We start from the raw sequence: 144,179 nt of genomic DNA, 5'->3' as shown, positions 1-144,179 counted from the left end.
TCAAGAAATTTATGAATTGTACTGTGTATTGCTTCAGTTACATCTTCCAAAAAGATCTTTCAAGTTTATCATGCATCATGCTTTACAAATACACTCTGGCTCTCTCTGATTTAAAGCTGTTCAGGCACTCCATCATTAATTATATACTTTAATTTCCCATGAACAAATGTCAAGTTAACTGGTCTATGATTCTTCACCTTTTCTTTCTCTCTTTATAAATCATGGTTGGAAATAGACTTTTTTAAACTACGGAAATGTTTGCTGAATTGTGATAATGTTGGAATATCAATGTTGGGGATATTTGTGATGTTTTCATCTTTTTTAAAAAATTAATTCATGGGATCTGGCAGTCAATAGGCTAACATATTGTCCATCCTTAATTTCCTTGTAAGATGGCAGTGAGCTGCCTTTCTTGAGCCATTTTAGTTCATGTGTAGGCACACGCACATTGTTATCAGAGAGGAAGTTCCAGGATTTTGACCCCCATGAGAGAAAGTTCTAGTGATATCGTTCCAAGCCAGGGCAAGCTTGGAATGAAATTTATAGGCAATGTGTCCTTGCATCTGCGGTCTTTCTCCTTCTAGCTGGTAGAGGTTACTAGTTTGGAAGACGCTGGCAACGGAAAAGAGTTGCTGCAGTGCATCGTGTAGATGGTAATCACTGGTAACAAATGTTGAAGGTGATCGATGGCGTGCCATTCAAACAGGCTGCTTTTTCCTGGATGGTGTTCAGCTTCTTAATACTTCCTTTCATACCCTGAGATACAAACCATCTGCCACTTTGAGTTTATTATTATTTAATGTTTTTTTTAAAATTCTGTTAATTATGTACATTACACTTAGTGAGTCTCTGGCCATGAGTCAAAATTGATTTCCTTGTGTGTGCAGCATGCTCTCTTGTTTCTCAACTGTGAATTATATGCACAGTCATTGCTCAATATAGTTTCCATTTCTTTATTTTCATTTACAATTTCATTTAAATCTGAGAGGGATTTTTTTTTGCAGAAGTAATAATGGATATAGGCCAAGATAGGTATATGGAGATAGTAAGAACTGCCGATGCCAGAGTCTGAGATAACACAGTCTGGAGCTGGAGAACACAGCAGGCCAGTCAGCATCATAGGAACAGGAAAGCTGACATTTCAAGTCAAGTTTTCAGAAAGCTATGGAGTTGGGCTACAAATCAGCCATGATCTCACTAAATGGCAGAACTGGCTCAAGAGGCTGAATGGATAATCCCTGATCCTATAATCGTATATTTTCGATTTTTCTGAGAGGCCCTCATTGTTTATAATGGCACACTTTTTTTTCCTGATCCAATGTATAAAAAGGTTTGCGTTGCCTTTTTTTTTGCACCTTGCAAGTTTTCTTCAGACTGCGCTTTTTGTACCTCTCACTTTCTCTACTGAAATGTTTTGCCATTCTTTGTTTGCACCCCTCCCAACAGAATCCTTTTCTTTCTTCTAACCCCACCTTCTTTGACAACACCCTTCTAAACCTGTCACCACTCCCACACAGAAAGTCAAGGGCAGCAGATGAATTGGAATCACACTTTGCCAGTCCCTTTAGATGTGGGCTTACAATGTCAAGGCATGCTAGGCTACAGGTGGAGTGTTGGAAAGTGGGATTGCAATAGTTAGCTGGGATAATGGGAACTGCAGATGCTGGAGAATCCAAGATAACAAAGTGTGGAGCTGGATGAACACAGCAGGCCAAGCAGCATCTTAGGAGCACAAAAGCTGACGTTGCAGGATGAAGGGTCTAGGCCCGAAACGTCAGCTTTTGTGCTCCTAAGATGCTGCTTGGCCTGCTGTATTCATCCAGCTTCACACTTTGCAATAGTTAGCTGGTTGTTTTTGTTTGGCAGAGACATGATGGGCCAAAGGGCCTTTTTGTGTGCAATGGATCTCTGTAACTCTATAACTTTGTTATGATTCCAGCTGATATTACCACTGGACAAGTCAGGCCCCAGAATGAAATCTGGTTTGAAATGTTACATATTTTTAACTTAACATAGTGGTCTTTCTCAGAAAGCTAAGTACACACTTCAGGCCTCCAGTTTTCAAGCTAAGACCCTTGCATTGAGGCATATTTCCTAACTAGTCTGAACTAACTCCATTCTCCAGGAGAAGCTCTTCTTATATCTGACCCCAGGTCAGTCTTCTCTGGGCTACACATTGCCATCACTGGGTTTTCCTCAGCAAAAATCAATCCTTGAGCTTCTAAACCAAAAGCAAGCCAATGCTTTCAATGTTTTCTCTCTCCAAGTATAAAACTCACCTATACAATCAAACACCAGGTATCACCCCTAAAGGAGAATGACAAATGGTGATTCCAATTCATCTACTGACCTTGACTTTCTGTGCGGGAGAGGTGACAGGTTTAGCAGCTGCTATCAGGGAGGGTGGCGTTAGAAGAAATTGGGGAGCCACAAATAAGTCACCTGCTCACTGACACATACCGGTTTCAAACAATGGCTGCAGAAATACTAACAAGTTAATTGCCAAGCCCCTTCATATACACAAACCAAAACACACATGTTGTTGTTATTTAAATATCTAAAATTTAGCACGAACAAATTTATATATAAATCGTATGCCATAATCATCACTGTCTCCGAGCTGTACTTCAACCTGACTTGTAACTAACTCGCCATTCCTTCAATGTCACTGGTCACAATCCTGACACCCTTCCTAAAGACATTGTGGACCTCAGCAGTTCAAGAAACTTTATCTGAGATAATAAGGAGTAAGCAATAAATGCTGAACCAGCCAATGACATCCACATTCCAAGAATGAGTTTTAAGAAAAAGCAAAACATCTTTACACCATAGCTACCCCGCATAATCCATGCTAACAGTATCTCAAATAAATTGAGGAAAATAAATAAGTTAGAAATTATGAGTGAATTTCTATATTGTTCACCACAGAGTTCTGATATTAATTTGTTTGTTTGTTAGGTTGGATGACTGATTTGCAATGCAAACTAACGCTAAACAGCACATGCACAATTTCCAACCCAGCACTGGTTGAAGTTAGTTTGAAGGTCCTGCCCTCTTGACCTAACCTCCTTACCCAAGGTAGGATGATACTCAGGTTGAAACATGCCACCAGTCATCTCTCTAATGTAGGAGCAGTCTTTGGTCTGCGATTTGAGTGGCCACTTCTTATAGAATGATAAGATTGTTTGGGAAATTTGTTAACTTTGTTCTGTAAAACCAATGACATCTAAGGTATGTTACCAAACCAATAGTCACAATCTTGTGATAAATGCCATAAGTTGAACAGTTACCACAAAGCATGCATCTATTATACATCAGTTCCCAACCCATTGTTTGCCCCCATGTTAAATGCCAGACCATGTACAATTCCATTCTTGTAATACATTCTAAGCCAGCAGAAACACAGCAAACGTTTGATCCCTTCTTTAATGCTGTAAACATTGGATTTTCCAGACTGTCATGATTTAGTCCTTCAGCATCATGGCACATTTTTACTCGGCTAATATTCCCAAGCAAAGCTCCGTATATCATTCTGCAGTGTTTTTATCTCCTAAACTGTGCATTTAATGTTGTGATTACAGAATAGCTCAGTTTTTTTAACTATACTGAGTGTTACATGCCTTAATTTGCATTGTGCTTCAAAATATGAACAAAATAATGCATACAGCTGCATATGTTTTGGGAGTGTAGCTGGTTTTCAACAGGTCATTCATTACAGGCTGCCAAAGGCAAGTCTGTTCAAAACTTTTATTCACTGTTCAATATCGCTAAATCGAAGTAAGTGGATAAGTGAGTGGTTTGGAGGATTTTAGTTGCATTTGGCAGAGACAAGGAGTTAGGATAGTATCAGAGATAATGGGAACTGCAGATGCTGGAGATTCCAAGATAATAAAATGTGAGGCTGGATGAACACAGCAGGCCAAGCAGCATCTCAGGAGCACTCTGATGAAGGGTCTAGGCCCGAAACGTCAGCTTTTGTGCTCCTGAGATGCTGCTTGGCCTGCTGTGTTCATCCAGCCTCACATTTTATTATCAAGGAGTTAGGAACTTGGTTTTGTTTCCTGAACGATGGACCATGGCCATGAGTAGGAACATGTGTTGTCATGCAGACCGTGAAGGGCCATAGATTGGCACAGATAGTCCTTGCAGATTGTGGCATGGGTTGTCATGGATGGGACTTGGGGAGTGTATAGGTGTCGTGACAAAGTGAGGGGTGAGGCTTGGTGGCTAATGGTGGTATTTTACATCTGACAGATTTCTGTATCCCCATGACAAGCATTCTACCCAGTCCAGCTCTGTATCTGGCAGCCTCCTCAGTTCGTGCAGTGTCATGTGCCCCAACTTCTAACCCAACTGAAAGTCTAATGTCTGGCCCAAACACACCAACCTATGCCATTCGCTCCTCAGGGCCCACTCATGCCAACCCTTATCACACTCACCCAGGCTTATCCATGCCAACACATGACACACAACCTCTTTGAAAGAGCTCTTTATCTCCACCTATCTTCCTTAAAAATGGGCTGGGAACAGATCCAATGGGATAACCTGGCTATCTAAAGAAAAACACAAAATTCATCCCTGCTCTTACCCGACCCATTTTGCCTGCTTTGGATTTCACATTCGTGGGCTGCCAACATCCCACTTCAGCAAATGATTTAAATGGCCATCTGTCTTTTAAATTGTGAACATGCAACTCCCCACCTGCCCCCATGGGAATGTGAAGTACCAAGGTTGTGGGGGGGAATGTGCAATTTCATTTGCTATCATGATGACAATCTGATCCTAAACCTTCTAAGACACATCACTGTTTTCAAATACCTATGCAATTTCTTGTGCAATCAATTTGCTGGTTGCTATCTCTTTTTCAAATTGGTAAGGTATTATGTCATTCCTCCATTTACACATATCAATTTCCCTACTTCTGCTTTCACTGTCAATTATTTTGTTCAATAGCAGAACAAACCACAGGATATTTTTTTCCCGGACAACAAAATGTGAGGCTGGATGAACACAAGCAGCATCTCAGGAGCACAAAAGCTGACGTTTCGGGCCTAGACCCTTCATCAGAGTGTGGGATGGGGTGAGGGTTCTGGAATAAATAGGGAGAGAGGGGGAGGCGGACCGAAGATGGAGAGAAAAGAAGATAGGTGGAGAGGAGAGTATAGGTGGGGAGGTAGGGAGGGGATAGGTCAGTCCAGGGAAGACGGACAGGTCAAGGAGGTGGGATGAGGTTAGTAGGTAGATGGGGGTGCGGCTTGGCGTGGGAGGAAGGGAAGGGTGAGAGGAAGAACAGGTTAGGGAGGCGGAGACAGGTTGGACTGGTTTTGGGATGCAGTGGGTGGAGTGGAGGAGCTGGGCTGGTTGTGTGGTGCAGTGGGGGGAGGGGACGAACTGGGCTGGTTTAGGGATGCAGTTGGGGAAGGGGAGATTTTGAAGCTGGTGAAGTCCACATTGATACCATTAGGCTGCAGGGTTCCCAGGCAGAATATGAGTTGCTGTTCCTGCAACCTTCGGGTGGCATCATTGTGGCACTGCAGGAGGCCCATGATGGACATGTCATCTAAAGAATGGGAGGGGGAGTGGAAATGGTTTGCGACTGGGAGGTGCAGTAGTTTGTGGCGAACTGAGAGGAGGTGTTCTGCAAAGCGGTCTCCAAGCCTCCACTTGGTTTCCCCAATGTAGAGGAAGCCACACCGGGTACAGTGGATGCAGTATACCACATTGGCAGATGGCAGAATGTCATTCCACATTAAGCAGAGGTTCACCTGCACAACTGTGCAAACTCCACACAGTCACCTGAGGGTGAAATCGAATCCAGGTGCCTGGCACTGCAAAGCAGCAGTGCTAGCCACTGAGCTACTTGTGCCACCTCTTCATCCTAGCCAATGTTTATTCCTCAACCAGCATTGCTAAAACTGATCGTCTGTCTATTCATTTTCAGCTTGGTTTGGGTGCACACAAATTGGCTGCCGAGTTCACCTAGTTAGTTAATAATTTTAGTTTAATTCATTCAATACATCTACGCTTCACTAGCAAGGCCAACATTTAACACCTTACCCTACATATCTAAGGAGGTGGCCCAGACCAAAAGACAAAGACAGTGATAACAGTGGTCTTTTGCTCTAGGCACATTGCCGACTCGTTCCACTTGCTCCTCCCTCCTTCTCTGTCTGCAGCATCAGAAACAGTATTTCCAGCTCCTGAGATAATGGGAACTGCAGATGCTGGAGAATTCCAAGATAATAAAATGTGAGGCTGGATGAACACAGCAGGCCAAGCAGCATCTCAGGAGCACAAAAGCTGACGTTTCGCCACTTCTCTGGAAGTGCCATACTGGACTTGAAACTGTTTCTCTCTTCACTGGTGCCACCAGACCTGCTGCCCTTCACCAGTGCATTCTGTTTCTTATTTCAGGTTTCCAACATCCACACTGTTTTGCTTTTATTCCATAAGCCTTTAGCTCAAGCTTCAGAAACTTAACTACTAGCTATTGTACCTCCTGGCTGCAAAGTGCCTTGGGATATTATAAGGACAGCATGGGTTTTAAAAATAATACACATTATGTTGCCAAGAGCCAACTTCTTATTATTTCATCAAAAAGGTGGCAGCTCAGACAGTGCAGCATTGCTTCAAGACTGTACCTGATTATATGCTTTGAGTGGAATCTAAATCTTTTTTTGCCGTCAAACTAATGGAAGTAGATGTTACTTCAAGTTGAGGCTACCTCCAATCTCTAAACACCGTGAGGGAGAAATTCCAGATAAGTTCTCTCAATCACTTTCCCAAGCTTTATTTATAATTAGGGTGTTGTATATGCTGCCACCATAGCGCCCAGGTATATATTTCCGAGGTTCCTCTTGTTGTAATGTAAACAAAATAGCCAACTCTAGCCTAACTAGAAGAGTCTATTGTAGTTATCAAAACATTGTTTATTGTAGCTCTGCAATGTTTTACTCGTTACAAGCTTGTGGCATGCATTCTGACAGAGTATTAGGAGGACTCAGTCTTAGGTCTGACTCCTTCAAGACCTTTAGTTACAAGTCCCTTCAGACCACATGACTTCACCTGGTGTTTATTGTAGTCAATCAGACATACACAGCATAGATTTCCATCATCTCGTAAAGGGAAGTGCGCTGAATGAAATTCTGCCCATTCTTTAATGGAGCAGTCAGCAAACAGGAGATGCCACTGCTTTGAAGAACCTTGGGCCTATTTATAATTTAATAATAATCTGAGCATGTGTATACCCTTGTACAATAAAAATATCCTTACTGTTATAAAACCTAAGACTAGAAATGTTGAGCAGCAATACAGGAACATTATCCTACAACACTTTATGCTTTGCTATTTCGATAAAATAAGTTTGATGGATTTTTATTTGGAAGACAATGACAAAAATAGATTTCGAACTGGTTTCTAAATGAGCTGATGCGCTGACCACACTCTGTCACTGTAATTTACCGGATGGCAAAACCACATCCATCTGAAATAATGGGTTTGTGATATAAAAATGGAAATATTTGTCAACTGTGTAAGATAATTGCTGAAAGTAATGATAAAAATGGCTTAACCGAAGCAATAAATATAATTTGTTATACCAATGAGGAACTGACCTCATTTCATGATCCCACCAAAGAAGCAGCTATACATTGAAAAGGCCTGGAATACTGTTTTTAAAAAGGCAATTGTGTGCAGCCTTTAGGCTTTCACAGTTTGGAGGGTGGAAAATGTAACTCTACTGTTTCAAAGAAAAGAGCGAGGGAGAAAATTGGGAATTACAGACCAGTGAACCTATATCAGTATAGGACAATAATTGAGTTGATTATGAAGGATATGATAACATGACGCTTAAAAAATACAACTGGGTATAACACAGAGTCAACATGGATATATGAAAGAAAAATGCTGTTTGACAACTACTACAAGTCTTAAGAATGAAAATAGAATAGATGAAGGCGAACCAGTGGTTGTGGTGTATTTAAGTTTTCAGAAAGTTTTTGATAAAGTCCCACACGGGGAATTAGTATACAAAATCAAAGAATTTGCAATTAGTAGTTACATACTGGCAGAGATTGAGAACTTCTCAGCAGACAGGAAACAGAGAGAGCATATAAATGGATCATTTACAGAGTGAAAAGTGATAACAAGTGGCATGCTTCGGGGATTAGACTGTTCACAATATGTAATAATGATTTGTGCGAGGGAAGCAAGTGTAATATTTTCAAACTTGCTAATAATACAAAATTAGATGGTCACTTGAGTATAGAGGAGGGCATAATAAGGATTCATGGCAACTTAGATAAGTTGACTGAGTTGACAAGTTCATGGTACAGGACTTTGGTGAAGGTTTTTCTGAAATACTGCATGCAATTCTGGTCAGATGAGATTTACCAAGATGTTGCCAAGTATGGAAGGATTGAATTCTAAATAACAGCTGGATAGGTTGGGACTTTTTCCACTGAAGAGTACAAGAATGAGACGTGGCCTTAAAGAAATCTACAAAATAATGAGGGATATAGATAGAGTCAACGGTAGTTGTCTATTCACTAGGATGAGGAATTTCAAGACTAAGGGCACACTTTTCTGGTGAGTGGAGAGACATGAAGGTTTGCGTGCAGAATAAGCTTCCTGAGGAAGTGTTGGGTGTGGGTTCAATTACTACAATTAAAAGACATTTAGGTAAGTACATGAATAGGAAAGGTTTGAGGGATATGGGCCGAGAGCAGGCAGATGGGACTCGTTTAGTTTGGGATTATGTTCCGCATGGATTGGTTGGTCCAAAGTGTCTGTTTCCATTGCTGTATGGCTCTATGATGGATGAATATAATGGGTAAACAAAGAGCTGTCCATTTCAGAAGCAAAACCAAAACTGCAGAGTATTATTTAAATGCTGACAGATTGAAAAAGCTTGATGTACAAAAGGAGCTTGGTGTCTTTGTACACTCAGCATTAAAAACAAGAAGGATTTGCAGCAAGCAGTTGAGAAAGTAAATAGTATGTCGTACCTTATTGAAAGATGATTTGAGTACAAGAGTTTGAAAGTCTTAGCTCAGGTCTGCAGGCCCTTGGTAAGTCTACACCTGGTGCATGAGTGCACTTTTAGTCTCTTTACCAAAGCAAATACTAATTTGCCAAAGAAAAGCGCAGAAAACATTCACCAAACTGATTCTTGGGATGGCAGGTTTGTCATATGAGAAATTAGGTCTACTCAGCCTGTGTTCACTGAAGTCTAGAAGAATGAGATGGGACCCTATTGAAGCATTTAAAATTCTGACAGAGATAGTAGGAACTGCAGATGCTGGAGAATCTGAGATAGCAAGGTGAAGAGATGGATGACACAGGAGGCCAAGCAGCATAAGAGGAGCAGGAAGGCTGATGTTTCGGGCCTAGACTCTTCTTCAGAAAAGTGTCGGAAAAACCTGTCAGAAAAATTCTGACAGGCTGGACAGACTGGATGGGATAATATTTTCTACTGGCTGGGTGTGGTGCAGGCCAAAACAAGGAATCACAATCTCAGCACATACAGAAGGCCATTTTGGCTTGCGATTAGGAGATATTTCTTCACCAGAGGGTGGTGAACGTTTGAAATTCTCTACTGGAAGGTTTTGGAAGTTTAAATGCGGGGTCAGTTTTATCTTGGATGGAGGTCCCACGGTCTTCTCATTGACCCTCAAACAAGCCTGGGACAGAGAAGATTGAGAAAGCCTTGCTGCCTGGTGGCCAACTGGGGCCTGTGAGAGGCACTTAATGCCTCATAGTCATTCATGGTACTTTAGCACAAGGGTCACATCATGTGGTGAAACCACAAGCTGAATTCTGGTGGGCATGACAAAGTCTCTCCTCCTGGAATGCCCCACGAATAGACACATCCCTGGTGGTAAGAACATGGCTCAGTGGAAGACACCCCCAACCTTTACATCAACTACCCCTCCCCCTGCCCGACCCTCTGAACGGTTTCCATGAACATGATAGGTCTTAGTGGACCTGCCCCACTTATTGCACTCTGGGGGTCAGACAATGATTGTCACCCTCAGGCCCCTTGCAGTACTGACAGTGACCACCGATCCCAGTGGTGCCTCCAGAAATGGAGATGCCAGCCACTGATTGGGCAATTACTCACAGAAGTCGGCCATCCTTTCTGCAGGAGAAAGTGAACCAGGAATTTGCCATCCCAAACAACCCTCATGGAGCTAGAAACGCCATTAGTAGCCAGCGGTCAACCTAAATGGGATCTAGTACTGACTGACTCCCAGAAATGGGAGGCAATGGCCTAGTGGTATTATGCTGGACTGTTAATCCAGTGACGCAGGTAGTGTTATGGGGACTCAGCTTTGAATCCTGCTACAGTAGATGGTGGAATTTGATTCCAATAAATATCTGGAAATAAGGGTCTAATGATGACCTTGAATCTATTACCGATTGTTGGAAAAACCCATCTGGTTCACCAATGTCCTTTAGGGAAGGAAATTGCCATCCTTACCTGGTCTGGCCCACATGTGACTCCAAACCCACCGCAATGTGGTTGACTCTTAACTGCCCTATGGACAATTAGGGCTGGGTAATAAACGCTGCCTAGTCAGCAACTCCCTCATCCTGTGAATGGCTGAAGAGAAAACAAAAATGTCCCTGATGAGATTACCACCAGCCTTTCTGCTGGAGGGCAGATCCACTTCAATGACCGTTACATTCTGACTGTAGATTCTGAAGGTGACTACACTTCTGAATTCTTCCCATTTGAAGTGCAGGCTATATCATTCGGTTCTGCATTTCTTGTCAATGGTCTACACTTATTAAAACATACCAGAATTGTAAAGACAATATTCATACCAACTGTCTCTTTTCCAGCGAGAATATGTGCAAATTACATAATCCAACTGTCCTAGCCCTGAATAGAAGAGTTTCTACTCCATTAATATGACCTGACACAAAGATTCAGGAAACATAGAAAACAGGAGCAGGGCTTGGCCATTCAGCCCATCAAACCTGTTCCACTATTCAAAATGATCATGGGTGATCATCCAACTCAATGTCCTGTTCCATCTTCCCCTCAGACTCTTTTGATCCCTTTAGCCCTAAAAGGTATGTCTAAATACTTCTTGAAAATATTCAAGCTTTGGGTTTAAAATGCATTCTGTGGCAAAGAATTCCACGTGGTCACCACTTGAGTTCTGAAAGGAATTCAGACCAGACTCGAAACATAGAACATAGAACATAGAACATTACAGCACAGTACAGGCCCTTCGGCCCTCGATATTGTGCCGACCTGTCATACCAATCTCAAGCCCATCTAATCTACACTATTCCATGTACGTCCATATGCTTGCCCAGTGATGACTTAAATGTACCTAAAGTTGGCGAATCTACTACCGTTGCAGGCAGAGCGTTCCATTCCCTTACTACTCTCTGAGTAAAGAAACTACCTCTGACATCTGTCCTATATCTTTCACCCCTCAATTTAAAGCTATGCCCCCTCGTGCTCGCTGTCACCATCCTGGGAAAAAGGCTCTCCCTACCCACCCTATCTAACCTTCTGATTATTTTAGATGTTTCAATTAAGTCACCACTCAACCTTCTTCTCTCTAACGAAAACAGCCTCAAGCCCCTCAGCCTTTCCTCGTAAGACCTTCCCTCCATAGCAGGCAACATCCTAATAAATCTCCTCTGCACCCTTTCCAAAGCTTCCACGTCCTTCTTATAATGTGGTGACCAGAACTGTACGCAATACTCCAAGTGTGGCCGCACCAGAGTTTTGTACAGCCGCAGCATTACCTCTTGGTTCCGGAACTTGATCCCTCTATTAATAAAAGCTAAAACACTGTATGCCTTCTTAACAGCCATGTCAACCTGGGTGGCAACTTTCAAGGATCTGTGTACATGGACACCAAGATCTCTCTGCTCATCTACACTACCAAGAATCTTACCATTAGCCCAGTACTTTGCATTCCGGTTACTCCTACCAAAGTGCATCACCTCACACTTGTCCGCATTAAACTCCATTTGCCACCTCTCAGCCCAGCTCTGCAGCTTATCTATCTCTCTCTGTAACCTGCAACATACTTCATCACTATCCACAACTCCATCGACCTTAGTGTCGTCTGCAAATTTACTAACCCATCCTTCTATGCCCTCATCCAGGTCATTTATAAAAATGACAAACAGCATTGGGCCCAACACTGACCCTTGCGGTTTACCGCTAGTAACTGGTCTCCAGGATGAACATTTCCCATCAACTACCACCCTCTGTCTTCTTTCAGCAAGGCAATTTCTGATCCAACGTGCTATATCTCCCACAATTCCATTCCTCCGCATTTTGTACAATAGCCTACTGCGGGGAACCTTATCGAACGCCTTGCTGAAATCCATATACACTACAACAACTGGTTTACTCTCATCTACCTGTTTGGTCACCTTCTCAAAGAACTCAATAAGGTTTGTGAAAAATTAACTCTTTTTCTCTCTCCAAAGGTGCTGCCAGACCTGCTGAGTTTCTCCAGTATTCTCTGTGTTTGTTTCAGGTTTCCAGCATCCCCAGTATTTAGTCTTTTCATATTATTGATTTTCAGGAACCTTGTGTTGAATTGGAAATTTCGGGCTTTTCCCAGGAATTGGGTAGGCAGGTGTGCATGGGGAGTTGTGGAACATGATTGTACTTAGATGAGATGAACCCCTTGACTTCTTTCATCATCCTCCCCAAGATTGAATAGCTGCCAAAATACAATCCCAAAGTTGGTGGCAGAAAACAGCATGTGCACGGGAAATTGTCCACCTGCTCAGCATTTCAGTGATGATGACAGAACACTAGGCGAGAAGTCAAAATACGTTTGTTTGCCAGTGGCATAGTAACCTATTCATTCATTGGTAGCTGAATAACGAGCTATCTTAAAATGCTAATACAAGTAGTTCTCCTATTATACGATAGTTGCATTCTTGTGCTATAGAAAATCACTGTAGAAAGTTGTGGCGTAGGGAAATTGTTATAGAAAATCACTACGCCTGTAAATCAGAAACTTCACCTTATCCAAACAGCATGCATTATTCAACAATTGTGTTATAGCCAATTCACGTTAACAAACCATGTATTTTAGCAGAAATACCTATATGTAAGATAAACCAAAAACAAAGGCCCTGTTTCAACTTGTGCAGAAGAAAGCTCTGCTGAATACTGCCCTTCAGTAAACTACATGGAATTACATTAAATATACAGCACGGCAACAGGCTATTCGGTTTGTTCTTCAGCTTATGCTCCACACAAGTTTCCTGCAAGGCTGCCTACCTCATGTGTATTTTTAACAGAACATAATTTAAATTTGGTGGTAATGATGTAAGGGTAAACCTGTTTTTATAACTGGGTTCAGCGAACGCACAATTAAAGTGGAAGAACACCTGTTATTTACACAGAAAAAGAAATGTGAAAACAAACTTTATAGGATGAAAATCTTGTTTGTATAGATATTTTTGTTTAGAAATTATTTGGAGCAAGATGCAATCATATGCAGTGAAATTTCCCTCAGTTTGAAATGTTTGTTTTAGTCTCGAACAGGCAGATGTATCTATTCAGGATTGGTATAGCTGATGATCTCTCAATGATAATGCATCAGACTTAATGGGCCTGAAACGTCAGCTTTTGTGCTCCTAAGATGCTGCTTGGGTTGCTGTGTTCATCCAGCTCCACACTTCATTATCTCAATCTCTCAATGATGTTGTGATAAAACCCACTCTGGTATACTGTCTTTAGGCATTACATTCTGTTCCTCATTGAAGTATTGAAATTTGTAGCACAGTGGGAAAAAATTCAGCTCACTCTACCTGTGCTAGGTCTTTACTAGAGCAAATCAAAATTAACCCCACTCTCTTCTACATAATTAATCTGCATCTTTGTCTCCTTGAAATACTTCTGAGAAGAATCAATCCTTGTGTCAACAATTACTGGTGGTAAATTATTTAACAGTCCAACATTTAACCACGAAAACAAAATTCCTCCTCGCATCGGTCCTCACTTTAGGGTGGATTTATTTGAACTGATGGCCCAATATTAATGACTTCATGATCAATCTTTCCATGTTACCACACAATGTCATAAATAAACGGTAAGTTCTATTAATTCTAATTGCCCCACTAGAAACAGATCCAAATCTGGTAACTAGGTTCCCATCTCTGTCACTTTACAGTGAACCTTTGCTCTACGTACCTCCTCTTACCCTACTTCATTAAATATATCAATATATGAAAATGTACAAATATATCACTGTCGATATATCATTTGAGATCTGTCATTTGTCAGCATGCATTATCTACAAGATGAACAGCAGAAATTCACCAAAGATCCTCAGACAGCATCTTCCAAACCCATGACTACTTCCATCTAGAAGGACAAGGACAGTAGATATATAGAAAATTCCCACCTTCAAGGTACCCCCTCAAGCCACTCACCATCCTGACTTGGAAATATATTGTCTTTCCTCCATTGTCACTGTCAAAATCCTGGAATTCCCTCCCTAATGGCATTGCAGGTCAACCTACAGCAGGAGGACTGCAACTGTTCAAGAAGGCAGCTCACTGCCACCTTCTCAAGGGCAACTAGAGATGAGCAAGAAATGCTGGCCAGCCAGTGACACCCACATCCCACATATGAATTTAAAAAAACTCTTCAATGGCATACCTATCTTCCTATTAAATATATCCAGGGCAGTCACCTCAAAAAAAATCTCTATGTTGCTCCTTCGACTAGGCTTTGGCCAGCAGTCCCCTCCACTGCTGTGTGCAGAATCACTGAACTGCTCAAGTAAAGAGTATGTAGTTTCACAACAGCCTTGGGCCCACACCACAATATTGCAGATGATGCAATACATGGAAATTGCATTACCTCTTCCGGCTTAACTTGCACAGTGTTGGTAGGTCACAATTTTTACAACTTACTTTCTCCAACAAGTTGGGAGAATAATAAGGCACTATGATTTTCGAAGTGTAGCAATTCCACTCTGACTTTGGTCCCCTGAAAGCTCCTTCCCTCCCTCCCAGAACAGCAGTCAGCTTCCCCCTGTTCTCACCTTCCATCCCACTAGCTTCCACATTCAAAGGATCATCATCTGCCACTTCTCCCACCTCCATCTGGAAGCTACCGGCCAAACATATCTTCCACCCCTTTAGCAATATTGCACAGGGACTATTCCTTCTGTGACATCCTGATCCACATCCCTGACAGTTCTTCACTCTTCCATAGTGCCTTCCTATGCCATCACAGAAGGTGTAATACTTGCCCTTTATGTCCTTCCTCCTCAATATACAAGGTCCCAAACACACTGTCCAGGTGAAACAATGGTTTACTTGTACTTCTCTTCAATCTGAACTTACTGCTCACAATGCAATCTACTCTTCATTGGTGAGACTAAACCCAGACTAGGTGATCGCTTTGTGGAATACCTTTACTCTGCCTTAAGATTGGCCCTGACCCTCTGGTCTCTCACCAATCAATACCTTAGCTTGCTGTCATGCTAACATTTGTATCCTAAATCTGATGTAATGATCCAGTGAAGCTCAACACAAGCTGGATGACTAGCAAGTATTTTTCAATTTGGGCACAATGCAGCCTTTGGAACTCAACCTTGAGTTCAATAGCTTCAGGACTTTATCCTCCAATGTGATTATTTTCCTTTCCTCCCCCACCCAGTGTCATTTTGCATGGATTATTCTCATCAAAGCTGAGCTGTTTTCTACTGTTCACACCTACCACTTGGAGGCAAGTATAGTTTTGGATGTGGGCTTCTATAAACATTCATAAAACATCATGCATACTTGACCACAACTTGACTACAAAAGTAGCTCATTTATGTCCAAATTTCCACAATCTTTTACTTTATTTGGCTTGTTTGTACCTGGGTTATACACGTATCTAGAAAGAAATTAAAGTCATCATCTCATGTTTACCTACTTTAAATTGTATTTTTATACATATTTATATGCAGTGGGAACAGAATTGGGCATAGACTTGGTATACCATTTCCAATCCATACTCTTCTCAATTTTTTTTATTCATTCATGAGATGGGAGCATTGCTGGCTAGGCCAGCATTTATTTTGCATCCCAGGAGGCATTGAAGAGTCAACCATATTGTTTTGGGTCTGGAGACACGTGCAGGCCAGACGAGGTAAGGAAGGCAGTTTCCTTCCCTGAAGGATATTATTGAAACATATGAATATTTCCCAACAATCAACAATGGATTCAGGTAAGTTTAAGGCTCTTAATTTCAGATTTTTACTGATTTCAAATTCCACCATCTGCCATGGCAGGATTCAAATTTGGCTCCCAGAACATTACCGAAGTCTCTGGATTAACAGTTCAGGCATAATGGCACACAGGTTGTTGCTTTCTTACGCATTGATAAGATTGGCATTCATTAGCCAACACTTCTATCTGACAACTAATTTTCTATCCTGACATAGTAGGAACTGCAGATGCTGGAGAATCTGAAATAACAAGGTGTAGAGCCGGATAAAAACAGCAGGCCAAGCAGCATCAGAGGAGCGGGAAGGCTGACGTTTCGGGCCTAGACCCTTCTTCAGCCATTTCTGAAGAAGGGTCCAGGCCCGAAGTGTCAGCCTTCCTGCTGCTCTGAAGCTGCTTGGCTTGCTGTTTTTATCCAGCTCTACACCTCGTTATCTCAATTTTCTATCCTGTAACATTTCATCTCATGCTGCATGTCATACATTTTTAAAATAAGCCTCTTTGAGGAACTTTATCAAATTCCCACTAAACATCCATAATCATAGTGATTGTGATGCTTAACTTTGTTCCTTATTTCTTCCCAAGAGTGGTGTCATGTGTGATGACATTGAAAACTTAAAAGTCTAAATCTAATCTAATCTCAATGAGACTTGCTTTTAAATAAAAGGCAAGCCAACTTTCATTATTGCATATATTTCTAAATGCTTATTCATTCTAAATTGATTAAATTCTAAAATGAATTACGTATTCTAAGAATTTGCCCACAACTGCTGTTTAACCAGTCAACAGTTATCCAATTAGAGATTGTAAGAACTGCTGATGCTGGAGTCAGAGATAACACAGTGTGGAGTTGGAGAAACACAGCATGCTTGGCAGCATCAGAAGATCAGGAAAGTTGACATTTTGGGTCAGGAAATCTGAAGAAGTATCCCGACCCAAAACGTCAACTTTCCTGCTCCTCTGATGCCACTTGGCCTACAGCTATCCGGTTTATCTTTCTATTCTTCCTTGAATAAATGTGTTCCATCAATTACTCTTCAGCTCCATGGCACAGCTCATATACTTAAAAGTTGTTTAAAACTATGTAGTAGTCGATATTCATATCACTTCACTGACTCCTTACAGCAGCCAAGAGATGTGTACAATGCAGAACCAGAAATCTGTCCATTTTATATGGATTGCTTCCACATTTGAATGATGTCTGGTTGCCTCTTTTGGTATTTGTAGCCTGGTAGATAGTAGGAAAGTAAACTCATGACTTACTCTGCTAGGCTTCTGCAAAATTCTGTCTATTTAATTATTATACACAGTCTACAATGAGGAGGTATATCTCCCAGTAATAAAGACTGTCCCTTCTTTCAGCAGAGAAATTTCTTCACCCAAAGAATGGTGAAATTATGGAATTCTCTGCCACAGAATGCAATTGAAGCCAAATCATTGACTATATTCACAAAGGAGATAGATATAGTTCTTAAGGCTAAAGGATCTAAAGGGTATGGGGCGAAAACGGAACAGGGTACTGAGTTGGATGATCAGTCATGATCATTTTGAATAGCAGAGCAGGCTTAAAGGGCAAATGGCCTAATCCTGCTGCATATATATATATATATAGCTATATCATCACTCTGCATGGAGCTTTTGGATTTTTTTGGAGAAGTAAATCATTTCTTGGTTTAGCCTTTTCATCTACCATTATACAAAGATCAGTCCAATATCAACTGTCAGAAAAAAATCACAACAACATAAGCTCAAATATAACACATAAATAAAGGCTATTTTAGTCTTGTTCCTCTATATCATATGTCCAGGCCTCCAAGCAGGTCACACAACATATTTGTAGTACAGTTGGTAAAATTTTGCTTCTGAGGATCTGAGTTCATAACCTATTCTTTTGACATTGATGGGATGGTACATCTTGAGGTGTGGTGACTTTCAGATTATTTGCTGAATGCCTGAGGTTTCATTCATAATAATGAATATAAACAATGCTGCTGGGCTACACTTTACCCTAAGGATCTGGTTGCCTCTGTTCCCTGTTAATGTTTGTCAGTGATGCAGTCTTGACATGAAACAATGCCTTATTCCTCATCTATCCTCAGTGTTTAACTATGATGTTAAGGATTGATTGACCTTGTGCCTTTTCCCTGAACTGACTCCAAGGCTTGAATTTGTTGTATAAGAAAATGGTTTGAAAAAGTTCATTTTGGACAGTATTGAACTCCATTCAATGTGATGGTTCACACAGTTTTTGGGTGGAGACAAAGTTGGCCTTGAATGAGGTTTCAATAGAAACAGGCTTGACATACCTATCTTCTGATATTTGCAATTAAATCAAACTAGTTACCTAGCACAATCATGCAATTAACTATACCTTGCAATATGTTGCCAGAGGACATGGTAGAAGCAAATAAGATGACATTTAAGAGTAATTTAGACATGAGCAGGTAGAAAATAGAGGGATATAGACCATGCACAGGCAGAGGGGATAAGTTTAGAATGGCATCCAGGCTAACTCAGACATGGTGGGCTGTAGGGCCTTTTCCCATGCTGTACTGTTCCATGTTCTATGTAAGACAAGTAACTCTCTTTTTCAGGCTCTACAATGGTTTATTTTCTACCACTGATAATAGGCAGCCCCCTCAGATTCAGAGATAACACAGAATGGAGTTGGAGGAACACTGCAGGCCAGGCAGCATCAGAGGAGCAGGAAAGTTCATGTTTCAGGTCAGGACCTGTCTTCAGAAAAGCCTTCCTTGGAAGGTTCTGGACCCAAAACATCAACGTTCCTGCTCCTCTGATGCTGTGTGGCCTGCTGTGTTCCTCCAGCCCCATATTGTATTAACTCTGACTCCAGTATCTGTAGTTCTAGCTACCTCCTTAGATTTAGTCTCTTCTTAGACTTAGACTCATATCCATAAAATCAAGGTTTGGTGGTAGTGAATCACTCTAGTCAGACCCCTTCAGTGATTCATAACCAGAAGAGACAACTTGCTGACAGTGTTGGCATCAGTGAACATGAACATGAACATGAACATGAACATGATGAGCAGTGGGTGTAGAGTCAAATTCCACTCCACGCTGAAGAAGCAAATAGTTTTCGAAGACAAGTGATATTACCACTTTAATAACGTGATCACTTTAAGAAGACAGACATTCAGTCAGCCACAATCATCAGCTCAATGATAAGGCCCACAGTCACCTTTTCAGAGCGACTAGACAATAAATGCAGTAATGCCAACAACAACAACTTCTTTAAAATTACATTTTAAGAAAGACTCAGAGTTGAATGTGGCCTGAAAACCGTTTCCTTCCACATCATTAAGCCTCTTATATCACCATCAGGAGTTCCAATTGGTTCATCTGGAATTGACAGAATTTCCCATCAAAATAATGTGGTTTCAAGCATTCAGAATATTCTCCTGTGTCAGGAAGGTAGCAACAGCTAGGAGAAAACTTCATTTGCTCAATAAATGGATTTCTGATTTCACCTCCCCAGTTCCTTTTACTTAGAATGAGGGGGAGAGTCTGGAGGAATTGAGCATTCTTTATCCCTCTAGGAGATTTGGGGAAATTTAATAGAATTATGTGAGATCACGATAAGAGTAAATACGAAGGATATTTCACTGGTCAGGGGCGCTGGTAACCAGTGGCAACAGATTTAAGACAATTTCCTGAAGGCCCAGAAGGGAGATTTGCAAGGAATTTTTAATGCGGTGTTTTGTCATGAACCAGAATGTACTGTCTAATAGGCCAATAGGAAAAGATGAAAAGTGGTTTCCAAAAAGGAACTGGATAAATAAATGAAAATGTTATAAAAATTCCTGCACAGAGGGAAAAGACAAGTGACGTGGGATTAATCAGATACAACGTAGTGTAGAGCTGGATGAACACGTTCCAAAGCAAAAAGGGAGAGTAGGGGAGGCGGATCGAAGATGGATAGCGGAGAAGTTAGGTGGAGAGGAGACAGGCATGTCAAAGAGGCCTCTTTGACTTGTCTGTCTCCTCCCCACCTATCTTCTCCTCTATCCATCTTCGATCCGCCTCCCCCTCTCTCCCTATTTATTTCGGAACCCTCTCCCCATCCCCCATTTCTGAAAAAGGGTGCAGGCCCGAAACGTCAGCTTTTGTGCTCCTAAGATGCCGCTTGGCCTGCTGTGCTCATCCAGCTTCACACTTTGTTATCTCGGATTCTTCAGCATCTGCAGTTCCTATTATCTCTGGGATTAATCAGCCAGAGCTTTCTAAGAGACACAAAATTGCTACCTCCTGCACTGTATCATTTTCTCATTTTATTTTAGAGTCATAGAATAATGCAACATGGAAACAAGCCCTTCGGCCCAAACTGGTCCACACTGACCATGGTGCCCACTCAGCTAGTTTCAAATGCCTGCATTTAGTCCAAAATCCCTCTAACCGCTTCCCTCCACGTACCTATCCAAATGTTTTTCAAATGTTGCGATTGTATCTGCCTCACTACTTTCTCTAGCAGCCCATTCCATATATGCACCACTCTCTGCATGAAGAAATTACTCCTCAGATCCATCTTTAATCTTTCTCCTCTCACTGTAAACCTCTAGTTTTCAATTCCACATCCTTTGTGGGGGATAAAAAGACTGTGCATTCATCAATGCCCCTCATGATTTTATACACCTCAACATGGTGACCCCTCATTCTTCTACATTCCAAGGGATAAAGTCCTATAGTGGCTAACCTCTCCCTATAACTCAGGCCTACTAGTCCTGGCAACATCCTTGTAAATCTTCTTTGCACACTTTACAAACTGAATAAATAGCTGGATTATCTTAATTACAAACAGATGAGCTGATTTAAACCACTTTTGAAAGACTACTATAGATTTAAGATGCAGTCATGTTTTTCACAGTAATGCACAGGTAATCACTTGTTAAGAATTATACAAAGATAATTTGGTACTTATACATGGAAATAATTTGACAGAAAAGCTATTCAGATAAACACAAAGTACTTGACAAGTCAATAATTTGCTGATACTTAAAAAGCTAGGAACCACATTCTTGAGAAAATGTTTTCTGAAGAAGGGTCTAGGCCTGAAACATCAGACCTCCTGCCCCTCTGATGCTGCTTGGCCTGCTGTAATCATCCAGTTCTACACCTTGTTATCTCAGGTTCTCCAATCCTACTATCTTTGAAACACCTAATAACTAAATGTGCTCCAGAAACTATTCAAGGTAGGAATGGGATGCTGAAATTGCATAATCAACCATGATCATATTGAATGGTGGTGCATGCTCAAAGCGTCAAATGCACCTATTTTCTGTGTTTAGAGGGATAGCGTAGAGAGGGTGGATGTGGGTGGGATGCTGTTTGGAGGGTCAGTGTGGACTTGTCGGGCTGAATGACCTGCTTCTGCACTGCGGGGATTCTCTGATTCTGTGAATCATTGTTTTTGAGGATTCAATCTTCAATCTTTGACATTTGCTGAGAAGCAGGACGAGAGATACACAATTTCTCTTCCTTCTTTTCATTCTCACAGCCCAATTGACTCTTAGTAACTGCAATTGCATTTACATTTACCTTCCAGCCCGCAACAGATACCAATCCTACCACCAAAGTGACCTGTTTTGTTTTTGTATGCTCGTTTCCTGTGTTCATGTATGTTTATTTTCACATGTTTTAAGGGAGATTGTAATTTATAAAATACCACTCTTTCACCATGAAACCTCGGAATTGCCTCTCCATTTTTGATTTGGTTAATGAAGTTTAACAGAAGTGGGATAGCTATGTGCTATAAAGAAATGTCACACTTGACGAAGGTTAAAAAATAGTGGAGAGTTATGATCCATCCTCACCTGCTTATAACAAATGTCAACTGCCGTTGATTTCGTTGAGGCGAGGATTTTATGGATTTAATTGGCCTTCACACCAACCTCCTGGAACAAAATTCGTGCACGAGATACCTGTGTGATTGGGCATAAGATAACAAAGTGTGAAGCTGGGAGATGCTGCTTGGCCTGCTGTGTTCATCCAGCTTCACACTTCATTATCTTGGATTCTCCAGCATCTGCAGTTCCCATTATCTCTGTGTGATTGGGCATGCCTGCAAGACAACTGCCCTAGCCAGCTCCCCCCTCCTGAAAGCTCTGTGGTTTGCCAATTGCTCTTCCCAAGATCACAAGAAACAGCAGTGTTGTGAACACAGCCCAGTCCATCACACAAACCAGAGATAATAGGAACTGTCAGTGCTGGAGAATCTGAGATAACAAGGTGTAGAGCTGGATGAACACAGCAGGTCAGGCAGAAACAGAGGAGCAGGAAAGTTGATGTTTCAAAGGGTCCAGACCCGAAACGTCAGCTTCTCTGCTCCTCTAATGCTGTTTGGCCTGCTGTGTTCATCCAATCTACACCTTGTTATCCCATCACACAAACCAGCCTTCAATCCATTGATTCCACCTATATTTTCCACTGCCTCAGGAAAGCAATCAACATAATCAAGAAACCTCCCACCCTGGTTATACTTTCTCCCCCACTCTTCTGTTGGGCAGAAGATATAGAAGTTTGAATACACACTTGAACTGTTTCAAGAACAGCTTCTTCCCTGCTGTTAATCCGACTTTTGAACCAATCTCTCAAATATTAATATTGATCTCTCTCTGCACCTTCTCTGTGGCTGTAACACTGTACTCTACACTCTGTTCTGCTACCCTGATACACATTGTATGGTATGATTTGCCTGTACAGCACAGAAAACAATAGTTTTCACTGTTTCTCGGTACACGTGACAACAATTAATCAATCAATTAATTAATCCCCCAACCCTGTGGAGTCTCACCTTTTGCTCAAGGCACACCCCCACCCCCAACAAGCTTCCAATTTCCCACCAAACTTGATACCTCCAACCACAACCTCCTTCAATTTAGACTCTATCTCCCTTTCCCACCTTAGCTCCTCGCTCCTGACCTATCCTGCCTCCAATATTTATCAGTCCAACTGACCATCCCCAATTCCTTCCCAATTCAAACAGGTTGGCCTCAGTCAGGGAACTAATTGGTTAAAAATCCACTGGGTGTGGAGGAATCCCAAACAGTGGATATCCTGTAATTACCATTTTATTACAATTTAAACCTAGGAATGTGACTTAGTGCCTCACAAAGAAATTCCCATCTCCTATCAGTGGGGCTTCCCACAATTTTCTAACTAACCCCATTGTCTGGGTGTCAGGTAAGTAAAAAACATTCCCCATTAACTCTATAATTATGCCTATGAAGAACAATTGCACTAGGTGTAAATAAACTCTGACATTATAATCAGATGTCTTAAGAATACCTTGGAGGGAGAAATCATAAAGGTATATTATTTGCTTCAGTTAACAACAGAGCAAGAGAAATATGAGGAGTAGGCTATTCAGCCCCTCAAGCCTGCTGTACCTTTCAACAACATCATGGTTGTCTTGCCCTAAACCTCAAACTCCTGCTTTGTGCCCGCTCGTCGTGGCTCTCAGCTCCTTGCTATTTCAAAAACCTATTTTTCTCCATCTTCAAATACTTTCTGTGACCTAGCCTACATAATGTGCCTGGATAGAGAATTCCAAACATTCACAAAAAATCTTCTTCTCTGTGTAAAATCAATTGAAATCAATCTGAAGGTAATGCAATGTAAGTAGTTCACTATATTTTGATGACATTAATCGTAGCATTCATCCAATTGATTAATATAACCCTTTCTTTCTGTTCAAAATTTCCTCTTTTTTCCATGACAAGAAACAATATATTTAAGTTTGTATTGGCAAGTGGTATGTGTTAAATGTATGCTGCCATTCGATATTCACTCTGTGCGAAACCATAAACATTTCCATGTGCAGATGTAAATGGTGCAGCACTGCTCAATGCGGTTGTGCAAAGTTGGACTATGACATAAGATTAATGGTATTAATGCAATGCAGAATGATAACTTGAAGGCATGCGCTGCCAATGCCTTAGGGCGCTGTTGCTAGAGCGGCTACTGTATTTATATTGCAGACCAGTTGCCACAGAGCAATGTTATCCAAGCTTTAACACTTTAACTGGTTAATGTACTAAACTCTTGCCAGACAAATGGACACAAAATCCAATTTTGTAGCTTAACTTGATTTTATTGGCAAAACATTCTTTATTAAAACATTATTTGAACATTTGCAAACTTCCCACAATATTTATTCTCAATCTAGGTCTATCAATCTGAGAAAGGATATTACCCACAATGATACATGTGGTTAAGCTGGGCCATTGGAATCTACTTTGCCACTATCTTAGAGCTGGCTCTCTTCCACAAAGGTGGGTCTTGCAGGGGTCAGGGCAGATCTTCTCTCTATATCCCTCATCATTCCATGTGGTCGGAGCTCTGCCAATTGGCAAAATCAAGTCTCTGCCGCATCTTCACTGTGTCTTTACTGAGCCTGTCACTAAGGGTCTGGCATCCACATGTGTGCTCTTAACCCCCTTGCCCATGACCTTCTAGAATGTTCTGCGGCCTTTAGCCAATGGAGCCTTGAACTGGGTTCAAATTGTCCAACGGGGTCATGCCATGAACCTTCACTGTTACCACGCCGGGAGATAAAATTGCACATATTTAGGCAGTCAAGATGCCAGAATATCTGATTGGCCTATCTCCAAAGCACAACCCTCGCGCTGGTTGTTGCTGGTTCTGCTTGAACCTTTGTAACCTCGTAGATCTTCGTTTCCACTGTTTAATTCAGTTTGGCAAATTTTCCATCAGGCCTGATTTCGCCAGCTCTAGGCCAACTTAGAATGTCTAGTTTTGGGCCGATGGTTGCTTGAGCACAGTCTTTCCTGTCAGCCTCTTGAAGTGTCTAGTGAAAATGGGATCACTGGCCCAAACCACACTCTCATGTACTCAGATGGATAACCTACCTAACTAGCCAACTTGAGGGGGAGGCAATAGCCTAGTGGTATTGTCATTGGACTGTCAATCTAGAGACTCAGATAGCATTCTGGGAACCTGGGTTCGAGTCCCAACACTGCAGACGGTGGAATTGGAATTCAGTAAATGTTTGGAAGAAAGGGTCTAATGTTGACCATGATTCCACTGTCTGATTGTTGGAAAAACCCATCTGGCTCACGAATGTCGTTTAGGGAAGGAAACTGCTGTCCTTATCTGGTCTGGCCTACACGTGACTCCAGACCCACAGCAATGTGGTTGACTCTGAACTGCCCTCTGGGTAATAAGTGAAAGCAATAAATGTTGCTTAGCAAGCGACACCCTCATCCCATGAATGAATTAAAATAAGATAACTTCCCGAGTATCGGGGTTTTCCATTGGACAGGGTTTCCCATTGTACATAGATAATAATACCCTATAAATTAACTCACACATATCAATCAGCTTAACAGTACTAAAGGGATTCTAACAAGGTCATCCTGGTGGATCTCATAGAATATGAGTTCCCCAATTGGGGCAATTAACCTGGTACAATCAGGGAGCCCCGGCTGACAGATATAAACAGGCAGGTCAGAGGTTCCGGCTCTGAAGATGCTGGGCCAGTTTCCAGTACAAGGCTCATTTCACTAATTAGTGATTTGGTGACGGGATACTGGCCTCTGTGGAGTTATTTCAAGTACAATGTAAGAATATCTTCATGCATAAATTGAGAATTGGCCATCATTTACTGGCTCACCCTCAAGCCTCTTTGGAGATGACCAGTATTTTATAGAGTGAAATTTAGATTGCACAACAATTTATGTAGTCATGTTGCGATGCAGGCCAAGTTCGTTAACATCTTCGCTCCTGCTGTCATAGTTAGCTTCTGGATGAGTTCCTTCCACCAGTCGGCAAATTTAACCTTGAAGACAGTGAAGTAGATCAAAGTAAATAATATGAACAACACAGCCAGAAGACATACCAATGGGTGTATCAGCACATTTGAGCCCTGTCTCATAACTCATCCCACCACTTAGTCACTTTGATTTTCTTGATACACTTTGGAATTTGGTCTTTTTGCTGAATAACAGTGGCAAAAGCTTTTTTGTACATTTGCCAATTGTGTTTGGACCTATTGTAATTTTTCTGGTTGGAACTCAATGCCAGCAACGTACTTCTCTCAATAATTCCCTAAAGTTTGTCTGAGTTCATCCTTAACATTGACAACGATCTCACTCCAGCTGTGGATGTCTGTGAGCTTGATTTGGTTCACACTGACTCATAAATGTTGCCAAATACAAAAAGTGGTGTTTTGGGTTTTACATGTGAAGGTCCCAGACTGGTAGTGTTTTAGGAAATATGTAATGCAGTAGTATTCTCCCTTCCCCCTATACACAATACTGGTGATGTCTATGTTTAAGCTCTGGATCTCTACAGTGCAATTGGAACAGTGTTTGTCTGAAAACCATCTTCATTTAAATATACTCTGCAGGGGCACACAATTATTTCTTTTGTCCTCTGACATTTATCCAGAGTGGTGACCACGTGCCTTTCCTCTTTCACAACAGTGTACGGAAGGGTGATCATCATACTCCCTCATGGATAAGGCCAACATTTTCCAGCTCAAAGGCTTGTAATCCATTTTGACTTGGCATTGTGATCAGGATGCCCAATACCACACCTTTTTTGGGGTCCCTTTACAATTGTTGTTAAATCAAACTTTGATCAGCTCTGGAAATTGACAATTTGAAATAACAAGGTGTGAAGCTAGATGAACACAGCAGCCAAGCAGTATCAGAGGAGCAGGAAAGCCAACGTTTTGGGCCTAGACCCTTCTTCAGAAAATGAAATTTGAAATGTTGGGATTGTCTCTTCCCCCAGAACAAGTGCTCCATCTGCTCATCATTGATTCAAAATGGGACCTGTCCTTGCTCAACATGCCTAAAATTCTCCCTCGACTATTTGATCATCCATTGGCCATAGATGCTGTGTGGGGCCCTATTCCGCTGTTGATTGTTGTTATCTGTTTTTCCCAGATGATCTTTTTTATCGGCCTGGCCTGCCCTTCAAGTATTGTTAGCAAATGTTGGTTTGTCTGATTTTCCTTTATCCCCCTTCAGCATCTTGTTGACTGTCAGGCTAATTCTATCCAAGATAACACAGTGTGAAGCTGGATGAACACAGCAGGCCAAGCAGCATCAGAGGAGCAGGAAAGCTTGACATTTCGGGTCAGGACCCTTCTCCAGAAATTAGGGGAGGGGAAGGTAATTCTGAAATAAATAGGGAGACAGGGGAGGTGGATAAAAGATGGATAAAGGAGAAGATAGGGTGAGAGGAGACAGACAGATCAAAGAGGTGGTGTTAGAGCCAGTGAAGGTGAATGCAGGTGGGGAGTTAAGGGGGTATAGATCAGTCCAGGGAGGACGGACAGATCGGGGGGGGGGGGCAGGATGAGATTAGTGGGTAGGGGATGGGGGTGGGGCTTGAGGTGGGAGGAATGGTTAGGGAGGCCGGGACTAGCTGGGCTGGTTTTAGCGTGTGGCCGGGGGACGGGAGATTTTGAAGCTTTTGAAAAAAACATTGATACCCTTGGGCTGCAGAGTTCCCAAGCGAAATATGAGATGCTGTTCCTGCATCTTTCGGGTGGCAGCATTGTGGCAAAGCAGGAGGCCCAGGATGGACATGTCATCCGAGGGTTTGGAGTGGGTAATGGTTTGCGACTGCGACGTCTGCTTGTTTGTTGCAAACAGAGTGTAGGTGTTCCGCAAAGTGGTCCCCAAGGCTCCATTTGGTTTCCCCAATGTGGAGGAGGCCACAATGGGAACAGCGGATACAGTACATAACATTGACAAATGTGCAGGTGAACATATGTTTGATGTGTAAAGTCTTCCTCGGGCCTGGGATGGGGGTGAGGGGGGAGATATAGGGGCAGGTGTAGCACTTGCTTCAGTTGCAGGGAAAAGTGCCGGGGGTGGTGGGGCTGGAGGGGAATGTGGAGTGGACTAGGGAGTCACAGAGAGAGTGGACCCTCCGGAAAGCACATAAGGGTGAGGAGGGAAAAATGTCTTTGGTGGTTGGGTCGGATTGCGGATGGCGGAAATGTCGGAGGATGATACGTTGGATTTGGAGGTTGGTCGGGTGGTACGTGAGGACGAGGGGGATTCTGTTTTGGTTATTATTGTGAATAGGGAGTGTGACGGATGAGTTGCGGGAAATGCGGGAGACACAGCCGAGGGCATTTTTGATCACTGTGGATGGGAAGTTGCAGTTTTTGAAAAAAGAGGATATCTGGGATGTTCTGGAGTGGAGGCATGCCCTCGGCTGTGTCTCCCGCATTTCCCGCAACTCATCCCTCACACTCCCCATTCGCAATAATAACCAAAACACGTCCTCACGTACCACCCAACCAACCTCCAAATCCAACGCATCATCCTCCGACATTTCCACCATCTGCAATCCGACCCGACCACCAAAGACATTTTTCCTTCCTCACCCTTATGTGCTTTCCGGAGGGACCACTCTCTCCATGACTCCCTTGTCCGCTCCACACTCCCCGCCAGCCCCACCACCCCCGGCACTTTTCCCTGCAACCACAGGAATTGCTACACCTGCCCCTATACCTCCCCCCTCACCCCCATCCCAGGCCCGAGGAAGACTTTTCACATCAACATCAACATCTGTTCGCAACAAACAACTACACGTCCCAGTTGCAAACCATTTCAATTCACCCCCCAACTCCTCGGACGACATGTCCACCCTGGGCCTCCTGCTTTGCCACAATGATGCCACCCAAAAGATGCAGGAACATCATCTCATATTTCGCTTGGGAATTCTGCAGCCCAAGGATATCAATGTGGACTTCACAAGCTTCAAAATCTCCCCTCCCCTGACCACATGCTAAAACCAGCCCAGCTAGTGCCCGCCTCTCTAACCATTCGTCCTACCTCAAGCCTCAGCCCCATCCCCTACCCACTAACCTCATCCCGCCCCCATGATCTATCCATCCTCCCTGGACTGACTTATTCCCCCTAACTCCCCACCTGCATTCACCTTCACTGGCTCTAACCCTGCCTCTTTGACCTGTCTGTTTCCTCTCATCCTATATTCTCCATTATCCATCTTCTATCTGCCTCCCCTTGTCTCCCTATTTATTTCAGAATCTCCTTCCCCTCCCCCATTTCTGAAGAAGGGTCCTGACCCAAAACGTCAAGCTTCCCTGCTCCTCTGATGCTGCTTGGCCTGCTGTGTTCATTCAGCTTCACACCGTGTTCTCTCAGATTCTCCAGCATCGGTAGTTCCTACTATCTCTGTGATAATTCTATCCAAGTTCTGTTTAATGTGCCGGATTAAGAGTCTGAGTTTATTTCCCTAGTTAGTCAAATCGAGGATATTGACTCCGGACACACCTGCTTTGTATGATGTTGCCAAATCATTGAACATATCTTTGTCACTATGCCCCACTGACCTGAGCCTGGCCTCTCTCGCCTCCATCTCTGTTATCCACTCTAATAACCATTGGATCAAATCCGAGTGTAATTTCTGAGGTTGAGAGAGACATCATTCTAGCTGCTGGGTTTGAATCTATCTAACGCCACTGGCACCAGTTCATGGCGCATGTTGTCGATTATTTGTTTGTGTTTTAAAACAGACTCATTTTGTTGTTCCTGGGGGAGTTCTTGGACAACCAAGTCGGGGTATACTCCTGGCTGGTTTTAGCCCATTTGTAATTTTGTACAGGATGTAGCTGCCCCCAGACCTTCCCAGGATCTTGTTGCCCAATTTCTAGCCCTCTCATCAGGCCAGTAGCTGAACATCCCATTTCTGAAAGTCCATTTGTGGAGAAACCCCAATTACCCATTAATCCTATGCTCAAGTAGGAATTATCTGAGCTCCCACTTGTCTTTCTATACACAATCCATTGTTTATTACACCCAAACATAGTGGATTTGTTAAGATGGGCCCACAATCCTCACGTTCGCCTGCTTCCAATGGAGCAAATTACATAGAACTGGGATATGTGTACTCGTGCCCAATTAGCACTTCTGATAACCACATCCTGGCAATCCAGCGGAGGAATCCTTCAGTAGCAGGAAGTCAGTTACATTTTTGCAGCCATACGTGCTGTCTGAATGGGAGTAATTTTTCAAGGCGGTTGACCAAATAGGCTACAGTTCTAGCTCAGCGGCCTGAGTGGTCACTTTTGTTGGCGAGCTTCAGTGCTAACTCTATTAGATGCTCAATCCTGTGGGTCTCCATATACATACCACATCCTGTCTTTCAGTATCCATCCTCCAACATAGTGAATCCATCTATGAGTATTCTTACTGGGGTGGGGTGTCTCTCTACTGATCCTCAAGTTTATTTGTGTCTTTCCCCATTTTGTTTTGGCACAAATGGCCCCATGTGGACATTTGTTGCCATTGCCGGCAATGATGATGTTGTCTTCTGTAGTTCATATTGTCAGCTGGCAAGGTGGGTAATTTCGGTACATTTGGCCGCAACGTTCCGACCCTGTTCTTGTGCTGTGCAGTTTTGGCTGACCATAGCATCTTTAATTCTGCCATCCAGCGAAAGTTGAATGGGAATGTGCTCCATCAGAATGGTTAGGGTGTTCAGCTCTTAACATAGGTACAATATTGTACAGCCCATGTAGAGGACATGGCTAGCATGTAGAAAAGACCTGCTTTCCTGGTGAAAGAGTCCCGGATGCATAGGCTACTAGTTTGAGTTTATTGTGCCATTCTTGAAAAAGAATGGCTGCCACTGTGGTATCCATGGCTACAATTTCCAAGGTGAAGGGGAATTCTGGGTCTGGTACTTGCAATATGGGGGCCCATGCTGGGACCTGTTTCACTTCAACAGTGTCCATGTGCTGTTCAGTCCATTTCCACAATGCTTTTTCCTTCTAAGGAGGTTGGAGAACAGCATAGCATGAGTGTTGAAACCATTGATGTGGTTCCAACAATATCCTACTAATCCCAGGTAGGAACACAGTGAAGGGGCAAATGTGTTATGGCCTCTACGCACTTCCCATCTATTTTGTGTTTCCCCTCAGCAGTTACACTTCCCAAGTATGAGACCTGGAACCACATGGCGTGCCTTCTTGGGGTTAATTTTTTTGTCAAAGTGAGTGGTGAGAAGGGTTAACAATTCCTTTCGCAGTGTCAAATATTTGGTCCTTGTCTCCGCTTGTCGAAAGTTATCGCCCATGCACTGCCTCAAACATTCTGGTTGGGAAATGCACTTCAGCCTGTGATGAAATATTGAAGGACAGCTGTGAAAAACCTAGGGTAAGCGGGTGCATTTGTACTGCTGGCTCTGAAATGGGAAGGCAAATTTATACTGGCATGGTCGGTGGAGGCCGATGGAAAAAAAATCCATCACTAATGTCCATGATGGCGAAATATATTGCCCGTGGGGCCGCCTCAGCATGATTTTGGGACTAACTGTGGATCCTGTGATAGGGTTATTTTATTTGGCTCCCTGTTATCAATTGTGGGCCACCAAGAGCCATCAGGCTTCTTATTTGGCCATATTGGCAGCTTACTGCTAGATGTTACAAGGTGTAGGACTCCCTGCTTTAATAAGCTGCTCATATCCTTGGGTACCTACCCCTCTGCCTGCTTTGGAAAGGTAAAGTGTTTCTGTGGTTTGGGATCAGGCCTATCTGGTACCTCACCAGTCATGTGTCCTCAGCCATGTTTATGACTCACAAATGGTTTCGTCCAATTCACCAGAGTTGTTGGCTACCAGGTCATCCATCATAGAATCTCCACAGTACGGAAGCAGGGCATTGAGTTCACACAAACCCTCTGAAGAGCATATCACCCCAGGCCCACCTCCGACCCTATCAAGGTAACACTGCATTTCCCATGGCTAATCCATCCGGCCTGCACATCCCTGGACACAATGGGCAATTTAGCATGAGTAATCCACCTAACCTGCACATCTTTGGACTTTGAGAGGAAACCGGAACACCTGGAGGAAACCCACGCAGACACAGGGAGAATGTGTAAACTCCACACGGACGGTCCCTGAGGTTGGAATCGAACGCAAGTCCCTGATGCTGCGTGACAGCAGCGCTTAACCACTGAGCCACTCTGTTGCCCAAAACCCGACAGAGCAGTCTCCTACCGTATCCCGTAGCTTGCCGTCCACTATCCCACTTGATGCCACACACCCACTGAGGAGAGGCCTGGCACCATCACACTCTGGAGTGTGTATCCAATTGAGGTTAATAGGGGCTGGAGTGTGTTGTCTCCCCCAGTAAATTTACCACAGCTTAACTCTAGCAGCAAGGGTCAGGGTCTGTCTTCTCATTCTTGTGATATTGTGTGCTGCGAGTGCCCTACAGTCTCTAACAAAGTGCGCCGTGTGCCCACAGTTACAGAATTTCCCCTGTGGCAGTGGCTGCTGTCTCAGGCCACCCCTGCTGCTGACCCCTATCTCTCACTGTCGGATGGCTGTATGGAGGTTGATGGTTCCAATAATAACTCCCCTCGATTTAGCCAACCCTTCCCGCTTCGTAAATCCACATGAGATTAATGGTTTGGGGGTTTTATTGCATGTTCTTTTCCCTTGCCTGATTTGGGTTACTCTGATTCATGAATCTTTTTCTCCAAAGCCCAGGCCCTCCTCTTTATCTGTCTGTGGGATCATAAATTTTGGCAGGCTTTCCTCACTTCCACAGTGACAAGTGTTTGGATGCAATTTGCCCTGTTTTGTCCAATCCAGTTTCCGAAAACCTCCTGTGACCTGTGTCCACAGGCACCTGACGAATGCAGTTAGGAGTTATCCCTTTTGGTGCACACACAGATTTAATCCCTCCACAGGGTCTCGCCAATTATATCCTATGGTGGCCAGGAATGTTGTTTTCATGCCTGTAGCTACTCTCCTCCTACATTCTGGGATTGGGGAAAGCAGAATGGATTGCACAGCTCAGCACTTTGACATGAACTTTACCTCGTCAACATTGTCGATCTTATGGAAGACCGTTTCTTGGGGAGTGATGTTGAAAAACACACAGGGTTCAGCTGTAGAATCAGATACAGGAATTCTTTTGCTATGTCTGTGCCTCTGTGAACAGAGCTATGTAAGGAATTGGATTATTGTTCTGGCCATCCGATCAGGTTGTGGTCAGCGGGTTCATTAAGGCAGGGCAAGATCCAGGGGGTGCCGAACTATCTATTTCCCCTGGAAAGGGAGGTCGGTGTCCCCAAATCTCACTGCTTTCAGAGTATGTATGGGCTTGTTCTTTTGTCAGTCTATCCCAGAATTGTTGTCCCCATCTAATTCTGTCAATCTAATTCCCAAATGCACACTTCCTTCTCTTTTGCAGTGAAAGTTGGGTCTGTAATTTTCCAATCTCACACTGGCGTTCTGAATGGTCCACAGAGGGGGCCCTTTCTTGTCTGCCTGCAGAACTCTGAGAGTAACCTGTAGATTTTTGTATTTCTCAGTCAGCTCATCTACAGCTTTTCGGGCCATATCCTGACCTTTAACTGCACGCTGCCGCCACCACCACCACCAAACCGCCCCCCCCCCCCCCCCCCCCCCCCCCGGTACGCTGTATTGTGCATGGCCTGAAACTGCCCCAAGTGTAACATGTTCCACTGGTTCCTCTGCTTCTGCTTTACTGCTCTGATTTCTCTTGTTTTCTCGAGTTCCTGCTTCACTTCCTCCAACTCCTTACGTAGCTCCACATTCTCCCATTCTCTGTATCTCAGCTGCTCCATACAGCTGGCTATTGCTAGGGCCTTGCTGAGTTTCAAAGTGCACTTCCCTTCAGCTTTCTGTGCCGCTTCCCAGCATTTCTGTCCTGTAGGTCGCAGACCCAATATTTGCTCACTGCAATGGTCAACCCACGTAGGCCATTTCTTATTTAGGTACTTTCTTATTACTTCCTCCCACTCTTGGGTCTGTGCCATTTCTCCTATTGTTTCATTTTAATTTACTGCTATCTTCCTCTCTCTGTCTCTGTCTCTGTCTCTGTCTCTCTCTCTATCTCGTGGGTTCCTGACCCTTTTCACTGTCTCTTACCTCATAGATGCCTGACCCCAATAACTTGCTTCTTGCCACCTCTGATCCTGTATACAGCTTCCTTGCTTCTGGTTTCTGCAGGTCCCCAACCTTGTTGCAGTCTGTGCTGGATTTCCATTTCCATGGGTCCTGGCCCTGCACTAATTCTGGCTGTTTGTCCTCCCCACATTACAAGCACTTTGTTTGTGGTACAATCACTGGTCAGAAATCCTCGACTCTCTTTCACTCACTTGAATCCTGGCCATCTTGGTGGGCAGCTGCCCTCATAAATCAGGCTCAGGTTTAATGCCTGAGAGTTTTAAATTGTTGGGTTTTATCTCCTAGGTTATACAAACAATCTTAATCAAAGTCCACCCAGGGATGCCAATGTTGTCTGAGTTTTGGACAATTAAACCTGTTTGTGTATTAAAATAATAAAATGTGAGGCTGGATGAACACAGCAGGCCAAGCAGCATCTCAGGAGCACAAAAGCTGATGTTTCGGGCCTGGGCCCGAAACGTCAGCTTTTGTGCTCCTGAGATGCTGCTTGGCCTGCTGTGTTCATCCAGCCTCACATTTTATTATCTTGGAATTCTCCAGCATCTGCAGTTCCCATTATCTCTGTGTATTAAAATACTTTATCCAAGCACTTTTGTCAGTGAGATGGACAAAAGCATGTCAAATCCAGTTTGTGATTCAATTTAATTTTAAATATTCCTTATTAAAATACCAAATGAACATTTCCAAATTCCCCACTATTTACTCTCTATCTAATTCTATGCATCTGAGAAAGGATTTTACCCACAATGATCCACAATGGATTTGAGCTGGGTCATTGGAATCTCCTTCCTCTCTGCCATAAGACTGACTCTCTTCCACAAAGACGTCGGGGGGGATCTTCTCTCTTTCTCTCTCTCCCTCTCTCTCTTTCTCCAGGTGGTCAAAGCTCCACTGTTGGGCCAGGTTGAGTTTTCATTAGGTTTTCACTGTGTCTTCACTTAACTTTCACAGTTGGAATGGTGTCCAGGCATTTGTTCTTATTCCCGCTTACCCCTGAACTTGGCTGCCCAGAACGTCTGTGCTAATGGGGTCATGAGCTGGATCCAAATCATTCCGATGAGGTCATGCCATCACCCTTCACTGTTCCCATGCATTTGGGCCATATCCTTCTAATCCTTTCCCATCCAGGTGCCTTTTAAATGTTGTAATTGTACCGTCCTCCACCACTTCCTCTGGCAGCTCATTCCATACGGGCACAGCCTTCCGCATGAAGAAGTTACCCCTCAGATCCTTTATAGATCTTTCCCTTCTTACCTTAAGCCTGTGTCCTCTACTTTTGCATTCACCCCCAAGGAAAAACACCTTGGCTATTCACCGATCCATGGCCCTCATAATTTTATCAACCTCCACAATGTCACATCTCAGACTCCAACACTCCAGGGAAAGTAGCCCCAGCCTATTCAGCCCTTATTGTTCAAACTGTCCAACCCCAGCAACATCCTTGAAAATCTTTTCTGTACCCTCTCGAATGTAACAACTTCCTTCCACAGAAAGGAAACCAGAATTGTATGCAATATTCCAAAAATGGCCTCAGCAATGTCCTGTACAACCACAATATGACATCTCAACTCCTTTTCTCAAAGGTCTCACCAATGAAAGCAAGCATGCCAAATGCCTTCTTCACCACCCTGTCAACCTGCTACTACACTTTCAAGGGACCATTCACCTGCACCTCAAGGACTTTTTATTCAGCAACACTTCCCAGGGCCCTGCCATTAACTGTCTAAGTCCTGCCCTGATTTGCCTTTCCAAAATGCAACACCTCACATTTATCTAAATTAAACTCCATCTGCCACTCCACGACCCATTGTCCCATCTAATATAGGCCCAGTTGTACACTGAAATAATCTTCATCATTGATCACTACACCATCAATTTTGGTGTCATCTGCGAACCATATAATCCATATTGACTATGTCAACCACCCTGCCTTCAACAATTTTTCTCACCTCTCCAAAAAACTCAATCAAGTTTGTGAAACATGATTTCTCACTCACAAAGCCATGCTGACTTTCCCTAATCAATCCTCGCCTTTCCAGTTGCATGTAGATCCTGTCCCTCGGAAACCCCTCCAATAATTTACCCACCACTGACATAGAATCTACTGTCTATAGTTTGCTGGCTTTCCCTTACAGCCTTTCTGAAATAATGGCACCACATTAGCCACTCTCCAGTCTTCCGGTACCTCACCCATGGTGATGATATAAATATCTCAGCAAGGGGCCAGCAATATTTTCCTTAGTTTCCAACAAATTTCAGGAAAACACCTGAATAGGACCAAAGGATTTATCTTGCTATTTTGCATTTTAAGATCTCCAGCACCTCTTCTTCAATAATATGAATTCTTTTCAAGACATCGATATTCACTTCCCCAAGTTCTCTGGCTTTCAAGTTCCCTCCACAGTAAATACAGATGCAAAATATTTGTTTTGTATCTCATCCATCTCCTATGGTTCCACACATAAACAGCCACACTGATATTTAAGGGCCCCCATTTTCTCCCTTGTTAATCTTTTGCCCTTAATGAATCTATGGAATCTCCTTAACTCTATTTGCCAAAGCTATCTCGAATCTCCATTTTGCCCTCCTGATTTCCCTCTTGAGTACACTCCCACTGTCCCTATATTCTTCTAGAGATTCACTCAATCCCAGCTGTCTGACATATGCCTCCCTCTTTTTCGTGATCAGAGCCTCAATTTCTCTGGTCATTCAGCATTTGCTACACCTATCCACCTTGCTCTTTGCACTAACAGGAATATATTGTTTCTGAACTCTCATTATTTCATTCAATTCTTAGCTGTCCCTTTACCTGTGAATAGATTCCCCCAAATAACTTTTGAAAGTTCCTGTCATATACCATCAAAATTAGCCTTACTCCGATTTGGAAATTTATCTTTTTGATCAGCTCCAAACTTTTCTGGTACTATTTTAAATCTAGTAGAATTGTGATCACTTTCCCCAAAGTGCTCCTCTTCAGACATCTCAGTCATTTGCTCTGTCTTATTTCCCAAAAGACGGTCCAATATTGTTCCTTCTAGCGTAGGTGCATCCACAAATTGAATAAAAAGTTTCCTTGCTCACACTTAACAAATTCCTCCCCATCCAAGCCCTTTACACTACGACAGTCCCAGTCTATGTTTGGAAAGTTAAAATCCCCTATCGTTACAATCCTATTATTCTTACAGGCAAATGAGACCTTCTTACAGATTTGCATCTCAACTTGCCCTTGACTATCAGGAGGTCAATAGTACAATCCCAACAAGGTGATCATCCCTTTCTTATTTGACGTTATGACATCAATGAGCAGAGAACATGACATAGACACATAGAATCATACAGCATGGAAATAGACCATTCAGTCCATCTTGTACATGTCAACCAGGTTTCCCAAACTGAATAGGCCTGCTGTGTTCATCCAGCTTCACACTTTATTATCTTGGATTCTCCAGCATCTGCAGTTCCCATTATCACTGATACAATTTTAACCTCACTGCGAAGCCTCTTCCAGGGATGCCTAACCTGAAGAAGTTACCCTCCTCCCTCCAGACCAACCTCAGGGAATCTCTCTCTCCATCTTCGGTCCGCCTCCCCCTCCCTCCCTATTTATTCCAGAACCCTCACCCCATCCCCCTCTCCGATGAAGGGTCTAGGCCCGAAACGTCAGCTTTTGTGCTCCTGAGATGCTGCTTGGCCTGCTGTGTTCATCCAGCTTCACGCTTTATTATCTTGGATTCTCCAGCATCTGCAGTTCCTATTATCACTGACACAATTTTAGCCCCATTTACCTGTGTTTGGCTTATATTCCTGTAAACCCTTCACATCCGTGTCCCTGTCCAAATGTCTTTTAAATGTTGTAACTGTAACAACCTCTACCACTTCCTCTGGCAGCTCATTCTATACAAGCACCACCCTCAATGTGAGAAAGTTGCCCCTCACTCCCTTTTAAATTTTTCTCCACTCACCTTAAAACTATGCCATCTAGTTTTGAATTTCCCTACTGTAAGGAAAAGACGCTGCTATTCACCTTTTCTACATCCCACATGATTTTATAAACCTCTTTGGCCACCCTCAACCTCCTATGCTTCAGGGGATCTATCCAGTCTCTCTTTATAACTCAAGCCCTCCAGTTCCAACAACATCCTTATAAATCTTTTCTGCCCCCTCTTCAATATAATTATATCTTCCATTCGCAGGGTGACCAAAGCTGTACAAAGTATTCCAAAAGTCCGATACAGCCGTAATGTTGTCCCAACTCCTGTACTCAACGCTGTGACCAATGAAGACGTTTGTGCCAACCACCTTCTTCGCCACCCTATCTATCTGCGACTCCACTTTCAAGAACTAAGTACCTGCACTTTAAGCCTCTCTGTTCAACAACCAGGGCCCTATCTTTAACTGCGTAAGTCCTACCCTGGTTCATCTTACCAAAATACTAAACCTCACATTTATCTAAATTAAACTACTTCTGCCATTCTTTGAACTATTGGTTCAGCTGATCAAAATCCCATCGGCCTGTTAGATATCCTTCTTCGTTATTCACTATAGCACCAATTTTGGTGCCATCTGCTATGTTACTAACCATGTTTCTTATATTCTCATCCAAATTGTTTATATAAATGACAGTAGTGGACCTAGTACCAACCACTGCAGAACATCACAGCTTACAGGCATCCAGTCCAAAAAAAAACCACTACCAAGACCGTCTGTCTCCTACCATCAAACACATTTTGTATCCAATTGACTAGCTCTCTCTGGATCCCATATGATCTTACTTTTCTAATCAGTCTACCATGTGAAACCTTGCCAAAGGCCTTGCTAGAGTCCATTGTAGGTAACATCTATTGCTCTGCCCACATCTACCTTCTTGGTGACATCCTCGGAAAAACTCAAATTTGTGAAACACGATTTCCCAAGCACAAAGCCATGTTGACCATCCCTAATCAGTCCCCACCTTTCCAAATACATGTAAATCCTGTCTTTTGGAATCCCCTCAAACAACTTACTCACCACTGACATCAGGCTCACTGGTCTGTAGTTCCCTGGCTTTTCCTTGCAGCCTTTCCTAAATAAAGGCACACCATTATCCACCTTCCAGACTTCCGCCACATCACTTGTGGCTGCCAAAGATACAAATAACTGTGCTAGTGGCCCTGCAATTCCTTCCTTAGCTACCCACAACGTCCTGACATATGTTTATATCAGTAGTGAAACATTTTAAGGAGCACTATCAGAGAAAAGAAGATAGTCATAGAGTCATAGAGCCACACAGCATGAAAACAGACCCTTCAGTCCAACACATCCATGTTGACCAAATATCCTAAATAATCTAGTCCCATTTGCCAGCATTTAGCCATATCCCTCTAAACACTCCTATTCAGGTACCCATCCAGATGCCTTTCAAATGTTGTAATTGTACCAGCATCCACCACTTTCTCCAGCTGTTCATTCCATCCATGTAAAACCTTCTATGTGAAATCGATGCCCCTAAGTCCCTTTCAAATCTTAACCCTTTCATCTTAAACTTATGCCTTCTAGTTTTGGACTCTGCTACCCTGTGGAAAAGACCTGGCTACTCACCCTATCTATACACCTCATGATTTTAGATCAGAATCACTGGGCTGAGTGACCTACTGTTGCTCTTATGTTTGTTAATATATATGAGAGTATATAATGGATAGAATTTACACTAACAGAGTCTGATGGCATAGGAAGAATAACCCTACCTCTAAGGGGGAGTGATGGCCTAGTGGTATTATCACTGGACTGTCAAACAAGAGTGCTAGCTAATGTTCTGGGGCCCTGGGTTTGAATCCAGCCATGGCAGATGATAGACTTTGAACTCAATATCAAAAGAAAATAAAAACTCTGGAATTAGAAGTCTAATGATGACCGCAACTCCATTGTCGATTGTTGGAAAATCCAATCCAGTCCACTAATGTCCTTTAGGGAAGGAAGCTGCCATCCTTACCTGGTCAGGCCGACATGAGATTCCAGGCCCACAGCAAAGTAGTTGACTCCTAACTGTCCTCTGGGCAATTAGGGATGGGCAATAAATGCTGGTTCAGCTAGCAATGCCCTCATCCTGTGAATGAGTAAAACAAAATCAGTTAAGCCACAAAGATAGAGCCTTCTTTCTACACTTACCATGATGAAGGGTTCTGCTGACAGAGAATGAAGCATCCTGCATTAGCACTAAGTCAAGTATAGCATTGCTTTTCATTTTCCTATTGACAGTCTACCAGAATATCTGAAAACCTTCAGTTAAACATCCTGATAAAGGTAAATGTTGCGAGACAACATATGTTACCGCGTTTCTGCTCTTCAACACTGAGATCACTAAGTGTGATTGTGTCACATTCCACAAGCTGTTTTCTATGGAACACACAATGGCTCTTTAAAACTCATTCATTTTAATTTCATTTATACTTCTCTGGCTGTCTGTGCCCATTCAATTGAAGGAAGGGTAATGAACTTTTTCATTATTGGTCTGGATCAGCATCAATATTCTCCTGGGTCAGGCAGTCAGATGTCAATTAACATCCCCTGCATAACTCTGTGTGCATTAACTACAGCCTTCCTTGGAAGTGCATGTCCTACTGCACAATTATGAGAATTCATGACCCATTATAGCCATCATTATCTTAAGATAGAAGCTTAGAAAACAAGGGCAGGAATAGACGACTCAGCCCTTCATGTCTGCGCTGCCATTCAACATGATCATGGCTGATGAGATATCTCAATGCTCTATTTCTACCCATGCCACTTGATGCCTTTATCTAAAATTTGAAAAATTATCTATCTATATGTTCGGTGACTTGGCCTCCACAGCCTTCTGTGGTAGAGAATATCATAGGTTCACCATCCTTTAGAGTGAATAGGTTATTCCTCATCTCAGTCCTAAGTGGCCTCCCCTGTATCCTGTGACTGTGTTTCCCAGTTCTAGTCTCCCAAACCAGGGAAATCATCCTCCCTGCATCTAGTCTGTCCAGCCCTGGCAGGATTTTATACATCTCAATTATATCCCCTCTCATCATTCTAAACTCCAATTAATACAAGCCGAGTCAATATCTCCCTATAGAACAGACCTGCCATAGGGAACCTCTGCCGCATTCCCTCTCTTGCAGTTATGTCCCTTCTTAGGTCAGGAGCTGGTGATAGTGAAATTAATTTTCTGAGCTGGTATCCTTCCTTACTAATGCATTGATTTCTTCTTTCACTAATAAAGTAGGTGAGTTTCCTCCAGGTTCTCAGATTTCCTCCGGCTGTCCAAAGATGTGCAGTTTAAGTGGATTGGCCATGCTAAATTTCCCCATAGTATTCAGGGATGTACGGGCTAGGTGAGTTAAGTATGGTAAATGTGGAGATCCAGGGATAGGGTGGGATGCTCTTCAAAGGGGCAGTGCAGACTTGTTGGCCCCATGGCCTCTATCTGAACTGTGGGGCTTCTATGATGCTGATAATGTTACCTCAGCCCCTTTCCCTTTTTGTCCCTTCTTCCCAAATTATGAATACCCCCAGATGTTCAGTTCCCATTGTCACTAACCCTACAGCCATATCTGTAATCCTATTACTATCATAACCTTTTACATCTGTTTGCCCTTCTAATTCATCTGATTTATTGCAAATGCTCTGTGCATTAATCAATCATCTTCTTCACAATATTACTGTACATCTCAATTACTGAGTGTCGCCTCCCAATGTAGAGCAGCTCAGTAGTTGGCATTGCTGCCTCACAGTGCCAGGGGCCCAACCTTGGGTGACTGTGTGCGTGGAGTTTGCACATTGTCTGCGTGGGTTTCCTCCAGGCATTCCGATTTCCTGCAGGTTAGGTAAATTGGCCGTGTTAAATTGCCGTGTAGTGTTTAATAATGTGTAGGATAGGTGAGTCAGCCATGGTAAATGCAGGGTTATGGGGATAGGATAGTTGGAGTGTGTCTGGGTGGAATGCTCTTCAGAGGGTTGGTGCAGGACTCAAAAAGCTGGATCAGCCTCTTTCCACACTGTACAATTTCTGATTTCTAAAAGCCCTTCTTTTGTGAAGATGACAAAAATCAGATATGCATGATGCAACAATAAACAGCATGTTAATAAAAGGCTATTATCTGCAATATTCCATGGTGTCATGCATGATGCTGCCATAAACAACATGTTAATAAATGGCTATTATCTGCAGTATTCCATGCGGTATCTGTGAAACGTACAAACTTTAAAAAAAAACTGGCCATTTGATCCCCCAATAACTTTTGAATTGGCACTTTATACACCAATAAGTCATGCAGTCCGCACAGATTTGCCAGAGTGACAGTATTTGATTTGATTTGATTTATTATTATCACATGTATCGAGGTACAGTGAAAAGTTTTGTTTTGTGTGCTGCACAGACAGATCATACCATACAAAGTGCATAAGCTAATAGAACAGAGCAAGAAATACAATATTACGGCCGCAGAGAAGTTGTAAAAAGAGCAAAGTTTAAGATTTGAGCAGTCCAGTCAGGAGTCTGATAACAGCAAGGAAGAAGCTATCGTGAACCTGTTGGTACGTGTTTAAGTTTTTGCATCTTCTGCCTAAAGGAAGAGGATGGAAGAGAGTATGACCAAGGTAGGAGGGGTCTTTAATCATGTTGGCTGCCTTCCCAAGGCGGTGAAAATTAAAGGTGGAGTCAATCAATGGAAGGTTGGCTTGTGTGATGGACCGCACTGGGTTTGCAACTTTCTGCAGTTTCTAATTGTCTTGGGCAGAGCAGTTGCCGTACCAAACCATAACACACCTGGATAGAATACTTTCTGTGGCGCATCTATAAAAATTGGTAAGTGACTTGTCAAATTTCCTTAACCTCCTGAGGAAGTGGAGGCATTTCTGTCATCACATATTTTTTGTGACCATAGAATCAACATGGGTCGACCAGGAGAGATGGTTGGTGATCAGAGATAATGGGAACTGCAGATGCTGGAGAATCCAAGACAACAAAGTGTGGAGCTGGATGAACACAGCAGGTCAAGCAGCATCTCAGGAGCATAAGAGCTGATGTTTTGGTCCTAGACCCTTCATCAGAAAGGGGGATGGGGAGAGGGTTCTGAAATAAATACGGAAAGAGGAGGAGGCGGACCGGAGATGGAAAGAGGAGAAGACAGGTGAAGAGGACAGTATGGGTGGGGAGGTAGGGAGGGGATAGGTCAGTCCAGGGAGGACGGACAGGTCAAGGAGGCAGGATGAGGTTAGTAGGTAGGAAATGGAGGTGCAGCTTGAGGTGGGAGGAGGAGATAGGTGAGAGGAAGAACAGGTTAGGGAGGCGGGGACAAGCTGGGCTGGTTTTGGGATGCAGTGGGGGAAGGGGATGTTTTGAAGCTTGTGAAGTCCACATTGATACCATTAGGCTGCAGGGCTCCCAAGTGGAATATGAGTTGCTGTTCCTGCAACCTTGGGCTGAGGGAGGAGGTGTGGGGCCAAGTGTAGCACTTCCTGTGGTTGCAGGGGAAGGTGTCGGGTGTGGTGGGGTCGGAGGGGAGTGTGGAGCAGACAAGGGAGTCACAGAGAGAGTGGTCTCTCCGGAAGGCAGACAAGGGTGGGGATGGAAAATGTCTTGGGTGGTGGGGTTGGATTGTAGATGGCGAACGTGTCAGAAGATGATGCGTTGTATCCAGAGGTTGTTGGGGTGATATGTGAGAATGAGGGGGATCCTCTGGGGGCGGTTGTGGCGGGGGCGGGGTGTGAGGGATGTGTTGCGGGAAATGCAGGAACACGGTCAAGGGCGTTCTCGACCACTGTGGGGGGAAAGTTGTGGTCCTTTAAGAACGTGGACATCTGGGATGTGCGGGAGTGGAATGCCTCATCCTGGTAGCAGATGCGGCGGACACGGAGGAATTGGGAATAGGGGATGGAATTTTTGCAGGAGGGTGGGTGGGAGGATGTGTATTCTAGGTAGCTGTGGGAGTCGGTGGGCTTGAAATGGACATCGGTTTCTATCTGGTTACCTGAGATGGAGACTGAGAGGTCCAGGAAGGTGAGGGATGTGTTGGAGATGGCCCAGGTGAACTTGAGTTTGCGGTGGAAGGTGTTGGTGAAGTGGATGAGCTGTTCGAGCTCCTCTGGGGAGCAAGAGGTGGCGCCAATACTGCCATCAATGTAACGGAGGAAGAGGTGGGGTTTGGGGCCTGTGTAGGTGCAGAAGAGGGACTGTTCCCCGTGACCTACAAAGAGGCAGGCATAGCTTGGGCCCATGCGGGTACCCATGGCCACCCCCTTTTTCTGTAGGAAGTGGGACGAAGCGAAAGAGAAGTTGTTGAGGGCGAGGACGAGTTCGGCTAGGCGGATGAGGGTGTCGGTGGAGGGTGACTGGTCAGGCCTGCAGGACAGGAAGAAGCGGAGGGCCTTGAGGCCATCTGTATAAAGAATGCAGGTGTATAGGGACTGGACGTCCATGGTGAAAATGAGGTGTTGGGGGCCAGGGAATTGGAAGTTCTGGAGGAGGTGGAGGGCGTGGGTGGTGTCACGGACGTAGGTGGGGAGTGATGGTTGGTGACCATCACTTCTCGCAACTTGGCACTCTGGACCATCTCCACCTCAGCTCCAATGATCCATACAGGGGCATGCCCCTCACCTTCCTTCCTGAAGTCAATGACCAGCTCTTTGGTTTTGCTGACGTTGAGGGAGAGATTGTTATCTTTACATCATTGTTTGAGATTCATCCTGCAACAGCAGTGTTGTCAGGAATCTTGTATAGACAGAGTTAGGATGAAATTTGTTGACAAATTCATGAGTATGCAGGGAGTACAGGAAGGAACCGAGCAGTAGTGGCATATGGAAGTAAACGATGGGAACAGGTTGTATTCCCTTGGTTACAGAAGATTAGATGCTGATTAGTTAGACCGACATTGATTGAGGGCTGTTGAATCTGGGAGTACTATTAACCCAATATTACTTTAGTGGAAGGAATGGAACAGGAGAGACAGGCAGATCACGCGTATGATTTTTTCTTTCCCTGCTCTGCCTCTGCAATATTGGACGAAAGTGTCGGCAATTTTTAGTAATATTACACGTAACATCAAGAATGGGAAGCTGCAAGTACATTGACACGCATTGAGAGTCAGAACAAGAATTGCTGACCACGCTTGCATACACGGGCTTTATAAGTTCCAGCAATTGTAATGGTTTCAAGAAATTTACAGGAGGGGTCGATGTTATTGCAACATCCAATCATTTTTAATTTGTGCTTATATGTAAAATGGAAGAGGATGTTCGGAAGGGGGAGGGTTCCAATAGTAGTTGCTGAGAAAGATTCATTGTGAGACTCTGTCCGTCCACCTGACTGAGCTCTGGATCAGGCCATTTTTTTCTGAGAGTCTGTGGTGTCAGCAGAAACCCCCAGCAGGGGAGGACCGGGCGGTGGACAGGGCTTCCTTCCCCCACCCCCCTTTTTGAAGGTTGAAGGCCAGGCTCGGCTCCTCCCATCGATTGTTGGCTGCGGGCGTCCCCCGTTTTCCCCGGCTGAAAGGCAGCGTTTCCTAACGGGGAGCGCTCCCTTACCGTGCCCTGCTATTTTTAGCGTCGGCCGCCGGAATATGAAGCGGTGGATTGGAGTGGAGTGTAAACTCAGGGGCAGGTCTGTGCAGTAATCGGAGGGGGAGGAGAGAAAGGGAGGGAGGGCAAGCAGGCGGGCAGACTCTGCCTTTGCAATAAAAAGGAAGGAGGGACATTAACAGCGGCCGGTACTGTTTTTATGTTGAAGAGCAGTAACGCAGATCGCTTGTGGAGCTCTCTCTCTCTCGCTCGCTGCGTCTGTCTGTCTGTCTGTGTGTGGGGGAGGGAGAATGGCAGAGGTTCGCTAACAGACCAGCCCGAGGGAGGGGGCACCACTTCAGCCTTGACATGTTGACCAGAGCTGTGTAGAAAGAAGGCAGCTACAACAACGGCAGCAGCGACTTGGGGGTAAGTTACTTGGCAGGAACCAAAACCTCTCTTGTTCGTGTCGTGTCTGTTCAGATTTATACCATTCTTATACTGAAACAGATTTATGCCTTAACTTTGTCCGGTGAACCTCCCACCCCATCACCGCAAACACGTTATTTCACGTTCAAAGTAAAAATATTTCACTCAAACCTGACTCTGCTCTCACAATAGGTCTGCCCTCTGCAATCCGAACCTATTGTGTAATAATAATTGCACATTTTCAAACTTCAATTCCCACAATCCATTCGGTGGTATATCTACCTCGGTTAGCATGCTGTGTTACAGTTTATTTAATTCAGATTTATTCATTTCAGTGTTACGCGTTTTCTTTGGTAACGATAGACAGGTAGTTCTGTTCATAGTGATGATATCATTATCTTTCAGCCTTGCGATTATGATGCTTTAAAGTACTGAAGCAACTTGTTGTTTCGTCTAAGTCACTTTAATTTGTAGTGATTCCCATATCAAATTTTCTCAGGCCCCACTTGTATTTCACTTCACTAGTGAATTTCTTTCACTTGATACTTTTGTGATTATTTAATTGTTTTGTTTCTCTTGATGAGTTCCTTATTAACCTTTTATTGCTGTTGTTTGCCTCCTTAGACCATCACCTTCCTCATCCCATGCGCATCAAATATAAATAAAACCAAAGGAGACAGATTCACTGCTTCGCATTAAATTTGAAAATACTGCTAAACCCTTACTTGAGGGTGGCAACCCTACATCAGCATTTAAAAGCAAATCTGATGTTAGATGTGTTTATTACAGGGTGGCTGTCACTGTCTGTGAAAAACTAATATTGAAATGTTGTCCAATGACCCAACATTTTTTTTCAGAACTTGAATCATCTCCTCCTGTATCCAACCTTTTTCTGAAAATTGTAGAAATATTATCGGGTGAGGAGAGTACAGCTGTCCCACAAATGGAACTGTCAAGAGTATTACAAATTGCAAAATGAAACTCTGCTAATGTGATATGCACTGCAAGTGTGAATGCAGTAAAAATGAGTGACAAGACAGTGATATAACCCTGGGGTTCAGAAAACTGATCTCACTTGCACAGCGTTCATCTTATGTTTAACACCTTGATTAGATTATTCCCTTGTCCCTTCAATTCCATCGTTGTCTAATGAGTCATGGAGTCATAGTTATACAGCACAGAAACAGATGTTTTGGTTCAACTCGTCAATGTCAACCAATGCCAACTGATCTAGTCCCATTTGGCGCACACCCTCTAAACCCTTCCTATTCATAGACCCATTCAGATGCCTTTTTAGATGTTGTAATTGAACCTGCCACCACCTTTTTCTCTGGCAGCTTGTTAAAGATGTGTGCCATCCTCTGTGTGAAAATGTTGCCCTTTGGGTCTCTTTTAAATCTTTTCCTCGCTCACATTAAACCTACACCCTCCAGTTTTGGGCTCACCTACCCTGGGAATAAAACCTTAGCCAATCCCCCTATCCAGGCCCTCATGATTTTCTAAACCACTATAGGGTCACACCTCAGCCTCCAACTGTCCAAGGGAAAATTGTCCCAGTCTATTCAGCCTCTCCCTATAGCTCAATTCCCCCAATCCCTTCAATCCCAGCAACACCCTGTTTATAATACTTCAAGTGCTCATCCCTACATTTTAGAGGTTGTGAGGTTTCCTGCCTCAGGTACTCTCCCAGGTAGTGCATTTCAGATCCCCACCAAATCTTGGATGAAAAATTATTTCCTCCAATCTACTTTAAACCTTTTGCCCCTCACTGAAATTATGCCCCCTTGTTATTGACCCTTCAACAAAGGGGAGCAGCTGTTTTCTGTTCACACTGTCCATGCCCCTCATAATCCTGTACACCTCTATCAGGTTCACCCTCAACCTTCTCTGCTCCAAAGTAAACAACCTGAGCTTATGTAGCCTCTCTTCATCACTGATATCCCAAGCAGCATCCCAGTGAATATCCTCTGCATCCCTCCAGCACAATCACATCCTTGTTAGTGTGGTGATCAGAACTGCAGGCAGTACTCCAGCTGTGGCCTCACCAAAGTTTTGCACATCTTCAGAATAACTTCCATGCTCTTATAATCTATGGTGTGGAGGTGCCAGTGTTGGACTGGCGTGGATAAGGTCAGAAATCACATGACACTAGGCTATAGTCCAATTGATTTATTTGAAAACACAAGCTTTCGGAGTGTAGCTCCTTCATCTGACGTTTTCAAATAAACTTGTTGGACCAAATCCAGGTGTCGTGTGATTTCTGACCTTATGATCTATGCCACAGCCGATAACGGCAAGTGTCGTTTACATTCTCTTACCGTGTCCTGCCACCTTCTGGGATCTGTGGACGAGAGCCCCAAGATCCCTCTGTTCCTCTGAGCTTCCTAGTGTCCTCTCATTAATCGAGTACTCCCTTGTCTTGTTACTTCCAAAGTGCATCACCTAACACTTTTCAGCGTTAAATTTCAGCTGCCACTGATCTATCTGACTGACCAAATCTGTCAATACCATCCTGTAACTGAAGACCTTCTTCCTCACTGTCAACCACCCAGCCAATCTCTGTCATCCGCACGTTTACTTCTTCTTCCCCCACCATACGTTTTCATTCTGAACATCACAACCAATAGTGGACCTAGCAGTGATCCCTGTGGTACACTAGTGCTCACCAGCATCCAGTCACATAACTAGCCATCGACCACCACCCTCTGTCTCCTGAGCCAGTTTTAGAATCGCCTTGCCAAGTTCCCATTCTTTGTGCCATGTATGCCGTAGCTAGGAGAGAGAGGTTTAACAATTAGGTTAACTTCAATCTAGAGAAATTAACCCAGTCCCAAATTAGGTCAGAGAACAGTAAGGCATCAATTGAATATCTGATTAAGTAGATATTATCCTGTAGAAGTGAATGAAGTATATTCTCAATCAGACTTTACCTCTTGGCTCCTGCTTTTGCTTTGAAACAGAAAAGGAACAGTATTTTTAAAATGTATAAATTTTGTCTGAATATATTGCAATGTTTTATACAGTGGTATATTATTGTACATAGTAGGGAAGTGGTGGGTTTTGTAGTAATCTCATTAGCTGAATAATCCTTTGGCTCAGGCCAATATGCTGGGGACAGGGCTTCATATTCAACCTAGGAAGCTGATGGGGTTTAAAGTCAATTAGATAGATAAAATCTGAGTAATAGTGAGTGCGAAACTATTATTTTTTGTTATTGTTTAAAAACTAGTCAGGTTCTGACATGCCCTTAAGTGAATGGAATCAGCCATTCTTACCTAGTCTGGTTTGCATGAGACTCCAGATCCAGAGGAACTCTTAATTGCAATCTGAAATGACTTTATGAAGCCACTCAGTTCAAAAGCAACAGGGGATGAACAACAAATGCTGGCCTTGCTGCCAATGCCATATCCCACTAAATATTATTTTTCTAAATCCTGAGGTGCAGTGTTCACTAAATTAACCTTTCTCTGCAGTCTATCCTGATTCTCTGATAATGAAATTTAACAAGACAAATTTCACGAAGCAACTATTTCTGTATTAATCTGTGCACAGTGCTATCACCTTTTTCTTAAGCAGTGAACTAAGACAGAAGGTAACGAATTTACGTACAGCTAACTTTGAATGCAGTAGGACCGACAGAACCAGAATCAATTTATATCAAGAATCAAGTGATACATTTATGAAAAATTAGTATTCTTCATACAGGCTGGCGTATACTTATTTTGTGGCCTTGGGTTTAGCTAGAAGTAGGAATCAGCGAATTGATTACCTTGGGCCTCAGAAACCAGGCCATGCTAGTAGAAGGACAGTGACATAGAAATAGGTGTAGGCCATTCATTGCCTTGAGTATGCTGTCATTTATTATGAACATGTCTGAATGAACAGTTCAGTGCCTTGTACGAGCAGCCCTTTATGCCATTGGAAATCAGAAAATTATCAATATTTACTTTAAATAGACTCCGAGACTGAGCTTCCACATTCCTCTGACTCAGAAAATTCCAGAGATTCATCACACACCTCTGAGTTTTAAAAAAAATTCTCCTCGTCTTCATTCTAAATGACACGCTGCTTATTTTGAAATGGTGCCCGCTTTCCAACCAGGAAAACATCTCCCCTGCATCCACCCTGTTGATCCCTTATTTTGTAGGTTTCAATGAGATCACCTCTCATTCTTTGAATACACACCCAGTTTGCCCAATCTGCTTTCATAGGACCATCCCAACGCCCTGGGAACAAGGCTGGTGAACCTCTATTGCACTCCCTGTATGGCAATAATATCTCCCCCTGAGATAAGGGGACCAGAAGTACACGTAGAATTACCACTTCGTCCAGTGTTGTATCTTGTCTGATTACTATCGCAGCAGCATTTTTTCTTTTTAAGAAAGAAATAATTCTGATCTTGATCATAGAGTAGCAGAAATGTGAGATTTTGGGCAATTAGTTTTTTTTAACATGGGGAAGAGCAGGAAGCTGTCCTTTTTCCGAGAATTGTTGCAAGGAAGTTGGTTGGGGGTTGGTGTAGTTGGTGAAGCTGGAAGTTTAATCTTTGCCAATCGAATAGATGCTTTCTCAGCAGCTTGCACGATTTTTTTTTCCCCTCATTGTGCTTTCCATGGCAACGTTTCTGTAATTTTTTTAAGCAAGATTTAACTGTCAGAAGAAATTCTCTTTTCTCTAAGTATGGTGTTGTGAATCAGATCAGACGTGAAACGAAGCTTCAAGGCTGATGAGACAATCCTCAGCTGTTTCACAAGTTGTTTTTGCTTGACCAGTGACGGATTTCACTGTTCAGAGCTATGACAAAGTGTTGAGTCATTTGAGAACTAAAGTATACAGTAGTGTACAAGTACAAAGGCTTAACAAAATAATGAAACAACAGTTCACAAAAGGAAAACAATAGTTACGTTGTTCAGGAAGAAATCATTTGAACAATTCCCAGCATCCACTGAGTTTCTGTATGTTAAAGTTCTGCAAATTCTGGTCCATTGCTTTTTGGCTAAGGTGGAATGCCAAATGAAAGTAATTTAAAGCACATCTTGCCCATATGACACAGTAGCAAAATACTACAGTTGCTGGAAGTCTGAAATAAAATCAGCAAGTGCTGGGGAAACTCAGCAGGTCAGGCAGCATCGGTGGATAGAGAAACTGATGTGAAGTTTTAGGGCTGTTGCCCTTTGTCAGAAACCAACGCCTTAATTTTGTGCCATCAATGTGGCACTCATGAAGAATGTTGCCTGAAGAAAAGGCCAGGGAATGTGACATCCAGGTAACTTCAATTTTTAGTCGAGGGAAAAATGGGAAATGTAGTTAATTCCAGTCAAAATTAAATTTTGTTCATTGTGGTATTGTCAAAACAGTTTTGGTGATTAAGATACAGAAGCACTGTGTATCCTGGCTGTGCTTTGAATTATTGCAAATAAGATATATTTTGCAGTAATTAAATCACAAAAGAAAAACAAAAGTGATTGATTTTAATGTTTTTCAAGATGGGTGAAAGTCATTTGTTGGTTTTACATATCATTTTGTGAAGTGACTTGATATATTTTACCAATTGTAGTAAGCATGATCTCTCAGAATCGCAGAATTCCCATGCAGCTGATTTTTATTTTAATTGTATTCACCCAAGTTCACTTTGTATTTGTCCAGCTCATGAGCCCTTTGCTTGCTCCCAAGCAAAACAGGAAACATAAGCATTTATGAAACCATAGAAAATAATGACTTCCATCTTTTGATGTAACTCCTGTTTAGCTCTTGAAGTTGAATCTACTAATTCGCCAAAACACAGACTGAGCAGAGACAAAGACTGTTACCGCTGCATAATTTCTTTTTGACCCCCAGAGTCATCCTAACGTAATGTCATCTCTAAAATGTTTGAGGTTGTACCAACTAAATTTAGTGTTATTTTGTTGGACTGCTGCTTAAAAGGGAAGTAAGTAAAGAATAAACTTGATACTGGATTCTTAACCTAAACATTTCCACCACACAACCTATTTTTAAAAACATTCTAAACTCTCTTTTACTTTATATTTAGTCACCTTGGTTATCATCACTTTTATACTTCATAATCTTAAACTTTTGCTGGATAAGACACTTGTGAAATGACCTGGATCATTTATTTACAATATCAATGGTCTACATCAATGCAAACTGAAGTTGACTTTGGTACCCGTGAGTACGTTCCCCAGAAAATCTTGCTGGATGTTTGACTTTTCCGATTGCTATTTTTGACCACTACACACTCGCCTTACCTGCTTATGCACCTTAGCTATTTCATTTATAATTGGAATAATTCAACGTTATTTTTGACATAAGCTGCAATATTTCCCAAAACACCTGAGATGGCCAATTTAGCTGGCATGGTGGTTTTATGGATATTGTGCCAAGTGCCAATCCAAATTGTCCTTTTGTCGCATTACAGGCAGTTGATCACTGGTTGTATTTATAAAGGTGCATTTGATTTGCATGACTCATTTTAAATGTTTTATCTAAATACGCAGTCTTGATGTGTCACAGGCCTTTTCTACCTACGTATTTTGAAATGTTGTGTCTCTTCAAAGAGTTACAGCAAGAACTATCAGTCAGTGGTTGAGCCTGTGTCACTGCACTGATGTTCCTGAAATTCTCTCTGGTACCATGTGTCACATGAGTGAAGAGCTATCTTTATACTTTGTTTTAACACATAATATGACGAGTCACATGCATAATGCACCAGTTCTGTAAAATCTATGAATTTCTAGTCAAAGTTGGACGTTGAGTACGAAGTTAGAAGGTTGTTGTTATTGTTTAAATTGTCTGTCTGGCTTTTGCTCCTTTTATTCACTTACGGGATGTATGTATTGCTGGCTAGGCAGCATTTATTGCCCATCCCTAATTGCCCAGGGAGCAGTTCAGTGTCAACCACATTGCTGTGGGCCTGGAGTCACATGTAAGCTAGACCAGGTAAGGATGGCAGTTTTCTTCCCTAAAGGACGTTAATGAACCAGATGGATTTTTCCAACAATCGACAATGGATTTATCAAAATTAGATTCTTAATTCCAGATATTTTATTGAATTCAAATTCCACCATCTGCCATCGCGGGATTCAAATACAGGTCCCAGAACATTACCAGGATCTCTGGATTAACAGTCCAGTGATAATACCACCAGGCCATCGCTTGTTGATGTATAGGTGATTGGGGGGGGGGTAGGGGCGGTGGAGGGTGTGGATTCACTTAGCTGGACAGCTGGTTTGTATTGCAGATTGATGCTGACAGTGTAGGTTCAATTCCTGCAGTGGTTGATATTACCATGAAGGACTCTCCTTCTCATTCTCTCCTCCTACTGAAGGCATGGTCACCCTTAAGTTCAACCACCATCACTTGTCTCTCTCTTTAATGAGAAAGCAGCTTAACGGTCCTCTGGGATTATAGCAACTTTTAACTTTTACTTGTTGATGTCCACTTGTTATCCAGAAAACTACCCACATTTTTACTCTTGCCTTTGACAATATGGTTTCCAGTTGCATATTAAATTTCAGTTATTTCATCGGATGGAACAAAGGCCCACTTTTATATTGCCCTTTTTTAATAGAATGTTGTTCCAAGCCTCGTCAGAAGTCTAAAGAAATTAGGGATAGTGAGGTGGTGTCTAAAGTTTAATTGGTCTAAGATTTTTGTATTGTCTACAGTCATTCCCTTCCATTTCAACCAAACCCTTGTTATATAACACCTCTTCAACCAAGGTCCTGAAGGAGATGGAAGAATTTGGTGAACAAGATAGTGCAGTTTACAGGGTTAGAGTAGGGGCTGAGTCTGAGTGGATTATGCTTTGGACTGTTGGTGTGGACCTGTTGGACTGATAGCCTGTTTCCACACTAGGGATTCTGTTGTATTCTAAAGTTCAGAGTGTGAAGCACAGAAGTGATAGGGAGAGGGTGGTGCTCAAGTGGATGGTGTCAGAGAAACTTGGTCTGTAAACAAAGGGATCATAATACGTAAGTAGATTATAGAATTGATGGGAGTGAAATATTTCTGGAATTCAAACAAAAAATTGAAAATTTGGGGCACTGGGGGTGTTTAAGCAATTGCACATAAGCCTGGTCACAGTGGAACTTGATCTGTAGAGCTTTAGATGAGTTAAAGTTTGTGCAGATAAGAGCCAGGAAATTTTAGGAGTATTTGAGTAACCATGACAAAGGTGAAAGCTTAAGAACATATATGGGGATGTGGGGGAGGAGCCAGGCAAATCATCAGCTCAAAATAGACTGTCTTTGTAATGGAGAAGATATGGGATTAGAAATTTCACTAAGGATTGATTGGGCATTGCTGGAAGGGGGGAGTCCACACAAGTCAAATTCTACAGTTGAATAAATTGCATGTGTAATTCAGAAGTTAAAGCATTTATCCATAGCTTCCTGTATGGAGCTGTAGAGATTTAATTATCCTAATGTGCTTATCACCTTATTTATTAAAATGAAGCACAAAAGAAGTATCTCCAAGTTCATGGCACCCATACCAGTTCTTTAAAAAAGCTCTGCACTTAGTCATGTCACCACATCTCCTCTATTTTCAAACACACATTCACTTCTGTTTTGAAAGTTACTATGGATTCTGCTTTTTCATGGTAAGGAACTCATGTCCTAAATTTTTTTTTCTAATTGAAACATTAAGAGGCTGGTTAACTCACTTGGCTAGTTTGCAATACAGAGTGATGCCAACAGTGTGGGTTCAATTCCTGCTTCCATGGAGAAAGTGGTCAAGAAGGCCAAGGGCATGCTTACCTTCATTGATCAGGGCATAGAGTATAAAATTAGCAAGTCATATTTAGAGACGGTACAGAAACGTAATTCAGGATGTTGTCCAGTTTGGAGGGTATTTTTCCCCCAGATGGAAATGCCAATTAATTGGGGACATGGGTTTAAGCGAAAAAGGGTCAAGTTTAAAGGACACGCGAGGCATGTTTTTAACACAGGGTGGTTAGTTCCTGGAATGCGCTGCCTGAGGAGATGGTAGAAGCAGATGAAATAGCATTGCTTAAGAGGCGGCTTGACAGAAACACAAATACGTGGGGAATAAAGGGATACAGACTGTGGTAGAGGCAAAAGTCTTTTAGCTTAGAATGGCATCTTGTGCTGGTGCAGTCTTAGTGGCCAAAGGGTCTGTTCCCGTGCTGTATTGTTCTTTGTTCTGACTGAGATTGTGATGAAGGCTTGTCCTTCTCAACCTCTTCCCTTGCCTGAGATGTGGTGACACTCGGGCTAAGCCACTGCTAGTCATCTTTCTCTCTAATTAGAGAGAGCAGCCCTGTCGGACTGCAGCTTTACGCAATCAAAACAACATAGTTCTTTCCACTTTTGCAACTTGCTTTTTCGCTTCCACTCAAGCCGCTAAAACCTCAGTTTTCTTTTTACCTGAAGTGATTTTGAGCACACCTAGATAAGTGGGAGGCCTGCTTGGATTCCATTTTAACTTCCAGAGCCCACTTTTTCAAATCCAAATCTGTAGTCTTTCACCCAAAATCTAGGAGAATCGATGGATCCCTGTTAGCAGAAGTATGTCTCTAATGAGGTGGTGCCATCAGGTCAGAGAGAACAGTGCACTGCGCAAGTTAAGTGCTGGAGGGGAGATGGTTTCCAAAGTGCTGCCAGTGATGGGAGGAACGGAGAAGGAAGCCTATGGCTGACCTAGCCCATGGACTCTTTGCTAAAATCACAGGTGCTCAGCGTGACCCACAAAGAAAGGTCTATGCCCAAAACGTCAGCGTTCCTGCTCCTCTGATCCTGCTTGACTTGCTGTGTTCATCCAGCTCTATAACTTGTTATCTCAGAGTCTCCAGCATCTGCAGTTCCTACTATCTCAGTACTCAATGAATGGCAGGATACTAGGAAGCTCAGATGAATGGAACAATCTTGGGGTGCTAATCCTCAAATCCTGAAAGGTGGAGGGGCAAGTTAACAGGATGGTTAAAGACGTATAAGGGACATTTGCCTTTATCGGTGAAGGCATAGATTATAGGAGCAAGGAGCATACTTGGACCTCTAAAGGACTTTGGTAAGGCTGCAGCTGGAGTACTGAGTGTAGTTCTGATCACCTCACTATATGATCAATGTAATTGCTCTGGACGGGGTGCAGAAGAGGTTCCTCATAATGTTGCCTGGGATCATAGAATCCCTACACTGTGGAAGCAGGCCATGTAGCTCCTCGAGTCCACAACAACCTTCTGAAGAGCATACCACCTAGACCCACTCTCCTATCTCAGCCCTGTAACCCTTTCATTTCTCATGGTTACTCCACCTAGCATGCATATCCCTGCATCTTAGCATGGCCAATCCACCTTTTCCTGGACTATGGCAGGAAACTAGAGCACCCAGAGGAAACCCCCACAGACACAGGACAAATGTGCAAAGTCCATAGGGTTGCCCAAGGGCAGAATCAATCCTGGGTCCCTAACACTGAGGCAGGGGTGTTAACCACTGAACCATCATGTCACCCGTCGCTGGCTTGAAGCAGCTTCTCTGAAGAGAGGCTGGATATCCTAAGGTTGTTTTCTTTTGAGCTTAAGCATATATGATTGTGAGGGACATGGACAGGGTGAATCGAAAGCTCCTTAGATGAAGGGTCAGTAACAAAAAGACATTAATTTTAAGGTAAAAAGCAGGCGTTTTCAAGGGAAATTGAGAAATTTGTTTTCACTGACAGAATGTTGGGGATCTGGAATGTGTTGCCTGGGTGTGCAGTTGAGGCAGATATCCTCAAGCCTTTAAAGTATACTCCAAAGGCTCTTCTAAATGTTTTAATATTCAAGGATGTGGGCCTAATGCTGGAAGGTGGGACTATTATAGATATGGTGTCACTTAGCGTTACAAACTCAACGGACTGAAGGGCCTGTTCTGTAATGCATGATTCTATGATTTCCAAAGCTTTCACATTGACATCAGAAGAAAATAGTTTATGAATTTAAGTCTGCTGCAGTTACCCTCTCCAGGTGAAAATAGCAACAGTTGTTCCTGTAAGTAGCTTGGACACCTTGATATGTGACTGCTGACTGTTAACTGCATAGTACCTATTGTGCCACACTGGAATTTCCTTAGGTACCAAAATGAGAAGGGTTAGGCAAAAGCTTGAATATTTGGTCTTCAGGGCAAGCCTGTCTCCACAGAAAGTGATTGAGGCCAAACCAGTGAATGTTTTCAAGGAGGAATTAGAATAAGTTCTTGGGGATGAAAGGATCAAAGGGTGTGGGAAGAGTGTGATGATCAGCCATGAGTTGGATGACCGGCCATGATCATCTTGGATGGTGGATTGGGCTCGACAGGCTGAATGTCCTATTCCTGCTCCTGTGTGTTTCTATGTCTTAAAGTGGAAGAGAGCGGTGGAGCATCATTGCAGTTTAGGGAAGAAATTCCAGAGCCTATAACTGAGGCCTCTGAAGAGACAGCAATGGTCAGGTTGGAGGAAAACGGCTACTTACCTGGGTTTTGAAGCGTTCAATGGGGAGTGGATTGTAAATTTATAAATGGGAGAAAGTGAGGATTTGATTGACACATCAGGGTGTAACCTTCACAGTTATGGAGTTATAGAATAGAGAGTTGGCAAGTTTAAGGTAGAGAATTCCAGAGTTTTTAAAGACATGATCACCAGTGGTGGAACAGTGACAATAGGGGATACACATGAGGTGAAAACTGGTAGGAGCAGAGATATCTAGGTGGTTTGTAGAACTGTTTGAACTTACATGGGATGGGGATGGAAGAAGCCATGGAGGAACAAGGATGAGAATTTTAGCGTGAGATGATTAATAACCTTCCTTTCAGCATCGTTACTTTCCCCTTGCTCCTCCTAATGTTTGAACTCTCTTTTTTGAGATTGTCAATAAACTTGCAGTTTGCTTCAAGACCTTTTTTCAAATAAGAGCAGTGATGGGTTTAACACTGTTTTCTATCCTTTTTATTTATTTTGTAGGTTATATTAAGACATGGCAACGAGTGCTGTTCCAAGTGATAATCTCCCCACGTACAAACTTGTGGTGGTGGGTGATGGTGGCGTTGGAAAAAGTGCTCTCACCATCCAATTCTTTCAGAAGATATTTGTGCCAGATTATGACCCAACCATTGAAGACTCTTACTTGAAACACACAGAAATCGATGGGCAGTGGGCCATTCTGGATGGTAAGTTTAATTAGTGGACTTTTTAAATCCCAGTAACAAGTACAAGTCCCACATTACAGAAGGATTGTTGCCAAGCAATGGAAAGCATTATGCACAGCAAGAAGTTTTTTGTTAAAGTTTAACCTAATTGTTTTTAGAATCCTTAGTGCAGAAGCAGGCCATTTGACCCAGAGTCCGCACGCATCCTCTGAAGAGCACCCCATTCAGGCCCCTCCCATTCCTGTAATCACTACAGGACAATTTAGTGTGGCCAGTCCACCGAACCTGCACATATTTGGACTGTTGGAGGAAACACATGAAAGCACGGGGAGAATGTGCAGACTGCACATAGACAGATAATCGCTTGAGGGTAGAATTGAACCCGGCTCCTGGTGCTGTGCTAATCACTGAGCCGCTGTGATGCCCTAACATTTTATATCAGAACTTGAGCGAAAAGAAACAGGACATTCAGTAGTGATCCTTTTTGATAAACGTTGCATTGAGCGTTGCAAACCTTTTCCCCTTCTGTACCATCACACCCGTCCCCACCCCACACCCAACATCAAAATCAATCATTGTTGCAGAGCGTAAATAAGAATTATCAAAAGTTGGGTTTTTTTCTCACTGACAATTTAAAACCCTAGGTTTCTCAGGTTGTTTACAGTTTCAGTTTTAGCAGCAACAAATTGTGTTTATATAGTGCCTTGTAATATCACAAAGCTCTGAGAGGAGTTTCACAGGAGCTTTGTTATGTGACGTTACTGTGCTAAATAAAGAGACTCTGAGACAGATTGCTAAAGGTTTAGTCAGAGGTAGGTTTTGACGCGTATTTTAAGGGAGGAAAACGAAGTAGAGAGCGGCGTGTCCTGGTGTGTAGGGTTTACAGGCACCAGCACTAGGATTTAACCCATCTGGTTCACTAATGGCCTTTAGTGAAATGAATCTGCTCTCCTTATAGGGTCTGGGCTACATGTGGCTGACCCACAATGGTATGACTGACACTTAAACACCCTCTGAAATGGAAGGACAAACCCCTCAGTTGAAAGTAGAAAATCAAATGGATAGTCATACCAGCGATTCAGACATCCCATGAAGGAATAAAGAAAGAAAATTCAGTTGGAATGTTTACGTTTATCTCCGTCACATAGGATGTAATTTGCATCTTTGCTAAGGTCTGTTTTCAGCGCTGTGGGAAACTGAATGGAGTGACTCGAAGTTTGAGTTCTGGGAAAGTGAACGTGCATTTGAGAGACAGCAATGTGTCTGAAGGCTTGGGGGAGAAGCAGGTATAGTGCAAAAAACTAGAAAATAACCAGGTGCCCCAGCACAGCTCAGCACAAGCTGGAAGAACAGCACCTCCTTTTTTGTTCGCTTGGGAATTCTGCGGTCTTCTGGACTTAATTTCAAGTTCAACAGTTTTAGGGCTTGAGGCACCTTTTCCCCATGTCCTTACCCCAACCCCCACACACCAGGCCTTGTTACCATATAATAAAATGTGAGGCTGGATGAACACAGCAGGCCAAGCAGCATCTCAGGAGCACAAAAGCTGACGTTTCGGGCCTAGACCCTTCATCAGAGAGGGGGATGGGGGGAGGGAACTGGAATAAATAGGGAGAGAGGGGGAGGCGGACCGAAGATGGAGAGTAAAGAAGATAGGTGGAGAAGGTGTGGGTGGGGAGGTAGGGAGGGGATAGGTCCGTCCAGGGAAGACGGACAGGTCAAGGAGGTGGGATGAGGTTAGTAGGTAGCTGGGGGTGCGGCTTGGGGTGGGAGGAAGGGATGGGGTTACCATATGGTCTGCTTTTAAACACTATCCATTGTCAGCCACTAATCGCCTGCAATAGTAGGTATTCATCCTCCCAGGCAGATCGTTATCTACTCCTTTGACTGCCCAGCTGTTCTTCTCTCTTTAAGCTCAATCTCCACCTATTGTTTACTACTAACCCCTTCCCCCACTCTGTCTTCTGCATAAAAGCCAACCATTTTCTAGCCACAATCAGTTCAGAAGAAGGGTCACTTGACCTGAAACTTTAACTCTGATTTCTTTCCACAGATGCTCCCAGAGCTGCTGAGCTTTTCCAGCAATGCATGTTTGTTTCTGGTGTAGAAGGTTTGAAAAATCCCAAATAAATTCAGGTTAGTGAACACCTAGAATATGGTAAAAATAGCAAGAGACTTAAAACAGGGGCTGGTGAATCAAAATGACAGACCACAATTATAATCACGAGTACATGGTTTTACAGGTCTCAACAGCATGTGTCAAAACTTCTTTACAGCTTAACTCTTTTTTTTTAGAAAACGTCATTTTCTAATGTAGGTTATCTAAAAACTGAAGTTGTGTATTGAAGTCAAACACAAATGTTGGAATTTTCTCACTTTTCATGGCATAATTTTCAGTGAGGTTCATAATAACAGGTCCACCACGAACCCTCGTGACTTACCTCACACAGTTGTTGGCTCGTGAAATATGCAACTGGCCTCTCCGTGCCCATTCCACAGCATTGTGCGGCAGGAGAAGTGTAAATGTTCACCACTGCCAGGGTTTTGCAATGTTGGCAACATATTTAAACACCAGCTTCGTAGCACTTCAGATTGTGTAAGCCAGGAACTGCCCTTCACTCTGTGGTCCTGTAATAATATCCTGAAGGAAATGGCCAAGTAAAGGAAATGAACTCCTTGCTCCACCCACAGGGAGGTGCTGGTGGATGGGGCAGTAGAAAGCAAACTTCCGTCTTTTTCTCTTTTTTTGGTCAGCAGACGGTCATAGATGTTTGCGCCACCAGACCCAGCCAACCTACAACAAGGTAGCGGTCTGGATCAGGGCAGTGCCCTAGCAATAGCAATGCAAGGTTAATGATTTCCTGCCCTACATGAGGGAAGTGCCACCGTCTTCACTCCTCCACACAGACCGTCAGGGCCAACACTCACTCAAATTCTGCCACTGTGTCCCCCCTCATCAAGGTTCATAGAGTTCAACTTTCATTATCGCATCCATCATGTTACTTAGAACATAGAACAATACAGCGCAGAACAGGCCCGTCTGCCCTCGATGTTGCGTGAAACTGTGAACTAATCTAAGCCCCTCCCCCTACACTATCCCATCATTATCCATATGCTTATCCAGGGACTGTTTAAATGCCCCTAATGTGGCTGAGGTAACTACATTGACAGGCAGGGCGTTCCATGCCCTTACCTCTTTCTGAGTAAAGAACCTGCCTCTGGCATCTGTCTTAACTCTATCATCCCTCGATTTGTCGCTTTGCCCCCCTTGTACAAGCTGAAGTCATCATCCTCAGAAAAGGACTCTCACTGTCCACCCTATCTAATCCTCTCATCATCTTGTATGCAAAGCATATCTTAAAAGCAAACACTTACCACATCCTGCTAATCTATTCACCCTTCCTGCCCTCTGTTTCCTATTCAATCAGTGGGGACTCATCTCTTCTCCTGCTTATGTTTCACAACTAATAAGTCCACTACGATCATAATCAACCTGTCTTTCTGTCCTATTTCAGGAAAGATTGGCCCATCCCCAGACAGGAATTGGACAGACCCATTGACATACTCTGACCATACCATTTGACTAATCTTGGTCTCCTTTGACCGCATAAAGAACTGGCTCCCTTTGACTTTCAGCTATCATTTGTTTGAAGTAAATGCAGGGTTGTGTTTACCTTGTGAACATTAGGCCCATGCTGTAATTGTGATACTGACATCGCCCAGTATCTTACACCAACATGTTCAACCCCTTGACTGATCAATGCAAGAAGCCATAACAAGCTGTCTCCTGTCTCCCTCAGTGCTGAAAGGCAATGCTTGCCATAAGGGCTGACAGCTTGCAAGCAAGCACAAAGTGAGTGAGCCCTAAGAAGGTAAGCTAAGAGCCTGTGTAGATGCATGTGTGTCCCTGGGAGTAATGTGACCTGGCAGAAGCCTGTGAATCAGAAGTGTCCTTGAGCTCCAAAGTGAAATTCATATGGGCAACGGTGCTATGTGAGTTGATCTGAAAACAGCAATGATGATGTTGTTTGGTGATGCACGTGTGTGGAAGAGGCATAGTGAGGAAAGAGTTCACTGAAATACTGCAATGTAAGCAATGATCTGTTGCCAACAGGTAACAAGGTAGATTTTTGAGGAAGGGCTGGACAATTGTGATCTGTGTAGAGATTAGGCAAGATTGGCTAATAATGGAATGCAAATTGCATTTAAGTAAGGTAGTCACTGCTCAGCAGTAAGATTCGGAATTTTATCTGTTAAATCCTGGCTGAGAAACTGATTTTTTTTTTCCATTCTTGCCATATTTCCTTGACATGCTCACCACTGCCCACGTGGCTGAAATAACTAAAATTCTGGCTGAAGAATCTTTGTTAATGTATTTGTACCCTGCCCCCTGACTGTCACCATGTTATTAAAGTACGTTAATTTGTGTATTAATGCCTATTTGGCATGTGTAATACTTCAAAGCATGCCAAATTATACATCTAATCAGCTGTAATCAAATTTTGTTTGTTGAAACAACCAAAACACACTCACGTGCATTCTTAATACGAAAAGAAAGTTAGAGTTCGCCTCAGTGTAATTCTCTGTTGAGTTGGGAGCTGAAAATTGTGCCATGGTGCCTGCATACTGTTTTTCTGATGACATTGCTGACTTTAAATCAGGCGTACTATGTAGAAAGTGCCAAGTACACGGTGACGTGAATGCGAGGCATTCCTTTGGACACAGTTTTTCAATGTGCAATTCTGACAGTCTTGTTCTACCGACTTATTAAACCCAATGCCTCTCAAGAAATTACAGGACATAATTGTGGAATATGATGTTAGGAAGAATTTTAGAAGTAGAGTCTCCTTCTACTATGTATCTTTACTCCCAACCCCAGGCTTACCGAGGTATTTTGTTTTTCCTACCAGCTTTCCTTGTGCTTTTGCTGAGTAAGATCTTTAGTCTTCTGGCCCACTTGGTTGGAATTAGTGGGTAGAGCCTTGATGGAGGTTGTCCTATGCTTTTGGAACAAGAGGTAATATACTCATACCAACAGCCTAGGCTTGATCTGAACAAAAACACTAGAAATAAAAGAACAAATGTCTGACCTTGTGAACTGTGCAGTTCAAATGCAAAACCTTATTTCTTGATCTCCATCCATTCCAAACAAATTATTTTCTACACATGGTATTTCTTTTTTGTAGTTTTGAGGACTGGTGTAATTTTAATGGTGTAAAGAATGGTGGTAAATTGGCCATTTTCAGTGTTGTTCTTTTGATGTGGCAAACAGAAGAAAATAAAATTCAGGAGGTATCATGTTATCCACCATTTGGACTCTCAAACCCTGCTTGTGTGGCAGCTTCTGTAAGGAATTGAAATGTTGAGCTTGTGTACTGGCAACCTGCAATTCAGCTGTTTTCGTGATAATGGGAACTGCAGATGCTGGAGAATCCAAGATAACAAAGTGTGAAGCTGGATGAACACAGCAGGCCAAGCAGCATCTCAGGAGCACAAAACCTGATGTTTTGGGCCTAAACCCTCCTTCAGAGAGGGGGATGGGGAGAGGGTTCTGGAGTAAATGGGGAGAGGGGGGAGGCGGACCAAAGATGGAAAGAAAAGAAGATAGGTGGAAAGGAGCGTATAGGTAGGGAGGGGATAGGTCAGTCCAGGGAAGACAGACAGGTGAAGGAGGCGGGATAAGGTAGTAGGTAGGAAATGGAGTTGCGGCTTGAGGTGGGAGGAAGGGATCAGTGAGAGGAAGAACAGGTTAGGGAAGCGGAGACAGGCTCGGCTGATTTTGGGATGCAGTGGCGGGAGGGGACGAGCTGGGCTGGTTGTGTGGTGCAGTGGGGGGGAAGGGGATGAACTGGGCTGGTTTTGGGATGCAGTGGGGGAAGGGGAGATTTTGAAGCTTGTGAAGTCCACGTTGATACCATTGGGCTGCAGGGTTCCCAGGCGGAATATGAGTTGCTGTTCCTGCAACCTTCGGGTAGCATCATTGTGGCACTGCAGGAGGCCCATGATGGACATGTCGTCTAAAGAATGGGGGTTAGGGTGGGGGAGTTAAAATGGTTCGCGACTGGGAGGTGCAGTTGTTTATTGCGAACCTGTCATTATTGACATATCATTTCTGGTTCCAAAAACTTAGGGCAACTTACATCAAGGTAGAATGTAGGGCACGCAGGTTAGTTTGATCTTAGTAGGATAATGGATCAGCACAACATGGTGGGCTAAAGGGCCTGTACTGTTCTGTGCTATGTTGTCTGTTTTAAGGTTGTACTCACTCTAAGTCCAAGAAGGTGAGCAATAATATCTGAAAGTTAGCAGAGGTTGTTTGTGTACCTTTCTTTCCAGTGGCCTGGGTTTGATTTACATCCAATTCAAAATTAATATTAAGTTATCTTCATGAACTTCTAGTTGCTATGGGTCAGTAGCACAATGTGACTTTTCATTCTGTGTTGTTTGGGGAGGCAACAGTGTGAGAGGCTTTTCTTGATTCACTGGGTATATAGTTAAAAGGTTGACGCTCAAATCTGAGATGAACAAAGATCTGTTCAAAGTACTAAAGCTGGATCCATGATCTTGTGTTCTCATTGAATGGTGCAGCAGGTTCAAGAGTTAATGCCCTATCTCCTTTTCTTGCGATCCTAAAAAGAAAATGTTGTGGGATGTTTTGAGTGGGAATAATTGAAAAGCTCTTTCAAAGAGCTAGCATGATCCAGATGAGACGAATGGCCCACATCTGGGCCCTGAGAATCACTAAAAAGAATGGCATTATTACTGCCGACGTTTAACTGTGCAGGATTAAGTTTATGTTGCAGACTTTTCTACCTGCAAACTTGATTTCCCAATTTTACACCACATCTCAGCTCTTTGTTAAACTTTGTAAACCATTGTCACAAACAATAATTATTTCCCGAGTGACACAGTTGTTAGCGTTGCCACCTCATAGCGGCAGAGATTTGGGTTCCATTCCAGCTTTGGCTTACTGTCTGTGTGGCGTTTGCATGTTCTTCCCATAACTGCGTGGGTTTCTGGTGGGTGATCTGATTCTTCCCGCAGTCCGTAAATGTGCAGAGTTAGGCAGATTGACCAGAATAAATTGTCACACAGTATCTAGGGATGGATTAGCCATGGGAAATGCAGTGTGGCAGGAATAGTGTAGGAGTCTGGGTCTGGGTGGTACACTCTTTGGAGGGCCAGTATAAACTCAATGGGCCAGGTAGCCTGTTTCCACTCTGTAGGGATTCTAATGATGTAGTGCAAATGTTATGTCTTCCTCACCTTTGCTGTGTTGAAAGACACATTTTAACATGATAGCAGCTTTTAGCATTGATTTAGAAAATCCAGATGTGTGATATGGTTCGGACCAAGGAGAGCCAATGGATGTTATCTACCTGGACTTCAAGAAGGCCTTTGACAAGGTGCCACACAGGAGGCTGCTGAGTAAGATAAGGGCCCATGGTGTTAGAGGCAAGATGCTAGCATGGATAGAAGATTGGCTGTCTGGCAGAAAGCAGGGAGTAGGAATAAAGGGGCCTTTCTCAGGTTGACAGCCGGTGACAAGTGGAATTCCACAAGGGTCAGTGCTGGGACTGCAACATTTCACTTTGTACATGAATGGTCTAGAAGAAGGAACATTCAGGTAAAATTTGCAGATGGTACAATGAGAAGTAGAAGGACAGGTAGTATTGAGGAGGTGGCAAGGCTGCAGAAGGATTTGGACAGGTTAGGAGGGTGGGCAAAGAAGTGACAGATGGAGTACAATGTGGGAAAGTGTGAGGTCTTGCACTTTGGTAAGAAGAATAAAAGCATGGACTGTTTTCTAAATGGGGAGAAAATTCAGACATCTGAAGTGCAAAGAGATTTAGGAGTTCTAGTCCAGGATTCCCACAAGGTAAACCTGCAGGATGAGTCAGTAGTTGGGAAGGCAATTGCAACTTTGGCATTTATTTTGAGAGCACTTGAATATAAAAGCTGGGATGTAGTTCTCAGACTCCATAAGGCTCTGGTCAGGCCACATTGGGAGTATTGTGTGCAGTTTTGAGCCCCATATCTCAAGAAGGATGTACTGACCCTGGAGCGGGTTCAGAGGAGGTTCAAGAGAATGGTCCCAGGAATGAAAGGCTTAACATATGAGGAACGTTTGAGGACTCTGGGTCTATACTCGATGGAATTTAGAAGGATGAGGGAGGATCTAATTGAAACCTACAGAATGGCCTGGACAGAGTGGATATTTGGAAGATATTTCTATTGGTAGGAGAGACGAGGAACCAAGGGCATAGTCTTAGAATAAAGGGAAGACCTTTTAGATTGGAGATGAGAAATTTCTTCAGCCAGAGAGTGATGAATCTATGGAATCTGCTGCCACATAAGGCTGTGGACGCTAGGTCATTGAGTACGAGTAAGATGGAGATTGATAGGCTCTTGATTGTCAAAGGGATCCAGGGCAACAGGGAGAAATTGGGAGAATGAGTCAGAAAATTATCAACCGTGATTGAATGGCGGAGCAGACTTGATGGGCTTAATGGCCTAATTTCTGCTTCTGCATCTTGGGGTTTCCTAACTTGATAGTCACAAGTTTATATTCCAGTGTTTAGTCACTAGCTTTAAGTACCTTCATGATCTCCTTGGTTTGCACACTACGATTATCGTGATGGTGGCTATTTATAACAACGAACAAAAACAATTTTCTGGAACAGCTCAGCAGGTCTGACCATATCTATGAAGAAGAAAATCATAATTGACGTTTGGGTTTGGAAACCCTTCCTCAGAGGGTCTCTGAGGTTTTGATTTAATGTTTGTAAACCCCTGTTAGAGCCTCAGCTGGAGTATTGTGTCAAAGTTTGGACACCTCACTTGAAGAAGGTATGTGAAGGTATTCATGTGGTTGCAGAAAAATATTGAGAATATTGCTGGGAAGGGTGTATTCCTCTCAGACTTTAGTCATGTGAACTGATTAGAGAAACTGCGTTTGATAGGGGTGTTCCAATCCATCAAGAGCCTGGACAGAGTACATGGGCAAAGGAGTTGAGAAGCAAAGGACATCAGATTGAAATGTTGGCACAAGAGCCAGAGGTTACATGATGAAAAACATTTTAACACAGCCAGTAATTAGACACGGCAATAAAACAAATGCAAAAAATGTAGGGAAATCTCAGCATCTGTGGTGAGGGCAAGTCAGTTAACATTTTGAGACCGGTATGATTTAGAAGCGATGCACTACCTGAGAGTGTGGTGCAAGTTGGTTCAATCAATGTTTTCATAAGGGAATTAGGTAATTATTTGAAAGGAAAACAGGGTTACAGGGAAAAGGCAGAAGAGTTAAAGTAGTAGAGTTGCTTTCACCAGAAAGCTATGAACCAAATGGTCTCCTATGGTTTAACCACTTTAATTGACTCCGAACTACCTACAGTGATTTCGTGAAATAGTATATTGTATTCCACCCTACTCAATCCCTTGTGTTAACTCCATCTCAGGATAATGGCTGATCAAAGTAAATGTCTGGAGGGTGCTAATCCTATTCCTAGTTAAATATCCTTTGTTATCATGTGGATCTGAAGTGCAACACAGTTTAAAAATTTGATACTGTCGCCATGCATTGGTACCATTCTCATTAACATAAAATAAACATAAGATAACTTGACGAAAGTCCAACTTTTTCTTCTCTGCAGCCAGAGTCCCTTTGTGGGCTATACCACCTCACTCCATGCTGTCATTCCTTCTTTGTTATCTGTCATAGTTACTTAGATTTTGGTTCATTTGCAGGTAAGCTTTCTCCAAAATTACTGCAGAATAGCTAGAATGGCAAATTGAATATCACTTCAAAATGTCCCTGTTTCTCCAAGACTTGGATTGGGGTGTAGTATAACCACAAAAAGAAGTCATGTCAGGCCTTCAAGAGGAAGCAAACTCTTGAGTGAAGCACTCCTACTGGTGAGGTGCACATACAAACTCTTCTGAAGATAGCGTGTTCTCTTGGTTTTGCAAAGCTTATAAGTTTTTTGCTTCAAATGTGTGTGTGTGTGTATATGTATATGTATATAATAGATCATGTTAAAGTAAATTATTTGAGAAGTTGCAGCCATGGACATCAGGAAATCTGTGCTAGTGACGTTCCTAGAACCAGTTTGATTCCTACCGGTGGTTTAAGTGTCAAGTGTTCTCAGTGCTGACTTATGAAGTTTCCTTCCTCTGAGTTTTATCAGCGGCACGGCAGCTGGTATCTGAAGGTTGCATAGGAATGCTTTGTTTGATGACCTCATGGTTGTAGTGAAGGTACTTTAGTAAAGTAATTGCTATGGGAATTTGGGAGTGAAAACCGTCTGACATTACTTCCGTGTTCTTGTTTATATTGGCCACATAGTGACTCAAGCAAAACAGACCTTTTTTTAAAGTAAATTTATTAGACACCACTTAGGCATCGCTGCTGATACTCATGGCTGAATTTACGTGCTCGTTGTTTCAACATTTTTTTTTGACTTTGATAGGGAACTGAGAGTTGCATTTGAGAACTGAAATTTTTTTGTTTTTAAAAAACAAACAGGAGAGAATGAAATACTCATGTTTACTGTTGGGGCCTGCTCTGGAAAGATAGAGCAGTAATTAACCTGCATTATGAACACTGTAAATAATTCAAAATCAAGACGTTGTTATGCTCTGGGATAGCAGCTGTTTGGACGTTGAATTAGCCTGTAAGAAGATTAGTGTTGGCTAGCCAAACATAAGGAATGTTGAAAAAGAAAACAGAATAAACTGGCTCTATTTGAATTTTGGACAGGAAGCAGGTTTTGCTTTGGAAGCTGCCAGGCTGGGTATTTTTGTGTTTTTTGGTTTTGCTGTCTCTAGTTATTTGCCAGTTATTGACTTGGTGAATGCTCTGAGAAAAGAATTACAATGAAAGAAAAGATGTCTTCGGGCAGCTTACGTTGACTGGTGACTTTGGAATTCAGGCAAGATAAACAGTCCTACATTCTTGTAATCCATCTCAAAGGATTTCATGATGGCCTGGTATTCATCATTGAAATAGTTATTGAACTGACAAATTATGATTATTTATTCACTTTTTAAGTTTATGCCTTAACTGTATCTATCTGTGTGAAAGTGGTTTTATCTGAAGATTATCGGGCTTAGCTCATAGATATTAGATTTCTCTGTTTGAATACACATGGCAATGAATGATTCAATTCATGTAAAAATATAGTGGAAAGTGTGCACCTTCGTACGTACCTGCGCCATTCAGATTAACTTAGGACAAGGTAAGAAAATTGATAACTCAAGAGTCGAACTTTCCTATCTGCTGCTGCAGACGTGCTCGGCGCCTTTCACCCCTTGCCATTCCTCTGCTGGTGTTTCACTCTGGATTTTCCAGCTCACCTGCTGCCTCACCAGCCTGCTCTTGGCGGCCCACTCTTGATCCGCTACCGCCGTTCTGGGTCACACTCGATCAGTCGCCACAGGACGCAACGTGCACGTTCATCTCTCACTACGTGGTTCCCAGTCACAATCCAGCTCCTTCCCAACTCCTTAGGTAGATAGCTAAAAGGGATGGGTGGGATAGAATTACTGGAGGAAGAGAGAAGATGGGAGTGGTGAGAAAAGGAAGGACAAAAAAAGAAAATGAAACAACTGGTGAATAGACTGGAGCCCCGAATGGAGTGATTTACTCTGCCACCATCTTGTTCATCTGTGTTCTGCTAATGTTATGTTATTAATAATACATTTAATTTATGTTTAAGACATAAACTTGGCATTCAAGATCAAATATTTATGTCTGGTTATTTGAGCAGTTTTGAGGGTAATTGAATGTTATAATGTCACTGTGTTGCAAATCCAGTGATAGGGAGACTGATTGATTAGATTTGGTTAGCTATCGCTGATACCACAGCATGTCAGTCCTCAGCAACACTGTTCACACACATGGAGTCAACTTCCACTTGTAAGCCAAGCATACCCCTCTAATTCACTTTGACCTCCCATTACTGTTGACATTGTGTAGCTACTTAGTTGTCATTGTTATGGATGAGTCAGCCAAAACTTTTCATTTTGTTATTGATGCCAGCTCTGTAACCTTGTCTACTGACTGTATCCTCCCTGTACACTCTCAAACTGGTCCGTGTGTGTACAACTTCCATGCCTGTTCACGTTTTGAGCTGAGGTTGCCTCTATGACCTACACCACTTATTTCCACTTTCCTGACATTGCTTACATCTACCCCAGCCACAGTTAACGCGTAGCCGAGCCCAATATCAGCATCAATATTGTCTCCAAGTTTGACCTATACAATGGTTTCCCTCACACAATCTGTGCAAAAGAGCTTTTCACAAATGCTGTACAAAATTCTGCTTGGCATCATCCTGTTCTCCTTGACCTCCAGATTTCCCCAATCCCCTTGCACAGAAAGTCAAATCCTTAATCCTTTCTTTATAAATTCTCATGGCCTCATCCCTTTCTAATTCACCATTCTCCTTGTGTAATGTCTTGCAGCTCATACCCATCTGTTCTCCAGGGTTCTATACCTCCATTCCGTAGAAATTATGGGTACTCCTTTCTAATCTCTGCAACTCCTTTTTTTTTAATTAAAAAAAATTATCGCATTCATTGATGGCTTTGTAAGCCTATGTTATTAGCCACGCTATTATTCATGCCTCTTAATTACCCTTCTCTGAAAAGTACTATGCATAGTGCATAAAGTTACTATATTAATGCAATATTGCCACCATCTTATATATTTCTGCCCATTGTTAACCAACATTCACTTCTGTAAAACAAATTGGCACCGCTTTGATTCAATAAAAAATGAAAAAAGCTTTTCGTCCATGTATTTTTGACTTTTCACAACCACCCATCTCTCAATAGGCTTTATAGCAAATGAGCTACTTTGAAATGTAGTCCCTGTTGGAATGCAGGAAACGCAACAGCTAATTTGTGTTCAGGAATATGCCATGAGCACTGTAGGTAATGACTAGATAATCAGTTTTGGTGATGCTGATTAAAGGGTAAATATTGGCCATGACATCAGGGATGATCTCCCTGCTCTTTAAGATAGTGCTGTTGGGGTCTTATTGCTTCCCACAGAGGAATTCCCCGGTGTTGGAGTGTTGGTTTTCATTTTTCTGCTTAGATTGTAATGTATCTTGATAATATGATAAGCATTCAGTCATCAATATTGCAAGTGTTATTTCTCGCTGTGTTTTTAAAACATTTCTTGCATCATTTTTGTTGCAAAAGAATTCAGGTGTAATACAAAAATTTGTTTTAAAGCATGAAGGGTATTTAACTTCCTACAAATTGCTTGGCCTCTGATCTAAATAGTTTTACATTCAAGGAACTCTTTGCAAGAGCTGTACTTCAGGGAACTAGGGTCAGTCGGTTGGGTGTTGTACAATGTTAAATCCTCACGTGATTCAAGGTTAATTTGCCCTATGACTGCAGTAAGTGGCTTGCAACAGTGCTACTGTTTTAATATATGTGCTGCCTCAGTCTAAAATCTAGGCCTGACTTGTTAAACCTGATCAAACTGCATTGAAGCTGTATCGAAGGAAGGAATCAGCTAAGGTTTGTGCACTTAATTTACAAGTTTAGCCTTGCCCCAAAGACATGCCTCTGCACCAAGTCTAAACTTGGCAAATCTAAATATATTATTAAAGCAACAAGGACAGTTTGCCTCAGCTGGTACAAGTCAAGTATAAAAAGTTAGTGTTGCCTGCTGTGTCTCAGGAGCACACACTGCTATGTCGCTTCTACACAACCCAGAAGCACAGTCTTTACTGTACTAGAGCAGAAATCTGGCTTATAGATCTGTGTATTCGTCATGTCAGACTGCCCTAGAAGTGGGCACCAACAAACTACTTCAATTGAGGAATTGGCTTCTTTATCTCAGTGGCCTACCCATGTCTTAACTTGCACTGCACTATACTTCCGGGCCACTTACTGAGTTATTCATAATCTTGGGCACTGACACCTACACTGTTAAAGTGCTTAATGTTTGCAGTCGGGATATCTGTGGCTTAACATAGAATTTTAACGCTGATTTGTGGCAGATGATTTGAAATATAAAGCAAGATTGCTTCTGTTGATATACAGGAGGAAATCTATTGAGTTTTTCTATTTTTCAATACTACCACATCAAGAGTGTAGGCTAGGAAGTAGCAATGAGATTTTTTCACACATCTGAACACTCTTCTGCTTTACAAAATAATATATTAAATATTTTCCTTTTGTCCCTTCTTCCCTCATAGAATCACCACACATTGGAAACAGGCAATTCAGCCCATCGAGTCCACACTGACCCTCCAAAAGAGCATCTGACCCAGACCTACCCATACTGTGTCCCCATAATCCCACATTTACCATGGCTAACCCACCTAACCTACACATGGCCAATCCACCAAACCTGCAGATCTTTGGACTGTGGGAGAAAATCCATACAGACACAGGAAGAACATGTAAACTTCACATAGACAGTCACCCGAGGCTGGAATTGAACCCAGATGCCTGGTGCTGTGAGGCAGCTGTGCCATCGTACCACCCTTAGCCGTAAGCAGTTTAGAAAAGTGCTGCCCTCGGCCACAGATTGCGCTACCTGGCTCCAGTCCAAATGTAACAAGAGAGAGTTGATAAACTAAGATTCAGGCAGGTTTGGAAGTACCCACACAACTGAATCCTGCTTCTGAGTAATCTACACTCTTGTACTAACGTTGAGAGTTGAATGGCTTTGTCTCACTGGCATTGCTGCTGGGCTTGTTCTACTGACAAAAATTGAGACACATTTGCCCGATTTTGAGCATTAACTTTGTGCAATACTTTAAACTTTGACTGTCAGCATCTTTCACAAGATGAAATATTGCAAAAAATACTCCTGTTCAATGTAAGAGAGCTTTGCCATCATTTTTAATTACTTATGGAGCAGATTCACAATCTGTTTTTGGAAAATTGTTTTCCAGAATGTTTGTTTTTTTTTCCAAAATTGCTTTAATCAGCTGGGCTCAGAGCAGAATAAATATTGTTCACAATGTCATTTCTTCATGCCATTGAATCATGGGCTCATGAGAGGGCAGGTGGGCCTCCATTTAACATCTCTTCTAGCAGACTGCGCCCTCAATACCACACTGCAGTGTGAACTTGATTTTTTGAGTTGAGGTTCTGGAGTGACAGCCATCTGACTGAGCCACACTGGTTTGCCTGGGGAATTCTGTGGTTCTCTGGTTTGACAATACTGTAAACACTTGGCTGACCACCTTCTGCTGAAGGGCAAAGTGGTTGGCTGAGGAAGGAGGACACGTCACCTATTGACTGATCAACGGACTCCTGTGCTGTCATTGCATGAACATAGATGACTCGCTCTTTACATTCATTTATTTGGGCATTGTCAAACCTGTTGTCATCTGATTTAGTGCTTTTTTTTGGAATTACCATGATTGATAATGCAATTAAACAATTTGTTCATTGTATGATGATTTTGTTCAATCTGCTGTCCATTTCTGCCAACTTAAATTCCCAGTGTCTCACTGGTTAGCACTGCAGCCTCACAGCACCAGGGACCCTGGTTTGATTCCAGCCTCTGGTGACTGTCTGTGTGGAGTTTGCACGTTCTCCCTGTGTCTGCGTGGGTTTCCTTCGGGTGCTCCAGTTTCCTCCCACAGTCCAAAGATGTGCAGGCTAGGTGGATTGGCCATGCTAAATTGCCAGTGGTGTTCAGGGGTGTGTGGTTTATAGGGGGATGGGTCTGGGTGGGATGCCTCAAGGGGCGGTGTGGACTTGTTGGGCCAAAGGGCCTGTTTCCACATTGTAGGGAATCTAATCTAAGAAAATAGTGCAGTAGCAGCCCATTTGACCTATCAAGTCCTATCCCTGTAACCCTGCATTTCCCATGGTTCACCCACCTAGCCCACGCATCCCTGGGCACTATGGGTAATTTACCATGGCCAATCCAGCCAACTTGCGCATTTTCAGACTGTGGAAGGAAACAGGAGCACCCAGAGGAAACCCACGCAGATGTGGGGCAGAACGTGCAAACTTCATACAGAATCAAACCCAGGTAGCTGGTGCTGTGAAAGTAGTGCTAATCACCGAGCCATCAGTAACTGTCAGCTCTTAAACTGTGGCTGATCCAACAGATTCCAATCCAAGCTGCTTTTAAAATTTATTGTACGCCATTAACAGTAAACGTGCATTTAACGAGTCATTGCCTTTTTTATTTCAAAATTGTTTCAGTTCTCTGCTTATAGTTTTCCTTTATCCATTCGGCTTCCTTTTTTTAGTTTTATGTTTAACGTTTCGCATCCATATGAATTGAATGAAATGGTTTGTTTCGCTTCATCATTTTTTTTTCAACAATCTAATGTTGCAGTCATCCTACAAGTTCCCATTTCTGAGGACTGTACCAGACAAGTTGCATACTGCACACGTAACCACGGAAACCTTGCAAGTGTGACATTAGCTTTGCCCAACACACAGGCTGTATTGCAGACTTGTACACACATTGATGTTTCCAGTAAAGAGCTGGCAAAATATTTGTAAGATGAAAGTAAGATACTATTATATTCAGACTTGGTCTGGGGACAATAAAACTCTGGGTTAATGTTCGGTCATTTGTGGAACGAAATGCTTAGTAACATGGCTCCCTTCAGATCTCTCTCTAAATATAGACCATCGCCCCCACCTGTATTCTGTAACTAGTGAAAACCAGGCCATTTAAGAGGGTTTTTTTTCCAATCTTGAGTATTTAAGGCTCAAGGTTGCCTTCTGTCCCTGAAGAGTCAATGAGCAGCCTGCTATGTCAGTACCACATGTTTTTTGTTTCAAGGGGATAGCACTGCTACCTCACAGCATCAGGACCTGGTTTCAATTCTACCCTCAGGCAACCATCTGTGTGGAATTTGCATATTCTCCCCATGTCTGTGTGGGTTTCCTCCCAGTGCTCTGGTTTCCTCCCACAGACCAAAGATGTGCAGACTAGGTGGATTGGCCATGCTAATTTGCCCACAGTATGTCCAGGGATGTGTAGGCTAGGTCATTTAGCCATGGAAAATGCAGTGCCACAGAGATGGGGTAGAGGACTGGGTCTGGGCCAGGATGGAATGCTCTTGAGGGTCAGTGTGAACTCAATGGGCCAAATGGCCTGCTTCCACACTGTAGGGATTCTGATTCTAAGAAACAGTCACTCGGCTGGTTCTGTACTATTGCAGTGTGAAAACTCATCTGATTGATATGGAAGTGTCCCTTTACAAGGAACCAAAACGTTAGTGTGAAACCCTCAGTGAGCGTATTGTCAAATGAGTTTATTTGAAACAATAAACTTTATTTCCTTGTAAATCAGCTTGATCAGGAAACTATTCTTGTTGACAATCGCAAAAATGAATGTTCTCCTGTACTGAGAACCTCCTTTAGCTAGGGTAACAAAACTAAAATCTAAACAAGTATAAAGGGGCAGTTACCTTCCCATCATACTACAGGAGGCCTGTAGTATAATGAGGAAGATAGATAGATATACAAGCAAATCGAAAAATGGGCGAGAGAAACAAGTTTCTAGTTGTAGGGGACTTCAGCTTTGCTAATATTAACTGGGATTGTCCGAGTGTGAAAGGTGGGCAATTTTTAAAGTGTATCCAGGAGAGCTTTTTTTGTCCCAGTACGTAGATAATCCTACCAGAAATGGGGCAGTGCTAGACCTAATCATAGGGAATGAACCTGGCCAAGTGGTTGAGGTTTTGATGGGTGAGAATTTTGGGAACAGTGACCATAACTTTAAGTTTCTATGTCTTTATAGAAAGGGATAAGAATAGTGCAGAAGTTTCTAAGCTGCAGGAAGGCTGACTTCAATATCATTAGATCGGATTTTGGCAAACATTGGCCATGAGCAGCAACTTGCAGGTCAGTCTCCATTCAGAAAGTGAGAGTCTATTAAAGTGGATAGTGAGAATTCAGGGCCCATGAGTTCCTTTTAAGAGTGAACAGCATGGGTATCAAGTCCAAGGATGTCAAAAACTATGAAGAGTTTGATAAAGAGAAAGAAGGAAGCATATCAGTGTGGCTTGGAGGGCCAAAGGACTTGTTCCTGTGCTGTAATTTTAATTGATATGTCAGGTATGGCCCATTTAAAAACAGGGGAGGCCCTCCAAAAGTATGGAGAATCTAGGAGGTTGATTTTTAAAAAAGAAATTAGGTTGCCAAAAAGGAGCCATGAAACATCTTTGGCAGATGGGATCAAGGAATACCCCAAGGCTTTTTTAAATTGATATGTTAATAGTAAGAGGATTACTAGGGAAAGAATCGGACCTATTAGAGAACAAGCTGTGTGTATAGTCAGTGGACATGTAAGGTTTTAAATGAGTACTTCTCATCGATATTCATTAGAGCTGGAGATTTCAGTTGGGGTGGTGAGTCTAGAGCATATTAAGATTAATAAGAAGGACGTATTGGAAGTTTTAATCAGCATACAATTGCATAGATCCTTAGGACCTGATGAGTTGTATCCCAGGCTGCTGTGGAGGCAAGGGATGTTTTTGCTGGGGCCATGGCAGAGAGATTTAATACTTCACTGACATGCCAGGTGACTGGAGAATGGCTAACATGGTTCCTTTGTTTAAGAAAGACAGCAGGATGAGCTGAAGGTGATAATGGGAACTGCAGATGCTGGAGAATCCAAGACAATAAAATGAGGCTGGATGAACACAGCAGGCCCAGCGGCATCTCAGGAGCACCTGAGATGCTGCTGGGCCTGCTGTGTTCATCCAGCCTGACATTTTTTATTGAGCTGAAGGGCCTGTTTCTATGCTGTGACTCTATCTATGACTCGGCTGCTTGTTTAAGTTTCATATAGCTACATTGGTGTTGAATTTCTGCCAAAATAACATTTTGTGGCAAGGAAATTGTCACCACTAACCCTTTCTGTCATATATGGGGAACATATATTGTGGAAATTGGATGCAGAGCACATTAGTTTCAAATGTACAGAGAGCTAAAGGCTATAGAGCCCACTCACTTCTTTCCTAATCTCCAATAAGTTCAAGTGTGGCTTCTTTCAAGAGGTGGCTGACTGAGGAATCATCATCTTACATCTCAGTGTAAATCTCGGTGGGAAATGATTTGAGACAGCTACCGATACTGAAGCCATTTACTCCTAAAGTATTTATAATATCAATTTTTATATGCTTTGAAAGTGCCACTTAGATTATTTTTAAATGGGAATTGATGTTAGAAACAAATGGTAACTAGCAAATTAGATTCGTCTGACAAGGACTCTGCTTTGATCATAACAGAACTGATGAACCTGCTTAAATAATCCTGTCTGTGTCTAATCGTTTTTGTAAGTAACATCAAGTTTGGTTCAAATAAAATTCATGGGAAGGGAGTGAGCTACGATCAGTAACTCTCAATTTTTACTGGGAATCTACCTTGCTTTTGCCAACAGATTTAATACATAGAGTGCAGTGGGGTATCTCTATCCTTGTGAGCATTCACATTTGGAACAAGATTATTTGTCTCATTGAGCCAGCTTCATTATTTGATAAGGTTATGACTGATCTGATTGTGGACTCCAATCTCCCATCTCCTGCTCAACTCTCTTGGTGGTCAAAAATCTATCTCATGTGGCCGTGAGTATTCGATGACCCTCCCTCCCTGAGGAAGAGAATTCCACAGACTTGCAACCCTCTGCAAGATGCAAGAGACTGATTTTTAAGGTGTTCCTTAAGTCTCCTCTCTCCTGCAACGAGAAGCAACCTTTCAGTATTTGCCCCAACAACTCCCCTCGGGATGTTCTTTATTTCAAAAACAGCATCACCTCCATTAGTAAGGGATATGCTCGTATCATATTCATTCAATTTGCGTTTGGTTTTTCTTCAGCATGTTTATTATTGCTTTTAGTCCCTTAAGGTGTCTAGCATAAATTTAAGTTTATTTTGAGCATGAGATACTTGCAAAAGAAATAACTTTTTTAAAAAAAACGAACGTAGTGAGTCTGACTCTAAATGAGCGATTTGTTGGTCTGAAGGGAAGAGATGCATTTACCAGGAAATTTAAAAAAAAAGTAAACTTGTAGACCGAGATAGTAGGAAGTGCTGATGCTGGAGCCTGAGATAACCAGGTGTGAAGCTGGATGAACACAGCAGGCCAGGCAGCTTCAGAGGAGCAGGAAAGCTGATGTTTCATGTCTAGACCCTTCTCCTATGTGTAGACAGGTTGTGAAAATTCAACCATTACCACTTCACACAAATGGCATTCAGAAGCTCTCTTTTCCACCCATCCTACTCTGTCCTAATTTCAAGAGGCTTTCTTGGAGAATCAAATCTGAGGTTGATTTTCATTTTTTTTTGGAAATCTAAGGTGGTTGGATGGTGTCGACATTAAGATCAGTAACCAATGGAACTTTAATGGTAGCAAGAGGCTTGAGAGACTGATTGGCCAACATCTGTTCGCAGCTCCACAATTCCCAGGGAAAGCAATTTTCATTTCTGCTCTCAATGGAAGGCCTTGATGGTGGCTTCAGCATTCATGAGTTATCTCCTGCATAAGCAAGGTAGCATTGCAGTGAAATATCATGCTCTTTATTCTTGCTTTTGTGGTCATCAGTCTGTGGTTCCATCTACTTAGAACTCAGAGCAGCTGTGTTTTTCTGGACTAGTTCCAACATTCAATGCCATATGTAATGTGAAGGAGAGAATGTCTAAATCCAAAACTCTCCACTTGTGAAATCCAGTTGTAAGAAAGAAATATGGCATTTATTAGAACGAAGTGATGTTTGTCTAGTTTTGTAATTCTTGATTCAAAAATGGGATAGATTTATTGGCATTGAAACTAGGTATGATGTAATTGCCAAAAAATGTTCAAATATTTACATTTTAGGCAGAACTTTAGTGGTGTACAACTGTTATTTTTGGGATGAAAGAATGTTTAGGAATCTTGGCTATTCAAGACGTAAGATCTTCATTCTCGGGTGTGAAGGTTCATTTCTGTTTCTCTCAAGGGCTAAAATATTGCCACTAGACTATGTTGTCGAGAGCCTTTATAATGAATGGAGAATTTAAGATTTTGCTTAAGATTATTGTTGATTTTCCTCAAACTTCTATTTGTTTGTTTTGAAGTTTACCTAATTATTTGCATCTTTTTGCTTTTGAACTCTGTGTTGACACAATCAGGCTATCAAAACAGAGCCGAGACCACCTTTTAGAGGAAGCAGTTTTACTGCATTGCTAATTTTGCAGATGAGAAAAATACGTTGGTGCACCACTGAGAGTTTAGCCCAAGGCAGGGGATTTGAAATATGAAAAGTCCAAGTGTATACTTTCACAAATTGCTGTGATTCCAGTTGTTGTGAGTTTTTTTTTCCCATTACAGCTTTTGTGTTCTCTCACCCTAACTGTAGTGCTTGATACAGCGGGTCAAGAGGAGTTCAGTGCTATGAGGGAGCAGTACATGAGGACAGGGGATGGGTTCCTCATCGTCTATTCAGTCACTGACAAGGCCAGCTTTGAACACGTGGACAGGTTTCACCAACTGATATTACGGGTCAAAGATAGGTGAGTGTCCACATAACTGCTGCTGTTCTAAGGGACTTCATCTTCCTCAAACTCTGGCCGGTTCCCCCTCTCTCCCTGTCTCCCAGTCTCTCGCTCCTTTTTCTCTATCCGTCTCTTTTTTTGTTCCATCTCTCATAACATGACTACCTGAGAACTACTGCTTGATTTAGAGTTCACATTTGAAATATTCACTTTTTTTGTTCACTGTTTCTTTACCCTATCATGCTAAATGTTAAACTAATGAACTCCTCCTCCTTTAATATGTTTTGAATAATATATATAATCCAATACAATATATTATATGTCATGCTAAAGTGTATTAGATATGTGTGATAACCACACCAATACATGGATTATAAGAAAGGGGAGCAGGAGAGTCAGTCTTTTGGTTATTGAGCCTGTTCTGCCTTTCAATAAGATCATGGCTGATCTAGAAAGCAATTACATTTATATAGCCCCTTTTTGTTAGCTCAGGACATTTCACAGAACAGTGCTTCACAGACAATGCCATAATGTTGAAGTGTGGATCTGTTTTACTTTCAGCAAGATCATACAAATGGCAGTTAAGTAAATGAATCTGTTTTAGTGATTGTTACAGCTAAATGATGCCGAAAGAGCTTCCCTGCTCCTCTGCAAGATCTGTTGTGATGCAATTGGATCTTTTACATCTACTTAACCCAGACAGGATGTTTATGTTCTGATGTGTTCCACATTACAGGTGAAAGTTAATGCCTCCAAATCACATACAAGTTTCCAGAGAAGGGCTAAAAGCCACAGACTTTTGACTCTGATCGAGGAGTGCCATCACAAATTCACAGCTGATAAATACAGCTGGATAGCAATCAGTGGCTTTCTTTGTCCTGCTACTGTAACATATGTTGAAAAGTCTGATGGTCAAGATTTCATTGTTTAAAGCCTTTACTGTAACAATTAAATTCAAAACTAGCGCAAAGTAAATATGAATTAACTGGGAAATTGCTGTTAATTATAAACTATAACTATCAAACAAAACTATAAATTACAAATTTAAATGGCAAATTGAACCTAAATGGCAAATTGAACCAAAATGGCCCACTTTGCACTTTTATGGGGGAGGCAATGGCCTCGTGGTATTATCGCTGGACTGTAAATCCACAGACCCAGATAACATTCTGGGATCCCAGTTCAAATCCTGCCACAGCAGATGGTGGAATTTTGAATTCAATAAAATATCTGGAATTAAGAATCTGAAGATGGCCATGAATCCATTGTCAATTGTCGGGGAAAAACCAATCTGGTTCACTAATGCCCTTTAGGAAGGGAAACGGCCATCCTTACCTGGTCTGACCTACATGTGACTCCAGACCCACAGCAATATGGTTGACTCTCAACTGCCCTCTGGGTAATTAGGGATGGGCAATAAATGCAGCCTAGCCAGTGATGCCCTCATCCTATGAATGAATGAGAAAAGGAGATATGTCCTCACTCTTAGCTAGGATGTCCTTCAAAATTCTCTTTATCACAGAATTCCAGCCCCTCTACTTCAATGTAGTATGACCCCCAGCTGACAGTCACACACAACCAATCAGAGTTCCACAGGCGGTTTTCACCAAAATAACATATCTTCAGAACTTCCTCAACTCCTGTTTATGATGGTCTGGATGGCCTAGATCCCCTAAAGTTACAGTGGCCTTGAAATAACAGAAACTACTCAAACAACTATGTTCTGTCTGTCCTTGGCATGCTGCAATGCTCCAATGGATCACAGTGCAAATTCGAGGAGCAACATCTCATCTTCAGTCTCTAGGCAGTTTACAGACCTCTGGAGTTAGTATGGAGTTCAACAGCTTCAAATTGTGAGCCCGCTCACATTCTTTCCCTTTTTCTTTTAGCTTTACTTGTTACATTCTGTGTTACCATATCCTCTCTCCCCTCCCCTCCACCCCACCCCCCCCCCCCCCACCCCCACCCCCACCCAATTGGGAATGAGTCTGACAGATGCACCATTGTTCTGACATTCTCCCATTCCAATCAGTTAATTTGAACTGTCAACATCATTTCTCCCCTAGCACTCTACACCCATTATCCCCACACCCCTTCCCCAACTGTTGCATAAATGTGGCCCCTTCCACTCTTCTTTTCAGCTCTGAAGAGTCATCTAGACTCACCATTAGCATGCTTCCTCTCCATGGGTGCTGCCCAACCCTCTGTGATCTCTAGCATTTATATTTGTTCTTAATGCAGATTCCAGCATCTGCAGTAATTTGCTTTTTTTCATATCTGCCTTTACTCAGCTCCAGTGTCTAACCTCTGATTCACTTCAACCTGCCTGCACTATACCAGTGGGATCATCATGAGAGCTTAGATGGCTACGTCCTTGTTTGTTTGCAGTTTCAACCCATTTCAGTTGTCTCAGAAGTTTTAAGTTTCATGTTAGTGTCCTTTCTCTACTGGATCTGGTCTTTTAAATAAAATGCAAGCTTTGAAACCATCGCAGTAGAGCTGCGTTTGTCAGAAACCTCAAGAATGTTTTAATTATGTACAGTCTTTTGGAGACTATGTCAGATTTTTGTGTCTGGTTTTTCCTGTGCAGAGAATTGATAAACTTACCGGCAGTGTTTAATATTAAGTTCTAAGTGCAACATGCTTCGGTGATGTTCCTGAACCAGCATTTTTAAAGTAGTCATTAATCTGATTATAGAACGTAGAACATAGAACAGTACAGCACAGAACAGGCCCTTCAGCCCACAATGTTGTGCCGACCATTGATCCTCATGTATGCACCCTCGAATTTCTGTGACCATATGCATGTCCAGCAGTCTCTTAAGTGTCCGCAATGACCTTGCTTCCACAACTGCTGCTGGCAACGCATTCCATGCTCTCACAACTCTCTGTGTAAAGAACCTGCCTCTGACATCCCCTGTATACTTTCCTCCAACCAGCTTAAAACTATGACCCCTCGTGTTAGCCTTTTCTGCCCTGGGAAATAGTCTCTGGCTATCAACTCTATCTATGCCTCTCATTATCTTGTATGCCTCAATTAGGTCCCCTCTCCTCCTCCTCTTCTCCAATGAAAAAAGTCCGCGCTCAGTCAACCTCTCTTCATAAGATAAGCCCTCCAGTCCAGGTAGCATCCTTGTAAACCTCCTCTGAACCCTCTCCAAAGCATCCACATCTTTCCTATGATAAGGCGACCAGAACTGGACGCAGTATTCCAAGCGCGGTCTAACCAAAGTTTTATAGAGCTGCCACAAGATCTCACGACTCTTAAACTCAATCCCCCTGTTAATGAAAGCCAAAACACCATATGCTTTCTTAACAACCCTGTCCACTTGGGTGGCCATTTTAAGGGATCTATGTATCTGCACACCAAGATCCCTCTGTTCCTCCACACTGCCAAGAATCCTATCCTTAATCCTGTACTCAGCTTTCAAATTCGACCTTCCAAAATGCATCACCTCTCATTTATCCAGGTTGAACTCCATCTGCCACCTCTCAGTCCATCTCTGCATCCTGTCAATGTCACGCTGCAGCCAACAACAACCCTCTATACTGTCAACGACACCTCCAACCTTTGTGTCGTCTGCAAACTTGCTGACCCGTCCTTCAATCCCCGCATCCAAGTCATTAATAAAAGTTACAAACAGAAGAGGCCCAAGGACAGAGCCCTGTGGAACCCCACTCACCACTGACTTCCAGGCAGAATATTTTCCTTCTACTATCACTCACTGTCTTCTGTTGGCCAGCCAATTCTGTATCCAGACAGCTAAGTTTCCCTGTATCCCATTCCTCCTGACCTTCTGAATGAGCCTACCATGGGGAACCTTATCAAATGCTATTGTTAAATGATCTTAATGTCTTCATGCTAAACACCAGACAGAAATGTTATGAGAATGTGTCAAGTGTTCTCCTCCATTATTAATATGAACATCTTTAATCCTTTTCTCTTACTGAGCATTTAATAAAATAACTGCAAGTACTGATGCAGAACTTTAAAAGTAGCCAGCATGGAATTTTTTTTTTGTAGAGAGGCAATCGAAACACAAAATGACAAGAGTACCAACTGTGCTTAATACTGCAGCTTTCTTGCTGTGTCTAGTTCAGTAACCCTCCTAAGTCAGTCCTCTGAACGATGCCACTGCCACTCCACTCCCAGCTGTTGTTAGACTGCTGAATGGACCTTGCTTTTTGCACCTCCTGTACAGCTGTAACATTCTATGCCTCGCTTTGTCTAAGCACCCTATAATCTGTAAATCCTTGTTTGCTATCATCTGCCTGTACCACACTCAAAATAAAACTTTCCACTGTACTTTAAGTTTTTTTTTTATTCATTCTTGGGATGAAGGTGTCACTAGCTGGGCAGCATTTATTGCCCATCCCTAATTTCCCAGAGGACAATTCGGAGTCAACCACATTGCTGTGGCTCTGGAGTCACATGTGGGCCAGATCAGGTAAGGATGGTAGTTTCCCTCCCTAAAGGACATTAGCGAACCAGATGGGTTTTACCCGACAATCGGCAATGGATTTATGATCATCATTAGACTCTTAATTCCAGATACTTATTGAATTCAAATTCCACCATCTGCCGGATCCTCAGAACATTATCTGGGTCTCTATATTAACAGCCCAGTGATAATACCACTAGGCTACTCCCTCCCCTAAAATGATAATAATAAATCAAATCAGCTTTACAAAATAGGGATAATTAGAAGCACGGAGAAAGTTGAGAACAGAAGCAGGAATAATAGTTGAAATACAGATGCTGGAAACTGCACCTCAACTTTAGTCTACACCCAACAGGCTACAGGTAGATTGACAATTATCAAAATCCCTTGTATTTCAATTCCCAACATTTATGATTTTAACTTGTACCTATTTAGACTTAAATGCCCGGCACCACTCTAATGGTCAGCTTATTTGCTTCAACAAAGCAGATGCTAACGGTAAATGGGGTGGCTTGTTGAGCCTCGTGTTCTGAACTTGTATCTCATGAAGTTGTCAAAACCCTCTCCTCCTCTCATTGGCTGAATTTTCAGCCTGACGCTGAACGGACGTTGTACTGGCCATCCTCACAAATCAGTTACAAATAAATGAGATAAAGAGTACATTGGCACAATTAACATGCATAAAACAAACTGTTTGACAGCGCAACAGGTGACTGCTAAGTCTGTTTCTTTTGTTGTGAGCCAGTTCTCTGAAGGAGACGACATCTGATCTTCTCACCTGTGTTCTTCCATATTTTTCTTTAGAGTCATAGACTCATTCAACACAGAAACAGGCTCTTCGGCCCAACGTGCCAATGCCAGTCGAAAGCACTGAATCACATTAATCCCATTTAGCTGTACTTGGTCCACAGCTTAATATGCCCTGGCATTTTATGTGCTCACGCAGATGCTTCTTAAATGTTGTGAGGGTACCCAACTCCACCACCCGCTCAGGCAGTACATTCCATACCCTTTAGGTGAAAAATATCTTCCAATCTCCGCTAAACAACATAGTCCTGACCTTAAACTTCTGCTGTCTAGTCTTAGACATGTCTGCCATGGGGAAAAGAATCTCACCTCTTTCTCCATCCCCAATTCCCCACTTTTCCAATGCAGTCACATCATTCTGATAGTGTATAGCTAGAATTACACACATCATGCCATTTGTGGCCTAACCAATGATTTTGTCAAGCTGTGGTGACACCTAAATCATCTATGGATCCTTATTCCACTGTGCTCCCAAGGGACTTAGCATTTATTGTGTATATCCTTCCCAAAATGTACCACCACATACTAATCAGGATTAAATTCTATCTGTGATAATGGGAACTGCAGATGCCGGAGAATCCAAGACAATAAAATGTGAGGCTGGATGAACACAGCAGGTCCAACAGCATCTCAGGAGCACAAAAGCTGACGTTTCGGGCCCAGACCCTTCATCAGAGAGGGGGTGGGTTGAGGGTTCTGGAATAAATCGGGAGAGGGGGGAGGCGGACCGAAGATGGAGAGAAAACAAGATAGGTGGAGAGGAGAGTATAGGTGGGGAGGTAGGGAGGGGATAGGTCAGTCCAGGGAAGACGGACAGGTCAAGGAGGTGGGTTGAGGTTAGTAGGTAGGAGATGGAGGTGGGAGGAAGGGATGGGTGACAGGAAGAACAGGTTAGGGAGGCAGAGACAGGCTGGACTGGTTTTGGGATGCAGTGGGTGGAGGGGACGAACTGGGCTGGTTTTGGGATGCAGTGGGGGAAGGGGAGATTTTGAACCTGGTGAAGTCCACATTGATACCATTGGGCTGCAGGGTTCCCAAGCGGAATATGAGTTGCTGTTCCTGCAACTTTTGGGTGGCATCATTATGGCACTGCAGGAGGCCCATGATGGACATGTCGTCTGAGGAATGGGAGGGGGAGTGGAAATGGTTTGTGACTGGGAGGTGCAGTTGTTTATTGCAAACCGAGCGGAGGTATTCTGCAAAGCAATCCCCAAGCCTCTGCTTGGTTTCCCCAAATGTAGAGGAAGCCACACCGGGTACAATGGATACAGTATACCACATTGGCAGATGTGCAGATGAACCTCTGCTTAATGTGGAATGTCATCTTGGGACCTGGGATAGGGGTGAGGGAGGTGGTGTGGGGGCAAGTGTAGCATTTCCTGCAGTTGCAGGGGAAGGTGCCGGGTGTGGTGGGGTTGGAGGGCAGTGTGGAGCGAACAAGGGAGTCACGGCGAGAGTGGTGTCCCGCACATCCCAGATGACCAAGTTCTTCAAGGACTGCAACTTTCCCCCCACAGTGGGCGAGAACGCCCTTGACCACGTCTCCCGCATTTCCCGCAACACATCCCTCACACCCCGTCCCCGCCACAACCGTCCAAAGAGGATCCCCCTCGTTCTCACACACCACCCCACCAACCTCCGGATACAACGCATCATCCTCCGACACTTCCGCCATCTACAATCCGACCCCACTACCCAAGACATTTTTCCATCCCCTCCCCTGTCTGCTTTCCAGAGAGACCACTCAATCCGTGACTCCCTTGTTTGCTCCACACTGCCCTCCAACCCCACCACACCCGGCACCTTCCCCTGCAACCGCAGGAAATGCTACACTTGCCCCCACACCACCTCCCTCACCCCTATCCCAGGCCCCAAGATGACTTTCCATATTAAGCAGAGGTTCACCTGCACATCTGCCAATGTGGTATACTGCATCCAATGTACCCGGTGTGGCTTCCTCTACATTGGGGAACCAAGCGGAGGCTTGGGGACCACTTTGCAGAACACCTCCGCTCGGTTCGCAATAAACAACTGCACCTCCCAGTCGCAAACCATTTCCACTCGCCCTCCCATTCTTTCGATGACATATCCATCATGGGCTTCCTGCAGTGCCACAATGATGCCACCCGAAAGTTGCAGGAACAGCAACTCATATTCCGCTTGGGAACCCTGCAGCCCAATGGTATCAATGTGGACTTCACCAGCTTCAAAATCTCCCCTTCCCCCACCGCATCCCAAAACCAGCCCAGTTCATCCCCTCCCCCCCCCACTGCACCACACAACCAGCCCAGCTCTTCCCCTCCACCCACTGCATCCCAAAACCAGTCCAGCCTGTCTCTGCGTCCCTAACCTGTTCTTCCACTCACCCATCCCTTCCTCCCACCCCAAGCCACACCTCCATTTCCTACGTACTACCCTCATCCCACCTCCTTGACCTGTCCGTCTTCCCTGGACTGACCTATCCCCTCCCTACCTCCCCACCTCTTCTCTCCTCTCCACCTATCTTGTTTTCTCTCCATCTTCGGTCCGCCTCCCCCTCTTTCCCTATTTATTCCAGAACCTCCTCCCCATCCCCCTCTCTGATGAAGGGTCTAGGCCCGAAACATCAGCTTTTGTGCTCCTGAGATGCTGCTGGGTTCATCCAGCCTCACGTTTTATTATCTTAAATTCTATCTGCCATTGCTCTGGCCAATTTACCAGGTGATCAACATCAGACTGAAGCCTGAGACTATGCACCTCACTTTCAACATCAGCACCAATTTCGTGTAATTTGCAAACTTGCTAATTTTGCCTTCTGCATTCACACTCAAGTCATTAATGTACATAACAAACGATGGTCCCAGCACCAATCCCTGCTGGTCACAGGCTTCCGATCTCAAAAACATTCCTCCACCGTCAATTTTTGCCTCTTTATTTGTAAACCAGTTTTGGATCCACTTTGCCAATATGCCTTGGACCTAATGTGCGCTTGCCTTTTTGGGCTAGCCTTCTACGTGGGATCTTGCCAAAGGTTTTACTAAGGTTCATGTAAACCACATCAACTGCAGCTATTTGCTCATTATTGTTTGGAGGTTTGTTTTTGACCTTTACACGTGACTCCAGTCACTTTCAAAAGAAAAACAATCCAAATGCAGCATATTTTGTTTCATACACCCCCGAGATGTCAGAGCCAGCACTTACTACCCATCGCTGGATGTCATGTGAGAGGTTGGAGGTGAGCTGCCATTTTAAATTGCTACTGTCACCGGGTTGGTACAGTTAGAGGTTTGGGCAGTGAAGAGCCAGTCAAATTGGCAGTGCAGGTCTGGTCAGACTGAGCAAGAAGCAGAAATTTCCCTCTCTAAAGGACACTTAATGAGCTAAAACAAAGATTTGGGGCTTACTTTAACCAGTTTTTCATTCCTCAACTTTTTCTTTCAGAATTGAAATGCTGCAGCTTCCATGATAGGGTTTGTACTAGTCTTCTCTGGATTACTAGCCCTGTAACTCTTTACCTAACAGCTGTCTGGTGGCTCTTCTGCATGCAGAGTGTAGCTGCCAAATTTCATGACAGACCATTATCTACCTGAGAGTAACTGGGATTGGGCAGATCTGCTGATCTTCTTAAGGAAAGCTATATTCCAAAATTGGAGCAGGGAGAATCTTTTGCTACTTTACCCACTGATGCCTAGTTTATTAAAAGTTCTCCCTCCAGATCCTCAATGAGTCACCAGAATGGACTGATTGCTAAAATGACTTTGTTTGGTTCCCCCCCCCCCCCCCCCCCACCCCCGCCACTGCATCCCAAAACCAGCCCAGCTCGTCCATGCCTCCCTAACCTGTTCTTCCTCTCACCTATCCCGTCCTCCCACCTCGAGCCACACCTCCATTCCCTACCTACTAACCTCATCCCACCACCCTTGACCTGTCCGTCCTCCCCGGACTGACCGATCCCCTCTCCACACCCCCCACACCTATACTCTCCTCTCCACCGATCTTGTCCTCTATCCATCTTCGGTCCACCTCCCCCTCTCTCCCTATTTATTTCAGAATCCTCTCCCCATCGTCCTTTTCTGATGAAGGGTCTAGGCCCGAAACATCAGCTTTTGTGCTCCTGAGATGCTGCTTGGCCTGCTGTGTTCATCCAGCTCCACACTTTCTTATCTCTTGTTTGTTTGTTTGTTTTCTGGCACTTTCCTTTGTCTAAACTCCACTGTTGTCTGATAACACAGGTTGAGTAGTAGATGTGAGGAGTATGTTGAATGCTGATCCTGCAGCATTATAAATTAACTAGTCCTTCCAGTGTGCACCCAGAATCAAGTATAATATCTCACTATCACTCTTCAGCCTGTTTAGCTGTTCATTGAAAGTGAATCACATTTGAAGTGAAGGCACTGTTGGAAAGTTGGTTCTCGTGTATTTATAATGTGATTTAAGGATCTTGAATGAGAGATTTTAATGAAACAGACGTAAATGAGTACATTAGCAGAACTTTCCTAGTTTTTGGAATGTGGGCATCATTGACAATTTTGGCCTTTATTGCTCATCCCTTGTTGCCCTTCAGAAGATGAGCTTTCTTCTTGAATCATGATGAAGGCACGTCCACAATGTTGTTTCAGAACACCAGTTTATTAAGAGAAATTTAATGTTTTTTTTTGTCTTAGAAAATTTTAATGTTGTGCCCTGATAATGTGCAGCAGTCATATTGGACACTTGCAAAATCAACCTTGCCTCCAAAGCTGCTGAGATTCTCTGTGTTTGCCACCATTAACGGATGCTTTATAAACCTTTTTTTTGTCCACTCTAAGGTCTTGGTAATCAGAGAGGTGATTTTGATCAGCTCTGCTTTTGATTGGCAAATCAGGACTGGCTCCCCCACTTTTTACTCTCTTGTAGGCCTACTATCTTGACCAGACCTTACCACTGACCCCATCAATTGGGACCAGATCTGGATGATCCAATGTTACGATCGCAAATGCGTCTCTGCTCAATATGTGGTTTATTTCCATTTTCACCATGAGTTTGATTTCTCACCCAGATTTGTTTCCAAGATCAAATCTGTTTTTGAAACATTCTGCCTACAACATCCTTCAGAGTTTCAGAAATTTCTTGAGACTAGCATTCATTGTCTCAGTTAGTTAATATCATTCCCAACTTCTTCACCTTTTAGTATCAAGCATTTTTGCTTGCTGTGTACTTTGTAGAAATTTGGAACCAGTGCAACCCTGCTTTCTCTTGGCCCTGTGTATTTTAAGACTTTCAAGTGTAGATTTATAGCAGCTCACGTCAGTCTCTTGACATGCCAGCAAGTCTTGACAAGCGTTGCAATTGAATTTTGATTAAGTTGTTTTTTTAAATTCCACTTGTATGTTACTAAAATTAGCTCTTTCAGCAATACACTAGAAAACTCCCTTAGATCTTTCTTCCTGAGAAATGTGGCCAGTTGAAAGATGGTATCGAGTGGCAGCCTTGATTGTGACTTTCGGCTTTGAGTCACAGGCTCGTGGGTTTGAGCACCATTCCAAAGGAACTGAGGTAGGACACCAGCCAAGGTCTTACTGGATTGCAGAACATGCTAAAGAGGCCACATATTTCACTCCTGCTCTTTTTTTTCTTGGGGAGAAGCTGTTCCCAGTCATGAAAGGATCAAGAATGAGGGCAGATATTTAGAGTAACTGGCAAAAGAAGAGGCTGTATGTGCAAAAAAATGCTGTCTCACACGGCAAATAGTTAAGATTTTGGAATGCAGTACCTTGAAATGTGGTGGAGGCAAGTTGTTATTTAAAGCATTTCCAAAAGCTTTAGAGTATTTCAACAAAAACTATGTACGTGGTTATTGGAGACAAAGTATCTTTCTCAGCCAATGCTCATTTGGAAAGCCAATGCAGACATAATAGGCTGAATGGCCTGTTTCTACATTGCAAGGATTCAGTGGACTATTCCATGAAAGATCGAAATCCAAGTGCAGTTACAACTGCAATTCATCTGATATCATGTGGTGCTAAGGGGATGTTACATGTTTTGAGGTGCTTACTTTCATGCGAGTATTAAACTGAGATGCCTTCAATAAAAACAGGAATTACTGGAGAAACACAGCAGGTCTGGTAGCATTGTGGAGAGAAAAGAGAGTTAATGTTTTGAGTGCAGTAATAACTTCTTCAGAATTGATCTTATTTTAGACCTGCCTACGTTCTCAGGTGAATGTAAATGATCATGTATTCCTATTTGAAGTGCAGGGTCCTAACCATTGCTAACCAACATCACTAAAACAAGTTGTCTGATCACTTAGAGATAGGAAGAACTGCCGATGCTGGAGTCGGACATAACACAGGGTGGAACTGGATGAACACAGTAGGCCAGGCAGCATCAGGAGCAGGAAAGCTGATATTTCAGGTTGGGACCCTTCCTCCGAAATTGGGGTCTGGGAAGGGAGCTCTGAAATAAATAAAGAGGAGAGAGGTGGGCTGAGGAAGGTAGGTGGGATGGTAATAGGGGAGTGCAAGTAGGCAGTGGTAGGGATTGGATAGTGATTTCTGAAGAAGGCTCCCAACCCAAGACGTCGGCTTTCCTGCTCCTCTGATGCTGCCTGACCTGCTGTGTTCCTCCAGCTCCAGACTGTTACGTCTGATCAGTTGACTCTTTGCTGTTTGTAAGCACTTCTGTATGTGTATGATAGCAATAGCTCCAAATGAATTAATCTTGAAATGGCTTTAGCTGAACCCAGTCTGGTGTCTCTCAATTTTTAGATGGCAGCAGTTGAGTTTTTCATATCCTTCATAAGGCACAGATTTATTCTGTACAGTTGTTGAGATTCCTCATAATTATGCCAGATGGTAACTTATGATACACTTCTTGTTATCATGCAATAATCTATGTTGTTAACTAAGACAATTATCTGCCCTGAGACAACAAGGTGTGGAGCTGGATGAACACAGCAGGCCAGGCAGCATCAGAGAAGAAGCGTCCAGACCCGAAATGTGAGCCTTCCTGCTCCTCTGATGCTGCTCGGCCTGCTGTGTTCATCCAGCTCCACACCTTTGTTATCTCAGATTCTCCAGCATCTGCAGTTCCTACTATCTCTGAAACAATTATCTGTCCTGTTTAGATTGACCTAAACAGAAGGTTTTATCCTCTACAATTGTCTAACCTCTACCATTGATAAGTAGCATGCCATTGATAAAGGCCATAGTGGCAGCAAACGACCTGAATTAACTCTTAATCTATGCAAAATACAGGCAGAAAGGGTAAATATTGTGAGGTGATAGTCAGTGCAAATATCACAGCTACCAGCTACGCACAAGAAGTCTGCTACAGGATCTACACTTTGTACTTTATTGGTCATCGAGCATTTTAGGGCATTTTGTAAGATGTTAAAAGCTCTTCATGTAATGGCAAGTTTATTCGTACTTCAGACGCTACATCTGCCCCAAACCCACCCAGCGAGTCCCCATTTATCTGATGGATCAGTGAACAAATACCCTGGTGTAGAAACTGTTTACATCCACCAGAAAAGTTGTATGTTTAATCATAGCTCAGAATCCCTACAGTGTAGAAACAGGCCCTTGGGCCCAACAAGTCCACACCGACCCTCAGAGCACCTCACCAAGACCCATCCCCTTTAACCCACCTAATATACACATCCCTGAACACTGGAAAATTTAGCATGACCAATCCAGCTAACCGACACACTTTTTGGAGATAATGGGAACTGCAGATGCTGGAGAATCCAAGATAACAGTGTGAAGCTGGATGAACACAGCAGGCCAAGCAGCATCTCAGGAGCACAAAAGCTGACGTTTCAGGCCTAGACACTTCATCAGAGCTCCGATGAAGAGTCTGGGCCCGAAACATCAGCTTTTGTGCTCCTGAGATGCTGCTTGGCCTGCTGTGTTCATCTAGCTTCACACTTTGTTATCTACACATCTTTTGGACTGTGGAAGAAAACCCACGCAGACACAGAAAGTGCAAACTCCACACAGTCACTCCCCTGAGTGTGGAATCAAACCCGGGTCGCTAGTGCTGTGAGGCAGTTGTGCTAATCACTGAGTCACCATGCTGCCCTTAATGTTCACTTTGTGCTGAGCTGGCAGATAATAATTACTCATTGTGTTTCAATCTCAGACTTGCATGGAAGAAGTTGAAAAAACTCATAAGGCCTAGGAGCAGGAGTACAAAAAAATTGTCCCTCTAACCATGTTCTGACACTCAGTAAGCTCATGCCTGACATCCAAATTCAATCCACTTCCCTACTCCTGAACCATATCTCCTCGTTCTTTTAGGAGTATAAAACATTTTGTCTTGAATATACTCAATAACTGACATTCCGTGGACTCCAAGGAAGAGAATTCCCAAAATTTGCAGCTCTAAGTGAGGAAATTTTACGTTTCCTTCTGGTCCTAAACTGTCCAGTCAGACACTGTTAAAATCAAGTGAACTGAGCTAGGATTATTCACGATGGTGTAGGATAAACTTGACTGTGATGTTCTGTGTGATCAAATAGGCATCACACATTTATCCAAGATTGCGTGTCAAGCAAGATAAGGAATGACCTGAAGAAGACTCAGACTAGACTCAAAGTGTCAACTCTTTCTCTCTCACAGATGCTGCCACACATTTTGAGTTTTTCCAGCATTCTCTGTTTGTTTTACATCTCCAACATAGCTGGTATTTTATGCTCACTAAGATGAGGAATGCACCTTGTTTCGTGCAGCTTCACCTGGAGAGGGGAGCAAAGAGAAATTCTGAAAGTAACTGAAGGCAAGACTGCAATGAAAATGTTTGAAAATTAACAAAGGACACATTAAGGCTACTCACTTAATTTGATTTAAGCTATGTTGTTAACCAGTAGGCTGTGGTTCTTCGTAACACATCTGGTGGCATTAGTAAGAAGCAGAGGCACTTGGCTGAAAGCAGAGCGATACCGATTCGAGCCTGTGCCGGCGCATCTTTGAGGCCGATGATTTCAGCAGTTAGTGAGGATTTGATTGCTTTAATGCATTGTGATTTCACAACTAACTAAATTGCTTTGATAATTTGGGAGCACAGCAGAAGATTTTTACAGTGCTTTGGCATTCGTGTCATCTGTCCAGATTGATATGAATTCTGTTCGACCAGTTTCTCACAAGATAAATGCACCCTAACAGTGTGGTGATAGAGTACGGGGAAAAAAAAAGTGGAACTCAATATATTTCCTGGATTTTGCCAGTGAAAGAAATCCAATGTAAGATTTTTTTAAAAAGGCTCATCGGATTAATGGAAAATTTCATTCAATTTGGCCTTTTGGCTTTGGTTTGAAGGACAAAATACTGTGTTTGAGAACTTATATGGAACGTTAAACAGCATCTTACACTCTAGTCAATAATTCATGGCCTGATATCCAAATACCAAGTATATTTTGATAATTAAAAACCGAGTGACTGTTCTTTTACACAGCTCTGTTTTCCAGTTGGTTATTGCTGTGGAACTGGACAATAATTTTGATAGACAAATTTTTGTGTCCTCCATTTTTCTTGTTGTCCTCTCCCTCATGCTGTGGTTTTTGCTTATTATGGTTTCAAGTGTGGTGTATTACATTCTGTATTCTTAATATCAGTTGCTGGCTTGAGAATGGAAGAGAAAATTGCAGGTAAGTTGATAATTGATAATCACCCATTTTCCAAACATCCAACATCCAGCCTGGGTTGTTAAACAGCAGGACATCTATCAGTCATTTCTGTCTGTCTGAAGCAAAAATAATTGTGACTCTTGACAGTCGCACCTTGCTGTACTTCTTCGCCTTTGATCACATTCATGGTGTGTGAGACTCAAATTCACCATGTGCAGTGCTATAAGCAATCAAGCTGTTGTTTGGAAGGAGTGCTGAAACTGTTTTACCAATTAAAGTGGATCGAGATCTCAATGATTTTACCTGAGTATATTTTTCTTGACTTTTTTTTCCAAGTAGTTTGGCATAAAATTTGAACATTCTGCTCTCTGGTGTTTTGTGTTTGTGAAAAGAGGATGTCCGTCATTTTCTGTGTGATCCTTCCTCCTTTCCAAGATTCATGGAGCAAATGATGCTGCTGCCTCAGTTTAATATCTGTTTCTGTTTTATGATCACAGAGAGTCTTTCCCCATGATTCTGGTGGCCAATAAGGTTGATCTGATGCACTTGCGAAAAGTCACAAGTGAACAAGGGCGAGAGATGGCTGCTAAGTACAATGTAAGTATTGCAGTTTATCCAAGGGAGCTTCACATCTGAATTCTTCCTGACTTGATTAAAAACTGTCAAGTTAGTGCTATAACGGTAACCTCTTGTTAGCATCCCATTTTGTATGAGCGGTCATGAAGCCCAAGTTAAATGTTTTCCAGTCTGAACCCCTTACCTTTTTTGAGCATTTATTTAAAAGCGAAAGCTCTTGACACTTTGCATGACAGATTTGCCCTCCAGTGTTTAACTTGCATTAGATGTGATGATATAGAATAACTAATAAGGACTTTGTCTTTCACCCAGTAATCTGATGTTGAAATTCTCATTCATACCTATAAACATGACTGTTCCAACATGCTGATGATTGGTCTCCTACATTCCAATCTCTCCTAAATTAGGATTACCAAAAGCATCGTTGCCTGTATCCTAACTCTCACCAGGCATGTTCACCAATCACCTCTGTACTCCCTCCTCTACCTTGACTCCTGATCAAGCAACGGTTAGATTTTGAAATTGTCATCCTTTTGTTTTCAAATGGAACATGGCCTCCCCCGTTCCTGTCTCTGTAATCGTCTCCAGCCACAGGACCTTTCAAAATATCTGTGCCCATCTCCTTCTGGCCTTTTTGAGCATCCTCCCACTTTACTCACTTCACCACTTCAGCTCTATCTTACCAGACAAAGGATCACTTAATCATTGTTGTGCAATAGATTCTGTTTCTCTAGGTGAGAGTTTTATGTAAGTTTCATCGCATCAAAGTATCATTGTTGCTATGGCCACCAATGTGTTTCAGCAGCATGCTATTTTTAGCTGCCTTGCTCAATGCTTTCAGTTGCACTCCTCCCCTCGAGCTGAATGCAGAATCCGTTTTGTGGTCACCACAATTTGTACTTGACTAAAATTAGCCAGCTTTCTTGTTTATTTCACTAATTGCACACAAGAACAGTTAGCAGCAATATTCTAATCCCCTAGGTACCCCAGTCTATACAGTGCCACTGCTTCATGTGCAACAAAAATACATTGCCTCTTTGGCAAGTTGCACGCATTCACTGAAAGGAGCCTAAAGAATGACACTTACAAAATTTTGAGCCCTTCACCATTTCAGGCACAGTGTCAGAATGAAACACTCCCAGATTGAGACGGAGCATGGCCGAGATATAAAGTATTATAATCCTGGCTTTGCTCTAACAACGTGCATTATTTTGTTCTGTCTCTTCCCATTACCTGTAGCCACTTCCATGGGTTTCTCCCCATAAAATTGCCATTTAGACAAGATACCATGGTGATCATACCAACAAATGAATTTTGTGCAGCAAAATGGAACTGAGAATGAGTGGATCACTTCAGCTCTGCTGAAGGTAGTAGGAGTGATCTGTCTCAGGAAATGTCCACTGCCTGTTTCTCCAAACCTCATTGCTTTGTGCTTTTCTGAGTAGGGTCCTCCCATCTTGCTTTGATTTATTACTCTCATATGTACCTAGGTACTGTGAAAAGTGTTGTTTTACAGGCAGATCGTACTATACAAGAGCATCAGGGTTACAACAGAGTAAAAACCAAAAGAACTGCGGATGCTGTGAATCAGGAACAAAAACAAAGTTGCTAGAAAAGCTCAGCACGTCTGGCAGCATCTGTGGAGGAGAAAACAAAGTTAACGTTTTGGGTCTGGTGACCCTTCCTCAGAACTTTACCTGAAACGTTAACAGTGTTTTCTCCTCCACAGATACTGCCAGACCTGCTGAGCTTTTCCAGTGACTTTGTTTTTGTAACAAAACAGACTGCAAGATAAAATGCTACAACTGCCAAGAAGGTGCAGAGAGAGATCAACATTAACATTAAAGAGGTCCATTCAGAAGTCTGATAAGAGCAGGAAAGAAGCTATTCTTGAATCTGTTCATACGGAAATCTTCAATTTCCGGTGATCAAACATCACAGATAACAAGGTGTAGAGCTTGATGAACACAGCAGGCCAAGCAGCATCAGAGGAATGGACAATTCTCTTTTACCCTCTTGTTCTTCGTCCTTGTAACTTTCCATCAGTCGCCTCATTCAGTGACTTCTCCTATTTTCCCAAAATCAACAGTCCAACCTTCTTGCCGTCTCTTGATGCCATTCGCCAGTGATCTTTCCTCCTCCACTATCCTGTAAACGTTTTCCTTGTTGTTCTGTGTTCTCCAACTGCTGAAGGTGCCAGTTCTTTTTTTAAATCATCCTGTTCATGCTGGTATCAGAGATAATGGGAACTGCAGATGCTGGAGAATTCCAAGATGATAAAATGTGAGGCTGGATGAACACAGCAGGCCAAGCAGCATCTCAGGAGCACAAAAGCTGACATTTCGGGCCTAGACCCTTCATCAGAGAGGGGGATGGGGAGAGGGAACTGGAATAAACAATTCCAGTTCCCTCTCCCCATCCCCCTCTCTGATGAAGGGTCTAGGCCCGAAACGTCAGCTTTTGTGCTCCTGAAATGCTGCTTGGCCTGCTGTGTTCATCCAGCCTGTCATTTTATCATCTCTGTTCATGCTGGTAGACAGCTGTAGCACCTCACACGTTATGTTAACAGCCCTATATAAATGTAAGTTATTGCTAGGCCAGTTGTCTCTGTTATTAATGAGGTGCTAACTATGCTGCCACTTCAATTGAACTCAATCACTGAAGACTTTGAAGTATCCAATGCATGACCTGCAGTCAACAGCGGTTGTCATGTTGCGTAGTGTAACAAACAATGTACTTGCTCAAGGAGTTACAGAACAGTAATTCCTGAATTACTTTTTGTTGGCACCCTACTGTTTGAATCCCCTTTGAGCCCTTTGGTAAATAGGCCTTGCATTCTGTCCACTCCTTACCTTGCAAGGGTGCAGTCACAAGACTTTTCCAGAAAGAATTGTGACGGAATGTGCTGTTTAAACCTCTTTGCCCCACACGCGTTTTCTCTTATAGTGTCCCCCGCTTAGCTGGAGGGGGCAGTGCACGTTTTGCGATGGGAATGTTGCCATGAGAATGGCCAATAATACATGTGTTGTATTGGTGCCCACTTCAGATCAGGAAATTTCAAATTTGTCAATATGGATGCATGTGGGAGAGCTTCTCTGTTCGGGGCCCATGTTTCTTGTGAACTGAATTGTCATAGAATTTCTATTTTGAATATCATCAGTGATCCTGAATGGAATCAGATAGCTTGTGTGCAGATTAACCATGTACTTAATACTATCTTCCTTCTGAATTTTTGACCCACTGCTCCAAACAATGACATACCACAATGAGATTCAGAGTTTTAAATTTGCCTGTTGCTTTTACTCACCACTAATTTAAAAATAAAACTTTTTTTTTCTCTCCAGATAACTTACATAGAAACCAGTGCCAAGGATCCGCCTCTGAATGTTGACAAAGCCTTTCATGATCTTGTTCGAGTCATAAGGTAAGTTCTTGCAAGTTGTTCAATCTGCAGTCATTTTCATCTTTTCCATACTCTGTTGTATTTGCCAGAATCTTTGGAATGCAGAGAGACAGTTCATTGTATAAATGAAAGGGTGGCATCTATAAACGTGGATATTTTTTTCCAAAATTTGACAATAATTGAGGGAAAGCAGGCATTACACTCGGACTTTTAAATATTTCTCTGAAACTCAACCAAGAGTTTGTTTGTTTGTTTGTTTGCCTTAAAAGAAACAATTTCAACCTAAAATCTGTGAAGTAGAAGGAAGCTGTTTGGCCCATTGTGCCCATGCTGGTTGACCGCCTATCCCTCCCCTCCCTCTGCTATCGAACATCTGCAAGTACTTGTTCAATGTGGTGAAAGTTTCTGCTTCAATCTAGTTTTTTTTTTGGTGAATTCAAGTCCTCACCACTATCTGGCTATAAAAATGTCTCATCTGCCCTCAAACCTGTACCACTTACTTTCAATTTACTCCACTTAGTTTGTGAATGCTCTGCTAAAGCCCATCTAAGCCACTCATATTTTTACACTCAATATAAACTGGGAATGCCGTCTACACCGTCTGACCACTTACAAGTAAAAGCATTTAATAACCATGAAGTCTACATCCTTTTTTCGTAAAAGATAATATAGCGCATAAGTTGTTGCTATGGTAATAAGGCGCTTTCATAATTTGACTTGACTGATTCAAAAAATTATAAGAGAATCAAACACTGAATAAATCCAGTGTTGCACCCTGCTTACACTATTACATGGGTTTTTATAGTGAGGGTCTTTCAGCCAGACGGGTCTGTGCCACTCGTATGATGGTTTTCAGAGATGGCAATGTTGCCAGATTAATGAGTCAGAGGCCCAGGTAGATTCTTTGGGAACAAGGGTTCAAATCCCATCACAGCTGCTGAAGGAATTAAAATTCAGGAGATAAATCTGGAATGTAAAGCTTTGTCAGCTATCGCTTGTAGTTCATTGAAGTCTTTTTTGAGAAGGAAATCATAGAATCCCTACAGTGTGGAAACAAGCCCATCAGCCCACACCGAACCTCGAAGCATCCCACCCCACTATAACCCACCTAATCTACACATCCCTGAACAGTATGGGTAATTTAGCATGGCCAATCCACCCAGCCTGCACATCTTTGGACTGTGGGAGGAAACCACAGCACTTAGAGGAAACCCACACAGACAGTTGCCTGAGGGTAGAATTGAACCTGGATCCCTGGCACTGTGAGGCAGCTGTGCTAACCACCGAGCCACTGCGCCATCCTTTCCTGATCTGTCCTACATGTGGCTCCAGTCTGTAAGATATTGGTAATGTTACCAGATTGGTAATCCAGAACCCCAGGCTAACATCATGGTAAAATTTGATAAAAAGCCAACCTAATGGCAACCACATAACCACTATCAACTGTTGTAAAAATCCACCTGTTTCACGAATGCTCTTTAGGTAAGGCAATCTGCTATCCTTATCTGTTTTTGAAATAACACCAGACCCATAGTATTCTGGTCGACTCTTACCTGCCTCTGGGCATACAGTGATGGACAATAAATGTTGGTCCAGCTGTTGGCACCCACGTGCCACGCACAAACAGTAAAGATGTATTAACTTTTGGCTGAAAAGGTGCAGAAAGCCATTCAGTTCAAGGATAATTAAGGAAGGACAACTAGCGTTAGTCTTGCCAGTGACACCAGTAACCCCATGAAGATTTTTTTAATGATCCTTTCCACCTGCTTGCTTTAACGTGTTTTTATTTCGCCACATCCTTCAAGTGTTGTTTTTCTCCCCTCATGCACTTGTCCAGTATCCCCTCAAATTATTCTTTACAATATTCAAATACTCCCTGTGGGACAAAATCAAAGTTGCTGGAAAATCTCAGTAGGTCTGGCAGCATCTGTGAAGGAAATAAACAGTTAACGTTTCAGGTCCGGTGACACTTCCTCAAAATAGGACATGAAACGTTAATTCTGTTTTTCCTTCACAGATGCTGCCAGACCTGCTGAGCTTTTCCAGCAACTTTGTTTTTATCCCTGATTCACAGTATCCACAGTTCTTTCAGTTTTTACTCCCTGTGGCAGTTAGCCCCAATGCCAGTTGCTCTTAAGTGAAGAAATTTCTCTCAAATTCAATCTTTAACTTTGTTACATAGCATCCTTTCTTTTGTGCCGTAAATAAAACCAGGGGACGATATTTCTTGTCTCCGCTCCATACCTTTTTTGCTATCTCTCTCCCCAGTAAGAAAGCCTCCATTGGCCTGAAGCATGAGAATAATGAAACAATTTGCAGGTACAGAGCGTTAACTAAAGATACACTGTTTCTGGTTCCAAACAGGCAACAAATACCAGAAAAGAGCCAGAAAAAGAAGAAAGCAAAATGGCGTGGAGACAGGACAACTGGCTCTAACAAACTGCAGTGCTCAATCATGTGACAACCTCTCTGCCTTCTTGAACACTGCTATTGTTTAAATTCAATAGAAATGTTGAACCTAATGCTAAGTTATCTGCAGCCATGTGCTACACAAGGATTTTCCAGGCCATGTGCACAGTAAACTGTAGCAGTGTTGTGTGTGGAATGGAAGAGGGGAGGGGCGTGGGAGGCGCAAACCCCCCCAACCCCAGCCCTCCACTGAACAGGTTTGCGTTCTCAAAGATATGGAAGTCGTCTTGTGAAATGCAAAGGTCTTATTTCACTCGAACCGAATTTGGCAGAGAAGTTACTTTTTTTTAAACAAACAAACTATCTTTCTCACCTCTCACTTACTTTAAGTTGTGTGCCAGACTGACCTGCTGCACTGAGCTGAGCTGTTGTGAGTCCAAGCTCCCCAATCAATGTGAACCCCTCGCCTCGGTTTCCAAGTTGCAGGGCAACATCAGGGGGAAAAGAAAAGCCGCCTGTTGTAGAAGGAACGGCAACTGGAATTGGAATGCCGATGACAGAATTAAATCCATCCGCAGTTGCCTCCTGGACGTGGCTTCAAACTCAGCATGCAGCAAACTTAGTCTGCAAATTGAACAACTGCAGTTCTTCCTCTTCCCTAAGCCCACCCACCATTATTTTTTTAAGTATGAAGATAAGATTCATGTTACTCGACCCATTCAGTTGTGGCTGCCTGTGGTCTGCATTTGTCTCTGCACACAAGAATGGAAGGACTATCCCAGAAGACAAATAGGTTTTGAAGCAACTGTTTTGACTTGATGTTACTTTTTGTAATTGTTTAAAATATGTGCACTTTTATTGGGTTTTCAAATCCATTTTATACTCTCAGTTGTTAAAACTGCACTGCAATTTAGTTTGTTTTGAGAAAGTGTATGTATAAATGGCACCATTTTCTGGTACCAGATGTGTGACAGCATGTTGTTATAATTGAGCAAGAAAGGACTACTCCCTTTCCCAAGATAGGCAACAAAACTAAAGATAATCGTTGCCCTGGTGATTGTGTCCCCTGGCTTGGAGCTTTCAGTTGATAGAGAAAGGAAACTACGCCTCAGGCTCGGTTCTGACTTACCACTTGGAGTTGAACTCACGGAAAACAAACAAAGGTGGAACAATCCATAATGTGGGCAGTGCATAGATGGGAGGGGAATTGCGAATTGTTGGTGAGCTCTGTTTCAATTGCTGTAGTTAAGAACCAACGTTCATCAGAAAGTCAGGAAACTGGCAACTAACATACACCTAGAAAAAGCCAACTCCCTCCCTCTCTATATGATCTATACAGGGGCATCCAAGTGAAAGTACTGACTTAATCCTGTGAAGTTCTTCAACATCATTCGTGGAGTTTGCACCACATGTTAGGTCCTTGGCTTAGTTTTTTAACTCAGTGAATATTAGTTCAACTATCTCCGTGAGTATGCTGTTGCCGTTACAGATGTTTATATTGGCAGCTTAGGGTATTACATAGAACGTAGAACATAGAAAAGTACAGCACAGTACAGGCCCTTTGGCCCACAATGTTGTGCCGTGGATTAATCCTAATCCAAAAGTAAAATAACCTAATCTACATTCCCCTCAATTCACTGCTGTCCATGTGCATGTCCAGCAGTCGCTTAAATGTCACTAATGACTCTGCTTCCATGACTACCACTGACAAACTATTCCATGCGCTCACAACTCTCTGGGTGAAGAACCTCCCTCTTGACGTCTCCTCTATACCTTCCTCCTAACACCTTAAAACTATGACTCCTGTGGCAGTCAATCCTGCCCTGGGGAAAGTCTCTGGCTAGCGACTCTATCCATGCCTCTCATTACCTTGTACACCTCGATCAGGTCACCTCTGTTCCTCCTTCTCTCCAGAGAGAAAAGTCCAAGCTCAGTCAACCTCTCCTCGTAAGACAAGCCCTCCAGTCCAGGCAGCATCCTGGTAAACCTTCTTTGCACCCTCTCCAAAGCCTCCACATCTTTCCTATAATAGGGTGACCAGAACTGGACACAATATTCTAAGTGTGGTTTCACCAGGGTTTTGTACAGCTGCAGCAAAAACCTCATGGCTCTTAAACTCGATCCCCGTTAATGAAAGCCAAAACACCATATGCTTTCTTAACAACCTTATCCACTTGGGTGGCAACTTTGAGGGAGCTATGCCCTTGAACACCAAGCTCCCGCTGTTCTTACACACTGCCGAGAATCCTGCCTTTAATCCTATATTCAGCATTTAAGTTTGATCTTCCAAAATGCATCACTTCGCATTTATCCAGGTTGAACTCCTTCTGCCATTTCTTAGCCCAGTTCTGCATTCTGTCAATGTGTCGCTGAAGCCTGCAATAGCCCTTGATACTATCAACGGCACCTCCAACCTTTGTGTCATCAGCAAACATACTAACCCACCCCTCAACCTCCTCATCCAAGTCATTTATAAAAACTACAAACAGCAGAGGCCCAAGAACAGAGCCCTGCGGGACACCATTCAGCACTGACCATTACACTACACAATGTTATGTTGTGCAAAACTCCTACTGGTGGCGGCTTTTGCCCTTGATGTCATTGACACCCAATTAGGAAGTCCTATATTTGCTACTGAACTGGTCTGAGCAACTGTAGAATTACAAAACATTCTTATTCTAGATTTTCACATGGATTAGCTTCCAGTCTCCACCCTTAAACAATACCGATTCCACCCCTTTGGAAGGTGGGAAAATTCACACTGGTGCCACCTAACTAATAATTAACTTTTTGGCTCCATACTGTCTCTGCACTTTGTACAAAACGTGCATACAATAATAGCTGTGCGACTGACTCCATTTATTACCATCTCAGTTCAGGCATGAAAATGCAAAAGTGGGGAACATGCCAGAGTGCTTCTGTCATTGAAGCATTTTGAAATATTGTTACCGTTGTGAAATAAACATGATGGCCATGTTGCACTCATTTCCTTTTCAGTTATTGCATAGCCCCTTTTATCATGAAAAACATTGTTTAGACAAAATATTCAACATGACAATACAGCGGCCCCATAGCAATGCACAAGGTTATCATCTGATCTTGAGTGCTCCAGTCACTGGAGTAGATCATGTACCTATGACCCACACATTGGAGTGAAAGTGCAACATCTGAGCCAAAGCTGCCACCTGACTGAGCTTTCACCTCTGACAGCAATTCAAATCCAGCTCAGACAGAAAAGAGGGAGATCTCCTTGCATTGTCTGAAAGGATTTTGATTGAAATAGTTTTGACCAGCCTAATCATCAGCACAGGGACACCACCAGCTTAGCAGTCGTTGGCAGTCTCACTCAAGGGTGCCAGTAGGATGACTGTTATGAACATGTAGAAGTGTAGTTTACACAATACTGTTCTGAAGTTGGGGCAGAGCAGTGTTGTTGGGCCACTGTAGAGTTGACTGGCTTATATGGGAAGTAGATCCTTCTGCTCAGTTGGCATTTTGTTGGCGAATTAATTTATTAAGACTCATTATGTTGTGACATATCTTTGTTAATAGTCACTGTATTTTCGATAGTGGGAATGCAGATGGTGTGATCACAATCAAGCTTCTCCTAGTATTTTGTAACTGCTTTGTTACTAAGTGACATCAACTGTTGGCAACGGCTAGTTGTTGGTTGCAATATACCAGTGAATGCAGTAAGTGATACAGTGCTGTCTTCAGAGCATCAATATCTTTAAAGTGCAATTTTTGGTATCTATATTCATTCATTAAATTGTTTACACAGCAGTTTAAAGGGATGACAACATCCCTTCAGTATCTGGTACCAGAGAGGAGAAGAGGGCTTGGAATTTTGGACTGCACCTTAACCCTATGAGTACCACACTAGTGGCAAAAGTCACAGAACATGTTTCCAACCCTTTGCCTCCATTACCATGACTGTTCCTTATAGCAGACTGTTGTTCTAGTGACGAGTAAACTGGTGATGTTTAAGAGTTAAACATGGCATTGTGTGGATAGTAATCATTTGTACTTGAACAGTTACCAAGACAACAGCCAACTGAATAAGTTGGCTATTGCTATACTTAATTGGAGACGTAGAGGTTTTGTGTGGTAAATTGTATAATGTGACCTTTAATTGCAAAAAAAACGAGGAATAAAGTTTTGAACAAGCGATGTAATATTTTAATAAAATTCTAACTGGAAAACTGGTATCTATGAAATTTGTAGGAGTAAAATTTGAATGTGCAGAGATGAATTGCCTGAATCAACTAATTCTCATTTCTCATTTTCTGGCTTTTAACAAAAGTATATTCCATGTGAAGCTAACCATATAATAGCGAGACCAATGGTCTAAACTGACTGGATTTTAGTTCTGGAGATCGTAGGAACTGCCAATGCTGGAGAATCAGAGACAACACGGTGTGAAGCTGGATGAACACAGCAGGCCAAACAGCTTCAGAGGAGCAGGACAGCTTGACGTTTCGGGTCGGGACCCTTCTTCAGAAAATGAAGAAGAATGGTCCTGACCGGAAACATCAAGCTTTCCTGCTCCTCTGATGCTGCTTGGCCTGCTGTGTTCATCCAGCTTCACACCGTGTTATCTCAGATTTTAGTTCTGCTTTGGTACAAGCTGAAGTGCAATTGGCTGAAACATTTTTGTATTTATTTAAGAGGGAGAAAATGCTGCACTGTGTTGAAAAAATACCTTGGTACACCTGCGCGTGGACGTGATGATTTGCCATAGATTTTTACATCCGAAGTAGTTGCTTTCTGTTTTGATCACCAACACAACTGTTGAGAAAGCGTCTCTACCATGGCTTATGGTAAGCTAAGGAAATTTGACATATCTACAAGGATTCTTAACCATTTTTAAAGATGCACGATAGAAAGCATCCTATCTGGATGCATCACACCATGGTATGGCACTGCTGTTCCCAAGACTGCAAAAAAATGTAGAGTGTTGTGAATGCAGCCCTGTTTATCATTGCTAACCAGCTTTTCATCTATTGACTCTTCTTGTACTTCCTACCCGCTTGGGAAAGCAACCAACATATTAAAGACCCCTCCCACACCAGTAATACTCTCCTCCACTCTCTTCTGTCAAGCAGATATATAGAAGTTTGGATACATGTACAAACAGATTCAAGAACAGCTTCATTCCTGCTATTATCAGTTTTTTTTGGCCAGGCCCCTCAAATGCTAATTCTGATCTCTGTCTCGACACCTTCACTGTGGCTGTTACACTGTATTTTGCCCTCTGTTCTACTCTCCTGGTGTGCTTTGTGTGGTAGATCTGCCCATGTAGCATGCAAAACAACACTTTCCATTATCTTGGTACACGTGACAACGATAAACTAGAACAATGGAACAATCTGCCCATTTTAGCAGTTGATTACAAACAAAGGTACCTAGAGTGCAGATGCATAGTTGTTGGAAATGAAATCACAGGAAGACAGGGCCATAATGGTGTTTAACATGCTTGCCTCCATTGGTCAGTGCATTTAGGGAAGATGACCTCGCGGTATTATCGCTGGACAGTTAATCCAGAGACCCAGATGATGTTATGGGGACCCTAACCCTAACCCTATCACCGTGACAGATGATGGAATTTGAATTCAATAAATGTCTGGGATTAAGAATCTAATGATGACCCTGAACGTATGGTCGATTTGTCAGAAATACCCATCTGGTTCACTAATATCCTTTTGGGGAACGAAACTGCCACCCTTACCTGGTCTGGCCTATGTGTGACCCCAGACCCACAGCAATGTGGCGGACTCCTCAATTAGGGATGGGCAATAAATGCTACCTAGCCAAAGATTCCCTCATCCCATGAATGCATAAAGAAAACTAATTGAGTATAGGATTTGGGAGGCCATGTTGTGACTGTACAGAACATTAGTGAGACCACTTTTAGAATACGGCATCCAATTTTTGGTCTTCCTGCAATGTTGTTAAACCTGAAAGGGTTCAGAAAAGATTTACAAGGATGTTTCTGAGTTTGAAGGACTGCCCTATGGGGAAAGGCTGAATAGTCTGGGACTTCTTTCCTTGGAGTGTTGGAGGCTGAAGGATGATCTTAAGACAGGTTTACAAAGTTATGAGGGGCATGGAGATAGTGAATAGACAAGGTTATTTTGGTCCAGGGTAAGGGAGTGCAAACCGAGAAAACAAAGATATATGGTGAGAGGGAAAAGATTCAAATAGGACCTGAGGTGCAACATTTTCATGTAGAGGGTGGTGCACGTATGGAACCAGGTGGTGGAGTTAGGTACAATTACAGTGTTTAAAAGGCATCTAGATGGGTTCATGATTAGGAAGGTTTAAGAGAAATATGGACCAAGTACTGGCAAATGGGACTAGATTAGTTTAGGATATCAGTCAAATTTATCAACACTGACCAGAAGAGTTTGTTTCCATGCTGTATAATTTTATTACTCGATGTAAGTAAAAATTGGGGTGAAAAAATGTGGTACTGAATCTTTACATTTATTTTCCAAGATGGCACAGAGTTGACATCCATAACCTAGTGCCGAATAAAGTTGAAGCTCCATTAGTTTTTAATTCTTTTGGAACCAAGTATCTCCTGGCTGGAAAAAGTTGACATTTTAATAGCATTTGTCAAGGTCTGCCCTCACTCAACCATTAAACGAGTGCAAGTAACAAGTCATTTAGTTTGAAAGTAGGTATTGGACCCTGCTTACTCAGCGGGGGCTTCAGTCTTTTGTTTGGTGTTTTGTCATTGTTTATTCAGTTAAACCCCCTATATTCCAGGCAGAGTACCACTGCTATTGCCAGCTACTCTAATGCACACAACTTGGGAAATTAACCCAGATTCCATGTCTGCAGATAATAAAATGTGAGGCTGGATGAACACAGCAGACCCAGCAGCATCTCAGGAGCACAAAAGCTTTAGCTGTGTTCATCCAGCCTCACGTTTTATTATCTTGGATTCTCCAGCATCTGCAGTTCCCATTATCACTGATACAATTCCATGTCTGCAGAACTGTGCAGCTGCAGATTTCTTGTTTCAACTGGAGTTAAAACAATGGATCAAGCAGGAGTAACAAAATCACAGTTGCCAGATTGTTATTACAACTGTAGCACTTCTGTCTGTACTGTTGACCTATTTAAATTATGCTAACCCATTCCCTCTTAAACTTCTGCACTAACTGCAAGCAATGTTAAGGAGGAACTTTCTTCCTGTCTGCTGTTTTGTTCTGCATATGCAAACATTTGTTTTATTTTTGCAAGTGATGCAAGAATTAATATTACTTTTGTTGAAAGTAGCTTTTATTTTAATGTTGAAAGGAAATAGCTAGAGACTGGCAAGTATTCTAGGCCCGAAACGTCAGCTTTTGTGCTCCTGAGATGCTGCTTGGCCTGCTGTGTTCATCCAGCTTCACACTTTGTTATCTCGGATTCTCCAGCGTCTGCAGTTCCCATTATCTCTGATACAAGTATGTTGCATCAGAGATAATGGGAACTGCAGATGCTGGAGATTCCAAGATAATAAAATGTGAGGCTGGATGAACACAGCAGGCCAAGCAGCATCTCAGGAGCACAAAAGCTGACGTTTCGGGCCTAGACCCTTCATCAGAGAGGGGGATGGGGGGAGGGAACTGGAATAAATAGGGAGAGAGGGGGAGGCGGACCGAAGATGGAGAGTAAAGAAGATAGGTGGAGAAGGTGTGGGTGGGGAGGTAGGGAGGGGATAGGTCAGTCCAGGGAAGACGGACAGGTCAAGGAGGTGGGATGAGGTTAGTAGGTAGCTGGGGGTGCGGCTTGGGGTGGGAGGAAGGGATGGGTGAGAGGAAGAACCGGTTAGGGAGGCAGAGACAGGTTGGACTGGTTTTGGGATGCAGTGGGTGGGGGGGAAGAGCTGGGCTGGTTGTGTGGTGCAGTGGGGGGAGGGGATGAACTGGGCTGGTTTAGGGATGCAGTGGGGGAAGGGGAGATTTTGAAACTGGTGAAGTCCACATTGATACCATATGGCTGCAGGGTTCCCAGGCGGAATATGAGTTGCTGTTCCTGCAACCTTCGGGTGGCATCATTGTGGCAGTGCAGGAGGCCCATGATGGACATGTCATCAAGAGAATGGGAGGGGGAGTGGAAATGGTTTGCGACTGGGAGGTGCAGTTGTTTGTTGCGAACTGAGCGGAGGTGTTCTGCAAAGCGGTCCCCAAGCCTCCGCTTGGTTTCCCCAATGTAGAGAAAGCCGCACCGGGTACAGTGGATGCAGTATACCACATTGGCAGATGTGCAGGTGAACCTCTGCTTAATGTGGAATGTCATCTTGGGGCCTGGGATGGGGGTGAGGGAGGAGGTGTGGGGACAAGTGTAGCATCATCTGCTTTTTAAAAACTGTGTATGTTAGTGAGTCTATTAAAGCAAAATCTTAAATTCTTTGGGGTTAATGGGAGCATGCTAGTTCATTTCAGTTGAGAATACTGCAGTGACAACACAGAGCCATTACTGGAACAAGAGTGGGTTTTGCGAGTTAAAGTAATTAGTGTTTTCCATCAGGGCGGTTTACTGTTTGCTTTTAAAATTATAATTAGCTGACTGTGGTATAGTAATGTGATTGGAATCTCTCCACATTCTGGTTAATAGTTACAGACCAAAAGGAGGGAAATGTAAAGAGCAGTGAACAGTTTAAATAAGGAGAAAATTTTCCTTTCACTCTGCTGACTCTGCAATGCCATCTCTAGAGGAAGAGTATCACTAAACTGTGCCTCCCTCGTGGCCGATTTAAAAGAGATCTGATTAGTTGATATGCATTACAGCTTAAATAAAACAAAACTAAAGGCACAATGCTGAGGCCATGTTGCAAGGTTGATGTTTAATGTTCCCTTATTCCCCTCAGGAAAAGCTGTTGGGAATTGAGATGCTTTGTTCACAAACGCGCCAGTGGGGTATCAGAATGGAATGCATTCCCTCCTTCATGTGTCTAAATAGTCCACTGAGCATAACTAATAACCCCATGTCTCCTGGAGTTCTCCGAAAAGGGCGTACACTGATATTTTTTCTTTTGCAACAGGTCCAGGATAATTAACTCATTAGTTCACAGGCAGTATTCCTGCATCATGTCCAAAAAATCTTGCAGAAGCACGGTTTCATTTTTTAGTCAGACAGTTTGTATTCTAAAAGTGATTTCCTTTTAAAACAAAAATTACTGTTTAAATTCTGTCAGAATATCCCTCTTTTAAAAGGTACAACAGCGTGTTAATTCCAGTCCAAGGTACACACTGAAGCAATGTGATTCAAAGGGACAGAGTGGTGAGCTGGTCTCTCACTGAGTAGGTCAAACTTGGAAGCATTCATGCAGGGAGATAGTCAGCAGTGACAACCAGGAGAGATACACAGGGTGTGTAGGAGTCTCCTGTGGCTATCCCCCACTCAAACAAGCATACCTTTTTGGATATTGTTGGAGGGGAGGGCCTCCCAGGTGAAAATAGCAGTGGTAGCCAGGTCTTTGGCACCATGACTGGCTCTGCTGTTAAGCAAGGTATGTCAAGATCGAAGTGAGCAACTGGGGACTCCTTAGTCGGGAGCCACAGACACCTGCAAGCGAGACTTCAGGATGGTGCATTGTCTCCTTGGTGCCAGGGTCAAGGAGCAGTTGCAGCAAATTCTCAAAAGAGAGCATGAGCAGGCGGAGGTCATTCTCCACATTGGTACTAACAACATAGGTGGAGAAAAGAATGTGGTTCCGCAAAGTGAATATAAGACATTAGGCAGGAGGTTAAAAAGCAGGACTTCAAGAGTAGTGATAATGGGAACTGCAGATACTGGAGAATCCAAGATAACAAAGTGTGGAGCTGGATGAACACAGCAGGCCAAGCAGCATCTCCCAGCTTCACACTTTGTTATCTTATGCCCACAAAAGCTGACGTTTTAGGCCTAGACCCTTCATCAGAGAGGGGGATGGGGAGAGCGAACTGGAATAAATAGGGAGAGAGGGGGAGGCGGACCGAAGATGGAGAGAAAAGAAGATAGGTGGGGAGGTAGGGAGGGGATAGGTCAGTCCAGGGAAGACGGACAGGTCAAGGAGGCGGGATGAGGTGATAGGTAGGAAATGGAGGTGCGGCTTGAGGTGGGAGGAAGGGATGGGTGAGAGGAAGAACAGGTTAGGGAAGCAGAGACAGGCTGGGCTGGTTTTGGGATGCAGTGGGGGGAGGGGACGAATTGGGCTGGTTTTGTGATGCAGTGGGGGGAGGGGAAGAACTGGGCTGGTTTTGGAATGCAGTGGGGAAAGGGAAATTTTGAAGCTTGTGAAGTCCACATTGATACCATTGGGCTGCAGGGTTCCCAAGTGGAATATGAGTTGCTGTTCCTGCAACTTTCGGGTGGCATGTCATCTGAGGAATGGGAGGGGGAATTGAAATGGTTGCGAACTGAGCAGAGGTGTTCTGCAAAGCGGTCCCCAAGCCTCTGCTTGGTTTCCCCAATGTAGAGGAAGCCAAACCGTGTATAATGGATACAATATACCGCATTGGCAGATGTGCAAGTGAACATCTGCTTGACGTGGAAAGTCATCTTGGGGCCTGGGATGTGGGTGAGGGAGGAGGCGTGGGTTCAAGTGTAGAACTTCCTGCGGTTGCAGGGGAAGGTGCCGGGTGTGATGGGGTTGGAGGCGAGTGTGGAGCAGACAGGGGAGTTGTGGAGAGAGTTGTCTCTCCGGAAGGCAGACAAGGGTGGGGATGGAAAAATAGCTTGAGTGGTGGGGTCGGATTGTAGATGGCGGAAGTGTCGGAGGATGATGCGTTGTATCCGGAGGCTGGTGAGGTGGTATGTGAGAACGAGGGGGATCCTCTTAGGGCGGTTGTGGCGGGGATGGAGTGTGAGGGATGTGTTGCGGGAAATGTGGGAGACGCAGTCAAGGGAGTTCTCGACCACTGCGGGGGGAAAGTTGTGGTGCTTGAAGAATGTGGACATCTGGGATGTGCGGGAGTGGAATGCCTCATCCTGGGAGCAGATGCGGCGGACTAGGAGGAATTGGGAATAGGGGATGGAATTTTTGCAGGAGGGTGGGTGGGAGGATGTGTATTCTAGGTAGCTGTGGGAGTCGGTGGGTTTGAAATGGACATCAGTTTCTAGCTGGTTGCCTGAGATGGAGACAGAGAGGTCCAGGAAGGTGAGGGATGTGCTGGAGATGGCCCATGTGAAGTTGGGGTTGAGGTGGAAGGTGTTGGTGAAGTGGATGAACTGTTCAAGTTCCTCTGGGGAGCAAGAGGCGGCGCCGATACAGTCAACTCTAACCTGGCAAAAATACCCTCAGGTGCCAGTATCTGAGCTGTTGAGGGTGCAGGAAGCAGCCTTATTGGTTCACCCTCTGGGAGATCTGTGCCTTCATCCTTAGAGGTGGAGCAGGAGATGTCTTCTGGGGCTGCCCTCTATGTTATGGAAACTGTGCACATTCTGCTGGTCCCTACAGGAGAGAAGAGGAAGTGTCATGAGGGAGGGTTTGGGTGTATTAGATGTGTATTTACGATGGTGGTAATGGGAGGACAACACAGCAATGGACAAAGGTTCTTACTTGGTGTGCAGGCCAGATGCTCCAGTTTCCTTCCACAGTCAAAGATGTACAGGTTAAGTGGATTGGCCATGCTAAATTATCTGTAGTGTTTAGGGATGTGCAGTCTAGGTGGATTAGCCGTGCAGGGTTATGAAGATTAGGAATGTGCAGTCTAGGTGGATTAGCCGTGCAGGGTTATGAAGAAAGGCTAGGGGGCTGGGTTTGGGACGGATGGTCTTCAGACAGCCAGTGCAGACTCAATGGGCCAAACAGCCTCTTTTTACACTGTAGGAATTCTATGATTCTGTGTTCGTATGGATAGATAGGGAGCTGCTGTTCCCCTTAGTTGAGAGGTCAATAACAACAGGATAATAGACAATAGACAATAGGTGTTGGAGTAGGCCATTCAGCCCTTCGAGCCAGCACCACTATTCATTATGATCATGGCTGATCATCCACAATCAGGACATAATAGTAAGGTCAAAGACTGGAGGTTTAGGGGGAATTTGAGGAAAGGACTTTTTACCTAGAAGGTGCTGGGAATCCGAAATGCACTGCCTGGGAGATTTGTAGAGATGGGTATCTTCACAACCCCCTGAAAAGTACATGGATGAGCACTTAAAATGTTATAACATTCAAGATCATGGATTAGTTCTGGAGAGTGGGAGTAATGTGGACTTGGGAGTAGTTTTGTCAGTGCAGACTTGATGAGCCAAAGGCACTGTTCTGTAGTGTACAATTCTGTTGAGGTTTTGGCATCACCAAATAATAATCATGGTACTTACTGTCCAAAGCCAGGATTATCTCCTAGTAATCAGTGAGGAGTCAAATACCAGGCAGTCCGCAGAGGGAGGGATTAAGTGGGATAAAGTAGCTGACCTAGTTGCTGGTGCAGGTGGGAGAAAGGAGGTGAATGAGTAGGAGGTGTTGAGACCATGCAGAGTTAGTAGTGTGTTGGGATTGAGTGAGTGATAGTGAGTGGGGAAGATGTTGCATATAGTAGAGATCTTTGGTGGAAGCTGCAATCAGTAGCAGAGATGGAGTGAGTGTGTGGCAGCAAAGAGAAGATGGTGACACAACCTCATGGCAGAGAAAAGGTGACGAATGTCCCCAGTGAATGAGGAGAAAGCACAGAGGGCATGGAGGGTTTGTAGCTTGGGAAGGTGTGTTGGGTAGAGAGTTGTTAAGTGAAAGTGAAGCATGCTATAAGAAGAGTTATAATCCATGAGCTTTGGTGAGATGAATGTGCGGTGTCAGAGTTAGAGTGAGTGGTGACTCTATGCGTGTAAGGTAGCTGAGAGAGGATGGTGGCTCTTACTCATGCAGAGCGCAGAAGATCATTAATCATTACTGCACTGCTAGTGTGTTGTGTTTCAAAAGGGACACTGTACTGACCATCTGAGTCCAGTGGTATGGCTTTGATGGTCAGCAGAAAATAGCCCTTCTCTCCATCACCCCATCCACCAGGAGATCTGCAGCTAAGGGCCGTTTCTTTCAGGATAATGTTGAAGGCCCACAGCGTAAAGAGCTGTCCCAGGGCTCGCAGGGTCTGAAATGGTGCACAACTTGATTTAAATATGATGCCAGCAACATGAATGACACAGTCTTGGCTGCACTATAGCTTCTGTCATTCATAAGATCATAAGATATAGGAATAGAGGTGGGCCATTCAGTCCATCCAGTATGCTCTGCCACTCATCAAGATCTAAATTGTGTTCAGGAATGTGTAGAATAGGTGGCTTATGGGGGATGAGTCTGGGTGGGATGCTCTGAGGATTAGTGTGGACTTGTTGGACCGAAGGGCCTGTTTCCACACAGTAGGGAATCTATGATGATCATGGCCTTTCTGTTAATCGTCAACTTCACTTTCCTGTCTATTTCTCATAACCAATGATTCCCTTACTGATTAAAAATCTAATTATTTTAGCCTCATTAAGGACAGAACTTTGACGATGTTCTGTGGGAAAAAAATTTCACCAGTATCTCGGAAAAGAAATTCCTCCTCATCTCTGAATTAAGTGTTCCAACTTTTATTCTGAGATCATGCCCTCTGGTCCTAGGCTCTCCCACAAGGGGGAAGCAAGCTTCTGCAACTACTTAGCTAAGTCCTCTAAGAACTTTCTTTTATTTTTTAATTCATTAATGGAGATGAGGCCGTCAATGGCCAGGCAGCATTTATTGTCCATCCCTAATTTCCCAGAGGGCAGTTCAGAGTCAACCACATTGCTACGGGCCTGGAGTCACATGGAGGCCAGACCATGTAAGGATGGCAGTTTCCTTTACTAAAGGACATCAGTGAACCAGATGGGTTTTTCTGACAATCCATTCATAGTTGTCATTAGATTCTTAATGCGAGATATTTTATTAAATTCAAATTCCGCCATCTGCCGTGACAGAATTCAGACCCAGATCCCCAGAACGTCCTTTAGGTCTCTGGATTAACCGTCCAGCGATAATACTATTAGGTCATCGCCTCCCCTTTTGTTTCAGTAATATTGCCTGTCTTATATATTCCAGAGAATACAGGCCAAACTTGCTCAATCCCTCTACATAAGACAATCCCTCCATCCCCAGAACTGCCAAAAAAAACCTTCGCTGGGCCGCCTCCAATGCCTGCTCATTGCCTCTAACTATCCCATTAGATGGCTGCCAAAGGGGCTAGTGGTATAATGAATGTGATGAAGAGCAGAAGATTACATTACAAAAGTCACCATTGGTTATAATGGATCGGATGCCATGAATCTCATTTGAATAACACTTTGTCAAAAAAAAGGGAAAATTGATCCTTGTAAACTCATTAATGTGTGTTTTGATTTGGCTCCTTTTCCCAGAGTAATTTAACAAAGGCTTGCTCATCTAAAAAATTTAGGAAGTAACTGCTGAAACCCAAAGACCTTTGATGGGTGCCCCATGATGGCTAATAAATTGGCAACAGGAACCAAATGTAAATATCAATCTGTAGAGAAAAGCAATTTAAAAACTGCCTGATTCATTTTTTTAAAAAATAAGCTCTCATGATTTTCAAAAAATTACAAATCAAAGTAGGATCTGTTTTCAAAAACATTGTATAAAAGCCAGAGGAACTTTAACTTCAGCCTGTTATCTCCATCCTGTAGGTCAGAAATGGACATTGTGCTGATCATTTCCGTTGAAAATGTTAATGTTGCCTTAAAGTTAGAACACAGATTTTACCCTACAATTCAACCATCACATAGCTCGATACATAAATAAGTGTAAGTTTAACCTTTTAAAGACATACATTGAATTGTAAGGTCTGAAATTAAATTGCACTTTAACATACCAAAAATATGCTTGTATACTACATATATTTCCAAGTAAAAGATGTAAAATGTGAACAGAATGCTGATATCTGCATCACTGGCCTGAACATTTATTGCTTGTGACGGTTTAGCTTCATAATTGTGCCTTATTGATTGGCTGATCAGTTGAAATTTATACCGTGCTGGCTAAAATTAAATAAATAAATCACGAGTTTCCAACGAAAGTACAGGCTGAACCCTTCATTAACAACAGTTGATTGTCTGTAATAAAATCTCACATCTACTTTTTCTTTCCCCACATTAGGTCTTTACAAACTTCTGTTCCCAGAGTCTGAAAAATTGTCTACATCATATTGAGAACAAGATAAATAGAGTCACCAAGTTTAAAGACATATCTATTTGTAACCATAAGAATGCTGTAGGTACAGGCTGTACAAGCTCATTGTTGCAGTTTTGGTCTTTGATAACACACTACGATATAGAATTGTAAATCTGTCTTCTCTGGAGAGCTGTGACCTGAATAATGGAGAAGGTTAATGGAAGATAATAAAATGTGAGGCTGGATGAACACAGCAGGCCAAGCAGCATCTCAGGAGCACAAAAGCTGACGTTTCGGGCCTAAACGTCAGCTTTTGTGCTCCTGAGATGCTGCTTGGCCTGCTGTGTTCATCCAGCCTCACATTTTATTATCTTGGAATTCTCCAGCATCTGCAGTTTCCATTATCTCTGAAGGTTAATGGAAGTATTGCTTTTAGTATGCAGTTGAATATGGGTAAGCACAACTCAAAGGCTTGTGTTTTCAGACACCAAAGACATGACTATTATGGAAGGGTAAACATTAATCAGTTAAACCACTGACCCCCGTACCACTGTGGGGATGCAATTGTTTAGATGTTCAATCTCACGTGCACCTGAGCCCACACCCTCTTGATTTCCTGCGTCTATTTCCAGAAAGTGGCATTTGTTTTTTTTAGATGAGCTATTTTCAAATGAGGTCACACCTAGGCTTTTATTCTGCTTAATTTTTTATTTTTCCAGCTTTAGCGTGGTTTTATCCATTCTTATGTCCACTTTAATACAAAGAGTCAGTATTATAACCTAACCTTAACATTCAAATCCATATGCATAGATTAACTAGCGCTGCTATCTTTCAAATTACTCACTGTTCACAATGCCACACAATCCTCATACACCTGTTTACACATCTATATTTATTGCCTCGCTTGTATAAAAATAGAACCTTTTTGAAAAAATAAACAGCTTCAAAAACAACTGCACATCTACAGTGAACAAATGTGATGGTGAGGGAGGAAAGATTAACTTGTAGGATGCTGTCGATAAATGCAATCAAAGTGCATTGAAATGAGAATGGCTCATTTTCCTGGAATTAACATTCAAAATATTCAGCATTGGGTCAGATTTATGTCGAACCTTTCCTCTGTAAAATAAATGAAGAAGGGAATGTGCATAGATCTTTACAGACCAACCTTCCTCGAGGACAGTACAAATGAACTAGACAGTGAACCTTCTTACGTCAAGAGTTTGTTTTGACTTTAAGATAGCTTTTGACGAGGATCAAAGTGAAAGATTTGTGCTTAAACAAAACTCCACAGGAATCTGAGTACTGATAGGTAACTGGACTAAACACAGGGGAAGATATAGGAAAATAAGACAACTGATAGAAATGCTGACAGGGAGAGAAATAAACAGAGGTCTGTAGGGAATATCATAAAAAATGTCTGCTGCTTTTAATCAAAATATGTAAGTGACCTGGATACCAAAATTAAATGAATATCAAATTACCTCATAACACAATAGTAGAGAAAGAATTATAAAGAGGCCAGGATTTGCAGAAAGCTGTACATTGTTGCACAGTGAACATTTAATGCTAATAAACAGGTCAAAAAAGGAAGAGGTTATTGTGAATACTTTTGAATTGGCATGGAGAAATTGATAGAGAAATCTGTAATGTACACATTGGGGAAGGGGATGAGCAACTAAGGCGAAGCAAATGGCAGCTATGGCCCACACAATTAGATTTGTGGTCTCATGCATCCAGTCATTGTACACAATGTTTTGTGAATGCTCAGTTGTAGGTGGGCTGGGAGAATGCCCTGTTTCTGGAATCCAAAAAGTTTATGGAACAGGGTCCATGCTGAATTGTACATTTTTCTGTGAAGTCTTGACCACTGCTGAAACCTTCTGATGAAGAACTTTCTGACGAAAACAGTTCCTGGGAACTGTTTCAAAGGAAGGCAAGGCTTTCTATTGCAAGTAAACACGTTTGTGTGTCACTTGGTTGTTCTTTTTTGTCCTCCCAAATTGAGACTTTTTTTAACCCTGGTTTATATTTAGCTTCACTGGTTCCAGTTGCTGTTGATATTAAAATGACATCACGTAAAAAGATGAAAGTGGGCATTACTTTGTGCATCTGAACACATTGCACATGGGTCCAGCGCATGCTCCTTTGACGATCTTTCCATAAAAGTAAACCTATTTAAAATACCAACCGTAATGGACAGCCCATTGCCAAATGCAGCAGAAGCCATCCCCTGACTCACAAGATTGGCTGCACGCAGAACATGAACCATTTCGACCAAAACCAACAGAGGACATTTTAACCTAATTCACCAAAAGTGGAAACTGACTACTTGGATTCATGATCCCTTTTCCACATATTTGGAGAATATGTAAGAAAGATTATTGATATCGTTCTGATTGGATTGGGCTCAAATGAAAAGGATTTAAAAAGCTTGATTCAGACTTCACAAAAATATGTTTATTGTTAGTCTGTGCATGATAGTAAGGTTACAGAGCACCATGTTTCGAGCTGAACACGGTCCAAGCTGTGAATGAATACATGAATATTGGGGTCACAATGTTATCACTGATTACCTCAGAGGCTTGTCTAGATATTTATTAAATCCTCACTCATATGTTTTTATCCTTCAGAGTTTGAGCTTCTTTAGGGTCCCAGATTTCTCATAAAAATACTGAAAACATTGTGTCATGTCAGAGTTCTCGTCGAGATTGTGTTTTGCTGTCTTCAAAGCCCATTAGAATAAAGATGATGGAAGCTTCATTATTATAGTACTCTTAAAGAGGAATAGGCTTTGGCAATAAAACGTTGAGCTGGGCAGCCTTTTGAGGTTGGTGCAATAGCATCATTAGAAAGAGCAGTGAGGGTGTTCCCACCAGTGTCCAACATTAAAGTAAGGAATCATTATTGACAATTGTTTGTGGGACCAAAGTGTGCACAAATGATTGTGTTTCCAACGTTGCAAAGTGACTGCACTTCAACAGACTGAAAAGCACTTTGGGACATCTTAAAGTAGTGAAAGACAGTACAATGATGTAAATACTTTCCATTGCATGATTTGATATATCTTTTTGTACCTGATTATTTTTGTTCCAGTCTTTTTCATTATTTGCAATATGCAGATTTGGAACAATATTTTAAGAGTCAAGTTTTAGACCCCTATTTACAGTAAGTTTGTTTTTCAATGACTGGAATTAATCATCCTGTATTACTCACTAATTCCCTGTAGATTCAATTAAAATAATTGGAGGGTTTCAGAAACTGAAAGAAATGTAAAACAACGACAGATGAAAAGGAGAGAGATAATGGGAACTGCAGATGCTGGAGATCCCAAGATAATAAAATGTGAGGCTGGATGAACACAGCAGGCCAAGCAGCATCTCAGGAGCACGATGAAAAGGACTTATCTTCAATATCAAAATTCGTGGGAGATTAGGAAATGACAAAGCATTGAGGCGTAACATTCAGAAACTCGAAGTGTTGGGTAGGTGGTGTCAGAGTGAGAAAATAAAATTTGAAATGACTATTTGCTAGTTTAGAAGCACCACAAAGCTAACATTTCCAGTTAATGTATTTCATGCTGAAATGATAGAGGACATTAGTCAGAGCCTGGTTAAGTTGCAATTGTGCCACCCTATCTATGGTGCCACTGGACCTAGCTGGCATGACAGGCTCCACGTTAAAACACAGCCCATCTGTTGAGATAATACTGTCATTTTTAGTCAAGTTAGCTTCTGCTTCCGATTTTTTTTGCATCTGCCTCACAATGACATAGCATGGAGGTTGGATAACTATGGTTAGACTGCAGAATTCACGCTGACAAAAGTAGTGAATGCAAATAGCACATTTACAGGGAAGCTATCTAAACTAGTAAGGGGAAAGGAATAGAAGGTCTTGCTTATTGCCTCAGATGAAGATGGTTTCAAGGAGATTGAGCACAAACACTGGAACAAAAGTGATGAGCCAAGTGGTCTGTTTCTGTGATGCATTTTCTACATAACTCTAGCTAACTAATAGATCACTCACGCCAGCGCTTTCATTATCCTTCCTCATCAGTATCAATAACTGCATGGCAGGGCTACCCAATTTTCTAGCATGTTGTGTTTCCAAGCAATGGTCATACTGCAAGTGTGAGAACAAAGGTGAATATGGACTTCTTTTGTGTTACAATAATTTCATATGCGGAGATGTGAGTGTATCAAGTTAGTCAGCTGTATCTTGAGCGAGTGTCCTGCTGGAGAAGTTGAAGTATAATCATTGTTGTAATGTAGGAAATGTGGCAGCCAACTTCTGCACAGCAAGCTGCCAAAAAAATCAATGTGACAATTAGCAAGCATCCTGCTTTTTGGGGTACTGGGAACTGCAGATGCTGGAGAATCCGAGATAACAAAGTGTGGAGGTGTATGAGCACAGCAGGCCAAGCAGCATCTTAGGAGCACAAAGGCTGACATTTCAGGCCTAGACCCTTCATCAGAAAATCTTTTCTGATGAAGGGTTTAGGCCCGAAACGTCAGCTTTTGTGCTCTTAAGATGCTGCTTGGCCTGCTGTGTTCATCCAGCTCCACAATTTGTTATCCTGCTTTTAAGAATTGGTTAAGGGACCCAAATATTGGTCTCAGAGACCTGTGAACCACTTGTTTTGAATTTTATTCAAAATACCTCCAATGGTGCAACACATCCTCAGGCATAATGATGAAGTTGCCGCAGTCCCAGAGAACAAGAGGCCTCCTCTCTTATTAGACTGAGGGAGACAACTGCTGGTGACTTTAACCTGAGGATCATCGTGCTTCTGGCAAAAGCAAGGTTGAGAAGGTGGGACCTTCATGGTAACCTCACCCCAGTGCTGCAACTATACCAATGCTGTTGGCATCACTGCATCATAAACCAGCTAAACTGCCAACTCAGTCAGCAGCATCAGCCTACATTTTGTGCCCAAGTCCATGATTGGGGCTTGAATCCATGATGTAAGAGCTCCAAGTGGAGTATTTCCTTGTTGTGTAATTTAGATATTAAATAACAGTATGAGATAGTCCTTTCTTGGCATGCACGTTATTTGGGATTTGTTCTCAGGTCCTGTGAAAATTCCTTTGAGCCTGACAGACGTGTTGTCCTGTTGACATCTTAGAACTGTGTCTAAAATATAGCACTCTTGCATCCACCTCAAACAACAGCATCTCCACTTCACCACACAACAGATGGGAGGTCTGTGGTGTTGCATGTCCAATAACTTTTCTATTGTTTCCAATTCTTGATTCCATGATCATTCTTATAGAAATGAAATTTTGTCACTCATACTGTAATTGAAGCATGTTTTAATATAGCGATGAAACGTGCATGATTTATGAAAATACATATTTATATCATTTTTAGAGTTTGAATTTGAAAACAGTGGCAAAAGGATGTCAGATGCTTTACTGAAAATCAGGGAGTCCTTTTGGAGTTGTGGCCTGATCTAGTATTTGTCAGAGAGCAGCTAACTACAAACATTTTGAGGGTTAATAAAATATTGTTCATACTGTGAGGTTTATGATTTGGTCCCAATCTCCAATATCCTCTCTAGACGTCACCACCTCCACATTGGATCTTTGTATCCCTGTTGAAAACTGATCACGCTGACACAAGATTATGGGCTGAGAGAGTTGGAACGTGAGTTTATTTATGAAAGAGATTGTTTGTTATAGCTCAGTGAGAGGGGAAAGATTTAAAGAGGACCTAAGGGGTAACTATATCACACAGAGTGTGGTGCATGTATGGAACGAGCTGCCAGAGGGAGTTAGTGGAGGTGGGTACAATTACAACATTTAAAAGGCATCTGGATGGGTGTATGATTAATTGAATCATTTATTGTCATGTGTATTCAATATAAAAATACAGTGAATAGTGTATACCTTCACCGTTCGTACGTGACACTGTTTACATTAACTTAGAATAAGAGAAGAAAAGAAAGATAACTTAAGAAAGTGCAGCTTTCCTTTCTACTGCCGCAATCCCACTCAGGGTTTTCCAGCCCTTGCAGGGTTTGAAGAGATCTGGACCAAATGCTGGCAAATGGTACTGGATTAATTTAGGATATCTAGTCAGTAGGGACAGGTTGGACCAAAGGGTCTGTTTCTGTACTGTACGATTCTGTGATTCTCTGAGCCACGTTGTGCTCACCTACCTGAATGTCACCTTTCTTGATGTTGTTCTGTAAAATGCACCTCTGTAAAATACTATAGAATTATACATTTACGTTAAAAGCAGTACATAAGTAGAATTTGTTGTGACAAGAATAAGGCTGTCTTAAATTGAGGGCCAACCATTCTTTTTATTTAAAAATAAGTAGAAAAGAAAAGGAGTTTTGGAACAAATTATCTGCTAGAAGCTTTGGTGATACTTATTGAAGCATTCATTCAAAGAAAGTGCATTGAAAAAATAAAATCACTTTCTTGTCCCTTGGCACTGTTCCACCATTTTGCAATCCCACAGCTTCAATTTATTTCTAATCCCTTATATAATCTCTTGCATCAGTGACATTGTGAAATTTTGTGACAACAATGTGTTTGATAAGACCAATTGTTTAACCAGGCGAATTTTTGAACTGAAAAGGTTAACAGAATTGGAGTAGAAAAACACAAGCTGCTAAATATTCAGCAATAGTGTCAAACAAAATATTCTGAACTAACAGTTTCCAAAAACTGGAGCCAGTTGGGCAGCTGTGTCTCCATAGCAACATTACCAAAGCCAGTGTTTATACAAGTAGATTGGGATCAGGCTTTATTTCTGTTAAGAGTTTTTAAAAATTGACCTTGCAATCAAAAAGTGGGGATAAAACCCCTCATCAAAATGAACTGTTTGGTTTGTGTATTTGATGTGTCCTATTAACTAAATATTTCTGCATTAATATGCTTTCAATTTTGAATAACGGGGTTTTAGCAATCTTTGTTCTTAGATGTCTGGAGCTTGTCAACTTGGCATATTATGAAAACCACGACAGTGCCTCTAAATTGTGGTTCTCATGTTTCCATGGCCCAATTATTTAACAATTTTGCAGTGCCACCATAATTCAGAATTATTAAACTGATGCACAAAACACAAAGACCAGTCTATTACCCCCATCACAACGGTCAAACAAAAAAAACACAGCAGCTTGCGATAAACATTTTACACTTTGAAGGGCACACTTACTATGCTGTGAATTTAATCTTTATTATAGCTGTCTGTGGAATAGATGAATTGAAGCCTATTTGCAACAAGAGCCTTTGGAAGATCTTAGCGATCTTGGGTGCTGTTGTGAGGCACCAGCAATGAAGCTACTTACACTGTAGCTATGATCTAGTATTTCATTTGTTCTGTCGCCAGGATCTAGTATTTCATCTGGCCTCTGAGATTTGCAATAATCTGTTAGCTTCTCAGCTAACCATGAAATCAGCGATATTACCCCCTTTACAATTTGCTTCCCTTGCAAAACAAAGGGAGGCAAGAAGTACCTTCAGCCCAATATGTTGATTCCTCCCATGGACCAGATACAATCAACTATCTCTTGGACTCGCCTACTTACTTTGTATTTTCTGGGGAATTTTGTTTCTCTGATGGTATCTGACAAACTTAGTACCATTAGGCTTTTACCTTTTCTGAGTCATAATGAAGTCAATTCACTAATCCTATTGCTGCCTGTTGGAACCTGACATGACTGATGATAGGGTGACAATGATATAATAGGCTACAACACCAATTTTGCAGTCAGTGCTCCAGCTCCGACCAGTTTCCTTAAGAGAGCGTACGACTGCAGAATAAGCCCATAAACATCAATTAGGAAACATCGTGTTCTATGTAATATTTGGGCCTCTAATTATAGTTACCTGCCTAAATTTTAACCTGTTTCTAAATTAATATTTAGCTGGCTCTTTCTTTTAAAAGGTGATAATTGGTACAGAATTAGCTACATTAACTATTCCATAAACTTACTATCCTTAGTTGGGGGTAATAGAAATATCCTTCTAATCTCTATATCTGCCTGGGCTTGGATAACTTGTCATTGCTATCTTTCACTTACGCTGTATAGTGGCGGTTAAGAAAGACCATTAGACTGTAAGAAGATGTGAGTGCAGGAGTAGGCTAATGAGCCCATTGAACCTGTCTTGCCATTCAATCAGATCACAGCTTATCTGATAACCTTGACTCTAGTTTCCTGCCTGGACCCAGGAGTCTTGACTTAGAACATAGAACAGTACAGCACAGAACAGGCCCTTCAGCCCACGATGTTGTGCTGACCATTGATCCTCATGTATGCACCCTCAAAGTTCTGTGACCATATGCATGTCCAGCAGTCTCTTAAATGTCCCCAGTGACCTTGCTTCCACAACTGCTGCTGGCAACGCATTCCATGCTCTCACAACTCTCTGTGTAAAGAACCCGCCTCTGACATCCCCTCTATACTTTCCTCCAACCAGCTTAAAACTATGACCACTCGTGTTAGCCATTTCTGCCCTGGGAAATAGTCTCTGGCTATCAACTCTGTCTATGCCTCTCATTATCTTGTATACTTCAATTAGGTCCCCTCTCCTCCTCCTTTTCTCCAATGAAAAAAGTCTGAGCTCAGTCAACCTCTCTTCATAAGAACAAATCTTCTCGAAACTCGATAAGATAAGCCCTCCAGTCCAGGCAGCATCCTGGTAAACCTCCTCTGAACCCTCTCCAAAGCATCCACATCTTTCCTATAATAGGGCGACCAGAACTGGATGCAGTATTCCAAGTGCGGTCTAACCAAAGTTTTATAGAGCTGCAACAAGATCTCACAACCCTTAAACTCAATCCCCCTGCTAATGAAAGCCAAAACACCATATGCTTTCTTAACAACCCTGTCCACTTGGGTGGCCATTTTAAGGGATCTATGTATCTGCACACAAAGATCCCTCTGCTCCTCCACACTGCCAAGAATCCTATCCTTAATCCTGTACTCAGCTTTCAAATTCGACCTTCCAAAATGCATCACCTTGCATTTATCCAGGTTGAACTCCATCTGCCACCTCTCAGCCCATCTCTGCATCCTGTCAATGTCCTGCTGCAGCCTACAACAGCCCTCTATACTGTCAACGACACCTCCAACCTTTGTGTCGTCTACAAACTTGCTGACCCATCCTTCAATCCCCTCATCCAAGTCATTAATAAAAATTACAAACAGTAGAGGCCCAAGGACAGAGCCCTGTGGAACACAACTCACCACTGACTTCCAGGCAGAATATTTTCCTTCTACTACCACTCGCTGTCTTCTGTTGGCCAGCCAATTCTGTATCCAGACAGCTAAGTTCCCCTGTATCCCATTCCTCCTATTGATTAAAATTTTTCTCTGCTGGCCTCAAATTATACTTAATATCTCAGTCTCATCAGCCCACTGCGGGTAAAGAATTCCACAGACTCACTACCATCTGAGAGAAAAAAAACCTCTTCTTCATATCTGTCTCAAATGGGACGGCCTCAACCAGGATCTTGGGTTCATGTCGCACACTATACACTCTCACACACGCACAGATATGCACACTCTCACACAAATCCTCTCTCATACACAAACTCTCTCTGAAGCATACACACACACACCACATACACAAAATCACTCACTCACATCGGCATATACACATATAAATCTATGGGGTGAATGTGCATTTGTAGGTTTGTAATTGCAGATACATTCTATTGTTTTCAAAAAACCACACAATTTGTGGACAGTCACTGTAGCATTTTATAAATTCCTACTTTGGAGATAAAACCAGTCTGACTCTATGTTGATACACAGCCAAATTCTAAATAAGGCCTCATACCTAAAATGCATTGTCTGACCTGCGATGTCACCTCTGTTATACTGAGGGAGCTGATAAAACCTTTAGTTACCTTGAGGCAGTGACTTGAAAGAAATTCAAGAATTTGCATTTAATCCTTTCTCACTGATTAAAGATTCAACAGCCATCTCAAGTTTGTTTAACAGTACATCAGTTCTATGAGCCTTTGATCTTTTGCTAATAAATTCTGTGTCTGATGCTAAATCTCTCACTGACACCTGAAGAAGGAGTGAGACTCTGAAAGCTTGTGTCTTCAAATAAATCTGTTAGACTATAACAAAAATCATGCATTTTTTTTACCTTTATTTTAAGAAAGGCCTGTCAAGAAAACTTACTCTGAAATGATGCTCTTGGAGGAAGAAAGAGAATATGGAACAGTTGATACATGGAATCAGTGTTTAAACTGATGGTAGATCCTGGGAGAAACATCCATTGTATTTCAATAATATTGCCTGCAGAACTAGGGTCATATTCTCATTAACAATTCTCATTGCCCTGAATTGGGGCAACAAAATGTCTTTCAGTATCAGAAACCTAATATATACTAGCATTATAGCCAACAAGATTTTAAATTTTATATGTGGACCTTTGTGGTCAGCATTTGGTGCATTGTGCAGTGGCAATGAACCTGACCACACTTCTCCATTGAAAGAGCAACAATGATACAATAGACTACAACACCAATTTTGCAGTCAGTGCTCTGAGTCTGACCAATTTCCTTAAGAGAGCTTACGACCACAGAATAAGCCCATAAACGTCAATTAGGAAACATCATGTTCTATGTAATATTTGAGTTGAGAAAAGAGCGCAGGGAAGATTTTGTGAGTTTAGTGTATTGATTCACATAAATGTGTTTTTTTAAGTCAAATACAATTACTAATTTAGGCAGAAATAGATTATTCATTTAAGAAACTGGCATTGGAGGCAGTCCAGAGACGATTAACAGGTTGATCCCCAGGTATGGAGGGACAGTCTTATGAACAGGGGTTGAGTAATTTGGAGTTTAGAGAAATGGGAGGTGTTCTTATTGAAACACACAAGATTCTCAGGGAACTTAACATGGTAGATGCCCATTTAAAACAGAGACTAGGAGGAATTTTTACTCACAGGATAGCGAGTCTGTGGAATTCTTTACTGCAGAGATCAGGTCATTAATACATTCATCTCTAAAATCGGCAGATTTTTAATCTGTAAAGGAATTAAGGTTATCAGAAAAGGCAGGAAAGTGGGGTTGAGGTTCATCAGATTAGGTATGATTTCAATGAATGACAGAGCATACTCAGTGAGCTGACTGGCCTACTTTTGCTTCTACATCTTATGGTCTTATAAAGGATGTAACAGCAGAATATTTCGAAATATTTAACAAGACCTAGCGCAGTCAGCCTGGCTTCGTAAAGGGGAAACATGCCTTATAAATTTATTGTAGTTATTTGAGACATAACAAGTGGATGATAGAAGTGAATGTACTATCACTAGGTTTGAGGATATTTCAAAAATATGTGGCAAGGCAAGGAGTGAGGATGTCACAAGGCATCTGGGGAGGACTATAGAAAGGCTAAGTGAGTTGGCAAAAGCTTGCCAGATGGAATACAGTGTGGGCAAATGTGTGGTTATGCACTTTGGCAAGAATTTGAGAATTGATTATTACGGGAATGTAGAAAGACTGCAAAATGCAGAGATTTGGAGATCCTTATGCATCAAACACAAAAAGCTAGCATTCATGTTCAGTAAGGAAGGAACATGAATTATTGGTCTTTGGTATAAAGGAAATGAATTTAAAAATAGGAAGTTCTTGCTGAAACCATGTAAGGCACTAGTTGGACCATAGCGGAACACTGAACAGTTTCGGCCCCCTCACCTTAAGGAAAATAAACTGGTATTGGAGGCAGTTCAGAAAAGGTTCACTACATTGATACCTATGGCAGAATTTTCTAATGAGAAGAAGCTGAGTGGATTTGGTCTGTACTCATTGGAATTTAGAAGAACATGAGACGAACTTAGTGAAACATACAAGATCATATGGGGACATTGCAAGGTAGATACAGAGAGATTGTTTCTACTTAAGGGACAATCTAGTTCCACAGGCCATAATCTTAGAATACATAGAGCCCTATTTAAGATGTTCAATTAAGACAGAGGTGAGGGGAAATTTTTCTCTCAGACAGTAATTAATCTGTGGAATTCTTTACCACCAGGGGCTGTCAACTCTGGGCCGATTCAAAATTCAAGACTGACATAAACACAATTTGAATCAGTAAGGGAATCACAAGAATTATTGGGGAAAGGCTGGAAAGTGGACGTAAGGATTATTTGATAAGCTATGATCTCATTGAATAGTTGAGCAGACTCAATGGGCCAAATATCTGACTTGCACTCCAATGCTTAAGAGATTGCGATCTTCCTTCCTAGCACTGGCAATATACTGCGCTTGATCCAAAGCAGATAGTTTATAAGATGGACATGAGTGACAGAAAGCTTCAATGCTTTTTGCCTGTGCTATTATTTGGATGTGGGTGAGCACTAACCCACAGATGACTCCTTTGAATACAGTACATGGCTAGATGTTGACAGATTCATGATGTGCCCTGACCTTTTTGCACATTCGATACAAGGCAAACAGGGCAATTTTTAAAATCTTTTTCTTCGATTTGTTTTTAAGAAAGTGTCTTTCTTCAAAAGATGTTGGATAGAAAGACTATTTTCTTTCTGTTCCTCTGGGATGCAAAGTAACAACCTGACATGTAATTTAAAGTACTATTATTGCTTGGCAGTCTTCAACTTTCATTATCTTGACTGGAAGCATTTGGCTTTAACTATGAAACCATATCTTATTTTCGACTTTATTTCGACCTAATTTTAAATCTGACTGCCTTTGTCAAAACACCATTAATTTCCTTTTGCTTAGGGGATTTTCTCATATCTGAAATAAATATGAAACTCAAAACCAAAAACACCGTGGAATTCGGACTCCTAATGTGGAAGGAGGTACTCCATTTTTACTCAGGACTATTGTGTTCAACCAGAACACAGAGGCTATCTTTTCTTCAGGAGCTGCAAATGCACAACAACACAAGTAACAGAAACAAGCATGACTCATACAACAGATTTCCAAAACAACATCTTCACTCTCCAAACTGGAGCTTCTGTTGCAGCCACCAGACTGGATAATGTCCCTTGGTGGGGGGGAGTGAAAACATTCTTCCGTCCAACATTCATGAAGGCAAACCATCCATTCAACATATTTGTTCCAGAGTAAGATCACTTCATCATTCATGGCCTGTTGTCTGATACAATGTGATGACTTTGACAGCCATACTTATCCTCTGACAGCCTTTAATTTACAAAGTTAACATTCAATCTCCATGTCAACCATACCATTTGTTTGATACTGAAGTTTGAAAACTTATGGTACGCCCTTATGTTTCCCAAGTCTTTGTGAGGCACTAATTCCTCCGTACTCCTGTGATCTTGAGTCAATACTCTGTGACTTTGGGTAATGCAATGGTTTTGAAGCATTTGTATTTGTTCAGTGTGACTGCTAAATGTGCACACTGGTGGAATGTTCTTCTCTCTTGTGCACTGAGAGTAGTGCCAGGTAAGATAGGGAAATATGGCAAGATTGAACAACTCAGATTCCCAATATAAGACTAACATTTCTTATTTTCCCCTCTAGACTTAAATGGCAATTCCTGAATCTCAACATTGGGTAGTGACTACATTATTTCCATGCATTTGCATCTCATTTAAACCCAACTCACCATATTTTATGCAACTTTCAATTCTCCTCTTTACTAGTGAGAAACTAGGCAGTCCAAATTCTGATTGAGTAAAACAGAGCAGGTTACTGAGGCAGAATCTCTCAGAATTCTTGTCCTGGTTGTCAATAAACTGCTTGTTCAATAAACTGTCCCTGTCTGCTCTGTGATCACATCCTCTTCCACCTAAAGTTCACACAAGAAGGCATAAATGAACTCATGCCCTTTGGGAAATGAAATCTGGCATACTTATTTGGCCTGGCATCTACATGTGATTCCAGACCCATAGTAATGAGGTTGACTCAAAACTGTCACCTGGACAGTTGGGGATCGACAATAAAAACTGACCAGATTCACCAAATAATCCAACCAAATCATGCATCATATCAGCTCTTCAACACTTTCTTTTGAGCTTAATGGTGCTTTGTAAACTTCTGCCCAGTCATTTTTGCATCTAACCCACAATGCTTTTGCATTCACATGCATCTTATAGCTTTACTTACTTTCTTAGCCCTCACTTGCTGCAGTTCTTAATCGGACGCTGGCAGCCTCTGTCTACTTCACATTTCATTCTTAGTGCATACCGACCTCAGCTCTGACTAATGGATTTCCAGCGTCTGTGTGGTTTGCATTGCTTTTGAACACAGAGGCCCAGGCAAGCATTTTGTGATAGTGAAGAGCATTGGATGGTCAACCTATCAGTTAGTATGAATAGGAAGAGTTTAGAGGGATTTGGGCCAAAAACTGGCAAGTGGGGCCAGACTGATTTAGGACGTCTGGTCAGCATGGATGAGTAGGACAAAAGTGTTTGTTTCCATTCTGTACAATTCTATGACTGATGCCATCATGTGACATGTGTGTCACCATGCCACACTAACATCATACCTGCATCATGTGCCAGCCATTTACACAGCAAACACACCATATTAATTGTGCTGTGTGAATGACAAGTGGCTGCAGTCCTTAGAGTAATGAAGGGGGACTTTGGTCAGGGGTTCCACCATAAGCAGTCAAGATGTTAAAAATTCAAAAGGTAATTTTTAGAAGTATGTAGTTTGAGAAAAGAAGTGAATTTTATAATTATGGAGAAATTTAACATTCCACAAATGTGACATTAGTTTTTCAAGGCTATGTGAAAGATCAGAAATAATTATCAAATTAGTAGGAAATTAGCACTGGGTGGAAATGGGCATTTAACCAGCCAGTGCAGGAAAGGTGTGCTGAAGGTCCTTCTTCTGCACAGGAACAATTCTGAGATTCTGCGAGAGTACATTCGACCTTATTCAATGTATATAACCTTCACATGGATCTTTACTTGAAGGCTAAATTCCTAAAAGTCCTCATCAATTTGACTGATTAGTCTATATTTGCAGTTGGAAGGAGGATGCCTTATCCTTGGTCAGTAAAGGAAGTTAATGTTTTGGGGATTAAGTGTAAATGTTGATAGGAAGAAATGACTCCCAGTCATACAAGGATCAAAATCCAGGTAGCACAAGAATAAATCTTTTTCAAAAGAAGCAAATGTGAGGTAAGAGAAAGCTTTTCATACAGCAAGTAGTCAGAGTCTGGAATGCACTGCCTGGAATTCTAATGTTCAATTAAGGTATTCAAAATATTTTTTTAAAAATAGAAACAGCATGCAGTAGTGCAGAGTAAGGACATGATGGAAACTGGCATTAAGTCAAAATGGTCAGGGGACTAGTGCAGTTACGATGAGCCAAATGACCTTCTTCTGTATTGTATCAATTCAACGATAATAGGTCAGAACATTCCTTAAATTTGAAAAGCCTGCAAGCTATGCCTAAAACAAGTATGGGGAGGAAACAACTAACAAGAAATATATAAACAGATAGTAAAAATTTGATGTATATAAAGAGGGAGATTGGTTCTGGGGAACTGATAGTTGGAAACAGGTAAATGGCACAAAATTTGAGCAGGTATTTTGTATCTGTTTTCACAGTAGACTGCAAAGAAAGTATTCCAAAAATAGAAAACAATTATAAGGAAAGGAGAGTGATTTATTTATATTAAAATGACTTTTTTTAGAGTTTGGATTTTAAATTAGTGGCATAAAGCTCTTTGTTTTTAAGAAAGTGTTTGAAATGAGCTAGACCAGTGTTTCTAGACTACAACAGAAAACTATCACGTGTCAGACAGCAAGTCTGCCGACCTCCTGGAGTGTTAATGCGCAAAGGTTTATTTTGTGGGGCTTTACAACAGGAGAGAGATGCAGCAGAATTTAGGATGAGAACCAGTGCAGGTTCCAGAAAAGGAAATTGTTCGTAGAAGTTAAACGAATAAGCCGATGTTTTCCCGGCTGCCATGAGTTCTGAGGAAGGGTCACCGAACCCAAAACGTTAGTCTTGACTTTTTCCTTCACAAATGCTGCCAGCTCTGCTGAGCTTTTCCAGAAAGTTCTGCTTTTGTTCCTGTTAATGCTTTTAATGTTTTTTTATGTTAATGCTCAATGTGTTTATCTATGATATAGGAACACAGGAAATTATGAAACTAAATAACCTACTCCTGCTTCTAAGTCCTAATTTCCGATGTTCCTATATCATGTGTAAATAGGTTTGGCTTTAATTTGCATTGGCTAACACATGCCAATGGCATGCAAGCTGCATTTGCAAGGTGGAATGAATATTGGAGCATTTACCAACACTATCTGCATTTCCAGGCTAGAATCTGCATCTAAAAGTTCACAATACCACAACATCAAGTTAAGGACGCTGAATGAATTGTAATACAACTGCCATCAGAACACCATACTGGTGTAAATAGTTATGGGAATTTAAGGTAACGTTGTGCTAATATGTTTGGCTCATTGATTTGTTTACCTTTGTCATAAAATCTGTTGGGAAACTATTTCATATGAATAATATATTTTGATATGTTTATAGCTCACTTGATTTTTGAAAGTGTAGCATTTTGAGAAGGTGCTGGTTATTGCAGTGTTTTTCAGTCATTACTGAATGTGCCAAAGGATCACCGGACCCAAAATTTTAACTCTGATTTATTTCTTCATAAATGCCGCCAGACCTGCTGAGCTTTACCAGCAACTTCTGTTTTCACACCTGAATCAAACTTGAGCCTCTTCTCTCCTCCACATGCACAGATATGCACCCCTTTTAGCACAGTTTTCCAATGAATGATCTGGAATCAGTCACGTTGCCTGATTTCCAAATTTTGTGCTCTTTCTGTCACTTTAGCTTACACCCAGCTAACTTAGCTTAGGTGGAAGATTAAACCTAGAACCTTACTATTCTTTTCCGGACAAAATCCCTGTTATGATATTGGGGATACTAACTGATGCCAACAAAGGATCATTCCATTCTCTGCTTTGTTTTCCCCTTGCCTACTTTTGGTTTCTTTTTACAAGCTGAACCACCAATCAGATTAACAGAAGTTCTAAGATGTTCCAATTAAAAGCAGAGTTGAATTGCAAAAGTATTTACTTGGAACGTAGCCAGGCAGTACAGAACCCAACAAGTTTCTGATATCCCGTTAGAAGGACAGTCAATCACTTTTCTTTTGGTATTGTGTATCTATGTTGGCAATTGCATGAGTGTGGGAGGATTGTGCACCTGTTGTTAATCGAGTAACACCAGTTTCCAATTGTAGGGTCAGATGAAATACTCAAACACATCAGCTGAGAAAGATTACCCCCTCGTCTATCCCAAGAGAGAAATAAGAAACACTTGTTTCCTCAGATATGGCTCCACTAAATTATTTTAACATTCAACTATTATCTGACTCCTTTTGCATGGGCGACATAAACTTTTTGTTTTTCACCAGCTTGGTGGGGACTGAAGATCTGGTCTAACACCTACTCATTCAGCCAGTCACAGCCTCTGTAGTTATGATGAAATAGTTGTGATAAAATTTGCACTTCCTCGATTCCTTTCACAGAATTAAAGGTGATGCCAGGCAGGGGTTGGCATGTCCCATACTTCAGCAAACTCAAATAGAGATTCTGGCAGGACTGTTCGGTTACTAAGCTATATATAAGCCAAAGTGGTGTCATCACCATGCTACTGTACAGATCAGTGTTGAGGATTTTCCATCACATCAACACCATGACCCTCTTTACTTGCACTGTGTAAAGATGCATTGCTAAGTTTGACAACTGAATCTACAGCATCATCCTTATGTTTTGCAAAAATAGCTGGAAAACGTTGATTCCTCAATAGGCTATGGTTTGATTTGCCTATCCCAGACTCTATTCACAATATATACTCACTGTTTTCTCTCAGACTCTATTGAAGCCTAACTCAATCTGTTTTATTCCAGATTCCATTGAGACCACATTCAATCTGATCGATCACAAGCCACCTAGCGCTTTTTGTCTGAGTGAAAAGTTTGCAAAGTCCCCTCTACCTAACTGTAATTGCTGCATTTCATGTGCAAGTGAAGATTCGTATAGCATTTTAGTGGCTAAATGAAATAACTATTGTTAAGATAATGTTAAAAATGCCTTGAATACTGAAGAATAGCACAAAAATTCCCATTCTATAATGAACCTTAAGAAGAAAACATATTGACATGATCCAATGGTTCTGCTATTAGTAAAAATATACCCCATCTGCTGGATATATCTCAGGACATTTTTCAAAGTAATATTGAAAAAAATCACAGACTTCAAAAATACTGCTGTAAGTAATGTGCATTAGTCTGATTGCAGCTTCTCCAAGCCGCTAAGCTTTTTACTATATTTGATTAGTAGAAAATGCAGTTGTGCTACTTCATCCCATTAGCCAAGCAGTCATGTTATATTTTCTCACTAGATTACATTTGCATTAAAATTATTAATCATTCTAAATGCCTCTTAATCACATTCCCATTTCCTATAACATCACTTATTTTGATAGAGTTAGAAATAAAGTCATTCTACTGTGGTCAATAAATTATAATCAGGCACATTGCTTAATTATGAATTAGACATTGGGAAACATGTTTTGCTCCCCAGCAGTTTGCTGTCTGAAAACATTCTAATAGCGTAATGTAACCTTTTAAATTCAATGTGATCTTTGGCACATTTTGAACAGTTTTTCTTTTGCTCTTTGCAAACAATGTATTATTGAATGTTTTCTATTTTTACAGGGTGATGACTTACAATTCAGAGGCAAGATTGCACAGATGAACTTCAGAGCACCCTTCAGATTTAGAATGTACCTTAATTCTTAACTTCAAATGAGCACACCAACCACTCAAGCAAGAGATATCCATTGTCCATTACGTCTTCCTGATGGCCTTTCCCATTCAAATTGCTGAAGTTATGCTAATTAGCATGAAACTCAGCAGTTTTGCACGCATCGGTTTGAAAATAATTGTCCGAAAAAAACTGCACCGACAATCCACAAGAGTGATTAGGGATGGAACAGGTGATTAAACTGGATTAGCATCACAGATCAAGAGGCAAGTGAATGTTGTTCAACAATTACAAACTCAAAAAAGCACTGGTCGCGGGGGCCTGGGTTTTGCCTCTCGGGGCAGGAAAGATAACTTTTTGTTTATTCACTTAAAATGTGGGCATTGCTGGCTGGCCCAGTATTTATTGCCCATCCGTTGAAACCCTTGAGAACTCGGCAGTGGGCTACCTCCTTGAACCTCTGCAACCCATGTCCTGTGAGTTGGCCCACAATGCCATCAGGGAGGGACTTCCAGGATGTTGACCCAGTGACAATAAAAGAATAGTGATATATTTCCATGTCAGGGTGGTGAGTGGCCTGGAGGGGAACTGGCAGGAAGTGATTGCTGATGTGTGTTTTATCAAGGTGCCAAAACCACCCTTGGAGGAGAACAGCTACTCATTTGGATTTTCAAAGCAGCACCCCATGATACTGGACAAAGGGAGACGTTCACCATCCAAATGAGGTCTGCCAGCAGGTTTTTGCCACTGGAGGGACAATCAGCTCCCTTTTGACTTGAGAACATCAGGCTATATTGGAAGGTAGGTAAGACAGAGAATGATTCAACGCAGACGTGCCCCACTTTTAAGAGAAAGCTCAGCTCAGTGCTCAGGTCAGTAGCGTAGGGATTCAACACAGCCATAGGACAGATTCCCTAAACTGGCCCCAGTCTCCAGGGAGAATCCAGAAAGTTCTAGCTGTCCTTCTTTAATTGGCCTCAATTAGGCTCCTAGTGAGTGTGAAAAAGAAATCTGACAATTCCACAAGACCCTGTAAAGAGAGGAACAGAGTTAACATTTCAGGTTCTTTTTGTCTAATATGGAGGTCAGACCACGGAACATATTCACAAATGGTTGCCAATATACTTTCTTTTTCAAAAGACTAGCCCAACTCATATTACATATATTCAAATAATCTCATTACAAACAACGCAAAGATTCAACCTTTTTACCCAAACAATAATCTTACAGCCATTCAAACCTCAGTAAAGAGCCTCTCCTGTTTCTACATTAAAGCTTCTTGCTCAGTTAACACAGCTATAATTGGTTCCCTTTCATTCATGACACTGTTTTCATCCGTTAACATCTGTCACTGAAATATATTTCAATAAGTTGCTAACGTAGCTCATTATTATGCCTTAACATGGATTTCCTAAACTTATGCCATTATCAACTCTACTGGAGGCGCTCCTCTCCGACAATCTTCATAGACTTCTATTTTAGAGATTTATTCTCACAGAATTAAGTAATGCAGAGTCTGCCCATAGCTCTAGCTACTTAGAAACTGCTACTAATGGAACTCGTGCTGTTATGAATTTCTTCTCTACGAATACTTTTTAAAAAAATTTATTTACCTTTCGTTGTAAGGGAGACCTATGTATTTACCCCACTCCCTCTGTTTGTAACCTATTGCTTTGCAAGGTTGGCAAAAATATTGTGGAAAATTTTAAAAACCAGAATTAGGGTTTATTTCATGTTCTTTTAGACACAAGGGGAATTCATCACAACAAAGATACACATACAAACAAACACAGAGATAGAATTAGAAAAAATAAAGGACGATTCAGTTACTAACAAGGTAAGCACGAAAGGAAATAATTGAAAACTACCAGTTTAACAATACTCTTATATTGAAGAAGGAGTCCAGAATGTCCAAAGTGGGACTTAACAGTTTGTCACTCCTTTCTGGAGGTGGTTGCTCACCAGCCAGAAGGTGAAGAATTGTACGCAGTTTTTTTTTCTCTCCTAAAAGTCTCTTCAAAAGTCTTCTCAGGGTGTTTAGCCAAAATGCAACTTCTACTTCATTGTTTAGATGTAAGAAAATTTCACAAGCAGAGCACAAATACAGATTATAAAATGTGCGGCTGGGTGAACACAGCAGGCCAAGCAGCATCTCAGGAGCACAAAAGCTGACGTTTCGGGCCTAGACCCTTCATCAGAGAGGGGGATGGGGAGAGGGAACTGGAATAAATAGGGAGAGAGGGGGAGGCGGACCAAAGATGGAGAGAAAAGAAGATAGGTGGAGAGAGTATAGGTGGGGAGGTAGGGAGGGGATAGGTCAGTCCAGGGAAGACGGACAGGTCAAGGAGGTGGGATGAGGTTAGAAGGTAGATGGGGGTGCGGCTTGGGGTGGGGGGAAGGGATGGGTGAGAGGAAGAACCGGTTAGTGAGGCAGAGACAGGTTGGACTGGTTTTGGGATGCAGTGGGTGGGGGGGAAGAGCTGGGCTGGTTGTGTGGTGCAGTGGGGGGAGGGGACGAACTGGGCTGGTTTAGGGACCCCGCAGACAAGGGTGGCGCAGTGGTAGTATGGTGCACTGACCTCTACATCGCCGAGGCCAGACGCCAACTCTCCGACACCACCTCCTACCGCCCCCTCGATCATGACCCCACACCCGAGCACCAAACCATCATCTCCAACACCATTCACGACCTCATCACCTCAGGGGACCTCCCACCCACAGCCTCCAACCTCATTGTTCCCCAACCCCGCACGGCCCGTTTCTATCTCCTTCCCAAAATCCACAAACCTGCCTGCCCTGGTCGACCCATCGTCTCAGCCTGCTCCTGCCCCACCGAACTCATCTCCACCTATCTGGACTCCATTTTCTCCCCTTTGGTCCAGGAACTCCCCACCTACGTCCGTGACACCACCCACGCCCTCCACCTCCTCCAGGACTTCCAATTCCCTGGCCCCCAACACCTCATATTCACCATGGACGTCCAGTCCCTATACACCTGCATTCCGCATGCAGATGGCCTCAAGGCCCTCCGCTTCTTCCTGTCCCGCAGGCCCGACCAGTCCCCCTCCACCGCCACTGTCATCCGCCTAGCTGAACTCGTCCTCACCCTCAACAACTTCTCTTTTGACTCCTCCCACTTCCTACAGGCTAAGGGGGTGGCCATGGGCACCTGCATGGACCCCAGCTATGCCTGCCTCTTTGTAGGTTACGTGGAACAGTCCCTCTTCCGCACCTACACAGGCCCCAAACCCCACTTCTTCCTCCGGTACATTGATGACTGTATCGGCGCCGCCTCTTGCTCCCCAGAGGAGCTCGAACAGTTCATCCACTTCACCAACACCTTCCACCCCAACCTTCAGTTCACCTGGGCCATCTCCAGCACATCCCTCACCTTCCTGGACCTCTCAGTCTCCATCTCAGGCAACCAGCTTGTAACTGATGTCCATTTCAAGCCCACCGACTCCCACAGCTACCTAGAATTCACCTCCTCCCACCCACCCTCCTGCAAAAATTCCATCCCCTATTCCCAATTCCTCCGCCTCCGCCGCATCTGCTCCCACGATAAGACATTCCACTCCCGCACATCCCAGATGTCCAAGTTCTTTAAGGACCGCAACTTTCCCCCCACAGTGATCGAGAACGCCCTTGACCGCGTCTCCCGTATTTCCCGCAACACATCCCTCACACCCCGCCCCCGCCACAACCGCCCTAATAGGATCCCCCTCGTTCTCACACACCACCCTACCAACCTCCGGATACAACGCATCATCCTCCGATACTTCCGCCATTTACAATCCGACCCCACCACCCAAGACATTTTCCATCCCCACCCCTGTTTGCTTTCCGGAGAGACCACTCTCTCCGTGACTCCCTTGTTCGCTCCACACTGCCCTCCAACCCCACCACACCCGGCACCTTCCCCTGCAACCGCAGGAAATGCTACACTTGCCCCCACACCTCCTCCTTCACCCCTATCTCAGGCCCCAAGATGACATTCCACATTAAGCAGAGGTTCACCTGCACATCTGCCAATGTGGTATACTGCATCCATTGTACCTGGTGCGGCTTCCTCTACATTGGGGAAACCAAGCGGAGGCTTGGAGACCGCTTTGCAGAACACCTCCGCTCAGTTCGCAACAAACAACTGCACCTCCCAGTCGCAAACCATTTCCACTCCCCCTCCCATTCTCTAGATGACATGTCCATCATGGGCCTCCTGCAGTGCCAGAATGATGCCACCCGGAGGTTGCAGGAACAGCAACTCATATTCCGCCTGGGAACCCTGCAGCCCAATGGTATCAATGTGGACTTCACCAGTTTCAAAATCTCCCCTTCCCCTACTGCATCCCCAAACCAGCCCAGTTCGTCCCCTCCCCCCACTGCATGACACAACCAGCCCAGCTCTTCCCCCCCACCCACTGCATCCCAAAACCAGTCCAGCCTGTCTCTGCCTCCCTAGCCGGTTCTTCCTCTCACCCATCCCTTCCTCCCACCCCAAGCCGCACCCCCATCTACCTACTAACCTCATCCCACCTCCTTGACCTGTCCGTCTTCCCTGGACTGACCTATCCCCTCCCTACCTCCCCACCTATACTCTCTCCACCTATCTTCTTTACTCTCCATCTTCGGTCCGCCTCCCCCTCTCTCCCTATTTATTTCAGAACCCTCTCCCCATCCCCCTCTCTGATGAAGGGTCAAGGCCTGAAACGTCAGCTTTTGTGCTCCTGAGATGCTGCTTGGCCTGCTGTGTTCATCCAGCCTCACATTTTATTATCTTGGAATTCTCCAGCATCTGCAGTTCCCATTATCACAAATACAGATTGTTGGCTGCTTCTTGCAGGCGAGAGGCTTTTTCTTTGTGGCCTGGAGTTTGAGCTGTTGTTATGTATTAGACATTGTCGGAGCAGCACTCACCTTTAAAACTTTCTGTTTCAAACTTGCCATTTCAAAAAGGCAATTGGGGTTAATACACTGGGAGTCCTGTGACTCAGCCTCCTGGAGGAGGAGAAACAGTTGCCCTTTTGAAAGGCTTGCCTTGCAGATAGCCAGATGTCCATTGCCCATTTTTCTTTTTATTCATTCATGGGATGAGGGTGTTGCTGGCGAGGCCACCATTTATTGCCCATCCCTAATTGCCTAGAGGGCAGTTATGAGTCAACCACATTATTGTGGGTCTGGAGTCACATGTAGGCCAGACTGGTTAAGGGTATTAGTGAACCAGATGGGTTTTTTTCTGACAATAGATGCATGGTCATTGTTAGACTCTTAATTCCAGATATTTATTGAATTCAAATTCCACTACCTGCTGTGGCAGGATTCAAACCCATGTCCCCAGAACACCGCTTGGGTTACTCAATTAACAGTCCAGCAATAATACCACTGGGCCATTGTCTCTCTCACGGTTTAAGAGGCAAGCCATTAACACACCTTCTGATAAGGATGGGTGTAACTTGCAATTATATGTATAATGTTTTCTCTTGGAGACAATCATTGCTGTAGTAAACAAAGTGTTAGAGCAACTCTGTATGGCTGGTAGCATCTATAGAGAGGAAAGAGAAATAGAGTTAGCAATTTGAACCCAATGACTTTGCTTCAGAATATTTAAATGATTTGTTCTTAAATGTAAAAGGGTTCATTTCACATTCACAGTGATACGAAAATTGGCGGTGTTGCAAGTAGTGAAGAGCATAACCTTAGATTACAGAAGGATACCGGTCGGTTGGGCTGATCAGTGGCAAATGGAATTCAATATGAATATGTGTGTGGAGATATCATTGGGCAGGACAAAGAAGGAAAGGGAATATGTAATGAATGGTCGGATCCTGGGAAACACCGAGGATCAGTGGAACTTTGGTTTGCAAGTGCACCAGTTCCTTAAGGTAAATATATTGCTTAAGATGTCATACCTGATACTTGTTCAGGGTATGTCCAGAGGGAGGAGTTGTTAGCCGAAGTAAACAGTTTTACAGCAAGAAGGTTATGCTGGAACAAAAACTGGAGTTGCTGGAAAAGCTCAGCAGGTCTGGCAGCATCTGTGAAGAAAAAAATCAGAATCAACAATTCTGGTCTGGTGACCCTTCCTCGGATTTACAGGAAGTTTCCTGGGCTTGAAATTTACCAGGATGTTTCCTGCACTAGAGAGTTTGTTATGAAGTGAGATTGGACTGACTGGGTTTGTTTCCTCAGCTCTGAGGGAGGGTCACCAGACCAGAAACATTAACTCTGATATTTTTCTTCATAGATGCTGGCAGACCTGCAGAGCTTTTCCAGCTACTTCCGTTTTTGTTCCTGATTTACAGCACCTGCAGTTCTTTCAGTTTTTATTAGGTTATGCTGGAACTGTATAAACAGTTGATTAGGTCACAGCCAGAGTATCGTGTGCAGTGCTGGAATATATACTACAGAAGCAATATGTTTGCACTGGAGAGAGTGCACAGGAGATTTATTCCTGGGTTGGAGCGTTTGTTATGAAGAGAGTTTGGACTGACTGGGGTTATTTTCCTCAGACAGACATAAATGATTTAGTCTTGACTCCATTGATACAACTCAAGAGGCGGCCAATTGGCCCACTATGTTTGTGCCAGTTCTTTGAATGAACTACACAATTAGTCCCAGTCATCTCGACTTTCCCAACAGCCCTGTTAGTTGACACCACCTCCCCACTAATTATCTAATTATCAATATTAACGTAATTATCCAAGTTCATAGAGTCATATCACATCGGCCTTTCAGTCCAACTAGTCCACACCAAACATGTTCCCAAACTAAACTAGTCCCATTTGCTGATAATGGGAACTGCAGAAGCTGGAGAATCCAAGACAACAAAGTGTGGAGCTGGATGAACACAGCAGGCCAAGCAGCATCTCAGGAGCACAAAAGCAGACGTTTCGGGCCTAGACCCTTCATCAGAGGCTGCTTGCATCATCAGAGCTCTGATGAAGGGTCTAAGCCCGAAACGTCAGGTTTTGTGCTCCTGAGATGCTGCTTGGCCTGCTGTATTCATCCAGCTTCACACTTTGTTGTCTTAGTCGCATTTGCTGATGTTTGACCCATATCCTGCCAAATATTCCCTATTCATGAATTTATCCACATGCCTTTTAAGTGTTGTAACTGCACCTGCATCTACCATTTCCTCCATTAACTCATTCTACAAACAAACCACTCAGTGTAAAAACGTTCCCTCTCATGTCCTTTTTAAATCTTTCTCCTCTTACTTTGTAAGTACACCCCCTAGTTTTGATCACCCCACCCTAGGGAAAAGACCCTAGCCATTTACCCTATCTATATCCCTCATGATTTTGTAAACCTCAATAAGGTCATACCTCAGCATTCTATGCTCCAATGGAAAAAATTCAAACTTTTTTTTAATAAGTCAAGCCCTCCATTCCCTGCAACTTTCCAGCAAATCCTTTCTGAACCCTCTTCAGTTTGATAATATCATTCCTGTGGTAGGGTGGACATGAGTGGTACCCAAATTGAGAGGCATCACCAGCATCCTGTACAATGTCAAAAACTTCTATACTCAAAAGTCTGAGCAATGAGGGCAAGCATGCTAAATGCCTTCTTAGCCATGCTGCCTACATGTGATGTGAGTTTGAAAGAATATCATACCTGAACCCCTAGGTCAATCTGTTCTACAACACTACCTGAGGCCTTACCATTTATTTTATAAGTCCTACCATTCTTTTGTTTTACCAAAACGCAATACCTTACATTTATCTAAATCAAACTCTGTCTGCCACTCCCATGCTCATTGACCCAATTGATCAAGATCTCTTTGTAATCTTAGATAACCTTCTTCATTGTCAACTGTACGGCCAATTTTGTTGTTGCCTGCAAATTTAAGAGCCATGCTTCCTAAGTTCTCATCAAATTGTTGGTTTAGAGGACCAACAAATGTGGACCCAGTGCTGATCCCTGTGAAACATCACTGGTCACAGGCCTCCAGTGTGAAAAACATCCCTCCTCCACCACCGTCTTGTGTCCTATGGTTAAACCAATTTTGCATCCAACTGGCAAGCTCACTCTGAATCCCAAGAGATCTAACTTGACTACCATGCCGAACCTTGTCAAAGCCCTTACTAAATCCTTTTGAACATGACAATAATATCTGCTTCCACCAGCTTTTATGGTAAAATTGCTGCCAGTGAGCACCCGTACTTAATCAAACTTTTAAACTAATAGGGCAAGAAATACTCTTTGTCTGTGTTCAACATTGCCTGCTTCGCACTTGGTCCTCCGAGGAAAAAAGTCCACAGAAAGATGTCCCTACATGCATCAGAAGATGTTGACTCAATACTATTCTAACATCCCACAGCTTAATCAGCTGCATCGCCATTCATAGTCTCAGTGACATCAGCTCTCATTGGCTCTGTCTTATCTGGTTTCATGAAGCAGCCAACCATTCTCCCTCTGAATGATTCACATGTTTCAGGCAAATTTGTTTCATTTGGGTACCATGTTGTCCTGCAAGAAAGAGGGCAGAATGTCAGATTGTGTAACACTATGTTTAGATCATGTGTCTGCCATAGTTGACTAGCTGGAGGTATGTGGAGGCTCTGAGAGATGGTGAGCCATCACTCAAAATGCATGGGAGCAGCAGATGAATTCACCACAAAAATCCCCAAAACAACGATGAACCACAGAGCCTATCCATAGTAAACATGGGCGAAAAGTACTTGTAATTGAAGATTGAGCACATGAATAAGTAATGCCAGTTCAGAGGAGAATGAGGATGCAAAGTTGGCAAAACCAGAGTATGGAGAGTGGGTCACCGAGCCAGGGTGGGAGATAGCTGCAAGGCTGCTGAGCCAAGACATGTTCGTCAGGTGAGAGGGGCAGCAGAATGAGGCTCCAAAGCAAGAGGGGTGCGGATTAATGAGACTGGGAGGCCAGGGAAAGAAGTGAGACTGCCATAGGAAAAGGTAGGCTGCAACGGGAGCAGAGCAATTTAATTGCGTCTGCAGTAGAAAACTTTGCTCACTAGGAACCCAGGAAAACTTTAAATCACTGAGGTAACACTTTTTTTACAAATGAGTTTTGAGTCTCTAAATTAAGTCTATAGAGGTTCAGGAGCTACACCTTGGGAAGAAAACGTAGTGCTTCCTACTGTAATGAACATTGAAGTAACTGCACAGAAGCCAATATCCAGTCATCAAATCACCCTTGATTTATGTATGAAAAATCCTTGAAGCTGACTGACATCATTACAATCGCTCCATATACTGTATCAATTGGGTAATTTAATTCTGAACAATTTTAGCCCATGAAGATTCACATTTCAAACATTCTGAATTGCTGTAAATTATTTGAGGTGTTGTGACTATGTCACAGATAAACATATAACTGTTTGGCAGTGATCTTTCTAGTCTTGAGAAAACATTTTGGGGTGATGGCTTT

General features: G+C 42.6%; 1 protein-coding gene across 1 annotated transcript; it reads left to right on the top strand.

The window, feature by feature from the left end:
• The first annotated feature begins 45,951 nt into the window (after positions 1-45,951).
• Positions 45,952-105,163, top strand: mrasa (muscle RAS oncogene homolog a). The gene is made up of 6 exons (XM_048535253.2): positions 45,952-46,119; positions 58,057-58,262; positions 79,591-79,744; positions 95,056-95,155; positions 98,479-98,558; positions 100,902-105,163. The coding sequence occupies exons 2-6, from the start codon at positions 58,070-58,072 to the stop codon at positions 100,996-100,998; spliced, it is 624 nt and encodes a 207-aa protein (XP_048391210.1). The 5' UTR covers positions 45,952-46,119; positions 58,057-58,069; the 3' UTR covers positions 100,999-105,163.
• The last annotated feature ends 39,016 nt before the right edge of the window (positions 105,164-144,179 follow it).

This window comes from Stegostoma tigrinum, chromosome 7 (assembly GCF_030684315.1).
Source record: "Stegostoma tigrinum isolate sSteTig4 chromosome 7, sSteTig4.hap1, whole genome shotgun sequence".
Lineage (NCBI taxonomy): Eukaryota > Metazoa > Chordata > Chondrichthyes > Orectolobiformes > Stegostomatidae > Stegostoma > Stegostoma tigrinum.
This window is presented reverse-complemented; position numbering and strand designations above follow the sequence as displayed.

Coding starts and splice junctions, on each gene's coding strand:
- mrasa (XM_048535253.2), top strand. CDS start 58,070: ATGGCAACGAGTGCTGTTCCAAGTGATAATCTCCCCACGTACAAACTT. Junction 79,745..95,055: donor ATATTACGGGTCAAAGATAG/GTGAGTGTCCAC, acceptor TTATGATCACAG/AGAGTCTTTCCCCATGATTC. Junction 98,559..100,901: donor GATCTTGTTCGAGTCATAAG/GTAAGTTCTTGC, acceptor GGTTCCAAACAG/GCAACAAATACCAGAAAAGA.